We start from the raw sequence: 113,466 nt of genomic DNA on the forward strand, positions 1-113,466 counted from the left end.
AGGGGGGCTCTGGAGCCTGGAGAAAACGGAGAGAAGGGGGGTGAGAGGATCTGGGGGGGGGACGGGGAAAGGGGAAGCACTGCGGGGGGGGGGTGTGGTTCTCACCTGGGGTGTTGGTGATGGGGCCCTGCAGGGTCCGGAGGGCGCGGGCCAAGGGACTGTCACCCTCGGGGCTGGGGGGCTGCTGGGACCACTGGTCCGTGTCCGGGGCTGAGCCCCCCGGGGGGGTGGTGACGGCCGCGAAGCTGCGCCCCAGCGACCGCAGCAGCTCCCGGTGCGCCGCTTCCACAGCCTGGAGGGGGCCCGGGAGAAAGGTGCTGGGTCAGAGCGGGGGTGGTGTAAGTTTGGGGGGCCCCCCCCCCCCCACCTTCATGACACGCTGAGAGGACCCCCCCTTTCCCCACCCTCCCCAGTTTGGGGGCTCACTTTCAGCCTGTTGAGCTTCAGCGTCAGCTGCTCGATGGTGCGGAAGATGAGGTCCACGTCGCGGAGGGGAGCTGGGGGGTCCGGGGACCCCTCGGCGGGGCTGGGACGGGCGGGTGCTTCCTGCGGGAAGCCCCGGGGGGGGCTGGGGGGCGGCGCAGGGGCCGTGGCAGTGGGTTGGGGGGGGCCCGCCGGCATGCTGACGTAGAAATAGTTGCCTGAAGAAGGGATGAGCAGCGTTAGTGAGGCAGGGACCCGCTCGGGTGGGTGTTGGTGGCCCCTGCCAGGGGGGTTTGTTGCCCAAGTTCCTGCCCCCCCCCGCCCCACTACCCTCCTTGGGGGTTGTGTCCCTTCGTGGGCAGGATCCGGCTCCCAAGTCGCTCCCGAGTGACACCGTCCCCCCCCCCGGCAGGGCCACATGTCCCCTCGGAGGACACTGCTCCCCTCAGGGGGGGTGGGGGGACGTGGGGGCACCCTGCGAGGTCTGGGGAGGGGATGGGGGGGGTGTGGTGTGTCTCTTTACCATCTACATTAGCTCCGCCTCCTTCCTGCAGCTCAGTTTCTGATTGGCTGCTGCCTGGAGAGGGCGTGGCCTCCTTAGCACCCTCCGCCTGGGCTGTGCACCCCGAAGAAAGAGGGGAGGAGGGAGAGGGAAGGGGTGAGCAGGCCCCGCCACCGGCACCCACCACCAGCACCCATCAGCACCCGCCACCAGCACCCAACAGCGTTCTGCCACCAGCACCCCGATACCAGCACTCGTCAGCACCCCAATACCAGCACCCCAATACCAGCACCCACCACCAGCACCCAATAGCATTCTGCTGCCAGCATGCCAATAACAGCACCCATCAGCAGCACCCCAATACCAGCATCCACCAGCACCCACCAGCACCCACCACTCAACAGCGTTCTGCCACCAGCACCCCAATACCAGCACCCATCAGCACCCACCACCAGCACCCCCTCAGAGCCCCAGACCTGTGGGGTGCGCACAGCAGACAGAAGGGGGGGTTCACCTGCACCCCTCACCGCCCCCTACAAGCCCCCAGCTCCAATCCAGATGCAGACAAACACGGAGCGAGACCCCAAATCCCAGCGAGGGGCAGGTTGGGGGGAAAAGAGGGGTCCCCGGCGCCTGCCCCCCCATGTCCCTGCCCGCCTGAGGCCCCCCCCGCCGTCACCCCTCTACCTTTCCGGACGACTTTGTAGCCACTCGGCTCCTCAGCGGCCGCACACGGCTCGTCTGTCTCCTCCCGCCGTGGCTGGGGCTCCGTGTCCTCGGCGGTCCCGGGGGGCTCTGCCAGCACCCCCCGAGAGGGGGACTCGCAGGTGGGGAGCCCCGAGCCCCAGGCCAGGCCGCTTCCCGCAACGACCGACGGCGTCGGCGTCAGATCGTCCTCGGGCTCCGCGTCGCGGCACGGCAGGAGCCTCTGCAGGATCAGGAGCCACAGGTTCTCCACTGGGATGGGGTGAAAAAAGGCGGTTTGGGGATTTCGCTTCCCTTTGGGAGAGGCTGGGGTGGGGCGGTGGTGGGGGGGTGTCTCTGCTGGAGCCCCCCCCGCCGCACTCACCATCCTCCAGCGCCGCCTCGGCCAGCCCCTCCGTGCCGACGGGCTCGGGGAGCAGCAGCAGGCGCGTGGGGGGCCCCGGTTGCTCGGCCGGGATGGGGGGGGCAGCTGCCTCCACGTCGGGCAAGGGGGGTGCAGGCAGGTCTTCCTCGCCTTCCTCCACCTCACTGCTCCCCGGCTCCTCCAGCAGCGCCGGGGGCTTCTCCTCGCCCAGGAGCGCGGGGGGATTGTCGTCGGCTGCGGGGAGAAGGGGGAGAGCTCAGAGACAGCCTGAGACGGGCGAGGTGCAGGCAGAGAGCAGCTGGGGGGGCGGGGGGGTTACCTGAGGAGCAATCCTCTGCCTCTGCCTCTGCGCCCGAGCTGGCGCCTCGGGACAGGAGCGGGGAGACGTCGGGGTCCGGTAACACCAGGCTGCGGGGACAGGGAAGGGCGTGAGGCAGGAGCCAGGGGCTCGGGGGCAGCACCCACCCCCTGGGGCAGACGCTGCCTGAGCCCCCAAACAAGGTGCCAGGATCCCTGGCACCCCCCCCCCCCGCATGGCTCCAGGGTCTAGGGAGGGACCTTGTCCCCAGTCCAACTGCCCTCTGGAGAGAGCCAGCTAGCCTCGGCCACCAGTACCCGCCAGCATGGGACTGGGCTGGACCCTTGTCCCCAGGCCAACTGCCCTCTGGAGAGAGCCAGCTGGCCTTGTTCCCCAGTGCCCACCAGTATGGGACTGGGCTAGGCCCTTGTCCCCAGTCCAACTGCCCTCTGGAGAGAGCCAGCTAGCCCCGTCCCCCAGTGCCCACCAGTATGGGACTGGGCTTGACCCCTGTCCCCAGTAACTGCCCTCTGGAGAGAGCCAGCTGGCCTTGTCCACCAGTACCCACCAGTATGGGACTGAGCTGGACCGTTGTCCCCAGTCCAATTGCCCTCTGGAGAGCCAGCCGGCCTCATCCCCCAGTGCCCACCAGTATGGGACTGGGCTAGACCCTTGTCCCCAGGCCAACTGTCCTCTGGAGAGCCAGCTGGCCTCATCCCCCAGTGCCCACCAGTACAGGGCTGGGCTGTGGCCCCGGCTCCCAGCAAGGCTCACCCAGAGGGTGCTGCACGGGTGGGCTCCGGCGTCCGGCGCTTGGGGGGGAAGGTGGCATTCCTCGTGGCACTCTGCACCGCCTCCTCCAGCAGCTCCATCCACCTGCCCGGCACAGACCCCCCGTTAGCTCCCTGGGGGAAAAGTGCCCCCCCGAGAAGCCCCCACCCCACGCAGGAACTGCCCATCGCTGCCCCCACCCGTCCCGCTCAGCCTCACGTGTTTTTCTCGGAGGACGTCAGCGCCACCAGCTCGTAGATCTGCGGGCCCAGCTCCGACGTGCAGATGATGAAGAGGGCTCGTTTATCTGCGCGTGGGGCAACCAAGAGCGATGAGGAAGGGCAAGAGCACGGCCCAGGGCTTTAACCCGACCCGCTGGCACCAGCACGGCCGCGGCAGGACCCGGCCGGAGCTGCGGGACGCTGACAGCCCCCACGGCTTCACCCCGGTTTTTCTCCCCACCTGTGGCCACGGAGCGGATGAGCACCGAGTTGAGCTTGAGGACGGGGCTGAAGGTCTGTTTGTTGTCCGAAGAGCCCAGCGCCGTTTTGCTGTGGCACTTGAGCACCAGTTTCTCATCCTGCTTCTGCAGCAGCACCAAGAGATCCTCGAGGAGCAGCACGTGCAGGTCTGGGGTGGGAGAAGGGACAGAGAGCGGAGGCTCAGCCAGGGACACGCTCACCAGTTCCCTCCTTGCAGCCAGGAGAGAAAATGTCTCCGGGGATACAGCAAAGGGGGCTAAGAGGGTCCTTGTAACGCCACTGGGGCTGGGGGTAAAACACCCATGTCCTGGGGGATGCTGAGGAGGCAGTGGGAGGTGTCCCAGTGCTCCCAGTACAAGGCACTGAGGAAGGTCCGTACCCACAGTCTTGTCCTTGCCGACGCGCCAGGTGAGCGGCCCTTCGTGGATCATGCGCCGGGAGGTGAGGTCCAGGCTCTGCGGGAAGCCGAGGGCGGTGCTGAGCGTGTGCTGGGGAGACCCCCACTAGCCCCCCCCGCCACTGCCCAGGTCCTGGGGCTACCTTGAACTCAGCAGCCAGCGGGTTGCTGGTCCTCTCCAGCGAGGTGGCATCCAGGCGTTTCTGGTAGCCCTCCAGCCGGTGCCGGTTCTCCGCTCGTTTCACCGCCTCGTTCACGTACTTGAGGATGTCCCGGCACTGGTCCCGGGCTCGGCACAGCTTGTCGTGCTCCGAGGTGCCCGCTGGCACGGCCGGGAGGTGAGAGCGCATCAGGAGGACGGGCCGGTCCCGTCCCACTGCGACGGGCTCCCAGGCGCATCCCCAGTGCAAAACGCTGCCGGCCCAGAGCTCCCCGATGACAAGAGGGAGATTTTCTCACCCCAGGACAGAATCCCAGAATCACCTTGGTTGGAAAAGCCCCTGAAGCTCCTCCAGCCCAACCATGACCCTCCCCCTGACCGTTCCCAACTCCCCCAGATCCCTCAGCGCTGGCTCAGCCCGACTCTTCAACCCCCCCAGGGATCCCGGGGACTCCCCCCTGCCCTGGGCAGCCCATTCCAACGCCCAACAGCCCCTTCTGCACAGAAATCCTTCCTCAGAGCCAGCCTGACCCTGCCCTGGGCAGCTTGAGGCCATTCCCTCGGGGCCTGGCGCTGGGGCCTTGGCTCCAGAGACTCACCCCCCCTCTCTGCCCCCTCCTGGCAGGGAGTTGCAGAGGGCCAGGAGGTCTCCCCTCAGCCTCCTCTTCTGCAGACTGAACCCCCCCAGTTCCCCCAGCCGCTCCCCAGCAGACCTGTGCTCCAGACCCTGCCCCAGCTCCGTTGCCCTTCTCTGGCCACGCTCGAGTCATTCAATGGCCTTTTTGGGGTGAGGGGCCCAACACTGAACCCAGGAACCGAGGGGCGGCCTCCCCAGTGCCGAGCCCAGGGCTCAGATCCCTTCCCTGTCCCTGCTGGCCACGCCAGGGCTGGTACAGGCCCCCCCTGGCCTGGCTCTTCCTGCTGGAAATGCAGCACATCCTCCCCACTGCCCTGGGGTTTTGCTCTGGATGGCACCACAGAGCCTCCCTCCAGCCGAAGGACTGGTGCCCCCCCTCCCCAGCCCCTACCCTCGGTGTGCTTGATGATGTTCTCCAGCAGCAGCGGGTACTTGGTCAGGCGTTGCATTTCAGAGATGATCAAATCCTTGAGCTGCAGGCGCCGGCACTGGGGATTGCTTTCTGCTTCCTAGAGGGAAGAGGGCGAAAGCCCCGAGGTGGGATTTGGGGGTGTGAGGGCGAAGCCAGGGGGAGCAGCGGGGCGAGGAACCACCCAGAAAAGGGACAAACCTGCATGAAGATCTGGAAACGGGTCTCCTTACGCTGCTTGGTTTTGATCAGCTCTAGGGCAATGGATTGGTACGAGCAGAAGTCAGCAGCGACCTGCTGGATTTCCTCTTTGGCCAGGCCGTCAAACTGGGGGCGAGGGGGGGTGCAGGGGAGAACCACACTCAGGCACCCCCTGGGCTTTGCCCTGAGTCTCCCTGAGCTCATCTGCTCTGAGCGCAGCCACAGTGGGGTCACCTCCTCCCCCCCTTAGAGATGACACCACACCCCACCCCACTGAGATGTCCCCGGGGGCTCTACCCCCCTTGTCCCCCCCCTTACCCGAGACAGCATGAGATCCCCAATTTCTTTGATGATTGGTCCTTCTTCCCGGAGCTTCTTCATGGATTCGGAGAGAGAATCTGAATGAGGATGTGAGGGACAGACAGGACTGACGTGAACGGGGCCCTGGGGGCCACCCACCACTCGTCCTCACGAGCCCTCAGAGGGGCGCGGCTAGCTCTGACACGGGTGCAGGCAGGAGGGGCCAAGAGCTGCACGGGCTTCGTGGGGACGCAGCATGTCAAGGCGGGGGACAGAAAAAGCGTGTCCTGAAAGCGTGTTACACCAAGGGCTGGTCCCAGACACGGGCAGAGTGTGCAAAAAAACCCCAGGATTGCTCCCAGGGGAGGGGAAAGGAGAGGCCGGAGCGATACGATGCTGTCAGCAAGGCTGGTCTGAGTGGGGGGTGACCAGGCAGGAGCCCCCAGGCAACCACAGGCCACGTGGGCCACCCTCTGCTCCCAGCACAGCGGGGTATTTGCAGGGAAGAGCAGGATCCGAGCGGGAAGAGGCTTACTGTGGATTTCTATCAGGTCAGGGAGGTTGGGGAAGAGGAGCGCCAGCTCTTCCCGCGCCAGCAGACTCTCCTTCTTCATCCGCTGGTAGAAAAGGAGGTCGAGGACTCGGAGGATGCGGAGGTGAGACCCTTCGGTGGCAAAGAGCTCTGTGCGAAAGGCACGGGGGTGGAGAAGTGCCCGGGGTGGGGCCCACGGTGCTGGGGCACACTGCTGGGGGGGCCCCGTGGCATTGCCGGGGTGCACCCTGCTCCTCCTCCTCCTCCTCCTCTTCTTCCTCCTCCTTACCATTGATCACCTCTTGCCGGTCGATCTCCTTCTGCGGGAGGTTGGCCACCAGCTCCCGGCTGACCGTGTGCTGCCAGTTTTGGGAGTCCAGCTCGGGCTCCAGGTCAGAGAGCTGGCCCTGCTCGTCCTCCAGGAGATGAGGCAAGAAGGGATCCACGCCGAAACCCAGGCTGGGCGACTCGATGCTCCTGGGAGGGTGAAAGGTGGCAGTGGGAGTCCCCTGCAGCCACCCGCATCCAGCCAAGCCACCCCGCAGCGCTCCCAGTACAGCCAATATCTACCTGGGCCCTATTTCGGCTTGAACCCGGGGCCTTCAGCACAAGAAGTACAAGCCTCTGACTCTCGAGCTAAAAGACTAGGTCCCCCAGCAGACATCTATATAGGTCCTTTAAGCTCCTGCGTGAGACACAAGGGAACAGAGGTGCCCCCTCGCCCCAGGAGGATGGAGAACTAACAGGGGACTCCCTCCCGGGGCAGCCCCGGGCATCACCTCCCCTTGTGCTCTGTCAAGGCTCGCTTATGGGGAGGGCAAAGCTAGGAAGGCAGAGATGGAGCCCCTCTGACCGCCACAGCGGGGGGACAGCCCCGGCACACCCCTACAGTGACCCTGCTCTGAAGGAAAACTGGCCCCAGGGACCCGGCCGGCTCGGTAGAGACGGCAGAGACGGCGGCTGGGCCACTCACCTGCGTCCCATCTTCGGCGTGTACGGGGGGGTGGGATTTTCCAGCGACCTGGGGAGGGATGGGAGAGTCACCCTGGTGTCCTCATGTCCTGGCCCCCCACCTCCCATCACTGCACCCTGCGGGGCAGCACCCAGAAGCGTTTCCATAAGCCTCTCCAGGGTTGGCTATGAGAGGGGTTTTGGGCACAAACGGGGATTAAAGCCCAATTCTCTCTGTTGTCCCCCGGCAAACGTCGGCTCTGCTGGGCGCTGCGGGGCCAGGACCACCCAGCTCTGAGGGGCTTGACCCACAGGCTTAGCAAAAGCTTTCCCAAGAGACAGCATCTCAGCCCAAGGGGTTCCGCTCTCAGATCCCCCCCAAGCCATCCCAGCTCCCCTTCGAAGCCAAACACACCCGGGGGAACCCAAATCCTCCCTTCCCAGGGCTCGGACAGTGTCTCCCACCTCGTGGACAGGCTGGAAGCGGAGGATGATGCCGACTGGTGAAGTCTCGTGGCCTCGGCTGCAGCGTCCATGTCCACATCACTACGGGACCGAGGCACGTTTTCTGCTTTCCGGGATTTCTTCATCTCCTCCCGGCCTTTCAAGCTCTCCGAGCGGCCCAGCTTGACCTCGGCACGGGAACTGCAGCAGGGAGACAACACCGAGAACAGGCTGAGGCTGGTGGGACAGGCAGCGACACCCCCACGCACACAAACAACATTGACAAGCAGCTGAACAGGAGCCAGCAGTGTGCCCCGGTGGCCAAGAAAGCCAACGGCATCCTGGCCTGTATCAGCACTAGTGTGACCAGCAGGAGCAGGGAGGTGACAGTCCCCCTGTGCTCTGCCCTGGGGAGGCCACACCTGGAGGGTTGTGTCCAGGTTTGGGCACCTCAATCTCAGAGAGATCTCGAGGGGCTGGAGCGAGGGCAGAGGAGGGCAACGAGGCTGGGGAAGGGCTGGAGAATCAATCCTGTGAGGAGGCAGGGAAGGAGCTGGGAGTGTTCAGTGTGAGGAGGAGGAGGCTGAGGGGAGCCCTCATCCCTCTCTGCAGCTCCTGACAGGACATTGCAGAGAGGCTGGGGCTGGGCTCTGCTCCCAGGGGATCAGGGACAGGACAAGAGGGAACGGCTGGAAACTGCCACAGGGGAGGGTCAGGCTGGGCAGGAGGAGAAAATGTTTCCCAGCAAGAGTGGTCAGAGAGTGGAACAGGCTGCCCAGGGAGGGGGGAGTCCCCATCCCTGGGGGGGTTTCAGGGCCGTTGGGATGAGCTGTGGGGTAGGGGAGAACTTTGTGGAGTTGGGCTGAGGGTTGGACTTGATGATCCCGAGGGGCTTTTCCAACCTGAAGGATTCTGTGAAACCCAATAAAAACTGCGATGGGAGCCCTGAAAACAGGCCCTTCCCCCCCCAAGCATCCCCCTGCCCTACCCATCCGACTCCAGCAGGTCCTCGGGGAAGCTGCCGGTGGAGAGGCGCTGGGTGCCGGGCTCCTGGCTCTCGTAATGCTGGTTGTTCTCAAAGTGCTGGATGATGTTCCTCACATTGCCGGGTTTGACTGCTGGGGCCAAAGCAAAGAAACAACCCCAGTGAGACCGGGCCGCGTCGCCCAGCTTGGGCTGCGGAGGCAAAGGTGCCGGCGGCATCGCGACCGCTCACCGAGGGGCTTCCCCCGCGGCTGGGCACCAGCTTCCTCCGGGAAAAGGAGCTGAGTGGGCACCTGGGATGCCCCAGCGCTGGGTGGGAATGGCCACCGTGGCCAACCCTCCTCCTGGAGCCCACAGAAACCAGCTGAGCCCACCCCAACACCCGCTGTAACAACGCTGGGGTAGTTTTGGGGGGACAAAATAAAACTAAGTGTATGAGGTGAATGGCAAACAAAAGAAGAGGCCTTTTACCTTCAACAGGGGACAAAGGGACATGAAATGCTGAAAGGAAAAACAAAAATGAGATGTCAAATCAATCCTGCAGTTCGGCAACGAAGGAGGCAAAGAGGGAACATGTGAGCTAACGGCATGAGAACTCAAAGCAGAAGGGGAGGAAGAGGAACAGGCGCCCACACATGTACACACACGTGTACACACACACACACACACACACGTACACACTTTCTCTTGGCCCCCTCAGGTGCTGTGCCACTTTTAAGACAGAGCCAGCAGCCTGTAAACCTGCAGGATTGGGTATATAAGATAAATCTGGGGGAAGAGCTTGGCTCTGTTCCCTTCCCACTCCCCTCAAAGCCACGTGGGAGCACGGATGGTTGAGACAACACGTTTCCAACGAGCAGCTGGAGGAGAACGGAGGGTGGCTGACAAGAAGCGCCTGCTACCAGGTGAACGGGAGCCCCACGGGTGCCAGGGGCCACCCAAGAGCCCCAGGCTGCAGATCTCCAGGCAGTGGGCAGGCTGGGGGGTACAGCACCCCAGAAGGTCCCGATACTCACTGCTCTGGGAGGAGATTTTGGGCTTCCCAATGTACTTGAGGATAGGGTTGCGCTTTTTGTCTTCCATGGCATCCTTGTCCTTCTTCGTGCTGCTGCTCTGCTGGGACACGTGAGAGGAGCACCGATAAAAACGCTTGTAACCACCCGAGGGTGTCCCCAACCTCTTCCACGCTGGCTGAACACCCCGGGGAAGGACCGGGGCCGGGATCTGGCTCTGCCCTGGCACTAAGTGGCTCTCCCAGACATGATGCAGGGGGGGAGATGGGGATCTCTGGAGTGGCCTTCAAAGATCCAGCAGCAAGAAACTGGTCCCGGGGCAGAGAAGCAGCTGCCAGCAATTCACCCACCTTCTTGGTCTTGGGGAAGAAGGGCAGCCACTTGTCCCTGTCCGGGAGGGACTGGGCCTTCTCGCTGGTGCCGGCCGCTCGGGGCTCCCGGCTGCGGATGCCTGTGTGGTTCATATACGTGCTGAGGGCAAAGGCCATGGGGGAGCTGGAAGAGAGGAGAGAGTGGGGCTGGAGATCCGACCCCAGGCCAGGGGAGACGATGGGTGAGGCAGGCAGGTCCTGTGGGGCTCTGCAGGGAGAGGGTCTCTCTCCCCAGGCAGGAGAGGATGCCCAGGTTGGGTTGCAGGGCATGTGAGACAGGAGTGAAGGCGAGAAGCAGCTCAAGAGGGCAAGCTGGGGCTGGCAGGGGGCTGCACCTAGCGCACCAGGACCCCGGGGTAAGTGTTCCCCCTTCTCCAGGGCCAGCCTGAGAGCCCACGGGGGTATGCCTGGCATGGAGAGGGGGTGCTGGAGGCCAGCATGGGAAGGGGATGCTCCTGCCACCCCTCTCCTTTTGCCTCCTCAGCTAGCCACTGTAAGGCAGTCGCATCTGGGCATGCTCCCGCTGCGCCCCGGGGCCACTCACCTCCTGTCCTCTTCATATTTTGACCTGGAGAGAGAAACGGGGAGGGATAAAAGAGCTTGTTTGGACCAGGCTTCTCTACGCAGCTCACAGCCCCGAGCCCTTCATCCCACTGTGCCCCCTGCTCCTCACCACACCCCATGCTGGCTCCAAACTCTCCTTCCCACCTCTAACAGCAAATGTGTGGATCAAGCAGGATCAAGGAGCAGAGCTAAGCCTGTGCCCGATGCCCTTCCCCACCTCCTCGCCCCAAATCCAGGCAGAGGCTCTTCCCCATGTGTGGTGCAGGGAGCCTCCGCAGCAGCCTGGCACTCACAGGATGTCGCCCAGCTGGGCCAGTTGCTTCTCGGCTACTTGCCGCTCCTTCTGGGGGTCCCCATCCAGGTCCAAGAGATCGTTCTCCCCGTACAGACTGCCCAGGCCCATCGTGCGTTTTGTTCTGTGGAAGACAAGGGTCAGGGCCACGAGAGAGGCAGGAGGCCGCCGAGCTCTGCAGAGCAGCCGGGCAGCTGCGTTACCTGTAGTCCTGGATCTGCTCCTGGATTTCGGGCATCACCATCTCCTGAGCTTCAAAGAGGGCGGCTCGGACATCGTCCCCATTCCGCAGGCGAGTCTCTGGGGATGGGAGAGGAGAATTGGTGTCACCACTCATGCTCAGAATGCAAGGAGGGCCCAGGGGATCTTCTGGCAGCCCCAGGCCCTTGGGCAGAGCTGGGACAACCTGTCTCCCATTTAACACAGACACCCACCCACAACAAGACCTCAGGGACCGAGCTGGGGAAGAGCTCAGGAGCTCCAGTGCCAGACCTCGTCCCATCCTCACTAAAAGGGCAACAGCCAGAGGCTTGCAGAAGTCCTTTGGGATCCTGCTTTGGCATCCTCATGAACAGCCCCTTGGTCAAGGCAAAGGTGCCATCCGTGCAGATGGCAGGGACAGGCCCTGGCTCACGGCACACGACCAGAGAGCCCCTCACTCACCGATCTCAGCCAGGAGCTGCTCAGACACTTTCACTCGGAGAGGCTGGGGAGGGAAGGCAGAACTAAATCCCAGAGTCATCTGGGTTGGAAAAGCCCCTGAAGCTCCTCCAGCCCAACCATGAACCTCCCCCTGACCCTTCCCAACTCCCCCAGATCCCTCAGCGCTGGCTCAGCCCGACTCTTCAACCCCCCCAGGGATCCCGGGGACTCCCCCCTGCCCTGGGCAGCCCATTCCAACGCCCAACAGCCCCTTCTGCACAGAAATCCTTCCTCAGAGCCAGCCTGACCCTGCCCTGGGCAGCTTGAGGCCATTCCCTCGGGGCCTGGCGCTGGGGCCTTGGCTCCAGAGACTCATCCCCCCTCTCTGCCCCCTCCTGGCAGGGAGTTGCAGAGGGCCAGGAGGTCTCCCCTCAGCCTCCTCTTCTGCAGACTGAACCCCCCCAGTTCCCCCAGCCGCTCCCCAGCAGACCTGTGCTCCAGACCCTGCCCCAGCTCCGTTGCCCTTCTCTGGCCACGCTCGAGTCATTCAGTGGCCTTTTTGGGGTGAGGGGCCCAAAACTGAACCCAGGAATCGAGGGGCGGCCTCCCCAGTGCCGAGCCCAGGGCTCAGATCCCTTCCCTGTCCCTGCTGGCCACGCCAGTGCTGGTACAAGAGCAGCTCAGCACCAGTTCACGTTCCCCAAGCAGCGAGCAGGGCTCGACAGAGCTGGGGACATGGTGCACATGCCAGAGCCGGGCTCAAACCATCACGGAGAGGGTGCCCTGTGCTCCTGCACCATCGCCCCGTGGCAGTTTCTGCAGCCAGAGAGGCCAGAACTGGGATCTCCCACACCAAGCACCCAGCATCCAACATACAACCCCCTACGGAGCAGCTCAACAGGACCCCACTTCCCTCCAAGGGGGGCTCTGGGCCCCCCGGGAGCACTAACAGGAGCACCTGGAGCTGCGTCCTCACTGCCAGGAGCCTCCCCTCCTGCCTGTACCGAGCTTCCAGGCAGCGGGGCAGCTGGAGTTGTGCAAGGCCTGGGGTACAAGCCTTATGCAACCACTTGCACCGATGCGGAGGAACCAGCAACAACAAAAGTAATGTCAGTGGCAAAAAAACCCGTTAAAAATATCCCCGTGCGAGGGCTGCGACACCCAGTGCTGATCCCCTGTCCTGCCCTCCTGCCCTCACCGCGTTCCTGTCCAAGAAGATGTTCCAGATGTCCTTCCCCAAGACCCGGGAATCCTTGGCCGTCGTCTGCTGGCAAACGTCCGTGCATAAGTAGAAGAGCTGCAAGGAGGGGAGAGTGGAGATGGGCAGCGGAGGAGGAAGGGTTTGGAGCAGGGAGGGGAAAAGGCTCGGGAAAGCGGCGCCCAGACGGCCATGAAACAGGAAACGATCACTGGGGTCTGGGGAGGGCAGCACCCCACCGTGCCACGCCTGGGAGGAAGGGGAGGAAGTGTAACCCTATGCTGTGTTTCCCTCTCACATGCACGCACAGCTGGGAAACCACCGGCTGGCAGCTGCCTGCAGCAGACAACCAGAGTGCAGGCAGCTGCCTGAGCCTCGGGCAGAGCTTTGAGGATGGGTTCAGCAAAGCAGCACCACCCTGCGCTCAGCTGGAGGAGGGGACGGTGCCAAATACGCTGTCCCATGTGCGTGTGTGTGTGTCTGTGTGTGTCTGTGTCCCCAGCAGCAACAGTGACGGGGCCCTTACCAGGGGGCTGGGGTCTGCCTGGGAGAAGATGTAGCGCAGGAAAACCCCCAGATGAGCCGGCCGGGATTTCAGCTTGCCCAGGTCCTGGAAAAGGGAGTCACACTGCGCAGAGAAGGGACCAGAGGAGAAAGAGCCAGTTACAGAACCCCAGACTCATCTGGGCTGGAAAAGCCCCTGAAGCTCCTCCAGCCCAGCCATGACCCTCCCCCTGACCGTTCCCAACTCCCCCAGATCCCTCAGCGCTGGCTCAGCCCGACTCTTCAACCCCCCCAGGGATCCCGGGGACTCCCCCCTGCCCTGGGCAGCCCATTCCAACGCCCAACAGCCCCTTCTGCACAGAAATCCTTCCTCAGAGCCAGCCTGACCCTGCCCTGGGCAGCTTGAGGCCATTCCCTCGGGGCCTGGCGCTGGGGCCTTGGCTCCAGAGACTCACCCCCCCTCTCTGCCCCCTCCTGGCAGGGAGTTGCAGAGGGCCAGGAGGTCTCCCCTCAGCCTCCTCTGCTCCAGACGGAACCCCCCCAGTTCCCCCAGCCGCTCCCCAGCAGACCTGTGCTCCAGACCCTGCCCCAGCTCCGTTGCCCTTCTCTGGCCACGCTCGAGTCATTCAATGGCCTTTTTGGGGTGAGGGGCCCAAAACTGAACCCAGGAATCGAGGGGCGGCCTCCCCAGTGCCGAGCCCAGGGCTCAGATCCCTCCCCTGTCCCTGCTGGCCACGCTGGCACTGGTACAAGTTAGGAAGGAAAGGAATTCACTCCTCTGGATCAGGCCTGGCGTAAGGCTCAGTACCAGGTTAAACCCCCGGTTCCCACAGCCCTTTCCTCACCCCAGACCCGCCTGTCCCTGGATGTCCCCAGGATTATTTCTAAATGCCACGACCACGGGTGGGAGGGGGACAGCTCTGTCCCCTCAGGAGGCACAAAAGCCAAGAGTATTCTGGATGCCGTTACCTCGTTATTGAAATAACCCGGGTCATAATCCTCCTCTGGCCCAATGATGAGGGGCCGTCCTGTCCGGTCCAACCCCTGCCAGGGAGAGGGAACAGTTCAGAGCCAGACGCCCGGCTCGGGGTGGGAGGGACACACACCTTCCCCCTCCGCCAGCTCCTGAGGGAGGCTCAGACCACCTCCGACAGGGCCCAGCACCCACCCGATGCCCTGGGGGTGCAGCGGGACCCCCCAGCCGGCCCCAGCCCACCTGCTCGGCCGCGGGGGGGAAGGGGGTGTCGGAGCCCTGGCGGCGATGGTGCTGGAAGAGGCGGGCGCTGATGACTGGGGAGGTGCGTGGGCTGTCCAGGCCGTGGTCGGAGAGGACGGAGTTGCGGTTCAGGGAGCTCTGCTCGGGACGGCAGCGCAGGCCTCAGGGGCAGGCGGCGGTGGCCGGGCTCCACGCCACGCGCTGCCGCTCGCCCACCGGGCACAGGCACCCGGGGCCGCCTCCAGAGCGGTTTCCAGGTCACAGACCATAAAGGGAGACAGGCCCAGGGAACTTGGAAACCGTAAAAACCCTCCAGTGCCATTAGAAAACCTTTTAGATTAGGACCAGAAGCCAAAAACTTCGGGGTACCCTTCATTTTGAGGGCGGTCGCGCCAAACTAAGCATTAGAAGCCCAAGAAATTCAGAGCTGAGGGCGCGTTGTGAGGAATTTGGTTTGTTCTGATGACAAACAAATCACTGTGATGTCAAAGGCAGGTCCTCGAACCCTGAGGAGGCCCAGACTCATCCATCTGGGCTTTCCTCCCCACTCCCAGGGCCCAGCAGAAGTTGGGGTGGGCTCCCCATGGGGGTAACCCCACTCTCACCTCGCTCACAGAGGGGAACCGCTCCGGCCCGGACTCCAACCCGCTGTCACCGTCCTGCGAGTCCAGGGAGAGGCGTCCTGGGAGCAGAGGAGACACTGAGCTGCCTGCTCAGGAGACGGAGCCGTGGGGATGTTCCGAAACGCCGGAACAACTCACCTTCCACCACCCTGAATGCAGTCAAGCCGGAGTCGCTGCACAGCCGCCCCGAATCCTGCAATGTGAGGAGATGTGTTGGACCCGGGGGATGTTCCCCGGCACGTGGGGACACCTGGACACAGGGCCAGGGACGGGCAGCAGCTTTTGGAAACCAGGGATGTCTCTACTGCTGTCCCCACCACCTTGGGAGGGTGTCCCTAGGCTCGGATGGAGTCGGGAGGGATCACAGACACCCTGAACTGGAGGTAACCCCACTAATTTCACGTACCAGGGAGCCACCAGTTTCCTGGAGGATTTTGAGCTGCAGCTGGCTGACCCGCCGGCGCGCTCCCTCGATCTGCTCCTCCACGGCACTGGCAGGGTTTCGGCTGTACGCCTCGTAGAAGCGCTGAGCAGAAAGAGGGGACACTCACACCAGCCCCGACCCCGTCACAGAGTGCCAGAATCCTCTGGGTTGGAAAAGCCCCTGAAGCTCCTCCAGCCCAACCATGAACCTCCCCCTGACCCTTCCCAACTCCCCCAGATCCCTCAGCGCTGGCTCAGCCCGACTCTTCAACCCCCCCAGGGATCCCGGGGACTCCCCCCTGCCCTGGGCAGCCCATTCCAACGCCCAACAGCCCCTTCTGCACAGAAATCCTTCCTCAGAGCCAGCCTGACCCTGCCCTGGGCAGCTTGAGGCCATTCCCTCAGGGCCTGGTGCTGGGGCCTTGGCTCCAGAGACTCACCCCCCCTCTCTGCCCCCTCCTGGCAGGGAGTTGCAGAGGGCCAGGAGGTCTCCCCTCAGCCTCCTCTTCTCCAGACTGAACCCCCCCAGTTCCCCCAGCCGCTCCCCAGCAGACCTGTGCTCCAGACCCTGCCCCAGCTCCGTTGCCCTTCTCTGGCCACGCTCGAGTCATTCAATGGCCTTTTTGGGGTGAGGGGCCCAAAACTGCACCCAGGAATCGAGGGGCGGCCTCCCCAGTGCCGAGCCCAGGGCTCAGATCCCTCCCCTGTCCCTGCTGGCCCACGGGGTGGAGCGAGCTGATGGGCTAAAACACGCGCTCATCGCTGTGTGCTGGGCAAGGGCAGCACCCAGGGCTGCTCCGCTGAGGCTCTACACTGAAAAAAGAGCCGTGCTGCTGCCACACCTGTAACTCTGCCTCCTCCTGCCGCAGCATGTTGCGGAGAATCTGCGTCGCGTGCTTCTGGACTTCAGGGTCCTGCAGTTTCGGATGGAGACAAAGAGACAGGTTGAGTTTTGCCTTCCTCCTGCCCACCGTGCCGCGCAGGAGAGGGCAGGGCAGCAGCGTGGATGATGCGGGGGGGGAACACCCCGTTATTTGCTACCTGCAAGGGCTTGGGGTCGGTGATGCGCTGCGGCGGGGGGAGCGGCGGCGGGGGAGGCGGCGGGGGGCAGGCGGGGGTGATGCGGGGAGCCCCCGCTGTGCTCACATCTTGCTGAGAACCGGAGAGCCCCACCGAGGGAGGGGGAGAGCCCAGGAGGGTCAGAGCGACGTAGGCACCAGCTGGAAAAATTTGAGAACGGGAAAGGGTGAGAAGGACTCGCGTTATTCACTCTCTCGACCTAACCCACCCCACGGGCATCGCCGCAGCGGGGTGGGCACATCCCCGGCTCTGTCAGCAGCGAGGTCACCTCTGCCGTGGCGGGTGCTCCCCGGGCCCAGCCTGCAAACACTCACTGGAAGGATCGAGACAAATTTTCCCATCTTTTCCCCCAAGAATCAAGACCTGCCCTTGGGTGGGATGCTGTGGGCTGAGGTGCCTCTCTGTGCTGCAAGGCTCGTGACCGAAACTGTAAATGCTATTTTGTCTTTTTAGGACCCTGCTATGGGGCAAAGTGTCACCCTGGGAGTGCAAGAGGTGGGGGCTGGCTGCCACCAATCTCCCCAGTAACCCGATGGAAATGTGCTCCTCTCCCCTCTTCACCCCCAGCAGCCCAGGCAGAGCGGCTGGCCAGTGGGCACTGTGGCTGCTGGCCACCCAGGGCCAGAAGGAGCCACCGCAGCTCCCCGGCCGTACTCACACTTGATTAACTTCACCACTTCGAGGTGAGAGCTGTTGGTCACCATCGTGCCGTTCACCTGGGAGAGGAGAGAGGGGGTCAGAGAGGCTGGCGGGGGGGGAGCAGGGCGCGGAGAAGCGGCGGAGGTGACAACCCGGGGGACTCACCTTGACTATGCGGTCCCCCTCCTGCACCCCGGCTCTCATGGCCGCCCCCCCTGCGACACAGGGAGGAGAGATACAGTCAGGAGGGATGGAGGGGAGACAGATGGAGCCAGGGGCTCCACTCCCAACACTCCCAGATCATCTCGGCACATTCCTGTCAGGGTGGGGACACGGGGACCACCAAGCACGTATTTCCCGCGGGGGACAAGGCCGGTGACCAACTCTGGGGCTTTACACGCAAACCCCAGCACAAATTCAGCTCAGAGCTCATCCAGCCAAGCCCTCCTCTGCTCACCCAGCCACACCTCAGCCTTTTCCATTCGTCTCGAGGTGGGAGAGGGGGCCCCAACCTCTTATCCCACCACCCGGGTTGGCTCTGACACATCTAGAGAGCCACCAGGTGCCTGGATCCCAAGGCAGGAGCGGGGCCCAGGAAGAGCAGCACTGCTCTGCCTCCTCCCCCCCTGCCTGCTCTTTAACAAAGCTGAGGTTGGGATACACGAAAAATTCGCTTTTCCTAAAGCCAAAACCAAGAGGAAAATGTTTCCATTAGGTTCAACTCCAAGCCAAGGCCCTGGGACACGGCAGCGAGCGCCGAGAGTGGAAAGTACATCGGATTGTTGGGATTCTTTCGGCTTTAACGGTCTCGTTATTGGCAAATGAAGTGAGAGGGGAGAGGGGGGACAATGCTCTGGGCTGTCCTGCACCTGGGGACACCCCCCAGGGCGAGGGGGCTGATGCAGGGGGCTCCCCACACAGCTCCAGTTGCAGGAGAGAGGCACTCCAGCGCTAACCTGCCCTTGAAACTTGCAGCATTTTCCCCTTCCTATATTCTAATTTTTCCTGGCTTTTGGGCTAGAGTTGGGGTGGGGGGGGAGGGAAGGGGGAGGAGGTGGGAACATCCGCTGTAAAATAAGCAGCTCATTGTCTATTTAAATTGCTGCTCCAAGCCCTGCCACCCCGCAAAGTCATTATACAGCAAAACCGGCAGCGTCTCCGGCAGCACAGCGCCAAGAGCACTGAGCTGCTGAGTCTGTGTTTACCCAGGGCTACAAAAGGGAATTCCCCACCCACCCACCGTCAGCAGCTCCCCGGGGTTGTACAAGGAGCGGGGAGAACGCAGCGGTTTTGGGGAGCTTGCCCAAAACACTTCCCCCCAAAACCACCTGCCTTCCCCCACCCCCCCCAGCAATCGTGTCCTGCCCATCCTGGCTGATGCCGTAGCGAGACCCCGAGCGGGCAACACTTAGGAAGGAAAATCCCCTTTCTCTCAGGTTTTCTCACAAGGGATGAAGCTTTGGGCGGGTGAGGGGAGCCCCGAGGCATGTCGTGCCCCCCCTTGCCCCCCCCTGCCTGCTGCCAGCACCGGCCCCTCTCACCTGGCCGCACCGACTGCACCAGGACGACGCGGTCGCCGCTGACGGTGAAGCCGAAGCCATGCTGGTCCTTCTGGATGATGACGCAGCGCTGGACCAGACCTGGGGAGGAAGAGGAGGGAAAATCAGTGAGGCTCTGAGCCTGGGGCGCAGGCTTGGCTTGTGGGGGACCCCCCGCCCTGCCACTCTGGGTTTCAGGGGTTGCGGGCAGAGCCTGGTGCAGAGCCCCGGGAGTCAGCGACCCAAGGGCACGGCTCATTCCTCCTCATCCTCACGTGACGTCCCTGCTCGGACCCTTTCTCCTGAAAACAGGGTGCCCCAGCGCGCACGGGCAGGGTGGGGAGAGCTCCCGGCTGCTGGATGATCCCCGGCTGCTTTGCCGGGTCCTGCCCTCCCCAGGCACCTGCAGCCTCGGCTGGGTGACTTTGGGTGCTGCCACAGGGCACAGGAGCTGTGTCCCGGCGGGTGCTGCAAGGACTGAGCCAGGCAGCAACGTGCCCCATGCTCCTGGCGCCAGATCAAGTCCTGGGGTGCAAGAGAAGCAGAGGAGGAGGCAGGAAAACTTACCGGTGGTTTCGGAGGAGTCGGAGGGCTGGCGGTGGTGCCCGGGAGACCTCCGCTCTGAAGACGAATCACCCAGGGAAGACAGGCTGCTTAACCTGCAGAGGAGGAGAGCTCAGGGAGGGGGACGGCTGGATGGAGCCACCCTCCAGCCTCAGTGGGACCGGGGACAGCTGGACAAAGCCGTTCTCCAGCCACGCTCGGGAAAAACAAAAGCACAGAGCTGGAAGGTGACGCAGCCAGCACGGGCGAGCGCTGCCCGTCCCTCCAGCTGCCTGTCCCCACACCGCCCCGCGAACAGGCTCCTCTCCCTTTGGCACCAAAGGGCTCCCGGGAGAGCCCCAAAAGAGCCCCCGCTCAGCGCCAGGAACCCCAGGGTCTCGTGTTTGCTGGCAGGGGGGGAGCGGGGCTCAGGGCGAGATGCATCATGCAGCGCAGGCAGGACGGAGCTGGGCGGCAGGTCTTTACCAGGCTGCAGCGGGGCTGATGGAAGGAGAGACACGAAGCAGTGAAGGATGGGGGAGAGACAGACAGACAGACAGACAACGGACAGTTACTTTACGGTCCTGCCCTCTCGCTGAGCCTGGCTAGTCCTGCAGCAGGGCTTTGGATGCTGGATGGGTACACGGGGCTTTCTGGGGCACAGCTCATCCCCTCACTGCTGTGCTGGAAGCGGGGGGCTGCTCTGCATGGCTTTTTCGAGCCCCAATGTTTATTCTCCTGCTAACGGGGGTCTGGAGAAGCTCAAGCTGGGCAGCCACCCCTGCCTGAACAAGACAGTGCCGGCAGGCTCGGTGGGTGGGCAGGAGCCCCACGAGCTGTGGCCAGAGGGAACGGTGTGCCAGAGCAGCCCTCAGCCTCTCCCGCTCCTCAGGGGCCTGATTCTGCCCCAAACCCAGCCCCATCCCCAGAACATGGGCCCCAGAGCGCTGCCTCCCCTTCCCTGCGTCCCTCCACGATCTCACACCATCCCAGGGATGAAAGCGCGGCTCCGCTGTCCTGTCTCTCCTCCTCCCCACACCAGCCACAGCTCTCCCCCGTCGGGGCAGGGCCGGAGGGGACAGAAAGCAACGGGAAGAGTGAGAAAATGAAGGCGTTCCGGGCGGGCAAAGCAGCCGGTCTCTGCCTCAGCCCCCGCAGGCTGCGCTGAAGCGGGGGTGCAGGATGAGAGCCACGCAGCCCCGCCGCCGACCCCGCTTACCTGGGCAGGTGAGGCTGCCTCTTGCTGCCCGCTCGGCTGCCGGGGTGGTGGCGGCGAGAGGTGGCCCAAGGGACACCCGGAAGACGGCGGCGCGGGGAGGCGGGGAAAGACAAACAGACCAAGAGGCAGAGGTGTGACTGAGGGCAGGGTGACAGCGTGCTGACACCCCTCAGGGAGGGTGGCGGGACCCAAAAACACCCCCCTGTGCCCGCCGGGCTCGGGGCAGGATTCTCCTTTCTCCGTGCAAATCCTCCTCCTGGTTTTGTGCCTTCCTCTGCGCAACGGGGAGAGCATCAAGCAAGAGGGTCCCCCCCAGGCCACCCCATGGGGACACAGAGCCTGAGGCAGCGTAAACCCGACAGCGTCGCCACTGGGGCCTCTTCTTGAGGTGCAACAATCCCCTGGCTCCTGCCCGCGCTCCGGGAGATTAATATTAGGAAACACCTCGCTGAAAGGTCGCCTGGACAATCCTAATCCAGACCCGACCTGCACAACCGTTACGTCGCAGCCTCTAATTTACTCGACTACAACCCTCGCTCGCTAAAGCGGGGGAATAAACCAGGACCTCGGCACGAAGGAGCCCAGGCGCAGCCCGGGGTAGGGTCAAAGCATCCCAACGGCTTCCCCAGGAGCTGGGGGCAGAGATGGGACCAGTCCCCCCACCCTGTTTCAGAGGCCATCCAGGATGGGGAGCGGCACAGCTGGTGGGCGAAGGGTAGGTGCAGGATTAACCCCACGGGATTACCCAGCAGCCAGGTGCTCTTGGGGCAGGTCAGACCCGCTGCTTATCCAGGCCAAGGAAGGATCGGCTCCTCTTTCCGCATCACCCCGGATGCCAGGACTTAAGGTGCTGCTGCACAGCGGGACAGTCGTTAAGCCTCTTCCTTAGGGGAAGCACCCCGGTGCCCAGCGGTGCCACGACCACGTGTGGCTGAGCCCACCAGGAGCCACCGGGCCAACACCAGCACCACGGGGGGACATGCCAGCCCCACGCCCGCGGCAGGAGCCCGGCTCCATCCTGCTCGAAGGAGCCAGGCCAGCGCTGGCTTACTGCTGTCTAAAAGAGTAGTTTAATTCGGCTTTGCATAAGCTCCTTCCTAATTGACTTACAGAGAGCCAAAACATGCCATTTTAAACCAAACGCTGCCAGCTTGACGGAGACCTGACCCCAACGCCTGTTTGCAGCTGGGGAAGCTCCTTCTGGTGCCCTGAAAGACACTTTGGTTTTCCTAAAAGTTGGAACTCCAGAGCCCTTGTACGATGCCCAAATCCTGCCACGGCCCTTGACTTGCCCAGTCTGAGCGCCGGGGCCAGTCTCTGGACCAGCACCTGCAGCCACATCCTACGTGCTACCCTCAGAGGTTTTGGCTCTGAGGTTATTTTCCTCGATTTTGGCTACTTTGAGTTAAATCACAGCTATTTACTTTTCAGAAACACACAACAAGAGGAGCAAGATGCTCTGTGTCGGCTGCCTCAACAGGGGCAGGATGGGAGAAGGTAGGCAGGCCAGGCATCCCGGTGAGAGGCACAGCTGAGACCAAAAAAAAAGGAAAAATAAGGAAGAAAACAAAATCATCACGCACGCTCAAGAGCAAAGCACAGCACAGGCGCTGCCACCTCGGGAGCCCACGCAGAGCAAACGCCACAATTAAAAGATTAAGGGAGAAATAGGATCAAATCCTCAAAGCGGGTCAGTCTCCAGCCGGAGCTTTGCAAAACACTCTCTCCAAGACTGGGAGCTTTAGGGTTTTTTTCCCTCCCAGGTCTCAAAACGGTGGATCCAAGCTCCCGGGGAAGAGAAAATGTTTTGCAAATAGTCAGAGCCCGCACTGTCATGCCTGGAAACCTGCTGCCTTTTGAAGCAAGTGGGGTGGCAGGAGGGGCCAGCGTCGGCCCATCAGCAGAAAAAGTTGTGAAAAAATAGAAATGTGTGTGGAAAACAAGAAAAAAAAAAAAAAGCCACAACTTGAAAAGGGAAATCAGTGTCTTGGTGGGATTCCTCTTGCCACTGAGTCAGAGCTTCCACCGCAGCCTGACGCTACGGTCTGCGCTGCTAGTAGCACCGGGATTACCCGGCATCTCCCGTGCCAAACCCCGCTGCCGGCCGCTCCCCCAGGCCACGGCCCCGTGGACAGTTTCACATACTGGTATTCTGGTGACAGGAAGGAAGGAAGGAATTTCAGCTCCAAAAAAAAACAAAACAAAAAAACCCCCACCATCCAAAAACCCAACATAAAAATGATTCAGCTTCCTCCCCTTCCCCCTCCCCGCCGCACACCGGAGGGAACACATGTCCAGCCCCGACACTCCTCTGCCCGGGAACGTCGCTCTGCATCCCCCCCGCTGCAGCCTCCGGGACCGGGGTGTGCGTGTGTGTGTCCCCCCCGCCCAGGAACCGCTCGCTGGGGACGGAGAGGTCGAGGCTCAAAGCCTCCCGCCGCTCCCGCTCCGTGGCCGAGCCATCGGCCGCGGCACGATGACGCATCGGGGAAGCTCGTAATTACGCGGCTGCGTCTCAGTTTGCACGGCGAGGCAGATTTAAACCTCGCTATGGTGCTGTGAGCAAATGAAGGAAAAAAAAGGAGGGGGGGGGGGAGGAAATAAATAAATAATAATTTCTCGACATTTTTGGCCGCCTGCAGACGCAGCTTGCAATGACACACCCCCCCCCGGTCCCCGAGAAGATCTGGTTTTCTTCTCTTTTCCCACCCGACAACGCACAACAGGTTTCCACCTCCCAGCCGGCGAAGCACATCAGAGCCCGGGACGAGAGCGACCCTCCAGGGACCTCTGACCGGGGTTGGACCGTGATCCCGCTGCCTCCATCCCCACCGGGCCGACCCTGGGGTGTTTGCAAGGCAGCTCCTTCTTCCCGGCAGCAGAGCTGGGACCCGCCAGCGTGCTGCCAGCGCCGGGGCTTCGGCAACAGCGGCGGCGAGGCGGCAGCCGGCCGAGAGCCGGCGCGTCCCCGCGGCACGCAGGCTACGTGCCACTGCCAAACCACCCCGCAGCTGCTGCCCGCGAATCCACGAGGCTGGAGTCATCCCGGATCCATCTGGGGTTTATGCAGCAAAGCTTTTTCCTTCTCTCTCTCTCTCTCTTTCTGCCTTTTTTTTTTTTTTTTTTTTTTCCAAGGGAGAAAAAGCAAAGCAAAGCCTCAGCCCTCAGGAGGCGGCTGGTAGCAAATTTCATTTTGCAAATCAGATGCAAAGTCCCGCGTACGCGCCACAGCAAACTGAATTTAAATCCCCGGATTCCTCCAGCAACTTTGTTGCAGCAGACGGGGTATTCTGCAAAAGCTTTGTTTAAATTAAGACTTTTAATTAAATGGAGGGGGGGGGGGGGAGAAATAAAAATTAACGTGACGAGCGGAGCAGCCCTGGTTGTTTAATGGCGCAGCAGACTCCATTCCCCACATTTCTAATTGTCTGTGTGCTGCAAATTTTTGCAATGCCAATTCCCCACGGGGAGGAACGGAGGCTGAGCGCGGGGACAGCTGTGATTTCGGGCAGCCAGTCGGTTACGCAAAATCGCTCGGGTTTCGCAGTCGCGCTGCCTGTCCGGCTCGCTGGGCCGGGGTCCTCCAGCACCGGTCTCTCCCCAACCAGCCCCCGGCAGCTCTACGAGGGTGCAGTTGGGGAAGGGAGAAACAAAACAACCCCGGCTCCACTCCCTGAGGTGGCTGTGGGAGCTCCCGAGCAGGATTAGGCCCAAAAAGAGATGGAGACTGAAGCGCTGTGCCCAGCAGAGACCAGCAAGCGCTGGGGAACACGAAGGGGCTGCAGGAGGTGAGGAAGGGGCGAGCAAGTATTTACACCTGAATGAGATAACGTCTGCACAGCACTTTGCACACACTCTGCGACATAAACATTAAGTATCATCACAACCGCTACCACCAAAGTTAGGCCAGATCAGCAGCAACCCTGCACACCGAAAGCCTTTTCCTCACACAAAATTTTCTTTTAAAAACTCTGTGCCATCCTTTCCTTCCCTGGCCTGCAAGAAAAACCACGGCACGGGAGCGTGGAGTGGGGGGAGAATCTGATGGGAAAGCGGAGCCGGGATGCGACTTCCCCGCCGAGGATGATGCAGGGCCCAGATTTTCCTGGGAACGTTGCTGGAGCGTGCAGCAAAACCATGAGCCACCCCAAATCAAACCCCTGGCGAGCTCTCCCCGGGCCGGGCAGTGTCATCATTAACGGTGCCACTCACCTCCTGGAAAACAGACTGGCAGATCTGGTTTGTCCGGCACTGACGGTGCTTTTAGGGTGTGAGATCTGTAGCAGCGAGAGCGAGATACGGAATAACCTACCCCGAAGCGATGTTTTCTCCCTGACCTTCCTCCTAAATAAAAGCCGCACACCCCACAGCAGGGAGGGTTGTGCCTCTTTCCACCAGCGCAGCTCTCGAAACGCTTTCCCCCACAATTTCTTTCTACATTTCAAACCGTGGCGGTACAAGATGATAAGAGAGCGGCGACTAAACCCACGGACAAGTCACGTCCCCGCAGCTGGACGGCGCTCGCTGGTGACACGCGGCTCCTTCTGCATCTCCTAACACTGGGGGAAAGGAGATCCATACTGGTTTACACTGGTCTGCCTCTACTGGGAGCCAACTTGCCACAGGGGTTGCCTGGGCATCAATGGGCTGTGGCAACCGGAGGGCAGAAGCCCCTGTGCCTACCTCAAAGCCACCGTTTGCTCAGTGGTGGCGGGAGGGTGGGGGCTGCTGGGGAAAACTCCTCACGTGAAGCTATTTCCAAACGATTTTTGTTGCCGGAGGGCTGTGCCACCCAGCAACGAGCAACTCCCAGCTCAGTCAGGGCACTTCAGGCGCCTGACCTTAAAGAGCAGAGGAGACTGCGGCTATTTAAAGAGCAGAGAGAAGCCTTAAGCCCGGTAATGACGCCCCGCAGGTCCCCGAGGCGGGGAAGTCGGGCAGCAATGCCCCGCTCCGACACGCCACCGGGACCTGATCCTGCTGCTTCCCCACCCAGGATGGGAGCGATATTCAGCAGCTCTTTAATTTCTCCTCCAGCGGGGCTGGCTGTGAAGAGGCAGAGCCTTGTCGCGGGCCTCGTGGCCGAGTTCTCCACTTTAATTAAGAGTTACCCAGAGGGGAAGCGTGGCGGGGTGGTTTTGTGCTCCACCCCAGCCCCTGTCTCACGCTTCCCCAAACCAGGAGAAAGCCAGGCAAAAGGGCTCGTTGGCCAAGGTAGTGGCAACATGTTGCCCGTCCTGCCACCGAACACACCAAACCGCAGCGTGCGCCGACGCGCAGGAACCCCGCGTTGAGCATCCTCAACACCGCCGGCCAGGGACGTCCCCAGCGGACCCCCAACGCCCCGAGTCGGCTTCTGCTGGAGCACGAGGAGCTCGTTTGGGGCAGAAAGTCACACTCGGCGGCACAAAGGGGCGAGAGCCACGTTGCAATAGACGCTGTCGCATCCCTACGGGCGGACGGGGGGGGTCGCAGCCCACCAGCGCGGCCGTGCCAGGGACACGGGAAAGCTCCTCGCCCCAAGACGGGGCAGTCACAATCCACCTCCATTCCTCGAGTCACCCCAAAACCAAATGGTTTTATGAGGCTTATTCCCACGGATGCAGGGAAGGGTCCAAGCTGGCTCTGAGGGGCGAGGTGCCCGTTTCCAGCTCCCAAACACCCACCGACCTCCATCCTCCCGTCCGCAGAGCGGGGGAGACGCCGGCAGTGCTGCCCACCTGCGCCCACGCTGTCCCGGGGCGGGGGGGACACACACGAGTGGGACCCTCACCGGCCGCTTGCGCCCCATTCCCAGGGCAGAAGGCGAACGCATCCCGAAGGGGGTTAATTAGCTTAATTGCCTGCGAAGAAGGGAGCTCTGAGGAGGGTAGGAGGGCAGTGAGGTGCCCCATTCACCCCAGGGGTGTACCCCCCACCCCATAAACCCACCTGAAGAAATTCAGCTTAAAAACTGAGGCTATTTGGGGCAAAACACTCTTGCTGCGCCCAGGGAAAGATATTTAACGGCGCAGGAGGAAAAATGGGTGTTTCCCCATTTCTAATTTCGGCCACATTTTCCCACCGGTCAGCCGTGGGTTGGTTTTGGGGTGGAATTTTTTTGTTTGTTTGTTTTTTTGTTGTTGAGGGGACACACACACACACACACACACACACAAATACACAACCCCCCCTCACCACAAGCCTGCTCTGAGCATCGCGGCGGGACGCAGCACCCCGGGGAGATGGAGGGACAGGCCCGGGGGGGGGCAGTGAGGGGCTGTGACCCCCCCCTCGTCCTCCACAGCGGGAGGGCCCGCGGCCTGCCCTACCCACGCCCCCCCAAACCTCAGAGTTTCACCCCAAAACGCTGCTTTTTCAGAGAGGACCCCCCGGCCGCAGCCTGGGGGGGGTCTCCCCGCCGCCCCGGCGTCGCTCCCCCGGCTGACAACCGCCCCGAGGCCGCGGGGAGCTGCGGGGAGCTGCGGGTGTCCCCCCCCGGCCCCCCACCTACCTGTCGAGGGCCTGCGGAGGCCGCACGCTCATGGTGCCTCGCCCGCGGCCCCTCGGCGGTCAGGGCGCGGGGAGCCGCCGCCCCGCTCCGGCCGCCACCATCCCCGGGAACCCGGCGGCGGCCTCGGCGGCCTCGGCGGCGGCGGGGCCCGACCCCCCGCTCCGGCGTTGATCTCGGCGCGGCGGCGGCGGCGGCGGCGCGGCCCCCCCCCGCCCCGCTCCCCTTCACGACCCGCCCGGCGAGCGCTGGGGGCCGGGCCGAGGGAGAGGCCTACCGCCTGCTCCCAATCCCCGGGCTCGCCCGGCCCCCACCGCCGCCGCCGAGGGGGCAGCGCCGGCGGGGGCCGTGCGGGGGAGGGGGGCGCCGACACGACCCGTGGGGACCCCCCCGGCGGAGGGGGGGGTGTGTGTGGATGGGGGAGACCCACGGGGACAGCGTGGGGTGGGGGGGACACCCACGGGGTCACCTGGGTGTGGGGGACCCACGGCGGGAGCCGGTTGTGGGGGACCATGAGGACAGCGTGGATGTGGGGGGACCCACGGGAGAGCCGGGTGTGGGGGACCCACAAGGAGACTTGGGTATAGGGGACCCATGGGGACAGTGTGGATGTGGGGGGACCCACGGGAGAGCCAGGTGGGGGGGACCCACAGACAGACACATCAGGGATGTGGGGGACACCCACGGGGTCACCTGGGTATGGGGGACCCACGGCGGGAACCAGTTGTGGGGGACCATGAGGACAGCGTGGATGTGGGGGGACCCACGGGAGAGCCGAGTGGGGGGAACCCACGGGGACAGCGTGGGGTGTGGGGGACACCCACGGGGTCACCTGGGTATGGGGGACCCACGGCGGGAGCCGGTTGTGGGGGACCATGAGGACAGCGTGGATGTGGGGGGACCAACGGGGAGAGATGGATAGGGGGGACCCACAGGGACAGCGTGAGGTGGAGGGGACACCCATGGGGTCACCTGGGTATGGGGGACCCACAGCAGGAGCTGGTTGTGGGGGACTATGAGGACAGCGTGGATGTGGGGGGACCCATGGGGAGAACTGGGTGGGGGGGAACCCACAAGGAGACTTCGGTATAGGGGACCCATGGGGACAGTGTGGATGTGGGGGGACCCACAGGGAAACCCGGGTTGGGGGGACCCACGGGGACATCAGGGATGTGGGGGACACCCACAAGGTCACCTGGGTATGGGGGACCCACGGCAGGACCCAGTTGTGGGGGACCATGAGGGCAATGTGAATGTGGGGGGACCCACGGGGACACCCAGGTGTGAAGGGCCCCACAGACTTGGGGACCTACAGACACAACCTGGGTATGGGGGGGACCCACATATGGGGTGACCTATAGACACAGGTATTGGGGTCACATAAACACAGCCCGACTTTGGGGGGACCCCCACAGCCTGGCATTGGGGACCAGCATGTGGCCGGGGTCTGCTGGGACCCCCCATCACAGCCCGGCTGGGGAGGGACCCACAAACACAGCCCGGTTATAGGGGTCCCACCTGCACCCCAGGCATGGAGGGGCCCTTAGCCGCAGCAGGGATTTGGGGGACACAGGGCTTTGGAGGTGACATGGGGGCTCACCCCCCAGCACCCCACCGAAGGGTGCCCTGCGAAGAGCCCCCCCCCAAACCCTTGGCACCCCACGGGTGCCCTGTGCTGTGAGGGGAGGGCAGAGGGGGTCCCCAAAAAGGAGAGCGAGGCGCTTTCCCCCCCTTCCTGCCCCCTCAGATTTCCCAGTGTGGAAAACATGGAAAAGTGAAAATGAAAACGAGCCGTTTTCCGGGAATCCCTGGGAGCGAGCGGCGGCAGTCTGGCTCATCCCCCTGAACCCCAAATCCTGAACCCCAAAACAGCTCCCAGCCTCCTGCTGCCCCCCAGGACCAAATTGGCATTTTGGGTGTCAGCCCGTCCCGCCTGCAGCCCCCCCCAAAATCCCCTTTGCACACCCCCGGGGAGGGGGGGGGGGCAGGTTGGGGTCATGGAGGCAGCCTCCCCTCCGCGGTGACGGTGGCTTTGGGGTGCCACCGGATTTGGGGTGCCACTCAGGGCGAGAACAGCCAGACCCCTCTCTGCAAACTGTTTTATTTTGGGGGGGCGGATTCCTGCCCTTTGTACAGGCAGGGTGAGTCTGGCAGCTGCGTGCAGGCAGCGACTCGATGGGGGGGGGTGTGAGGGGGTGAAGGGTTGAGGCTGGGGACCACGGGGGCACCCCAAACCATGCGGGGGGGCTCAGCCACACCTCGGGATCTGCGGGGTTGAGATGGGGGGACAAGGGGGTGTCGTGGCTGCCCACCCCCCCAAGGCACAGCCCACCCTAGGGGGGCTGGAGGGAGTGGCTGGGGGGCTGGGGGGGTATGAAGCTGCGGGTGGCAGCACCCCACTTCTGCCCGTCCCCCTGCCCTTCAGGTCCAGCTTCACCCCGGGGCAGCTCTGCAACACAGCGGCCTTCCTCCTCCTCCTCCTCCTCCTCCTTGCCTTCCTCCCCCGGCTGGGATGAGAGGGGCTCCAGCACCAGCCCCCCCACCACGAGCAGGAGCTCGGGGAAGGCTCTGGGGGGGAAGCCGGGGTGCAGGAGCCCCGATGCGGGGACCCCCAGCGAGAGGGTGGGGGGCAGCTGAGGGGGGGCCAGGAGGTGGCCCCCAGGCAGGTGCCGGTGGGCCAAGGGCCGGCAGCGGGGAAAGGGGCGGGGGGGTGTCAGCCAGGCAGGGGAGCTCCCCCGGGACCCCCAGCCGGCAGCAGGAGCCCCCCAGGTCTGGGGGGGGACGCGGAGCCGAGGCCTGCGGGCAGTGAGAGACGGGGAGCGCCGTGAGCATGGCTGGGGGTGCAGGCAGCACCCCGGGGTGCTCCGGCAGGTCCCTTGTCCCCTGGGCTCAGCACCCTCCGGGGGGGGGGGGCCCCCGTCCTCTCTCCCAGCCACAGCCACTGGGTGCTGCTGTGGGACCGGCAACAGCCCGTCCCTGCCTGTGCCGGGGCTGCGGGCAGGGCCTCCTGCCTGCAACGAGGGCCCCCAGCACCCACAAAAGCCCTGGCACCCCCCCTGCAGCCCCCTGCCCTGCCTGGCCCTGGCGCAGCCCCCGGGTGCTGGCACTGGCCGTGCCCACCAGTCCCGCTGGCTCCACACTTACTGGTCCCAGTGGTGGCCGCCCTCCTCTCCAGCACGTCGGGGTGCCGGGGACCCCGATGCAGCACCCGCCGGCTCGGCATCAACTGGGGGGACAAAAGGGGAGGTGGCAGCACTGGGGAAGGGCAGCCTGTCCCCAGGGGTGTCCCCGGCTGGGCTGGGTCCCCAGGACCCCCGAGCTGGCTCGGCATGTTGGGGGGACATGGCGGGGGGGTGGGCCGGGCATCTGAGGAAGAGGAGTTTGCTGAAGTTGAACTTGTAGGTGAAGCGTTTGCCCTTGACCTTGTGCAGGATGCACTGCTTGTAGTAGTACTGGGGGGGGGGAGTGTTAGTTAGTGGGGGAACCAAGGGGTCCCCTCAGATGGCAGGTGCCACCCCATGGGGTCCCCCAGGGCAGTGAGGGCTCTGCCCCCCCCCGCACCCCCCAGCCTCTGCGTCACCTGAGCGCCCGGCTCAGCTCGTCATAGTTCACCTGGGGTTTGTGTTTCCTTTGACCCCACAGCCGGGCCACCCCCCCGGGGGCCTCCCTGTCCTCACCCTGCTGCTGCCAGGCGGTGACATGGCGGAATTCCGCTTGTACCAGCCCTGGCGTGGCCAGCAGGGACAGGGGAGGGATCTGAGCCCTGGGCTCGGCACTGGGGAGGCCGCCCCTCGATTCCTGGGTTCAGTTTTGGGCCCCTCACCCCAAAAAGGCCATTGAATGACTCGAGCGTGGCCAGAGAAGGGCAACGGAGCTGGTGCAGGGTCTGGAGCACAGGTCTGCTGGGGAGCGGCTGGGGGAACTGGGGGGGTTCAGTCTGGAGAAGAGGAGGCTGAGGGGAGACCTCCTGGCCCTCTGCAACTCCCTGCCAGGAGGGGGCAGAGAGGGGGGGTGAGTCTCTGGAGCCAAGGCCCCAGCGCCAGGCCCCGAGGGAATGGCCTCAAGCTGCCCAGGGCAGGGTCAGGCTGGCTCTGAGGAAGGATTTCTGTGCAGAAGGGGCTGTTGGGCGTTGGAATGGGCTGCCCAGGGCAGGGGGGAGTCCCCGGGACCCCTGGGGGGGTTGAAGAGTCGGGCTGAGCCAGCGCTGAGGGATCTGGGGGAGTTGGGAACGGTCAGGGGGAGGGTCACGGTTGGGCTGGAGGAGCTTCAGGGGCTTTTCCCACCGGGATGATTCTGGGATTTTGGGATTCCTCCTGCTGCAGCAGCCCCAGGATGAAATGCCGTAACTGGATATGCCGGGAGCTGGGCCTGGACTCAGCTTCGTATGCCGTGTCAGGGAAGAGCTGCTCTGTGGAATGAGCGGGGCACACTTAGGGCTCCTGGGGTACATCACCCCAAGATCTCTGCTGCCCCCCAGGGAGCTAAAGCTGTTTTCAGCTCTGGGGAGGATGGTGATGAGATCTTGCCCCATCCCGGAGTGGCTGTGGGTCTGCAGAGAGGGACTGGCCTTGGGTGCAGGCAGGGAGGGAAGTGGAGGGCTGAGGGTCACCCCTTCCCTCCCCGAGGCTTTGTCCTGCTCACTGGGCGCTCATCCGATGCCCAGGAGGAGCTGGGCAGCACCCAGGATGCACCCAGCACCCAGGGGGTGCACCCAGCACCGGGGGGAAGATGCTGCCCGTGACGTCCCCGCCGTGGCCAGGACAGGTCACACCACCACAACTCACAGGGACGGTTGTGTCTTCATTTTCAGGGGGTTTGGCATCGCCAAAAAAACCCCAAAACCACCATCCCTGACCCACTTCCCACAGGGCCCCGGAGTGGGGGGACCTGCCCCACTCACCTGCGGCCCCACTGGGGGGGTCTTCCTTGGTGGGAGCTGCTGGGCAGGAGAAACCCTCTGAGGGGCTTAAGGAACATCCCCTGGGTATATAAAGGGGAGGGATGGGTTAATTTATGCTTATAAATCTGCTGACACCCCGACATGGGGCAGAAAGGGAGCGAGAAATGGCTGGGAGGGAGAGGGGGGAGCGGAGGGTTGGGATGTGGAGCGAGTTTGGGGGTCCCTGCCTGGTGATGGTGAAGGAGCCACTGCCCAAAAACCCCGACTGGTTTGTGCCCCTTTGGCTGCAGGTGGCCGGAGGTGGGTTCCCCCCCCCACTGCTCCTCCCATTTGATCTGAGCATGATTCCAGATTCAGGCAAAAAAGCAGAAAAAAAACCCAGAGATGGGAGCAGAGGGGACAGTGTGACGACATTTTTTTGCCCCCCCCTTTGCACCCGCCTCACCCGAGCGCTTCCCCGGCCCCGTGTCCTGGCCAGGTAAATACAAATGGGGCAATCTGGGATATTTGGATTGGAGTGGGAAAACAAACAGCGGATCCAAAGGGCAGGAGGCTGCAACCCCCCCGAAACGAGGGCTCAGGCGGCCGCGGAAAGGCTTCATGCCCATTTTTTTCCTCTTCTAATTTCCTTTCTCTTCCTCGTTTATTCTCCATCTCTCATTAGCGAAGGCCTTGATGCCTCTTTCAAGGGGGAGTCTGGGATCCCCGTGAGTCCCACAGGGGGTGTTGAGCCCCGGGGGTGTTTTCCTGGGGTGCCCTGACTCTGGGGGAGTGTCCCCCATGGATTTAGGGGAGAGTGGGAACCACAGACATGGAGGGGTGGCTGCGAACTGGGACAGGGGGTGCCTGGTCCGCTGCTCTGGGGGGTGGGCAGGGAGCCAGGACACCTGGGTCCCCCCCCGGATGGTAGGAAGGGGACAGCAGGGGGGTACAGGGGAGCGTTTGGGGCTGGGATGTGGGTGGGTTCCTGCCCCTTTATCTCCCCGAAATCCCTCTCTGATCTCCTTAGGCAGACCCCCCCCAGACCTGCTGGGGCATCGCCCCTGGGCAGGCAGAGGTGAAGGGCCTGTTTGTTTAAAAGCAGTTAATGCTATTAAAACAAGCAGATCAGGGAGCAGCAGAACAGCCGGGAGCCGGGGTGGGGGGGGACACGGACCCCCCAGCAGGGCTGGGGAGTGTGGGGGGGGGCTCAGATCCTGGAGCTCATCTATGGGGCAGGGGAGAGGGGCTGCCACAGAGGGCTGGGGAAGGAGCATCACCACAGCCACCCTCCATGTCACGGCACCCCCTCATTTCCCAGGGCTGGGACCCCCTCCCCGTGCCACAGGGTCTGACCTGCACCCCTGTCAGGGACCCCCATCCTGGGCTCGGAGCACCCCTCGATCCTCACGGCGGTTTCTTCCTTCCCTCCCCGGCCCTGCTCATTCCCATCCTTCGGTCTCCTGGGACCGTGGGATTTAAAAGGTTTCAAACAGAAACTCGAACCCGGCGGGGGGGGGAGGTTAAAAAGGGGATGAAGGTCACATTGGAAAGTCACAGCCCTGGAAACATCCAGGCGAGGGGCTGAGGGGGGTCCCTGGGGGGCTGGTCTGGTCCTCAGGCATGCGGTGTCCTGGGACAGTGACATCCCCTGTCCCCTGCTTGGTCCCCTCCTGTATCCCCGGGCTGGATGCGGCCATTCTGGGCTGGATGTGGTGGTCCTGGGGCTGGATATGGCCACTCCAGGGCTGGATACAGCCATCCTGGGCTGGATACGGCCATTCCAGGGCTGGATGTGGCCATCCTGGTCTGGATACGGCCATCCTGGGCTGGATGTGGTGGTCCTGGGGCTCGATATGGCCATCCTGGGCTGTATACGGCCATTCCAGGGCTGGATGTGGTGGTCCTGGGGCTGGATACGGCCATCCTGGGCTGGATACTGTGATCCTGGGGCTGGATATGGCCACTCCAGGGCTGGATACAGCCATCCTGGGCTGGATACGGCCATTCCAGGGCTGGATGTGGTGGTCCTGGGGCTGGATACGGCCATCCTGGGCTGGATACGGCCATTCCAGGACGGGATATGGTGGTCCTGGGGCTGGATACGGCCATCCTGGGCTGGATACTGTGATCCTGGGGCTGGATATGACCACTGCAGGCCTGAATTTGCTGGATACGGCCACTGATCCTGGGGATCACTGATCCTGGGGCTGGATATGGCCATTCCAGGACCTGGATACCGTGATCCTGGGGCTGGATACGGCCATTCTGGGCCCCATACTGTGATCCTGGAGCTGGCCATGCTGGGCGCTGACAGGGAGGGGGGCACTGGATCCAGCTCCTGACCGTGGAGCTCTTACAGCCACGGCGAGGAGCAGGGCTGGGATTTGGGCTGGGATATCATTGGCTTCACCCCCTGAGCCCAGCCCTAATCCTCAAAGCTCTTTGGGGTTTTCCCTCGCTGCCTAAATCCTCTTTGGAGCCAGCAGCAAGGCGGGGCTGGCGCAGGGGCATCCACCTGAGCAAATAGGGTGAAACCCCCCCCTTGATTTGGTGAAAATGGTGAAAATGGAAAACGAGATCTGTTCCCTGCCTGCGCGGGACCCTGTGAACCCAGTGAACCCTGGAGGCACCGAGCAGCCTCGGGAGCACGAGGCCGTTGCGGTGATGCTGAGCAGAGCCACGTCCTGCCCCAAATGCCTGCCAAGGGACATCCCAGCAAGCGGGTGGGAGCCGTGGGGCAAGCGGGGTGTCAGGGGCACCGGTCATGCCCCGTGCCTGCTCTGGTGCCATCACGGAGGGCATCTGACCCACAGTGGGAGCGAGAGGGGCTCCGAGGGGTGCTGGGACCCCCAGGTCCCTGTGAGGGAAGGGCTCCCGCTGCCTCTCCCAGAGGAGATGGCTCGGGGATCTCTGACCCCCCCGCCAGCGCCCGGTGTCCATCCCGCCTGTGCGCTCTGTGCCCCCGGCACACCCGGCCCGATGCATTTGGGGTCACTTAAAATGAAACCCCAGTCCCTTTGCTGCCTCCCGGGAGCCTGGCCGTGGCTGTGCAGGCCATGGTGTTAACCCCTCCCTGGCTGCGGGGCTGTCGCCATCCTCCTCCTCCTCTTCCTCGCGGCTGGTCCCTGTGGGTGATGGGGATGCAGCTCCCTGTGGGAGAGCAGCCGGTGGCACCCATGGGGACAGCCAGAACAGGCACTGAGCCCTGTGCCAGCGGGGTCCCGCTGGAGAAGTGGGGATCCAGCAGGAATGTTTTGGCCAAAATAGGGGTTCACCAGCCCCAGAGGCCTCTAAAACCCCCCCCCTGGAGCCACACACAAAGCCCAGGAGAACCAGAAGGGCCGTCAGCCCATCCTGGGTGATGCCAGGCAGCTGAAAAGGCAATGGGACACCCCCCCCACCCCCCCCAGTTTATCTCAGCAGGGTCACGGCCAAGCTGGGAGGGATTTGGCCACGGGGAAAAGCTGGGATGTGAAGGGGAAGGCTGGGCGAGGAGGGGCTGGGGCACAGAGCCACATGTCCCCCCATGGGGACGAGCCCCGCTCGGCTCAACCATCCTGGGGAGACAGCAGTGATGGAGGGGAGCAGCGTCCCTCCCCGCACACCCCGCTCTGCCCGGGGCCGGGGAGTTAAATCCCGGGGCTGTTTGCTGATTAAATCAAGCGAGGCTAACGTGATGGAAAGTGATACGGGGGGGGGGGGCTGATGGGTGGGTGTGCGAGGGGCGTGCGAGTTGGGCGCGAGGGACGGCTGCGGGGGGGTGCCAGGTGGGTGCTCATCCCCTCGGGAGTCACAGGGATGCTGGAAAAAGGAGCTGTCCGGGTCCAGAGCACCCAAGTTATCAGGTCTGGGGGGAAAATCTCCCTTCTCACCGTGCTGACAGCCCCCACCCCAGCCAGGCACCCCTCTCCCTGGCTGGCTCCCACCGGGATCCAAGCCCAGGGCACGCCGTGAGGGCAAGCGTGACCCCGCTGCCTGGCCACGCTCAGCACGGGCACCTCCCCAGTGCCAAGCTCTGCCCGCTCCCAGCTGGCAGCAGCCCTGCCCGCGGCCCGAGCCCAGCCGGAGCCAGCCAGACGCGTCCTGGCAGCGCGAAGGCCGGGTGGAGCTGGTGAACGTTTCTTGCCGATCCAGGAGCTCGCTGCGAATCCCGCAGGGTGTAGCCAGCTCGCGGCTGCCCACCCATTGCGACACCGGCAGCCGCGGCGGCACGGTGCCAGGGCCCCCGGGCACCCAGAGCTTTGCCTACCAAAGCGCCAGGCGAATTCCCGCTCCTTCGCCTTTCCCTCCTTCTAATTGGGAGGAAGGGCCCAGGCGGCTCGTTCTCTGTTCAGACTTGAAGGGTTAGAGCACGCCGGGAGCGCGCCGGGAGCGAGCGGGATGGGGAGGCAGCAGTGGTGGGGTTGGACCCGTGTCCCGGCAGCCCGTGCCCTGCTTCTCCCTGCCCGTTGCACCGGCGCAGAGCCCAGGGGATGCTCCCGGTCCAGCCCCGGCATCTCGCCGTGGGTAACCGTCCCCCAAGATGTCCCCGTGTCCCCCCGGGATGAAGCTGCCAAGCACGAGCTGGGATCAAGAACTCATTTCTCATGGGTTAATCCCCCCACCCCGCTGGGAGAGCTCGCAAATTAAAATAATAATAAATTAAAACAATAATAAATTTAAATAATAATAAATTATAATAAGAAGAAGTTAAAATAATAAATGAAGTTGGATGGGAATGGGGGGGGGAAATCAAGAGGTGGGTTGGGAGTGGGGAACTGAGCTGAGGGGTGATCCTGGACATCAGCGGCCGAACTGAGGGCTTGGGGTGGAGGGAAGAGGCTGAACTTGGGGAGTGAGGGGGAGGAAAGAAAAGAAAAAGGGAGAAACGGGATGAAAAGGGAAGGAGGAGGGAGGGGACAAGCGGAGGGAGCTCATCTGGGGATGGAGGATGCTCGTTTGAGATGAGGATGAGGGACCCGGGGAGATGAAGAGTGACAGGATGTGGTGAACCGGAGATGGGGAGTGGGGAGGGGGAATTGGCAGAAAATGGTAAAGGAGGAGGAAAGGAAAAGAGAGAAGGGAGGCAGGGGGCAGGCGAGGGGTGCTGGGCGCCGTGCCGGGGGCAGGATGAGGCCGGGGTGCAGGCGCAGGCCCCGCTCTGGTTCCCGAAGCCTCTTCACGTCCCATTAGCGGGGCTGGGGGGGTGGCAGCGGCCGATCGAGACCGATCGCGCCCACAAACTCCCAATAATAAACCCATTTATTACGTTTTTGCGTGCCCCAGCCCCCTCCAGCCCCCGCCCCCCACCACAGCTGCCTCCAGGGCCCTTTTTTGGCTGATGTGGTGCAAAGCCGAGGCGCCGGGCAGGATCGGGCCCCGGGATCCCTCACTCAGCCTCTCAGAGGGGCCTTTCGGGTGCCAAGGGAGGATTAACAGCACCCGGGGCAGGAATGGGGCTGGAGGTGGTTTTAATTGCCATTAAGAGGAGGCTGGGCCTGGATGAAAGAGCTCTGGGGTTTTATTGCACCTGTGAATTCGGGTGGTTCCAACAGCACCAGGCTCCCGCCGACACGGCGGGGGGGTGCTCCTGGCCAGGTCCCCACGAGGTGCAGAGACCCCCCAGGATAAAATTGAAGGGGAAGGGGGGTGAGGGGGGAGGCCAAGAAGACACCAGGGAGGACTTGGGGAAATTCCCAGTGGGTCTGTGGGGCTCGCTGCCCTCGGGGGGTGACCTCCCACGCGCCCAGCTGCACCCGAGCATCCCCCCCCCTCCATGCCGAGCTGGGAATCCCTCCCCAAAAAGGCTTTGGAAAGTCCCGGAGAGATTTCACCTGGCCTGTGCTGCGTTATCCAGCCCATCGTGACCTCGGTAGCGCGATGCTCCGGCCTCGGGGGGACGCTCGGGAGCTGGGGGGACGTTGTGGGGAGCAGCTCTCGGGGTGTCGGTGCCATCCAGTCCCCCTCGCACAGCCCCAGCGGGCAGAGCCCCGTCCCCCCCGTTCCCGTTTCATCTTTGCTGCCTGAAAGTGAGAGCACAGGACAGCGATGGGGACGCAGGGTTTGGGACAGGGCACAGCCCAGATCCCCCTGGGGGCTCCTGCGGCTCCGAGGGAGAAGGGAAAACCACCCGGTTTTTGTTTTTTAAACTCATTTTTCCTTTTCCAAGGTTCCGGTTGACGCCCTGTGGGGTTGGAGCTGCAGCACATCGGCCCTGGGAGCTGATGAACGGGGTGGGGGGGGCCGTCCTGCCATCCCTGTGGGGACACGGGGCGGTGCAGCAAAGTGGGGGTCCCCTCGCCCCAAACATGCTTCGGGATGGAGCGAAACTCAACCGTGGGCACGGGCCGAGGGGCAGGAGCTGGCCACTCTGCTCCTGGGGGGTCACAGCAGATGTCATCGGCTTGGCCAGACACGAGGGCCGGGGCTGGGGGGAACAGATGAAGGGAGACGACCCCCAGTGTGGTTTTGGTTTTTTGGAACCCCTCCAGGGAACTGGGGGGGCTGGCCAGGAGCTGGAGCGAGAGCAGATAAATGGTGGTGGCCAAGTGAGAGAGAAAGCAATTACCTGATCAATGGGGGTGAAACGAAGGGACGACACAGGTTGATACCGGCCGCCCCCCCCCGGCAAGCGAGGAGGACGAGGGAAAAGGGGGGTGAAGAAAGGGAGAGGGGTGAAGAGAAATGGGCTGGAATGAGGATGGGGAGCCCCAAACCCCATGCTGCGCCCCCAAACCCCCCCCCAAGAGGCTGCAGTATCACCACCCCCCCCCCTCCGGGAGCCAGCGGGGCTCGGGCTGAGGGAGCACAAAGGGAGCGATGGAAGGAGGAGGAGGAGCAGCACTGGGGGGGGCTTTCCCGGCCCCCCCCCGTCGCTCCCCCAGCGCCAGGCTTTGAACTTGGCTCTTGGCCGTGCCGGAGGTTGGGAAGGAGGGGGAGCACCTGGCCGGGAGCGCGGCCCTGGCTCCGACACGCTGGTTCTCCCGTCAGCTTTGCCATCGGCTCCCGGCACGAGCTGCTGGGGCCGCTTTGGAAAATTCCCACTTGGATGTTGCTGGAAATTTCTAAAGATTAAGCTTCGGTTTTCCAGTTTGGGCTCAAATAGCCCTTATTTTTTCCCTGGAAAGCAGACAGCGTTCCGCTCCAGAGGAATCCTCAGCGGGGCTGGAAGGGGGCTCATCATCATGAAATTGGAAGAGCGTTTGCCATTTTCCCTTTTAATCAAGAAGCTGGAACAGCATTTGCAAAAGTGCGTTTTTTCTCCTTATTTTCCTGTCCACTCCCTTCCCCAGGAGGGGCCTGATCCTGCGCAGGGGCTGGCAGCATCCCCTGCCAAGGGGGGACACGACTCCTCCAGCTCCCACGTTTGGTGCCTCATTGTGCGACCGGATTTTTCTTTTTCTTTTTCTTTTTTTTTTTTTTGCGATGACCATTTTGCAGACTTCCAAACAGAACCCGTTTTTCCCCAAAATATCTCAAAATCCCCCCATGATCGGCCTGGGAATACCCCACCAAAGCCACCGACAAGAGCAGAAACGGGGTATAAAATTCACACCTAATTGAAAAGTACTGATTGATAAATAAAAAGAAATCCTCCATGAGGATTAGCCAGCTGTCAGGACCCCAGCGCGCATCCTTGGAATTAATGGGTGTTTAATTAAATATACTTCTTATTAAATTAATTGTGTGCCCGAGGATGGAAGCAGAAAGCTCTCACCGGGCAGCTCCATCCCTCCAAGAGTGTGGTATGAACAAGAGGGTGCTGGGGGGGGGCAATGGCCCTGACACCATTTTCAAGAGAATAATAAATAATAATAATAATAATAATAATAGCACTGCTGGTAGAAAGGCCTGGAAAGGTGATGGCCGTGGAGCAGAGCCCCGCGGTCTCAGCACAGGGCTGAGAGCCAGGAGCTCCATCCCCTAATCCTCTCCTAACACAGATCCCTTTCTGTGCTCAGAAATAAAATAAAAAGGAAATAAAAACCGCTCTGAGCCGCCTTCGCAGCCCGAGCGGGGTCCCCCAGGCCCCGGCCCCTCCGTCCCAGCCCCTTTCCACTGGAGAAATCCTATAAAAAAAAGGCCCCGTTGGCAGCGGGTCCGGCCACACTGGTCTCAGCACGGGGATTTAAGGCAGTTTTAGTTGAGTTTAGTTTAAATCTGACTTTACAAGAGCGCAGCTGGGGCTGTCTCAGCCCCGCGTCCCCCCCCCCCGGGCATCATCCCACTCGGCAGAATTTCAGCTCTTCCCCAGCCCAGGGGCAAAGCTCTGTCCGTCTGTCTGTCCCGGGTCAGGGTTGGGGGTCCCCTGGCAGAGCCACCCCCGGGGATCAGCGGAGGCTTTGCCAGGACAGAGCTGCAGTTCCCCAGGGGAGGCTGCGAGGGGCCAAGGGGGGGGCACGGGGGCTGCTCCACTCCCCCATCCAGCCCTGAGCATCTCGATCCGCAACCAAGAAGCGAGCTACCAGCAGAAATGCTTATTTAAAAGGTTTATTTAACTTTTTAATTTGAGGTAAAATACTTTTTTTTTTTTTTTCTTTCAACTTCCATAACAAAATACAGAGCTATCAGATACCCCTGGAAAAAATATGTATATTATACATATATTTCTATAACATTACATCATATATATATAATATATATATGCAAACTTTTTTTTTTTTGAAGACTTTATAGAAAGTGGAACGTCTAAAGGCACTGCACAATGGAGTATTTAAAGACTACTTTACATTGTTATGTACATATACACACACGTTCAATCCTGCTCTCCGTGGACAGACAGCTCAAGCTAACCACGTCCCCGCCGTACGTGTATGCATCCGCACTAATCCCTGCTGAATCAATTCTAGTAAAGTCAAAGAACATGCCTCAGGAAAAGTGATTTTTTTTTTTTTTTTTAAATTTAAAATTTAAATTTTAAATTTTTAAATTTAAAAAAAAAAAAAACAACAACTTTCTATCAGTAAATACTTTCTCCTTAAAAGCACTCTAAAAATCGAACTTTTTTTAAAACAATCTGATTACGATTATTTCAAACCAAAAGAAGAAATTACATTTTTTTTTTGTGGTTTTTTTTTGTTTGTTTTTAAACCCACCAGGATCCATAAGACAGAAAGAGAGAGAAAAAAAAAAATTACTTTAAAAACAAAAACATAATTATGGAATAAATAAAAACAAGGGACAACCGAGCAACGGGTGGAACCTCCCGCAGGCGACGAGGACGAGGCGACGGGCCGCCGAGGTTAATGCTTCTGGAGTGGGGCTCTTCCTCCTCCTCCTCCTCATCCTCCCCTGGACCTGGGAAGGGGACGGTGGCCCCAGCCCGGGGCTCGTTTCGGCTCTGCAGTTCGTTAAGTTCTCGCCGCCACAGGGAGATGGGTGGTTAATCCACCCTGTCCCGTCTTGATCTTTTTTTTTTTTTTTTTTTTTTTTTAATTTCCCCCAAAATCTTGGTTCAGTGCTGGTTGTCCGATTAAAGTCTCTTTCCTACAGATTCTCTATGACTAAACAAAGCAAAAATGGTTTAAACATTAACATGCTCTTGATTAATTAATACAGGTGGACGTTGAGATTTCAACCATTTAAACTTTACAAGTTTAAATATTTTGGCACATCGGAATATATATAATTTTTTCTTCTCATTTCTTATTTAAAATGTATTTATAAGCGCCCTCCTCCGAGGCTGCTGCTAGGCAATGTGAAGTCTGGTCGGGGGGTGAAGGGGGGGGGGGAGCCCCTGCCTCGCACCGAGGTGACCCCCTGAGCCGGCGGGGACGCGGGTAACGGTTTGGGAGGGTGGAAATGAGGGGAGGGGGGGGGGGCTGCTGGGTGGCTGCTCCCCCCCGCTTTCCCGCTCCTCCGAAGCGGAGCCCCTCGCCCGCAGCCGCTCACTGGTCCGTTGTCCTGAGAACCTGAGTCCTTTATCCCTGAACGCGGAGCTCCCGGTTTGCAGTGCAATGGCTATGAAGATAACAACCCCCCCCACCCCGCGAGCCCCCCCCCTCCCTCCCTCCCCCACCCCAGCACCCCCTCCCCTCCCCAAAACCGATTACAAACTTTTAAAGCCAAACAACAGTTCAACTTTTTGGGGGTTTTGTTGGGTTGGTTGGTTGGTTTTTTTTTTTTTTTTGCCTTAAAGGGCGAGAAGGGTGGCTCCCCCCTCCACCCACCCCCCCCCAGCACTTTGGGGGGGGGGTGTGTGACGATATGCATCACTGATGGGAAAGGCCTCGTGTTTCTAATTCCTGAGTTCACTCGCTGATCCCCTCTCCGGGGCCGGATTGAGGGGCTCCCCCCCTCTTTCCTCCAGGCGCTGGGGGGTGTCCAGAGCCCAGCAGGGTTGGGGAAGAAAGGTGGGGGACACACACACACCCCACACCCCCCCCCAAACCCACCCGGAGCTCGCCCAGGTAAGCAGATTAAAGCTCCCGCATGCCCCGGGATCGGCGTCTCGATTCGGCGGGGCCCGACCAGCCCCATTTACCCGCCTCGTTGAGTTTTGCAAAGAATTTTTGTGCTCGCACACGCAAACACACGCGGCGCGTGTGCTCCCTGTCCTCCTCCAAGAGCTCCCCGAGTCCTCGACCGGAGGGATCTGCCCGCGCACGCCTCTCGCCTACAACCGCCTCAACAACCTCGGGCCGCAGCTCTACCCTCCGCGGAGGTTGGTCCTTTCCAAGCTGGAAAAACCTGGAAACCCCCAAGTGGGTCGTTGGGGGATTCATCCCGCCACGACGGGAGACGAGCGCGCCCGTTCCTGGGTGTCACGGGGAGCCTAAATTAATCAGCCTAACGATTAACGTAGCTGCGTAGGGAAATAGCAGATTTATAGCCAGAAAAAAAAAAAATAATTTAAAAAAATACAGCGAGATATACACCGCAAACCGCCCGCTCCCCCCCCCCTCTCCGCCCTCCGTGCCTGGAGGCAGGCGGCGGGCACGGCCGCCCCTCCGCTGCCGTAACCACCGCGCTCTCCTCTGTCACCCAAAATCCCAAAGCTCCGCCGAACCCAACCGCGGCCCCGACGCATCCGGCGCTGGCCCGGGCGGCTTCTGTCAACAGACCCTGCTCGCATAAAGTGTACACGTAGTTAAGGCATGAGTCAAAGTGATAGGGGAACCGAACAAAGGAAATAAGATTGAACAAAGCTCCTGTCATTCCTTCTCTATGAACTCACCACAATCGTTTCAGTGTTAATCTTCCAATCGCTCCCAACTCCACCCATACAATTAGGGGGAGAGAAGAAGAAGAAGAAAAAAAAAAAAAAAAAAAACCTAGGGTACATTTTAATGCGTCTATTAAAGGCATTAGGTTATTTTTTTTTTTCCCACCCCACTCCCTTCCCTGAAAGATTTTTTTTTTTTTTTATATATAATATTTAGCTCATGGCTTCTGCAGTATTTCAGAAAGGCGAAAAAAGGACTAAAGGATCCCGAAGCGCTACCGAGATCCGCTCGCCGGGAACGCGGCTCCCTCTCTCCAGCAGCGTCCCACCTTGCTGGCGTGCCGGTGACTTTCTGAGTTGTGTCTTTCTGTGACTTTTTTTTTTTTTCCCCCCCTGCCCTGCTCCGCAGACGGTGCAATATTCCCTCGCCCCGTCCCCTCCCTCAAAATACAGACGGTTTCCGAGGCTGACGCACGGCACGTCTCCAACGGGCAGGAAATCCTCTCCCACCATCGCACCAGGCTCCATATATATATATATATATATATATATAAAAAAAAAAAAAAGGGAACTAGATGAATTCAGAGATTCCTGCTTCTATAAATACTAGAGCGCATATAAAATAGACCGTGTCTGGAGTTCCTCCGTCCCGGTGGAGGCCTCAACCCCGCCGGAGTTCGTGCAAGGTCTGAAGCTCGCTCGCAAGGGCGGGCAGCTTCCCTCGCCTCTCCTCATCGGAGCAAGACACCCGCGTCTCACCTGCAATTCAACAATGAAAACAAAGAACACAAACCCCCTAGTTTCTAGAATTACCAAACCAGGCTAGCCCCAGCCCCCCGCCCGCCCCCCACGCTCTGCAACCTTGCTACATAAATACACAGATGTTTTCAGCACAGCAGCCGGACCTGCGAGGCTGCCCCGGGTTTAGGTGTCGGAGGCAGCGGCGGCCGCCACGGCCTTGGGAGCTGTCGCCAGGTGGGGGCTGCCCAGCGCCCCGTTCCAGTGGACTCGGCCGTTCTGGCGCTCCTCGGGGACGTCGGCCTGGCGGTCACCGTTCCAGCGGCGCTTGAGACGCAGCTTGGGAGGCATCAGGGCATCCTCTCTCTTCTCCTGAGCCCCCGGTTCTCCGGTGGGTTCTCGGGATGACTTTTCCCCGCTGCTCTCCCCTTGCTCCTGGGATTCTTCGGCCGAGAAGCCGGCCTGGGTGGGTGCTGGCGGGGCTGGGTGCCACGACGGGGCAGCTGGCCTGGCAAACACAGGCCCTCTCTCCTCTTCCAGGCCGGAGCCTTCCTCTCGCTCACTTTTCTCTTTTCCTTTCGCCGGTGGCTCTTCGGCCTCTGCCTCCTTGTCCATCGCGGGCTCGACCTTGACCCTGGGAGGAGGAGTAGCGAGCTGGGGGGCCGCCGGCTCCTCAGCGCTTTCCAGTCTCTCTCTGTTTTTGCGGCCCACAGGGGGAGGCTGTAGCTTGATGGGGAACTGGGGCTGCTCCTCGAGGGGCATTTGGCACTGTAGTGGCGGCACCATGAGCGGATAGCGGGGGAAAGTCCGCGGACTCAGGTGGTAGTTGAAGACGGAGCAGGCTTGCGAATGCAGGTAGTGTTTCATTTCCTCGGGGTTAAAAGAGAAGCAGCTGCTACCTGTGAAGGGGCTGAGGCCCGGAGAGGGGCTGTAGGAGAAAAGGGTGGGAGTCAGGGACAACGCAGGAGAGATCGGGACGTTGAGGACCCCGCCGCGCCCCGGCAGAGGGGACACGGCAAAGGGGCTGTGAGGATCCGGGTAGATCCCGGGCCTGCTGAAGAGAGGGAGCATGATGTCGGGCTTGCGCTTCTGGTGGTTGACGCCGCCGGCGCCCACGGCGTTGCGCGAGGCCATGAGATCCACGCCACGGCGCCAATCCGAGGAGCCGTCCTCCAGCTCCGGCATGTCCGGCTTCCTCTCGCCGCCGTCCCCCAGCCCTTCGGGGTTGGATGGCACCAGGGAGCCAGCGGAGAATCGACTGGGCTGGGCATCCTCGGTGGGAGAGTGGCTGTCCAGCGGCGGGAAGTGGAAGCGGGACGAAGCGGTGGGGACGGGAGGAGCGCTCTGAGGAACGACACCTGCGACAGGGAGGGGCGAGAGGAGAAAGAGCACGGGGGAGAGTTAAGAGCGCAGTCGCCGAGGGAGTTAAATCACAGGTAAAGAGGGCTGCGCCCGCAGGCGTTTGGAAGAGTAACACAAAAATACCACGCGCTATCAACCAACGCAGCAGACGATTAGATGGGAGGTGCCTTTCCCATCTGCTCCCTTCCCCTGCACAGCTCCAGCCTCCTCTGCCCACCTCAAAACCTCGCCACTGCCGGGGATGAATCTTCTCCACTCTCCGCCCCGGCTGAGGTTTCGTGAACCTTCAGCGCCCACTGAAATAACTTCCACTTTCAGATGCCCTCCCCTGACCTCCTCGCTCTGGTTTAACCAGAAAACGTCTCGGCGACGGTGCACGAGGAGCAGGGTTGAGTAATCGTGCTCCAACGCCACCGGCAGAAGCGCTGCTGGTAAAAAAACCTCAAGCTCTCAGGGCTGACTGAAAGTCACTGATTTGTGCTTTTCTGGGAAAACGGCTTCTCTCCAACGCTCCTGCCAGCTCTCACTGGCTCCTCTTCCACCGCCGTGCCTACGGAGCTGCCTGTCTACGACTGACTCCTGCCATAACGAGCCATATTGAGGCAAATTCTTCCACCCGCTTTTTCACCTCCACAACACACCCGTTGCTTCCCCCCCGGCCCCCCCCTTCCCTTCAAACCTGCGCCAGAGAGAGCCCAGAGAAGAAACCTGATTCCAGTGCCCCAAACAGGTTTGATATCCCAACCCCCAGCCCAGCCAGAAGGAAAGAAAACAGGTTGTAATTAGACAAGTGCATTCCAGTTCTCCAAACTTCTTTTTTTAAATGCATGCCCCAGAGATAGGAGGGAGTGGCTGCAAACAGGGAAAAGGAACAGCAGTGAGCAATATTGAGCTGGAACTGCCCAGACTCGTTGCTGCAAGTAATTATAGATCTGCAGCGCAGCTTCATACTACATCTTACACCCCCATGCTTTGGCTAAGGACTCCTGGAGAATACATTTCCTTCTCCCCGCTGCCATAAAGGCAACGTGTCCCCCACAGGTGAAGCAGAACGTCTTTCTGAATATTTCTGTTCTCCCAGCCCCGTTTTGGGGTTGCTGTTTGCTCAGAGGGACAATGTCTTGAAATCACATTTACGCTCGTGCCCGGCTGGGCCCCCCGCCCCCCAGGGGTGGGGAGGGACTCAGGTCGCTTCAACTGCCAAGATCAACGAGCAGCCACCGCCGAACGTAGGCACAGGCTACGCGAGGAGCGATGAGAAATAACCTTGCCCACACGTAACCTGTTTTTCTGAGCCGCCGGGGTTTCAGAGTCAACATTCAATCCCCACTTTCCCCTGCTCTCTCCCTGCTAGACGGATCTTCAAGGCTTCCCCTGGGGCACTCGGCACGAGGTGAGAACTAAGAGCTGTGAGAAAGGCCGGTTCAGGCGCCTCCGTGCTCGCGCTTTCTTTGCTGTGGAGAGTTCGCCGTCTCGGGCCTCGCTGTAATGACTTCCAGAAGGGTGGTTTGTGTTTTTTTTTTTTTCTTTTTTTTTTTTTTTTTTTAAATGGACTCAATGGCCGCTAATTTTCCTGGTTGCGTGGTGGCTGTGCAGTTATGGAGGCAATCACCCCAGCTGCAGAAATCTAGCTACGGGGGGACTCAACTCCACCAAAAAGGAGCTTGTGAACAAAGGACCCTCTTCCAGAGAAACCACAGCAGTACTGCTGACTCTGGGACAAACCCAGACTGAACTCCTGCTACTGCTCCTGGCAAGAGACTCAAAAGGCCTTTTAGGACGAGAAGGGAACAATTATGCTCCATTCCCAAACTCTTTTTCGTTATCCTGAACGTTCTGCACACCGTCCTGCCACAGGGACAATCATTTTAGTCATCTGTGATTTTAGTCAAACTCAGCCAGGTTACTACACTCCTCTGAAAACTGCTCTGCTCTTACGTTCCTCTGAACTAACAGTTAGTTAAAGAGTTGGTTAAGAAAAGTTCTTTTTGACTTAAAAGGAACAGAACTGAAGCAAACAAGGGGCCTTTGCAGAAGCAGGCAGGAGAGCAAACTGCTGTTAAGCTGCAAACTCTCTGATAGCGCTCACATGCGTGCACCTCTAAGCTCCTTGTCAAGAAGGGTCACAATTATATGGCACCATAAACTTATGTGACAAGCATGTGAGTGAGGCAAGGTCCCTGCAACAGGGCTGAAACCCTCTTATCCCAAGGACACCCCCAGCCTGACAGCAAAGCAAAGCAAACCCACGCCAAGACAGTCCACCAAGCGAGTTGCAAAAGGAAACCAAAATGCCCCCAGTCTCCCCCTGAAGACAACCACAGATCCCGAGGGAAAGAGCGCTCGGGATAAGGCTTTATCGACGTTCAGACATTCCCACCACAGCAGCACTGATTGCCCTGGCAGTCTTAGCAAGACTGATACGGGATATGCCGAGGCTCTGGGATCCCTCCCGAGGCTCCGGGGTCCTTCCCAAGGCTCCAGGGCTTCTCCTGAGGCTCCGGGGTCCCTCCCGAGGCTCCCAGGGCTGCTCCCAGCCCCGTTCCACACCCCAGGAGCATCGACAGTTAAAAGCAGCAGCCCCGACTCCTTCACTCACCATTAGGCCGAATGTTAATGAACGGGTAGTTGGGCATCACCAGCTTGTTGAAGTTGAACTTGTAGGTAAACCTTTTGCCCTTTGTCTTGTGGAGAATCCTCTTGTTGTAATAGTATCTGTTAAGGAAAGTTCAAGAGATCGATCAAAGCACGTGGCGAGATGCTGAAAGTCTCGTTTCTTTTAGCGCCACCAACATCCGTCTCTGACGTAGCTACAAAAGTGAAGTCACCCAGAGGATTTAGGTTATTAATACAAGAAAATATTAGTAAATCGGGGAGTTTCCAAACAGCACTCACTCCTTTTACAACCCGTTCTTTAGCAGTAGGTTTCAAACCATTTTACAGGTCGTTACGTTCCTCAGAAAAGGTGAGATCCTGAAGGGAAGGGAAAGCTGAACAACAGGCCAAGCCTGTACACGCTGTTCTCACCCCTGTCCAAACTGGGACCAGTGCCATGGGCTGGGGGGAATCTCCCCTGAGCATCCCTCCCCCTATTCCCACTCGCCCCAGGGCCCCGCAGCCAGAGACACTCACACGGTGGCTCCACCTGGGCTGCGACGGCTGAGGGGGAACGTTACAGGGCCTGGAGCAGGAGGGGAAAATTCAGGGGAACCTGAAAGAGGGGAACATGCACCTGGGCGGGGGCAGAACAAGACTCATGGCACCGAAAGAGCTGAGCAAAAGGGTCCGAATTACCCAGATAGCCTCAGATTATTTTTTTTTATTTTTGCAACCTTCCAGGCCAGGGTATTGTAAGAGCGTACAGGGCATCAGGTGAGCTGGTTTCTGCTGCTCCCGTGCCCGCGAGCAAGTTGTTTCCCTTCTGTTCATCCATTCGGATTAAAAACACCTGGACTGTGGAGGTGCTCAGCACCAAACCCCCCCCCCCTTACCTTCCCAGCCCCAAACAAAGGCAGCACGGAGGCAGCAGGTCTAATCCCCACCGCAGCCACCTCCCCACTTACACCACCACTGTTTGTCCTCAGCCTCTGGTGTACAAACAAAGGTGTCAGGGGCGGCTCGTCGCCGCCGTTCTCTGTATTTAAGAGGCAGATTAACAGGCGCTGCCTGTTGCCACAGCGTGCTGAACCCCGGGCAGGAGCAGGGAAGGAGCCCCAGGCCCCCGAGCTGAGGCAGCTGCGATACCCCCAGTGCTCCTGCCCCGTCGCTGTCACACTCAGCACCAAGATGCCAAGACATGACCAGCGTTGGCAGGTGGAGGCTATTTTTCCACTCCCATGCACCAATTACAGCCTCGGTGCCATTCAATTTATTGTTTCCTTCCTGTTCCAGTACGAGACTCTTATGTTTGCTGCCTTGTTTGTCTTTGTCAGCTCCACCCAGGAGGTATCAGAGGGCGTAAGGCAGCGAAGTCCACGTTAGAGACTGATAATACCAGAACATGTCGGGAACCTGGCCACTCCTGCAGCTGACAGCCTCGAAATGCTGAAATACTTCAGAGGGTCACGCTAGTTTTCCACTGTCTGCCTTCAAAATACACAGCGATAACCGCAAAAAATAAACCCAACTACGCAAAAATGTAAATAAGAGGGCAAAGTTGTACTGGAGGCTGGGGAGCTGCGAAGCGAGGAACGCTCAGCTCCTGTCTCGCACGAGGAGACACTCGTGGGCAAGGGGCGTTCCTAAATTTACCCAAATTTGTGTCATCAGGGCTCAGGAAACAGCCCAGTCCAGGCCCTCGCCGTGGGACTGACATCAAACCTCTGCCTCACACAGATTTAGTCGTAAAGAGGGAAACACAAGTTATGTTAGAAAGGGGAGTTGCTTTCTCTGAAATGGTACCCTTGATGGTGTGATAATAGAGTAACACCTCTGGTTTCCTCCCACACCTTCATTGCTCAAGCCAGCAGCGGCGATGGAAGCTGAGAAAAAGAGACAGAAAAGCTCCCCGGAAGGAAGCCATCCTGATAATAACAACCTGAACTAGAGGTGCAAATTTACACCGTGACACAGAGCACGGCGCGGTGAACTCGGGACTCCCTCCCCCGTCTCTGTAATCACACCCAAGCACAGTCAGACCTACCCGAGCAACGTGGCATCCCAGGACTCTAAATTTGATAGAAATCTCCCAGAAATGCAGATGCCACCAAGCCAGGGACTGAATATCTACAATTTGTTCCCCAAACGAGGTGGGGAAGGACGGGAGGAGGGTTTGTTGTCAGCCCCTCACCTCCACGGTTAATTTCTGCTCACCTGAGCGCCCGGCTCAGCTTGTCATAGTTCATCTGGGGTTTGCATTTTCTCCTGCCCCACAGTCGGGCCACTTCATCGGGGTCCTTGATGACAAACTCGCCGTACTCGCCCTGCTGCCAGGCGATGACATGGCGGAACTCCTCCTTCTGCAGCAGCTCCAGGATGAAATGCCATAACTGGATCTGTCGGGAGCCAGGGCTGGACTCGGTCTTGTAAGCCCACTCTGGGAAATGATAACCTTGGAAAGGACCAAAAAGGAGGTTAAAAAAAAAATTAAACATCACCCAGACAGCAACAGGAGCTCACAACTGTCAAGCTCTACTGCGTATTTATCGTTTTTTTTCCCCCAGAGCAAGACCACAGAGCATCGCTGGGGGCTGTAACTCTGTTAAACATTCAGCGTGGAAGCAGAGAAACCCAGCTCTCCTCCTCCAGCTGCTCATTTTCTTACTCCTTTTAGCCCCCTCTCCTTGGAGAATCCCCAACCACCACCACAACACGGTAAAACTGAAAGGGACGTAAGCGTGAGCAGCAGCAGAAAGGAGCCCAAAAGCTTAAGACCGCGCTACAATTTGGGCTCCAGGCGGCTGAAACGAGGCAACTAATCCAGATCGGAGCATTTGGTGTGCTGATGTTGAGGGGGGGGGGCGAGGGCGGGTGGCTCCCAGCGACTCCAGCTCCCCCTTATTTCAGAGCACGGCACCCGCTCCAGCTTCGACTGCGTCGGCAGATGTTTCTGAGCGACTGCCAAGTTCGGCTTTCTCAGAATAGTTTCCCAGCACAACTACTAACGCGAGGTTTTCTCTCTCTCTTCCCCCCCCCCCCCCCCCCCCCCAAGATCATCGTGGCCACAATTTCAGGCTCCAGCAGCGTGGAATAAGTCACATCACGCTCCAACGCCACCCACACCACTATCGCAGGCTGCGACGGAGACAAAACCAGGCACGAGCTGTACCACACCGGAGGGGATCCACCTCAGAGATCCCCAATCCTTACGAACAAAACACCTCCAGGAAGATTTTTTTTTTTTTTTTAATTTATTTACATCTTAAACTCAGCACTCTCCAACAGCCCATGGACCGGGCGTCGGGTCGATCCTCACTCACACACGTTTTTTTGCCCACATATGAGAGCTTTTGGGAGAGGTGGAATTAATCCCGCCTGAGCTCCTTTATCCTGGGAAAAGAATTCGTAACAGCTGAACAACTCAGCCTTTAGACTTCCTTACCTCCTCCTCCTTCTGGCTTATCCACAATGCTGCAGCCTGCTTTCATTTTCTCCCTCCTGCTGACTGCGAAACAGAAGGAAATCGGCATCAGCGACACGGACACGCCATTATCGCAGGCGGCACTTGGAATTTCTCCGGAGAAGCCACCTCCAACCGTAACCCTGCCCGTCCCCCGAGACGCTGCCCGGGGTCTCCCTGAGCATAATCATCCCCGTCTGTTTTTCCTCCCCCCCCCCCAAAAAAAAAAAAAAAAAAAAAAAAAAGGCCGGTGTTTAATCCCTGCCTCCCTCCCTCCTGCCCGGCCGTTAAAGCCCGCGAACGAAACGCGGCAGCACGGCGGGGCCGTCAGACAGACAAAACAAGCCAAACACAGTTTGTCTTCTGTTACTAGACGGGCTCCGCTGCCAAAATACACAAGCTGCTGAGCTCGCCCAGATGTACCAGCGAGGGAAAAGGGGCGGGGGGGCAGCGCGGGGAGAGGGGGGGGGAATAAAATCCCGGGCTCCTGATCCCCGTCGGAGACAGCACATCTGATTCCAATCGCTTGAGGTGGGCTCGAAGCGCGACCTGCCAGCGCCTCGGAAATCAAACGCTGTGTGTGCCCCCCCGCCGCCTCCACGAAAAAAAAAAAAAACCAACAACAAAACAACAAAAAAAAACGGTAAAACGGGGTTTAGGCAGCAACAGCAGCGACGGGGGGGGGAGCCCCCCCTGTCTCAGCCTCAAAACCGGCAGACAGACGAGCCCCCCCTCGCCCCTCCGGGAGGAACCGGCCCCGCTCCGGCCCCGCCGGCCTTTCCTGCTTTGAAATGTTCAAAGTATGTAAATGGCTGCCAGGAGGAGATGGAGGCGCCGCGGCGGCGGTCGGGCCCGGGCTGCCGGGCTCCCGTTACAGCACCGCCGCCCCCTCCGCTCCCTGCCGCCGGCCTGCCCCAGCCTGCCCGCCCGCCGCGCCGCTCCCGCCCCTGCCCCGGGCGGGGCAGCCACGGCACCGCCGCCCCCCCCCCCTCCGCACCCCACCCGCCGCCGCCTCCCCGTCGCCTCTTACCTCCTCCCCGGTTACCGGGGACCACCCTCTCCCACCCCCTCCGCGGCCATCGGGAATCGTACACCCCCACCAACCTCCTACGCCCGGTTACCGGGAGGATCCCACACATCGTTCGCGCAGCCCCTCCCGGTAACCGGGGGCTCCCCGTTTACTCCTCCACAAGGCCTACAACAAACGCCCGCCCCCCCCCCGCTCCATCCACAGCGCCGCCGCCAAAGGCCTCCGGTAGCGGGGCCCGACGCGGCCTCGCCGATGGCCTCCCGGTTCCCGGGCGCACGCACCGCCGCCGCCCCCCCCCCACCCCCCCCCCGCACCGTCCCGGTGCCCGTCCCCGGCCTCGCCAGCAGCCGGTCCCCGGAGCCCCAGCGGGCCCGAGTCTGCGCGTACGCGGCGGCCTCGCCGGCGGTTCGGCCACTCCCGGTACCGGGACCCACCTGCGGGAAGGGGGGGGGAGGGGGGGGGCGGCGCGGGGCCGGGCCGGGTCCGGCGGGTGAAGCGGGGGCCGGTGGGGCGGCGGGAGCGCGCCCGGGCCGCGGTGCCGATGCGGGGTGCGCGCCGCTCGCCTCGCTGCTGCCGCCGCCGCCGCCGCTGCCTCCCCCGCACAGGCCGCCGGAACCGGAACCGCCGCCGCCGCCCACACACTTCCGGGCACGCTCCCACGCGCTTCCGCTTCCGGCCTCGGCAGGGCGGGAGCGCGCACGCACGGCCACGCCCTCCAGGCCACGCCCCCTCACGCCCCGGCGCGGCGACGGGTGGCGGCGAAGGACAAACGGGGGAGGAAAGCGAAGGGGCCGGCGGGGCCGGGATCCGGCCGGAGGGGGGGGGGATCCAGCGGCGCCGGGATGCTGCTGCGTGGGGATCCAGCTGTGCGGGGGGGCTGTACGGGGATCCAGATGTGCATGGGGGCTGTACGAGGATCCAGCTGTGCAGGGGGGGCTGTACGGGGATCCAGCTGTGCAGGGGGGCTGTAGGAGGATCCAGCTGTGCAGGGGGGGCTGTACGGGGATCCAGCTGTGCAGGGGGGCTGTAGGAGGATCCAGCTGTGCAGGGGGGGCTGTACGGGGATCCAGATGTGCGGGGGGGCTGCACGAGGATCCAGATGTGCAGGGGGGCTGCTCGAGGATCCAGATGTGCAGGGGGGCTGTACGGGGATCCAGATGTGCGGGGGGTCTGCACGGGGATCCAGATGTGCGGGGGGGCTGTACGGGGATCCAGCTGTGCAGGGGGGCTGTACGAGGATCCAGCTGTGCGGGGGGGGGCTGTACGAGGATCCAGCTGTGCATGGGGGCTGTACGAGGATCCAGCTGTGCAGGGGGGGCTGCACGGGGATCCAGCTGTGCATGGGGGCTGTACGAGGATCCAGCTGTGCAGGGGGGGCTGCACGGGGATCCAGCTGTGCAGGGGGGCTGTAGGAGGATCCAGCTGTGTGGGGATCCCCCTGTATTTGGATCCAGCTGTGCAGGGCCCTCGCTTTTCTGGGATCCAGCTGTGCGGGGATCCTGCTGTACATGGGTCCCCACTTTATCAGGATCCAGCTGTGCAGGGATGTGACTGTATGAGGATCCAGATGTGCAGGGATCCTGCTTTACTGGGATCCAGCTGTGCAGGGGTGTGACTGAGGATCCAGCTGTGCAGGGGTGTGACTGTATGAGGATCCAGATGTGCAGGGATCCCGCTTTACTGGGATCCAGCTGTGCAGGGGTGTGACTGTATGAGGATCCAGATGTGCAGGAATCCTGTTTTATTTGAGTCCAGCTGTGCAGGGGTGTGACCGAGGATCCAGATGTGCAAGGGTGTGACTGTATGAGGCTCCAGCTGTGCAGGGATCCTGCTTTACTGAGATCTAGCTGTTCAGGAGTGTGACCGAGGATCCAGCTGTGCAGGGGTGTGACTGTATGAGGATCCAGCTGTGCAGGGATCCTGCTATACATGGGTCCCACTTCATCAGGATCCAGCTGTGCAGGGCTCCCACTTTTCGGGGATCCAGCTGTGCAGGATCTGTCCCTGGGGCACAGGCAGTTGGGGGCTGCAGGGGAGGGGGCACCCCATGACTGGCCCCGACACGCTGCACAGTGGGTGCTATTCCCCCCCCCACCCTGTGGGTGCTGCCCCCCCCCCCCCCCGCACTCCTGGGGGGGCCACTCTGGGAGGGGGCCCCATCCTGGTGCCAGCCCCAGTCCTGAGCATCACCCTGTTTCCCCCCCCTTGCAGGGGAGGGCAGCCCCAGTCCCCCACCAGGCTGCAGAGCCCCCCAATCCCTGGGTGCCCCGGGGGGGGCTTTGACCCCCCAAAATCCACCCACACTTCACCTTCACCCACCTTTATTGGAGCCACCAGTGAGCTGAGGGGTGAGGGGGGGGTTGGGCCCATCCCGCACCCCTGTCCCCGCTCTTGGGTTTGGGAAAAGGGGATGTGGCAGCCCCCAGGGATGCTGCTCGCTGTCCCCATCCCCCCCCCGAGTCCTGCTCTGCTCCCACAGCAGGGGGGGGGGGACATGGAGCAGGGAGGGGGCAGGAGACATCACAGATGGGGACACACACACACACACACACACACACACACGAGTGTCCGTCAGTCCACGGCGCCGTCCGGTGTCACGGGGGCTCGGCGGTCCCCAGCCTGCTCCCGCTGTCCTGCTTGGGGACAAAGCGGGGGACAGTCAATGCGGGGGGGCAGAGCCGGGTCCTTCCGGGGGGTGGTGGGACGAGGATAGACCCCCCCCCCCCCCAGTGCCGGTGGGACTCACCGGTTGCTCTGGGCTAAGCGAGCGTCTCGGCCCGGCTGCCCGCGCCTGCCTGCAAGCTGCTGTAGATGGTGGTGGGGTGCTCTCGGTGCTGGGGGCCAGAAAAAAAGGGAGAAACCCCCCCTGAGCCACCGGCCCTTGACGGGGGGATGCTCGTGGCCGCTCCCCAGCCGGGACAAGCCCCCCGGGGACATGATGACCCTGGAAAGTGCCCTTCAATATCCCCCTGCGGCCCCTCCCCGTCCACCCTGGGTGAAGCACGAGGACCTTCGGGGTGACACCGGGAGCCTCAGTGGGGCTGAGGAAGGGGCTGTGCCCCCCCCCCAGCTCAGGGGACTTTGGGGACATGGAGGGACCCACAGCCACAGCACCTGGAGGGGAGGGCTGGAAGCCAGAGCTCAGCCTTGGCACGAGCTGGATTTGGCCCTGGAATCCCCGTGGAATGGACCAAGAGCTGGATTTGGCCCCGGAATCCCCGTGGAATGGACCAAGAGCTGGATTTGGCCCCGGAATCACCGTGGAATGGACCAAGAGCTGAATTTGGCCCGGAATCCCCATGGAATGGACCAAGAGCTGAATTTGGCCCGGAATCCCCATGGAATGGACCAAGAGCTGGATTTGGCCCCAGCCCCTCGGCCTCACCCACTGATCTGCTGCCGGGGGGGTTCTCCTCTCGATCTGGGCGTACCACGGCTCGGGTGGAGCATCCTCGCTGGAGAGGGAGGAGAGGGCAACTACGGAGAGAGGAGCAGTTGGGTGTGAGCCGAGGGGTGCCGGGGGGCAGCTGGGATGCGGGGAAGGGGAGATGGAACCACCCTGGTCCAGGCAGGGCAGGCAGAGCCACAGTGAAGGGAAAAGCCGGTTCTCTCTTTGCCGGCTCTGTTTGCCGAGCGATCCCGGCTGCGAGGACACAGCCTTGACCTGGCAACACCCACCTCCCTCAGCCGCTTTCTTCCTCCTCTTCTTCCTCTGCAGCCAGGCACAGCCGAGCAGGGCTCCCACACCCATGGCCAGCGGCGCCGGGCACATGTGCCACCTCCGCCAGCCACGCGTGTCTGCGGGGACAAGCCGTGGTGGGTGCCAGAACCCCGCCAGGTTGGATGCGAGCGGGTGCTGGTTTTTATTTTTTTTTTTTTTTTACCCTGCAGCTGGCACAGGGTGTCCAGGTGGATGCTGGCGCTCCGCTCCATGATGGGATTTCGGGCCACGCAGGTGAAGCTGGAGTTGAAGGCGCTGGGGGGCACGGCCAGGCGCAGCGTCCGGGCGCCCTCGTAGGGCTGTTCCCACGGCGTCCCCGGGGAGCTGCCGAGCTGCCAGACGGCCTCAGCGTCGCTGCCGGCCGGCACCCGGCACCGCAGGGTGATGTTACACTCTTGGGTGCTGAGGGAGATCAGCTGGTGCTGGATCTCCGGTGCCGGCACCGGCCCTGTTTAAGGTGGAAGCAAACCCTGTCACAGGGCCCACCCAGCTCACCCAGGGACACCCGGGGACACCCCGGGGACACCTTGGGGACACCCTCGGTCCCCTAGGGAAGGTGAGCTGGGCTGGAGGGGCAGCGAGAGGGTGTGGGAAGGGGAAGTGCAGGTGGGGGTGGATTGTGGTTAGTCATGTGCCAGGAAAATCCCCGTGACATATGTTCAGCATCAATAGCAATTTCTCTTCCCCTTTCTCGGTGCTGATAACTCGGTGCAGAAGGCTTTTATTGCCTCTCCACTATAAATCCATCTCCATCACCCACCGTTCTGCAGCCGCTCACCGTAGACGGAGAGGTTGAAGAACTGATCCTCCACCAGCGCCGGGTGCAGCTTAATCCGAGCCCCGTAGACCCCGCTGTCCCCCCGCTCCAGCGCCCTGATCCTCAGCGCCGTCTCGTTGAACATCTCCAGCCGATCCTCGAACTGGTCCTTGGGGTCGGGGCGCTTGAAGCCACCGGGGCCAAATTCTGCCACTTGAATGGTGGCGCCGGCGCCGGTTGAAAAGCTCCACTCGATCTCCTTCAGCGTCTTGTTGGGGGGCATTGCCGGGGAGAGCAGCACGGACCCCCCCAGGACGCCGTTCACCTGCTGGGGCTGGGCTGCTGCAGCTGCTGACCGGGTCAGGGATAGTCTGGAAGATGGAGACCCCCGGCAGCCCCCCCGTTCCTGCCCACAGCCCCCACCCGAGGTACCCGTGGGCATCTGCCCACCCGTGCCTTAGTCATGGGAGTGCGGCGCCTGCCTGAGATGATTCATTTAATCCTACACCCATCACCTTCCCTGCCAGCAACCCCCGGGGGGATGCCGGGCGCTCCTGGTGCCTTGCCAGCACCGTCCTGTGTTGTCCCCGTGTCACCCCACGCTGTGCACGGGTTGTCCCCACGACAGGGACCAGCCAGGACTTCAGGGAAAGGATGAGGATGCTCTTCCCACCACACCTGTGCTCAAGTGGGGCTCAAACCAGGACATTGAGGTTAAACCTCTGGGAAATGTCCCGATGGGGACAGGGACCCTCCATTCAGGGCTGTGGAGGAGCTCAGCGCTGAGCTTTTGGGGTGCAGCCCCACTAATTCTGGGGTGACAGGGAGATGCCCACACCAGGGGGGGACAAAACGAGGATCCGAGATGCCGCCCGAACGCTGCGGGAAGCTGACGCATCCTCCTCCGGGGCGGGGGAACGCTCGGACACGGCTGTAGCCCCACACCGCAGGGTCCATCCTGCACCCCAGCTCGCAGGCCGCTCGCTTCCTGCGCGCTCTGGGGCCGGCTGCGACCTCTCCCCCCCCCCCCGCCCCCCAACCCCAGCTCTCTGCAGCCGCTTTGGTTTGCAAAGAGGAAGGTGAGGCGAGAGGAGAAGCGCGGCCGGCGTGTAGCCTGCAAACCGCACGCGCTGGCGCAGCGTTGAGGGGTTCGTCACCCCGTCGAGACGTGGAAAACCCCCGCCCTGGTTTAGGGGGTGCACACCCACCCCCCTCCACCTGGAAGGCAGGAGGTGGAGGATTTATTTGGGTACCCCCGCCTCGGGATGCCACGCTCGGGTCCGCAGCTGTGCGCGGTGACGAGGAGCGAGGGGGACGCAGCCGTCCCCCGGGGCACCCAGCTGGGTGGCAGCACCCAGCCCCTGCTCATTGCACCCGTCGAGGGTTTTCCAACGGCAGAGGATACACCCCCACGTCCACCACCCCCCCTCTTCTTTCCAAACCCTGCCCATGAGGAAGCGGGTCCGTAGCGGCGATGCTGCGGCACGGCCGGAGCAGCCAGGGGTCAAGCTGCCCTTCGGCCTCCCTCTTCCTCCTCGTGGAAACACGAAGGCAAACGAAGAGGGGAGATCGCCCTCCTCTGTGACTCGCCAAAATTAATTTTCCCTTTTCCTCCTATTGCGTGTGCCCAGAAGGAGCAACCAGACCCAGGTGCCGGCCCGGGGGGGGTCTCAGCCCCATCGGGGACCATCGACCCCTCGGGGGTTGATTTCTGCTGGTACCAAAGTGAGGGGGGGAGGCTGAGAAACACCCCTCCATCGTTTCTCCCATCAGCTGCCAACAAGCAGCCCCAGCTCGTCCCGGTTCACCCCCCCGAGGTGCCCCCGCTGCATCATTCCCAGCTCCTTCGCTGAGGGAAATCTTGTTTTCGCTTCTAATATTTCACGTATTTTCTACCCGCCCCCCAGGACGAACATTCATTTTGCGACCCAAAACCACACTCCCCAGCTCTCTCCCATCACCGCCTGGTTGCTGAGAAATGGGGGGTTGCTCGTAAATGGGGGTTGCAAGCGTTGGAAGAGCTGTGGTCCCCTCCCAGCACGGCTGCTGCCCCCCCCTCCACATGCCTACCTGCCACCACGAGGAGTGGGGCCAACAGCCAGGGGTTGGGGGGCCGGGAGTGGCCGGGTGACATCCCCATCGCTCCAACGCTGCGACCTCGAAGCCTTGAACTCAGCTCTACGCATCGGCGTGGAGGGAGTGAACATGCAAATCCACCCACAGACACCAACGCGCCTTCCCAGGGGAGTGGCGATGGGGGAGACACGGGGGGGACAAACGTGGGGTCACCGCTGAGCCCACCTGGGGTGACCCGGCCAGGGGTTGGGGGTGGTGGGATCCTTCCCCTCTCGCTGCACCAAAGGTTTGCTGCTGGTTCCCAAAGCCACCGGCCAGCACTTGGGTCCCCTGAGCTGGTTCCCACTGCCCAGCCCTTTTTTTTTTTTTTTTTTTTTCCCCGGGAACCGGGTGTAATAAATAAAGGAAGGAGCCGGATGCTGCCTGTTGCTGCCTGTTCTTGGGTAAATAACGCCAGCTGGGCCGGCTGCCTCCGTGGAGGTGGGTGCACCCGGCGGGGATGAGTCCTTGTCCCCAGCGCGGGGCCGAGCTGGGGTGGCTGCTCCTCCCGAGGAGGGTTTAAACCGAGGGGAGAGGCTCCCTGTCACCTCAGAATTGTCCTGGTTGGGCTCCCAGAGCCCGGGATGCTCCTGTCCCCCACACCCGGGATATCGTGTCCCCAGCACCCGGGATGCTCCTGTCCCCCACACCCGGGATATCGTGTCCCCAGCACCCGGGATGCTCCTGTCCCCCACACCCGGGATATCGTGTCCCCAGCACCCAGGATGCTCCTGTCCCCCACACCCGGGATATCGTGTCCCCAGCACCCAGGATGCTCCTGTCCCCCACACCCGGGATATCGTGTCCCCAGCACCCAGGATGCTCCTGTCCCCCACACCCGGGATATCGTGTCCCCAGCGCTCGGAATGCTCCTGTCCCCCACACCCGGGATATCGTGTCCCCAGCGCTCGGGATGCTCCTGTCCCCCACACCCGGGATATCGTGTCCCCAGCGCTCAGGATGCTCCTGTCCCCTGCACCTGGATGTCCTGTCCCCAAATCCAGGGTGGTCTGTCCCCCTCCCTGAGGCTGCGTTTCCCATTGGGTGCTCCTCCAGTTTCTCCCCATGAGCAGTAACATTTTTACTCAAGAAGCTTTCACGAAACTGGTTCTGGTTCCCAGCAGCAGCAGGAGACACGTAAAAGAGGAGCAGGTCTCTGGGGACAGCCCAGCCCTGTCCCCACGCTGCTTATCACCCCCTCGGGGGTCCCACCACCCATCCTGGCTGCGATGGCGAGAGCCCCCCGAGTTTTGGGGGGTGTGTGTGGGATGGCTCCAGGCAGCTCAGGGACCACAAGAAGAGGTCACCCCGCTGCTGCCTTTCTGAAAAGGGAAGCGAGAGGCGGCTGCGTCACCCCCCTGCGCACGAGGGGAGCGGGTTGGGGTTTCTCGGGGCGCAGCCCCAAACCTGGGCGGTTCACACAGCCCCTGGGGATGCTTCTGCTGCGACGGGTCCGACACGCAGATGCCCAGAGAGAAACAGGCGTGTGTGAGCGCACCCGCACACGCTTGCACACGCGGGCACACGCGGGCACACGCCGCCCGCAGCTCTCCCTTGTGATCTCACCAACATTTATTTGCTCTTTTTACAACGGCGGGAGGTCTGGCCGAGCGAGGGGCCCCCGTGACAGTAGGTGCTGGACACACAGGCAGTGAGACACCCCCGCCGTCGCGACGGGGCTACACGGGCGACAGCTACGGTGGGGAGGGGGGCGAGGGAGGAAGGGGGGGGATGTTTCTCGGTGGATCTGCACAGGCGACGGTCCCTTCTGCATCCTTCCGTGGCCCCGGAGATGCCACCCGGGCCCCCGCTTTGTGTCGCTGGGGGTGAGAATCTCCCCACAGAGGGTCCCGGGTGGGAGCTGGAGGCTGGAGGGAGGGGAATTGGGGAGAGGTGGGGGGGTCAATCTGCCCCAGGGGGGGTCTCATTCTGGACCCACATGTGCCCCTGCCCTCCCCAGTGTCCCCAGCCCCGGCCAAGCCTGGCAGCGGTGGCACATGGGAGGTGAACCCCGGGGTCCCCCCAATCCCGGAGCATCCCGGGGCATCCGGGGACCGCGGAGGGTCCCTCAGCTCGTCTCTGCCTTGGTCCGGGATCCCGCTCCCCAAACAGTCTCAGAGGGCGTCAGACAAGGAGGTTGGAGAGAAACCGGAGGTGTGTGTGTAGCGGGGGGGGGGGAAGCGTCCGTCCGGCTGTCACCCCGAGATGGTGCCTCCCATCCCCGGAGCCGAAACGGGGGCTGGGGGGTTCGGATTTGGCACACAACGCACTTTACAGCCCTTCCGGGAAATCCCGATGCTCCGGCTCTGCGGGTGCCTGTGGGAGAGAGGAGCCCTTCAGCCCCCCCAGCGCGTGGCGACGGAGTTTGGGGGGGGTCCCCACATGCAGACACCTCCCCTATCCCCCATCCCCTGGCACTGCTCCCCGTTTGGGGGCAGCCCCCCCGCACCTGAGGGCCTATGTCACCTCCTCGGCCGTGTCCTCTGGCACCCGGCGGATCTGCTCGTAGACGGTGGTGACCGGTGGTTTCTGCGGCGGACTCTGCTCCTGGTTATTTTCGGGGTGACCGGGGCCCTGCGGTGGAAACTGGGGGGTTGGTGAGGGATCCCCCAGCCCCGCTCTGCTCCCGGCCCCGGGGAGCCCCTGCGGGTGCTCTGCCCCAGCACGGAGCCCAGCCTGCACCCATGGGTGTTCTGTGGGGCTGGGACCCCACCGGGGCTGGGACTCATGTGGCCAGGACCCCCAGTATGGCCGTAACACCCAGTATGGCCTTAACTCCCAGTATGGCAGTAACTCCCAGTATGGCCGTAACTCCCAGTATGGCCTTAACTCCCAGTATGGCAGTAACTCCCAGTATGGCCGTAACTCCCAGTATGGCCTTAACTCCCAGTATGGCTGTAACTCCCAGTATGGCCATGACTCCTAGTATGGCCGTAACTCCCAGTATGGCCGTAACTCCCAGTATGGCCTTAACTCCCAGTATGGCAGTAACTCCCAGTATGGCAGTAACTCCCAGTATGGCCTTAACTCCCAGTGTGGCCGTGACTCCCAGTCTGTCCCTGACTCCCAGTCTGTCCATGACTGCAGTGTGACCATGACCTTGCTGTGGCCAGGCCCCCCCGCCCCCCCGGGGCCTCACCTGGTCATTACCTTCCGGGGGGCTCCGGCGCACGATCTCGGCGTACTGGGGGTCGGCGGGGCTCTCCTCCGCGGGCACCGTGGGGGTGGCAGCTGCAGAGAAGTGGGGTGTCGGGGCGGGGGGGGGAGTGCTGTGTATGCTGGGAAACTGCCCCCTCCCCACTCCCCCAGCCCCCCCAAAGCTGTGCGAGCCCTCAGGGAACTGGGGGGGGGGGTTTCACTTGCCTGGGTCTGCCGCCTTCTCGCTATTCATCCGCCAGCACCAGAAAGCTCCCCCCAAGCTCACCGCCAGCAGGATGAGGGTCAGGACGATGTACCCCGATTTTGAGAAGGACGTCTGTCCCCCTGGGAGGGCAGAGAGAGGCGCTGAGCCCCCCCCCCGTCCCAAGGCTGGTGCCGGACCCCCCCCTCCAAGCATCCCTGGGGTGTGTGGGGGTCTCACCTCCGCTTTGGCAGATGGTTTGCAGGTCGAAGAGGACGACCTTGTGGTCGGCGGGGTTGCTGACGGTGCAGGAGTAGGTGACATTGGTGGCGGTGGGTGGCAGGGCCAGGCGCAGGGTGGTCCCATCCGGGGAGAGCTGGTGGCGGTCGGAGGGCAGCTCCCGGACGACGTTGTCCCTTTTCCAGGTGACGTTGACGGCGCCTTTGCCGGCGCCTTGGCACTGCAGCGTCAGGTTGCACCACTCCAGGGTGCTGGCCAGGAGCTGGCTGCGGGTCCGCGGGCTCGGCACCGATTCTGCGGCCGATGGCAGGGACAGATCAGCGCAGGGTGGGAGGGATTTCTCCACCCTGCTCACCCCCACCGTCACGCTTGTCCCCAGCACGGGGACCCTGGGGACACCTGTGGTGGCAGGATTTGACCTTTTGTAGAGCTGGAGGGGCTGCAAGCACCGGGGTGCAACGGTCAGGGTCTAACCCAACCCTGGTAAACCCCCTCATCGCTCTGTGCCTCAGTTTCCCCACTTGTGACAATGATGTGGACGAGGGGATCGAGTGCCCCCGCAGTCAGTTTGCAGAGGACACCCAGCTGGGTGGGAGTGTTGATCTCTCGAGGGTGGGGAGGCTGCAGAGAGACCTGGCCAGGCTGGAGCCATGGGCTGAGCCCCACTGGGGGAGTTTCACTGAGGGCAAATGCCGGGGGCTGCCCTTGGGCCACAACAACCCCCAGCAGGGCTACAGGCCTGGGGAGGGGTGGCTGGAGAGCTGCCAGTCAGAGAGGGACTGGGGGGGTGAGAATGAGCCAGAGTGTGCCCAGGGGGCCAAGGAGGGCAATGGCATCCTGGCTTGTACCAGCCCTGGCGTGGCCAGCAGGGACAGGGGAGGGATCTGAGCCCTGGGCTCGGCACTGGGGAGGCCGCCCCTCGATTCCTGGGTTCAGTTTTGGGCCCCTCACCCCAAAAAGGCCATTGAATGACTCGAGCGTGGCCAGAGAAGGGCAACGGAGCTGGGGCAGGGTCTGGAGCACAGGTCTGCTGGGGAGCGGCTGGGGGAACTGGGGGGGTTCAGTCTGGAGAAGAGGAGGCTGAGGGGAGACCTCCTGGCCCTCTGCAACTCCCTGCCAGGAGGGGGCAGAGAGGGGGGATGAGTCTCTGGAGCCAAGGCCCCAGCGCCAGGCCCCGAGGGAATGGCCTCAAGCTGCCCAGGGCAGGGTCAGGCTGGCTCTGAGGAAGGATTTCTGTGCAGAAGGGGCTGTTGGGCGTTGGAATGGGCTGCCCAGGGCAGGGGGGAGTCCCCGGGATCCCTGGGGGGGTTGAAGAGTCAGGCTGAGCCAGCGCTGAGGGATCTGGGGGAGTTGGGAACAGTCAGGGGGAGGGTCATGGTTGGGCTGGAGGAGCTTCAGGGGCTTTTCCCCCCATGATGATTCTGTAAAGGGGTTAGTGCTCACACTCGGGGATTTCTATTTTTGCCCCCTGCTCCTTGGCAAAACCGCAGCGCGCAGCCGCTCACCGTAGACGGAGAGGTTGAAGAACTGATCCTCCACCAGCGCCGGGTGCAGCTTAATCCGAGCCCCGTAGACCCCGCTGTCCCCCCGCTCCAGAGCCCTGATCCTCAGCGCCGTCTCGTTGAACATCTCCAGCCGGTCCTTGAACCGGTCCTTGGGGTCGGGGCGCTCGAAGCTGCCGGGGCCAAATTCTGCCACTTGAATGGTGGCGCCGGCACCAACTGAAAAGCTCCACTCGATCTCCTTCACTGTCTTGTTGGGGGGCAGAGCCGGGGAGAGCAGCACGGACCCCCCCAAGACGCCGTTCACCTGCTGGGGCTGCGCCCGGGCTTGGCCGAAGAGGAGCTCTGTGGACAAGACAGAACGTCAGCAGATGCGTGGGGACAAGACGGGGACAGTGGGGACAAGATGGGGACAGGAGGACCCTCGGGGACGGGTCCCTTTTCGGGCAGAAGAAGCAGCATCTCCCTGCTCTGATGCAGCCGCCTGGTCTCCTCTCTGCCGTCTGGGGACAGGGATGTCCCCCCCCAAATGACCCCGTATCTCGACGGAGCCACCTCCTGCTCCGGCAGGGAGGGAAGGATGCCGGGCTTGGAGACTGGTCGCCATAAAGAAACCAAAGGATCTACTGGTTCAGATGCGGGTGTCCCATCTGAACGCCGCCGTCCCCGGCGCTGCGGCCGGGCTCTCACCAGAACAACGCTCCAAGAGAGTCTGGGAGGAGTTTCCAGCCAGCGGCTGCAAAACCTCATTGTCCGCCTTAAAACGCGCCTCGGCCCAGATGCCTACGAAAGATCGACAAGGGTTAAGGCGATGGGGGGGAGCGGGGACGGCTGCGGGGGTCCCTGCGGGGTGGGGACGCTGCACCCAGGAGGGACAGGGCCACCTCCGAGGTGTCGATTCCCGCAGGGATGGAGTTTGCTGCCTCCATCCCGGGTGGCTCCCCCCGCCCGAGGGGCAGGTTTCACCCCCTCCATCTGAGCCTCCACCGTGGGGTTTTTTTTGGCAGCATCGACAGCTCTTTGCAAAATCACGCCAGGAGCCGCTCGGCACCACCTCCCTCGCTCCTGGCAGCTCCCGCCTACCTACAAGCTGTCTCCTCTGCCAGCCCCGGCCCCCGCGGCCCCCCACGCCCCTCTGCCACTGCGAGAACAGCCTCCCCTTCTCCCTGTCCTTGTCCCACTCGGGGACCGGGATGCCCAACCCTTGGGATGGTGAAGTTGGGGCGAAGTTTGCCCCCCCGTCCCGGCTGGGATGGATCCCCCACCACGGCCGTGTTGAGGGGTCCTGCACCCCCCCCGCTGCCTCCCCTCTGCCCCCCACCGCTCGCAGGAGGCAGAAGCAGATGTGCCTGTATATTAAAGCAGATTAAACACAGACAACCGAGTGTTTACTTCGTATAAACCCCTCCAGCAGCTCCACATTACAAGCCGCCTCTTTGCTTTGCTTTATAAAGAAGCTCTCCCCGGCACTGGAGCTTTTGTTGCTCTGATCCTGCTTATCCCAGGCTCGATTCCTGTTCTTTCAGCCGAATCTTAAACCCGACCGAATTTCTGACGCTTCCCGAGGCGACTGTGAAGTTTTTGGGGCCCTCCGAAGCTGCCCCGGCTGTGGGCACCAACGCCTGGAGAGAGGATGCTGAGCCTGTGCGTGGCAGTGGGGTGGTGAGGGGGACGTTGGGGGTCCTGAGGTGCTGAGCTTGGGGTCCAGGGGGGGACAGGAGGGGTCACCCACCACCCCAAGTGGCAGAAAGGAGCTGAGGGGGGGGGGGCCTGTAGAAGCTCATCAAGCTTCTTACCGAGGAGCTCAGGCAGATACTCTTCCCCCACCCCGTGCGGAACCTGGAGGTGCACGTGTGTCCGCTCTCCATCCGTCCGTCCGTCCGTCCGTCCCCCCCAGCGGCTCTACACGCCGCCTTCACACCGTGGGCTGCTGGCCCAGGGCCCCCGCGCAGGCAGCAGCACGGGCAGCGAACCGGGCATCCTCCCTGCACCCCTGCCAACATTTTCCACACACACACACACACCCCCCTCCCGCCCCGCCGCGCATCCGCCGGCCGCCGCGGTTCTTTGGGGGGGTCCCCGCCGGCCGCCCCCGCGCTATTGTACGAGCGGCTGGAGGAAATGACAGCTGGGAAAAGGCGGCTGGTGCCAGGCCTCCGGCGAGCACAGCCGCCACCTCGCCTCCCCGGCATCCTCCCGGCTCATCCTGTTTACCCCAGGATTCCGGGAACCGAGGCTCCGCAGCCCTGAGCCCACGGTGGGAGCCGGTGGCTGAGGGATGGGGGTAAAGGTGTTGATGCTCGGTGCATCACGGTGCGTTTGGCGCCCGGATCGGTCTCCATCAGACCCTAAAAACCCAAAAGATTTTAGCCTGGGGTTTATTCACCACGAGCCCAGGTTTTGCTCTTTCTCAGCACTCCCCGGCTACGCTCTGTTATCAAATAATTCTGATGAAAGAAAGCAGCTGGAAAACTCCGAAGCATCGTTAACAGCCGATTTTCCATCTAGCTGGGTCAGATATTTGTCATCAGCATGGCAAGGCTGGCACCTTGTGCCACAGCCCTCCTGCCCGATGCCTGGCGACAGCCCGATTTACTCGTGAAGCCAATTAACCGTTAGGAAGATAACGCCCCCCCCCCCCCCCCCCCCCCTCCTTTGCCCGCTAATCTGCCCGTACTATTAGATGCTTTCTGTAGGAATTGGAGGTTTTATGGGAATTATTAAATGTGTGGATTAGCACGCTGGGAATTAAGGGGATTCCTCGCTTCTGCTTTACGTAAGGAGCCGCTTCACAGCCGGATCTGGCACAGCCCCGGGGTTGGGGGGGGGGGGGATGTTAAAGGGCTCCGTGGGGCGACAGCAGCTCCCGGCCAAAGCCACGTTAGGGGCGAAGGGACCCTCGTGGGGGGACGGAGCTGGGGGGTCCGTGGCCGCTCGGCCGCCGCCTCGTTACGAAACCTCTCGTTAAGGCTGGACCGCTGAGCCGGCGTTCCGGCAACCGTCTCGTACCTGGCTGGGAGCGCGGAGGGATGGAGGGGCAGCGTTGGGGTGGGCTACCATTAGCCCGCAGCAGGCAGGGAGAAGGCAGGACGGGGTCGGCATCCCTGCCCGTAGCCCACCCCGCCGCCAGCCCCCTGCCACGAGGCTCCCGCGGGACGAGGGCTCGGCGGTGGCCACCCGCACACTCACCTGGCCCGAGGCCGAGCAGCGCCAGGAGCAGCGAGGGCAGCCGGGCTTTGCTCCTGGCCAATTCCCCCTCCATTTCTCCTCCTCGGTTCTTCGTGCGGCTCAGTGGGCAGAGTCAGCGGCAGAAGAGACGGGGAGGAGCAAATCTGCCTCTCGCTGCAACCCGTAGGAAGCCGTGCATCGCGGGGCCCAGTCAGATTATTAATTAGCTCGCCAGAAATGATTAGAGGACCGGGGGAAGCACGCGGGAGCTGCGCCGCTGAGGATGCGAAGCCAGCGCTGAGGAAGGGGGGGTGGGCTGCTGGGGTGACCCCCGACCCTGCGGCATCCCTCGCCAGCCCAAGTTCGGTGCCCGGATCAGCGCTGGCGAAGCCTGGCACAGCGCTGCCAGGTCTTGCACTGGCCCAAGGGCTCGTTGAAATGGGGCTTCCCAGCATCAACAGCATTTGCCTGGGGAAACCCAGGGCGGTGGGAGCACCCTGGAGCTACACGGTGGGAGCACCCCACAGCTCTGCTCCCGGGGGAGGGGATGGGGGTACCCGAGCACCCTTGGGTGCAGAAAACAGCGCGGGAGGGGATGTCCCCGAGCAGATGTGCGGTCTGGGCTGAATCACAGGGGTCACACCTGGGGAATAGATGCCCTGGAAGGGGCTGGCGGTGGTGCTGCGGCAGCCGTGGACCTGCCAAGCCATCCCCATGGGCTCCCCCCACTCCCTCACCTACCTCTCCCCCCTCAAGAGGCTGCAGAAGAGCCCCCCCTGCTCTCCCCCCTAGCCCTCCCAGCCATGATTTAAGAGCCCTGAGCTGCTGCGGGGGCTGTGGCTGGAAGGAAGAACTTTCCATTAGCAGCACAGAAAGCTTATTTTTTATTTAAAACCTTCAGCAACTCAAAGTGGAAAACGGGGAGGGGGGAAGCAGCCTCCGCAGCAGGGCTGCGCTCTCTGCAGCGGGATGGAGCGGCGGGGACGGCGTTTGCTGCTCCCTTCTCCTGGGGCACATTCAAATGAGGATTTTCGAACGACTGCGGAAACTGAGGCCGGTGTGGGGAGGGTCATGGGTTGTTTATGGCCGGTGAATGCCCCAAAGCTGCCTGTCGGGGTCCCCCCGAGGGGAGCGGGCAGCTGAGCAGGGGCTGGCCACGCTGCCCACGCTGCCAGTTCCTCCTCGAGGACAGAGGGGAAATGAAAGTCGCTGAGTTGAAATTTCCAGCTAATGGGGAAAACTGGCTGGTCGGAGGAAGAGGAGAATGATGCGGCTGGATGGCACAAAGGCCAAGTGTCGGAGACGGGGCTCCGCAGCAGGCGCTTGCTGGGAACGACACCGGCTCCTGTGCAGGGCAGGGGCTTCCTCCTGCCAAATCCTCCTGCCTGCGAGCCAGCGCTGAGGGGTTTTGCGGGCTGGGACATCCCCAGCGAGGTGAACCATCACTGCGCCGGACATTCCCCGCGCTGCCCAGGCGATGGGCAGCTGCTCGCTGCAGCTCGTCTGGCCGGGTGGGCTGAAGGCGCCGGGTGCTGGCTCAGGACTTTGGGAAACACCGAGCAGAGCTGCTGGGTCCATCACTCCCCCACCATCACGCTGGGAAATGCCAAGAAATTGGTTCTCTGGGGGGGATGCTGGGGTGTCTGTGGGACCCAGGACCAGTCCCAAGGTTATCATCGCAAGGTCATAGAATCCCGGAATCCTCTGGGTTGGAAAAGCCCCTGAAGCTCCTCCAGCCCAACCATGACCCTCCCCCTGACCGTTCCCAACTCCCCCAGATCCCTCAGCGCTGGCTCAGCCCGACTCTTCAACCCCCCCAGGGATCCCGGGGACTCCCCCCTGCCCTGGGCAGCCCATTCCAACGCCCAACAGCCCCTTCTGCACAGAAATCCTTCCTCAGAGCCAGCCTGACCCTGCCCTGGGCAGCTTGAGGCCATTCCCTCGGGGCCTGGCGCTGGGGCCTTGGCTCCAGAGACTCATCCCCCCTCTCTGCCCCCTCCTGGCAGGGAGTTGCAGAGGGCCAGGAGGTCTCCCCTCAGCCTCCTCTTCTCCAGACTGAACCCCCCCAGTTCCCCCAGCCGCTCCCCAGCAGACCTGTGCTCCAGACCCTGCCCCAGCTCCGTTGCCCTTCTCTGGCCACGCTCGAGTCATTCAATGGCTTTTTTGGGGTGAAGTCCTTCCCGTTGGCACGTGTCCATGCCAGAGCCGCTCCCTGTGGCTGGGACCGGCCGGCCGTGGGAACGGGCTGCGGTTCTTGGCACGTGACGGTGAGGGATGTCCCCATGGCACGGGAGATCTGGCCCGAAGGTGCAGCCGGGCAGCGCCAACGCAAGGCTGAGAGCGTTGGTGAAGACACGGAGGTCTGAGCTGTCACCACGTCCCTCTTCACCAGGGACGGAGCCACGGAGGGACTTTGGCAAATTCCAGCGTGGCGGCGGAGGCTGCCGGGAGCCTGCGAGGGGAAAGGATCATGGTGGGGGACGCCCAGCTGCCAAAACAGCCCTTTGTGGGGTAGGAGGGAGCTCGTGGGTGCCTGGAGATACCAGAGACCCCCCCCAAGAGCTTTACTCTCCCCTCTGACCCCTCCCTGCTGCCCTCCCCCCCGCCCCAGCACACGCTGGCCAGGGCTGTGGGTCAGCTCCTCTCCCCTGGCCCCTGCAGCTGAGGGGGGTGTTGGGGGGAGTCAAGCTGCACCCCAACACGGAGCACCCCGCTGCAGCAGGGATGCACCCTGACACCCCCCCAGTTCCCCGCAGGGTTTCATCCAGGCGACGGCGCCTCCGGTCCCGCTGCGGCGCGAGGTGACACCACATGGGGCTCTTGGAAAGGAGCCAGCTCTGGATTTTGGGGTCCGGCGGCACCGCTGCAACGGGAGGGGATTACACACACCGGCAAAAGCGGGTCCCCCTCTGCTGCCCTCCTGTCCCGGGGGGCTCAGGGGCAACTGGAAGTCTGGGAGCAGGCAGGATGTGGCCCAACAACCACCACGGCCACGGGGACCAGCCGAACGCAGCGTGCCGGGGCCGGTTGCCAGAGCCCATTAGCACAAGCCCAGCGTGGCCGCAGCGTGCCGGAGCCGGGAGGTCAGGAAACAGCGCGGGGAGCTGGAGCCGCCTACGTGCTCGCCGGCCTCGGCTCGGCAGCTGCCGTTCGGCGGGCGAAGAGCAGCGAGCGCCTGCGTGTCGCGTCGGGGAGAGCAGGGCCCTGGCACGCAGCCGCAACCCGGTGCATGGCCGATGCGGAGCGGTGCTGAGCCCGGGGGGGGTGAAGGGAGAGGAGGGGGCTGGGGGCAGGGCCCGCGCTTGTTTGCAGCCAGGAAAACCACAGAATTTGCTGAGCACTCAGCTCGACGTGACCGTAAATCGTCACTTCGCGCACACGGAGGGAGGGGGACACGGGGGCGAATCTGTTCCCAGGGCTGGGAACATCCCAGCTGCTCGAGCAGAGGGGCCGGGCGTGCTGGCAGTCAGTGCCAAAACGAAAGAATTTCTGTAATCTCCACACCCCCCCGCCCCTTTGCAACCACCCACCGGAGACGGAGAGGTTGAAGAACTGATCCTCCACCAGCGCCGGGTGCAGCTTAATCCGAGCCCCGTAGACCCCGCTGTCCCCCCGCTCCAGGGCCCCCCCCCGGATCTTCAGCCAGTCCTTGAACTGGTCCCCGGGGTCGGGGCACTCGAAGCTGCCGGGGCCAAATTCTGCCACTTGAATGGCGGCGCTGGCACCGATTGAAAAGCTCCACTCCCTCTCCTTCACCATCTTGTTGGGGGGCAGAGCTGGGGAGAGCAGCACGGACCCCCCCCAGGGCTGTGCCCAGGCTTGGGGTGATCGAGCATCAGAAAAACGGGGTGCAGAAGAGAAGGGAGGTCCCAGGAGCCTGCTGCCTCATCCCTCACCCCAGGGTTGCAGGCACAGAGTGACAGGGGACCCCAAAACCTGCAGCAGGGGAGCTGATGGCGGGGCAGGAGGAGCTGGTTGGGACGTGTGGCCGAAATGAGCCCCCCTGGCCATGCCCGGCCATTTTGCAGACCCCCCCACTCTTGCCCTTCACCCACCTACAAAGCTGATGGCTGTGGCCAGCAAGGGGACCCCGAAAAGGCAGAGGCACCCATCCTCCCCTCTCGCCACCTTCTCGCCCAGCAGCAAATGGGGGGGGGTCCCTCATTCACACTCCGTGTCTATAAACAGCAACCCCCCCGCCGTGATTTCACACCTTGCCCTTCTCTGCCAGCCCGTGGCTCGGTGAGACCTTCCGCCACCTCCTGCGCCGCTGTCCCCGCGTCAGCAGGGTCAGGGGGACAAGGAGGGGATGCCACGTTGTCACCCACTGTGCCCCCCAGGCACAGCCCCTGCCAGACAGGCAAGGAGGGAGCAGAGAAGCAACATCCCTGCACCAAAACCAGGGCACCCCCGTGGCTCTGGGGGTGCCAGATGGTGTCACCAGCCCCCCCCAAGCCAAGCCTCAGTGAGCGAGGGGGGTCCTGGGTGCCAGAGCCCACTTTTCTCTGTCCCCATCGCTGTGACAGCAGCAGTGACAAACCCTGCTCAGAGCGTGGGCTCGGCTCAGCCCCACCAGCAGCATCGTCTTCAAATCGCCTCCACCAGCCGCCAAAGCGCCACAGCTGAGGCACCGTCGCACATTTTCCTCACCCAGCACAAGGTTGGTTCTCTCCCTGGAGGTGACGACCCGAGGACAGAAGAGTTCGGGGGTTTTCCCACCGCTCCCAGTAAAGGAGATGTCTGGGATGGAGAAGGATGTGTCCATGTGGCCTTCCAGCAGAGGGAAGTGTGGCCTCAGGAAAGGACCCGGTGCCACTCACTGCTACTCTTCACCCGCTGCAGACAGAAAATAATATTTTATAGGGATCTTGCAGCCCCAGCCCAGGGCTTCACTTCCAGGCCCCATTTCACAGGGAACCCCCGCTGCAGCCGCCCCGTTACCCCCCTCCCCCAGCGCAGGGTCAGGGTGCCTCCATCTCACCCCCCGAAGCCTGAGGATGAACCCAGGGCCAGGACGGCACAAGCTGAGCCAGTGCCAGCTCCCGTTGCCCCCCCGCACACGCTAGTGACCAAAACCCAACCGTTAAAACCAGACGGGGCTCAGCTGGTAACACAAACCGGGGGGGGTTGCGCCGCGTGCAGCCACGGCCAGAGCTCAGGGCTGGGTCCCAGTTCTGACCCTCTGCGGAGCCGAATTCACGGTAATCAAGACTGGTGTTTCTTTTTTTTTTTTTTTTTTTTTTCTCCTCTTCAGAAAGAGTCACGCCACGGTAGAAGCGCCCAGGGCTCCTCGAACTCCTGCACCCGGCAAGTGCCAAAGCAACAGGCCGCGGGTCCCGACACGGCTGCTGGAGGGGGCTGAGGGCACAGGGAGAGGGAAACGCTCTGGTTTATTATTTATTGCAACGGTTTGGGACAGAAAATTCACCCCCAGGGCGCTGCCCCCCCGCCCCGGGAGTCGAGGAGTGACATTATTCAGCACTTTGTAAGCAGAGACACCCGGCAAACGCCACCCCGTCCCTTCCCAGCGCCCCGGCGGCTCTCGGGGGGAATCTCGGGGGTTTATGGGGGTCGGGGATCCCCCCAGCGCCCCCGGGCTCAGGCCCCTCAGCCCCGAGTCCCCCCGCAGCCCCCCCCGGCCCGGTGCCCTCGGGCTCCACTAAGGGCCTCCCCCCCTCCCCGGCCCGGCTGTCGCCGGGCGCCGAGTGATGACGCATGAAGTGGGCGGGATCTTCTCCATATCGAAAGGCGAAACCCCGCCCAGCGCCTCGTTCTCACCCCGCCCAAATCTCGCGAGATTTCCTGAGTCTATAAATAGCCCCGCTGCGGGCGGCGCCGCGCAGTGCCCGCCGGGGCCGGGCCGGGGTCGGCCGAGGGTGGGGGCAGCTCGAGCGGTGCCCTGGAGTCACGGCCGAGGCTGTGCGCAGCGCTGCAGGCCTGGGGAGGGGTGGCTGGAGAGCTGCCAGTCAGAGAGGGACTGGGGGGGTGAGAATGAGCCAGAGTGTGCCCAGGGGGCCAAGGAGGGCAATGGCATCCTGGCTTGTACCAGCCCTGGCGTGGCCAGCAGGGACAGGGGAGGGATCTGAGCCCTGGGCTCGGCACTGGGGAGGCCGCCCCTCGATTCCTGGGTTCAGTTTTGGGCCCCTCACCCCAAAAAGGCCATTGAATGACTCGAGCGTGGCCAGAGAAGGGCAACGGAGCTGGGGCAGGGTCTGGAGCACAGGTCTGCTGGGGAGCGGCTGGGGGAACTGGGGGGGTTCAGTCTGGAGAAGAGGAGGCTGAGGGGAGACCTCCTGGCCCTCGGCAACTCCCTGCCAGGAGGGGGCAGAGAGGGGGGGTGAGTCTCTGGAGCCAAGGCCCCAGCGCCAGGCCCCGAGGGAATGGCCTCAAGCTGCCCAGGGCAGGGTCAGGCTGGCTCTGAGGAAGGATTTCTGTGCAGAAGGGGCTGTTGGGCGTTGGAATGGGCTGCCCAGGGCAGGGGGGAGTCCCCGGGATCCCTGGGGGGGTTGAAGAGTCGGGCTGAGCCAGCGCTGAGGGATCTGGGGGAGTTGGGAAGGGTCAGGGGGAGGGTCATGGTTGGGCTGGAGGAGCTTCAGGGGCTTTTCCCACCGGGATGAGTCTGTGTTTGAGGCCTGTTCCTGAGGGTGTGAGGGCTGAGGCCTGGTGCCAAGGCAGGGGGGGTGTCTCCCTCCCTCAGACCCCCTCTCACAGCTGTCCTGCCCCAGGCAGACCCCAGATGGGCGGCCGCTGGCTCACGCTGTCCCGCAGTCCCTCAGTCCCTCCCTCACGATTTACTCCCAGGGCTGAGCTGGCCCCGCGAGAGGGGAGACTGAGGCCTGTGGGCAGCACCTGCCTGTCTCCTGCCTGTCACCTCGGCGTTAACTCCCGCTTCTCCAATCCTTCTGCCTCACAAACTCAAGGAACTTTCAACCTCCTCTCTGTCTTTTTTCTCTCCGTTCGTGATTTATTAGGAACAAAATCAAATTATATTTTATCACCAGCTTGGGTAACAGAGAGCTGAAAGATTAAATTCCAGCATGACAGTCAGCGATGAGGGAAGGGATGGGAATCATATCTCTCTTTGGTTACAGCGTGTTATTATCGGGCACTGGGCTCCGAGAGACAAATTACAGTTTTCTTGAGGGAATCTTTATTTAATTTTATCTTTTTTTTGTAAACCTGCTGCAGCTGTCAGGGCGATTCGGGAGTTAAATCGTGGCTGTTTGTATCCCCTGGTAAAGTTTTTGCTGGCACAGGGTGGATTTTGGAGGAAAAACCTGAGATCCGAGTGTGTTGGTCCTTGGGGTGGGGTTTCACCTGCACCCCCAAACTTTGGCAGGGATGCTCCCCTCCCACCTGCCGCCCTCCTTTCCGTCGCATCGAGGGGAGAACGGGCACGCGGGGATGGAAGGAAGCGAAAGAAAATCACGCAACCCACCCCAAATTCCACCCCCCTGCTCCGCTGAAGGCTGAGGCCGCGAGGGAAGGGAAGCGAGAGGAAGAACAAGGCGAGAGATTTCTGCGAGGAGGCGGGTGAGCCTGCCGCCGTCCTGGGGAATAAATTAGAATATATCTCGGGAATAAATTAGCTGGATGGCGAGGAGGGGAGATTTGTTTCCCGGGGAAAGGAGGCTGCCTCTGCAAGGTAGAGACACCTCCGGGGCTTGGATTTTGGAGCGGAGCTGAGCTCTTTGAAGCCGCCTGGTGTGGTGGCGGAGTTCGAGTTCGAGGCGTTACGGATGGCAAAGAAACTTCATGTCTCTTCTTTTCCTCCGTGTCCATCTACCCGTCGATCCGTGCTTCCATCTGCCCGCTCCTCGCTCCAGCGAAAGCCATTAAGAATGACAAAGCGCCTTTTTTTTTCCCCTTTTTTTTTTTTTTCCTTTTTTTTTTTTTTTTAAAGATGGGTCCCCGGGAGCAGCAGGCAAATTGCCTTGTTCATGCATAATAAACCAGGCGTGGAAACACACCGAGTAATAGGCTACATTTGTGGGGAAACAAAAATTGTTAAGCGAGCCTGTTTGTAAGGTTTTCTGGAGGAAAAAAAAAAAAAATATAAAAAATAAAGCCAGGCTGGGTGGGGAGGGGCTGGCAAACCTCCCCTGCTCCTCCTGGCATCGGCTTAAAATCTTCGGTGAAATAGGTCAGCGGAGCCCGGCGTGTGTCTTGCCCCCGCTCTTGGCTGCTTTGTTGGGGTCTGTGGGGCCAGTGGGCCCCCCCACCCCACAGCCCTGTGCCCCCACGTCCCCAGTGCCACTGGCTGTGCCACCACTGGGTCCCCCCCCCAGCCACTCTGTGCCATGGGGAGGGGTGTCACTCGCTCCCCCCGTCCCGATGTGCCCGCAGAACAAAGGCGACCTGCAGCCCCTTTTTTAACATTTATATTTATATATATATATAAAAAAATTAAATATATATAATATATCGTGTTTAAGACTAAAAATATAGTACATAATATTTAAAAAAAAGGAAAATGAAAAATAAAAAATGGGAGGTTGGGGCGGGGTGGGGGGATCACAGATACGTGTCTCTAGGGGTCTAAAACAGCCTGTGCGAAGGAAGGGACCTGCTCGCCCGGTGCCGGGGGGGGGGGGGGGGGGGGGGGCTCAGCCGTGGCCTTGGGGGGCCCCGTTTTCCCCCAATCCCCTCGGGAAAGTTTTAATTTAAAGCTTCGGCTTCGATTCGCGGCACCCGGGGATGGCTGGAGCAGGACGCCCGTCCCGCGCTGCCGCGGTGGCTATTGCTATCGACGTGGGGGTGCAGCACCTGGGGCGGGAGCCCCCCGAAACGGGGCTGTCCCCGAGGGGGGGGGGGGAAGTTGGGAGGGTGCAGGGGGAGAAGGGTGTTGTTGGGGCCGGGGGGGGGGGGATTAAATCAGGCACCATTGCAAGAAATGGCACGCAGTCCTGCAGTCGGAGGCTCAGGCTGGGCGCGGGCTCAGCACCTTCCAGGGTTTGGCCCATCCTGACAGTACCTTTTTCTTTTTAGGGGGGGGGAGTTTAGGGGGAAATGAGGGGGGCAGAGGAGGCCCCCCCGGCCGTGTTGCTGGGGCTGTGTGGGCAGCACAGCTTTGCCAAACCCTCCCAGCAGCTCCCCCCCCCCCTCCCCCCCCCCAAATCGTACCTGGTCACCACAGGGCCGGCTCCTGGGGACCCCAAAGTATGTCCCTTCCCTGGGGGAGACCCCGCAGGGTGGGCAAACACACGGAGAAGGGGGGTGGGGGTGTCTCGTACCTAATCCTGGGGGGGCCACTTGGGGCAACCACATGATCCCAGCCAAAACTCATCGCTCGCCAAGGACCCCCTGACCCCCAGCTCCTGAGCCGGCAGCCGGGCGAGTGTTACGGCTGCAGGCAGCGAAACTGGTGGCGGGGGTGGGGGGGGGAGACACACAAACACACACAAATCAGGGTCCCTGGCCGCCCAGTGCCTCCCAGTCCCTGGAACTGGGAGGACCAGCTGAGCTCCCGCTCCTGACTGGTTTGGTTTGCTGAGGGTGAAAACATTCACCAAACCCTCGGGGCGGGGGCCGGGGGTGCGGAGCGGTGACGCTGGTGGCTGGGAGGGTGCTGACACCCCTTCTATACACCTTTATATACATTCATAAGAGGGACCACCCCCCACCACTGCCCTCCCCACACCCCCAAACCAGCGGTGGTGGGACGGAGCCGGCCGGTCCATCCGGGTGTTGCTCGGGGTGTTGGTTGGGGTCAGGGTGACACCAGCGGGATGGGGGACACCCACTGCTGCCTGGCCCGTAGGTACGAGTGTGCGTACGGAGTTGGGGGGGACACACACACCCACAGATGTGGGTGCTGGGGGTCTGCGGCTCTGAACTCGCCCGTCCCGATCCTCTGGGACCCCCGGGGCACCCCCCCGCCCCTGCTCGCGGCTCAGAGGGTGGATGCAGGGGGGCTGTCGGTGGGTGGGATGGATGGGAAAGGTTTGAGGGTGGGGCGGCTGGCCCCGAGTGGGGGGCTGCCTCCAAAATCAAGGCACAGGGAATGGAAATGGGCTTGGATGGGGATATTTTGGGCAAAACCAGAAACTGGGCATATATGTATACAGACATATAGCACCTCCCTGCTCCCTCGCCCGGGGGGGGCTCGGTGGGGTGTGGGGGGGATTCTGGGGGCAGCTTGTGTGCAGCCCCTCACTCCTGACGGCTTAGGGGTGCTGGGGGGACCTGTCTGGGGGAGGATTTGGCCCCGCAGAGCTTTTGGTGGGGGGGAGGACTCTGGGGTGGCGGGAGAGCAGAGGCTGCAGAGCCGGCCCCGACAGCCGCACGCACCCGCCGAGGCTGGGCGGGATGGAGAGGGGGGGGGACAGGGCGGGGAATGGGGGGGAGGTGGGGGGAAGGAGGATACCCCCCCCCCCCCCCCCCCCCCCAACCCTCTCCCTCCTCCAGGAAGGTACCGAAAAGAAAGAACTGAATGAGTGGAAGCTCAAAAAGACTCAGGGCACATCCCCGCCGCCAGCAAACCCCAGCGTGGAGTGGGGTGCGGGGGGGTTGGCCCGGCACGTGGAGGAGAAGCGGGGCAGGAGGGTCAGGATGAGCCCCTGAATATCAGGGGACAGTCGTGAGGTACCTGCGGACCCCCGCTGCCTGCAACACCCCTCCCACTCCCCCCTCCACCGGCTCGGGCGCTGCCTGCCAGCCCCTGCCCGCCCTTAAACGTGCGTCTGCATCCGCTGCTGGAAGCGCTGCCCGTAGTCCGAGTGCTGGGAGGTGTAGGAGAAGCGGGTGGCACTGGCGTACTTGCCCATGGGGTCGTAGGCGTCGTAGGGTGCCCGCTCCAGGCTGGGGGGGGGCTGACCGTACCCCAGGCGATAGGTGGCATAACCGGTGCCGGCCGGGAAGGCGGCGTGACCCCCGTAGTTCTCGTAGGAGAGCTGGCTTGCCGTCTCCCCGCCCGCCGTCCCGGGAGGGGGGCCGGGACCCGGCGCCGTCTCGGTGTTGTAGTCGGACGCGGGGCCGCGGCTGTAGGTGTTGAGCTGAGCGTAACCGCTGGAGTGCGAGAGGCGGGAGGGCGGGCGGGTGTCGTAGCGAGCCGGGCCGGGGTTGCGGTAGTCGGTGTAGAGGACGGTGCGGGAGGACGGACGGTCCTCGTGGGCGCGGACGTTGTAGTAACCGTTGGTGGGGTCCTTGTGAGGAGGAAAGGGGGGGATGTGCTGAGCCCGGCAGGGACCTGGCTCTGCAGGGAAAGTCTTGGCCCCTTTCCCAGGCCGAAAACCGAGCCCTGCCCCTCCTCTACCCCCCCGCGCCCCGGCACCGTCCCCGTCCCCGCACCTTGAGCTCGTACTCCTCGCGGGTGTCGATGGTGTCGCAGCGCAGATCCTGCTTCAAGTCCACGTCGTCCTTGAACGACTGCAGGAGAGGGGTGGGGGGAGAGACACACTCATTCCTCCACGGTCCCATCCGGCCCGGCGCAGGGAAGGATGCTGCGGGGTGACCCCCCGCCGCGGCGCGGGGTGTCCCTTACCGAGTAGATGGCCTTCATGACGCGGGTGGCCGTGGAGACGCTGGCCGTGTCCTCCTCGCGGTCCGCGTGCAGCGTCAGGGGCTCCCTGTTCACCGTCTCCACCTTGATGTCCAGCTTGCGCAGGGTGACGTCCTTGCGGCCTGGGGACATGTGGCACCGGGGATGGAGGTGGCCGCTGGCAGCATCCTCCCACGGGTGGCACCCACGGTCCCCTCTGCCCTGGCTGCAGCCCCCCCCAGCCCCGTGTCCCCTCACTCACTTCCTTTCCGGCGCCGGTAGAGGAAGCAGGCGAGCGCCACGAGGAAGCTGATGACGAGGATGCTGGCACCGATGGTGGCCCCGGCGATGATGCCCACGGGCAAAACCTCTACAGGAGACGGGGAGACGTTAGCTGGGGACAGGGGACAGTGGCACTGCCAGGGGGTGGCCGCGGCGGGCGGGCGCTTGCCCTCGCCGAAGCCCCGGTGCCGAGCCGGCGCTACCTTTCTCCTCCAGCTGGATGATGGCGGTTCCCGGCCCGAAGCTGTTCCAGGCCGTGCAGTTGTAGCGGGTCTGGAAGTCGGCGTCCATGACGTTGTTGATGGTGAGGGTGGAGAGGACCCCGCTGCCCGTGTTAGTCCGCTCCACCGTGTACCGCTCCAGCGTCCCGGCCTCCAAAATATTCTCCTTCCAGGCCCACGCCTGGTCCCGCCGGGGTTGGGAGGAGAGGGGGGGGCTGCGTCAGCACCCGCGGCTCAGCGCCGGCCCCAGCACCCCCCCGGCCCCCCGCCGCGGCACTCACGATGCGGTCTGGGGGCGGCGTGCTGCCGATGAAACACTCCACCTTGCCGCGGTCCCCGCGCACCGCGTACTGCACGGCCTCGCTCGAGATGATGGGGGGTCCTGGGGGAGGCAAAGTTGGGGGGGGGGGATACACCCTGAAACCCTGAGGAGACGGCGGGGAGGGGACACACCCCCCGCGGGGCTGGTCACGGGCATCACAACCGCGTCAATCCATGGCGGGGCTGGCACGGGGAGGGGGCTCCCCGCGGGGGGGTCACTCACCGTTGACAAAGAGGGTGACCTCGCGCTCGCCCACGCCGATGCGGGGGACGATGGCTTTGCAGACGTACTGCCCCGCGTCAGCCTGCGTGACGGACTTCAGGTACAGCTGGTTGCTGTTGCTCAGGACCTGGGTGCAAGCGCCGTGGGGGGTCAGGGTGAGGGCACAGAGCCCGCCACACCCCCCCCAGACCACCACCCCCCCCAAGCCTACCATGTTGGACTCCTTTTTGGTCCAGGTGAGGGTCAGCGGCGGGTTGCCGGACCACACGCACGTCAAGGTGACGTCGGAGCCGATGTCCGTGACGGTGGGTTTGGGGTCCACCACGATCCGAGGGGCGACTGGAGAGATGCGGGAGAAGGTGAGGGGCAGAGTTGGGGGCACGGCAGCAGCCTGGGGGTGCCGGGGAGGGGAGGGGGGGGGCTGTCTGCCCCACTCACAATGCACATCCACCAGCGTGCTGACGTTGGTGCTGCCGATGTCGTTGTGCACCTCGCAGGAGACGGGCTCCGTGAAGAAGGTGTAATCCACCTGCGTGTCGTACTTGTTCTCCTTGGCATCCTCGATGATCACCCCCCCCTTGGCCCACCTGGGGGGGTGGGGGGCAGAGACGCAAGGCGGGTACGTTCAGGGGGCACGCGGGACCTCCCAGGATCCCGTTTGACCCCCCCCCGCCTCCTCCATCCCACATGATGCTGAAGCCAAGCCGGGAGGTTGGGGAGGGACCTCCCGGGGTGCCGCGGGCCCCTCACCTGTAGCCTTTGATCTCGGGGTTGGCGGTCGCCATGCAGGTGAACACGACCCTCTCGCCCTCCTGCACCGTCTGGGGCTGGATGGACAAGGTGACGGTCGGGGGATCTGTGGGGGGGGGTGGGGGGTGGGGGGGGCGCGGATGGAGCTGTCATGGGCGCTGCCACAGGCTCAGTGGGGCAGAGGGAGAGGGGACAAAGGGACAATCCCTCTGCCCGGCGCTGCCTCTGTCACCCACTCCCCACGGTGACACCCAGGGCATGGCCTGTTGGGGTGTGGGGGGGTGTCCTAAAAGCTCTGGTGCTCAGTGTGGGCTCCCTGTCCATCCTGGGTGCTCATCGTGGGTGCTCTGCATCCCTTCCCCGTGGGGGCACCCGGTATCCCTTCCCAGTGTGGGTGCCCAGCATCCCTGTCCATCGTGGGTGCTCACTGTGGGTGCTCTGCATCCCTCCTCAGCGTGGGTACCCAGCATCCCTGCCCAGTGTGGGTGCTCAGCATCCCCTCCTGGTGTGGGTGCTTGCCATGGGCACCCAGTATCTCTTCCCAGTGTGGGTACCCACCACCTCTGCCTGGTGTGGGTGCTCACCACGGGTGCCCAGTATCCCTTCTCGGTGTGGGTGCTCACTGTGGGTGCCCAGCATCCCTTCCCGGAGTGGGTACCCATCATCCCCTCCCACTGTGGGTGCTGGCGGTGGGCATGCAGCATCCCTATCCATCATGGGTGCTCCCTGTGGGTGCTCTGCATCCCTCCTCAGTGTGGGTACCCACCATCCCTGCCCAGTGTGGGTGCTCACCACAGGTGCCCAGTATCCCTTCTTGGTGTGGGTGCTGGCGGTGGGCACCCAGTATCCCTATCCACTGTGGGTGCTCACTGTGGGTGCTCTGCACCTCTTCCCAGTGTGGGTACCCACCATTCCTGCCCAGTGTGGGTGCTCACCACAGGTGCCCAGCATCCCTTCCCGGAGTGGGTACCCATCATCCCCACCCACCGTGGGTGCCGGCGGTGGGTGCCGGGCCCCAGCCGGGCAGAGCCTTCCCGCAGCAGCCACTGGAGGTCGGTGTTCACCACCAAGTCCCAGCCCAGGCTCCAGCCAGCACCGGCCGGGTGGGACTGGGCAAATCCCCCCGCCCAGGGACCCAGCTCCAACCACAGGGCTGGGGCACCCCACGACATCCACGTACCCCAAGAACTCATCTCCCGCTCCCTGCCCCAGCCGCCCCGCGATGCCCCCGACGCGCAGGGATCGTCCCCTCCGCCCCCAGCACTGACTCACGGTGAACGTTGAGCTTGACGAAGGTCTCCTTGCCCGCCGGGACGGCATCGTTGGTGCTGCGGCAGGAGAACACCCGCCCAATGTCAAGGTCGGTCGGGTTGATGGCGAGCTGGCTGGTGGTCGTCTCCCGCTTGCCATCGGCCAACACCTCCTGCCAGGGAAAGGGGACGGTCGCCGTTGGCTCCCAGCACCGTGCCGGGGACGCCAAAGCACAACGTGGGGCGGAGGGGATGGACGCGGGGTCCCGGCGTGTCCCCGTTACCGTGCTGGTGACGGCTCCGTCCTGCTGGAGCCCATCCCGGTACCAGACGATGGTGGCCGCCGGCTTGGCGCTGCGTGCCCGGCAGGTCAGGTTGTACGGCGTCCCGGCACGCAGCAGGATCTCGGGGGCTCCGTCGATGGTGGGGTCCTCGGGGGGGACTGCAGAAGGGAGAGGGGACACCGGGTGGGTGCCGGCCGCCCGGGGACAGGCAGGCCCCGCTCCGCGCCTCGGGACGCTGAAAAATCGCTGCTGCCCGGATAAAGAGCCGGGACGGGCAGCGGAGGCAGATCTCCGCCCCGCTGCCTGCGGGCAGAGTTTGGCAGCGGAGCCTCAGCTGGGCTGGCACCACCTGGGTATTAATTGCTGTTTTGATCAGGAGCTAAAGCTCCGTTACTGATTTATCAGGGCTCGGCTCTCGGGAGGGGTAAAGGCACCGTCTGGCGTCGGGAGGGAAACCCTGTGCCGGCAGAAGCCAGGCAGGAGGCACAAGCCGGGCGCCGTGGCCTGGTTTGGGGTGTCCCCAAGGTGGGGGCTTGGAGAGGGGGGAGCTTGTGCCATGTGTGAGGAGCTGGGTGCGTGTTTGCCAGCCGCCCCGGGGAGCTGGTAAGGATGGAAATGGGGGCTGGGTGTCTGGCGGTAGTAGGATGGGTGGAGCGGGGGGGATCCCCCCTGCCTGGAGACCCCAATACCCACAGGAGCCTCCTTTGCCCAGGGACCCCCCCTCTGCCTGAAGAACCCCCTGCCCAGGCACCCCCTGCCCTGCCCCAGCCGACCCCCACGCTGGGCAGGGCTGCAGGGGGACGCCGCCGAGCTTGGCAGGGGATGGAGGAGACCCCGGGTACCCCCAGCCTTGGCAGTGCCACCCCAAAGACTCTGGAGGGGGTGGGGGGGCTGTTCCCACCGACTCACAGCCCCCCCAGGCCAAACGTGGCCCTTTCAGCCTGGGGGGAGGTCTCTGGGGGAGCCTCCCTGCTCCAGCGGCTGCCGTGCCGCATCAGTACCCCGGCCACATCTCCTGCTCGCGCGCCTTTTCTCTCCTGTCTTTCTAACGGGAATTTCAATGCCAGGGGAAGAAGGAGAAAAAAAAAAAACAAAAATTAAGAAAAGCAAGAAATCCGCCCCAAACCCCCATTCATGCAACATTTCCGCTGCGGCTCCAGCATCTTCTTTCCTTTTTTTTTTTTTTTTTTTTTTCTTTAACAAGACACAAAAGTCAGGGAAATCAAAGTTACTGCACTCGTAGGTCCCGTAACTCAGGCGCGGCGTGAATATAGATTAAGGCATTAAAGATAATGGCACATCCCGGCTGCTGGAGGGAAGGGGGAGGGCGGCAGCGCCAGCCTTTCCCCTGCCTGCGGGGAACTCGGGGTGCGGTGGGGGGCAGTGGGGGGGGGCTGCTGGCTCCTTACTGAGCACGGTGAGCTTGGCCCGGCGGGAGCGCAGCGCGGCCTCGGTGGCCTGGCACTCGTACACGGCGTCATCGGAGAGCTCGGCGTCGCTGATCTCCAGGTTGTACTGGCCCGAGTCGGCCGTGCCCACGATGCGGTAGCGCGGCCAGGCTGCGGGGACAGGGTTGGGGGGGGTCAGCACGGAGGGGTGGGGGTTCACCCGAATTCTGAAGGGCTTGGGGGGATGCGCCAAGGCCATTTTTTCAGGGAGGAGAGGATGGTGTGGAAGGGAACCCCCCCACACTGTTCGTGCAGGAGCAGCTCCGGCCTGTTTGGGTACAGCCCGGGCAAGGGGGGGGGACACGGGCAGCCAGCGGGGCCCTGGCACATGGAGGATGCCCAGAGACCACAGGATCCCGGGCAAATGGGGGATCCCTGGTGCCCACAGGATCCCGGGCACATTGGGGATGACCAGGAGCACACAAGATCCCTGGGCACACGAGGGATCCCTGGGCACACATGGGATCCTTGGTGCTTACAGGATCTCGGGCACACAGGGCATCCTTTGTGCCCACGGGATCCTTGGCACAAGTGGGATGCCCAGGAGTACACAAGATCCCTGGGCACATGGGGGATCCCTGGTGCCTACAGGATCCCGGGCACATGGGGGATGCCCAGAGACCACAGGATCCCTGGCACACAGGGGATCCTTTGTGCCCACGGGATCCCTGGCACAAGTGGGATGCCCAGGAGTACACAAGATCCTTGGGCACACAAGGGATCCCTGGCACACAGGGGATCCCTGGTGCCCACAGGATCCCGGGCACACGGGGGATGCCCAGGGCACACAAGATCCCTGGCATACGTGGGATCCTTGGTGCCCACAGGATCCCGGGCACACAGGGGATGCCCAGGAGCACACAAGATCCCTGGCACACAGGGGATCCTTGGTGCCCACAGGATCCCGGGCACACAGGGGATGCCCAGGGCACACAAGATCCCTGGCATACGTGGGATCCTTAGTGCCCACAGGATCCCGGGCACACAGGGGCTGCCCAGGGCACGTGGGACCCCGCTGCACGCAGGACGGGTACCTTTGAGGCCCTGCCCCATCCCCAGGGCGAGCCCGTCTTTGGTCCATTGCACGATCCCGGAGTAATTGAGCACCACGCAGGAGAGGACGATCCTCTGGCCGGCCACCACCGTCTGATCCTCCGGCTCCTCCACAAACCGCGTCTGTGCCGCTGCGGACAGAGCAGGGGGGTCACTCAGGGCTTAGGGGTGCCCCCCACATGCCAGCGGCCGTGCCACCAGCGCCCGGTGCTCCGTCACGCCAGAGGCTCCAGCGCCACGGAGCTGCCTCCAGCACGGCCCCCCCAGAGCTGAAGGGGCTGCCGGGAGCGTGGGACCCCCCCAGCCTGGGCTCTGCCGCACCTCAGCCCTGTGCACAGGACACGGCAGGGGATGGGGACCGGGACGCCAGGAGGGCAGCGGGGAGAGGGGGGTCACAGCAGAGGAGCCACCTCTCCCCTGGCGGTTCCCCCCTTTAAAAGCTTTATTTCCTAAAATATTCAAATAATTTCCGCCGCGGCGCGGGAGAGGGGGAGGCAGGAATCCCTTCTGGGGATGAGCGAGCTGTGGATAACGAAGCGACTAAGCCCCCAGCACGGCCTCTGCCTGCGTGGCCTGGCTGGGCCTGGCATGGCACAACCACACCGCTCGCGGGGTGCCCCCGCCACAGCTCTGCGTCCCCAGAGAGCCGGGGGCTCCTCCTGCCTTTGATCCTGCAAACAACCCCCCCGCTAGCCCCAAAAATCCCCGCGCCGCAGCCCCGGGCTGCTGCCTCCCTTCCCAGCACCCTCCTCGCCGTGCCCGGGGGACCGATCCGGTGCCTGCCCGCGGGTGCTGGCGCAGGGTGGGGTACGGGTGGTGTCCCCGGGTGTCCCATGCACGGCGTCCCCGGGTGCCCAGCTGTGCTGACGGGTACAGAGAGAGTCAGCATCGGGCAGCCCCCAAACCCCGGGACACGGCACCCCAGGGTCCCCGGGATGGGGCACCCCAGGATCCCCGGGACACGGCACCCCAGGACACGGCACCCCAGGATCCCTGGATGGGGCACCCCAGGATCCCCGGGACACGGCACCCCAGGGTCCCCGGGATGGGGCACCCCAGGATCCCCGGGACACGGCACCCCAGGACACGGCACCCCAGGATCCCGGGATGGGGCACCCCAGGATCCCCGGGACACGGCACCCCAGGGTCCCCGGGATGGGGCACCCCCGGATCCCTGGGGTGGGGTACCCAGGGACCCCGGGGATAGGACACCCCCAGGTCTAGCACCCCGGGATCCCCGTGATGGCCCGTGCCCCGGGGACCTGCAGCCTGCCACGGTGATCTGGGGACAGTCACCGCTCCCGGCCACCCTGGGGTGACCCCGTGCCACCCCCCCGTCCCCCCCCAGCCCCAGCCCACGCCTGCGCGGCCCCGTGGCCCCCCCGGGAGGGGAGACAGAGCCGGGATGGAGGAAGATAAAGGGAAGGAGAGAGCGGGAGAGGCGGGGGAAGGAGGGGAGGGATGGAGCAGGAATGGGGGGGCCGAGGGGAGGGGGAAAATAAAAAGCAGAGCGGAGATCAAAGAGGAAGGTGCCTGGAGAGAGGTGGTGGGCGTGAGGGAAGATCAGAGCCGGGGAAGGGGGAGCGAGACAGGCGGGAGGAGGCGCAGGCAGCGGCGGCCGCCTGCCAGACAGCGCGGGGGGACCCCCAGCCCCCTGCCTGCGCCACGGGCAGCGCCGGCCTGGCACCGGCCTGGGCTGGCATGGGGCTGGCATGGCACCGGGCTGGCACTGGGCGGTACTGCCATGGGGATGGCATGGCACTGGGCTGGCACTGGGCTGGGTTGGACTGCCATGGGGCTAGCATGGCACTGGGCTGGCACTGGGCTGTCCTGCCATGGGGCTAGCATGGCACTGGGCTGGCACTGGGCTGTCCAGCCATGGGGCTAGCATGGCACTGGGTTGGCACTGGGCTGTCCAGCCATGGGGCTAGCATGGCACTGGGCTGGCACTGGGCTGTCCAGCCATGGGGCTAGCATGGCACTGGGTTGGCACTGGGCTGTCCAGCCATGGGGCTAGCATGGCACTGGGCTGGCACTGGGCTGTCCAGCCATGGGGCTAGCATGGCACTGGGTTGGCACTGGGCTGTCCAGCCATGGGGCTAGCATGGCACTGGGTTGGCACTGGGCTGTCCTGCCATGGGGCTAGCATGGCACTGGGCTGGCACTGGGCTGTCCAGCCATGGGGCTAGCATGGCACTGGGCTGGCACTGGGCTGTCCAGTCATGGGGCTAGCATGGCACTGGGTTGGCACTGGGCTGTCCTGCCATGGGGCTAGCATGGCACTGGGTTGGCACTGGGCTGTCCAGCCATGGGGCTAGCATGGCACTGGGTTGGCACTGGGCTGTCCTGCCATGGGGCTAGCATGGCACTGGGTTGGCACTGGGCTGTCCAGCCATGGGGCTAGCATGGCACTGGGCTGGCACTGGGCTGTCCTGCCATGGGGCTAGCATGGCACTGGGCTGGCACTGGGCTGTCCTGCCATGGGGCTAGCATGGCACTGGGTTGGCACTGGGCTGTCCTGCCATGGGGCTAGCATGGCACTGGGCTGGCACTGGGCTGTCCAGCCATGGGGCTAGCATGGCACTGGGCTGGCACTGGGCTGTCCAGCCATGGGGCTAGCATGGCACTGGGCTGGCACTGGGCTGTCCAGCCATGGGGCTAGCATGGCACTGGGCTGGCACTGGGCTGTCCAGCCATGGGGCTAGCATGGCACTGGGTTGGCACTGGGCTGTCCAGCCATGGGGCTAGCATGGCACTGGGCTGGCACTGGGCTGTCCAGCCATGGGGCTAGCATGGCACTGGGCTGGCACTGGGCTGCCCTGGCACAGCACGGTGATGTTTTTGGCAGGTGACGGTGACGGGCAGCGAGGAGCTGCCCGCTCGGGGTGCTCTGCCCTCTGCCCGCCCCGCTGGCACCCCCGGGGCTGCTGCCCCTGCCCGGCCCCGGCAACCCCCAACTCGGCTGCTAACGCTGGCAGCGGGCAACCAGCCACGGCGGGTGTTTGGGCAGCTGCTTCCCCCACGTCCAAGGGCACCGCCGCAGCGGGGACACCCCGTGGTACCCACCCAGCGTGGGGGGGGGAGGCTGCGACCGCCACCAGCCCCCCCCCCGTGCCCCCCAAGCCCCAAAACACCCATCTGGGACCCCCCTGCACCCCCCTCCCCCCCCCCAGTGCCAGCCGAGGCGATGGGTCACAGCGGGTTGTCACAGCGTGGGGGCCACCAGCGCCGCAGCGCTTCTGCCCCCCCCCCCCCCCGCGCCCTGCGTCCACCAAGGTTGGGGGGGGGACACAATGTCTCCCCCCCCCCCCCCCGCCATCCAGCACCCCCCCGCGCCGCCCGGCGAAGGAACGTTTAGTCTGGAGGAGGGCGATAGGCGGGGGGGGGACGCGCGCCAGGCGATGGCCGCGGCGCAGCGAGCGCTGAAAGGCTTTCCGTGTCGCGGGGCCTTGACATCGCGGAGAGGAGACGGGCGCTGCCCCCCCCCGCACCCCGCGGGGGATCGGGCACGGCGGCTCTGGGCTCAGCGCGCATGCACACGTGTGTGCGTGGGCACACAGGCGTGGGGCCACGGCTCTGTGTGTGTGGGAACGTGTGTAAGGGCACATGGGGAGGTGCATGTGTCCGTGGATGGTGTGTGTGTGCGTGTGGGAGGGTGCATGCGTGCACGGGAACATGTGTATGTGTGCACGGGAACATGGATGTGTCGGTGGATTGGGCATGCGTGCATGGGAACATGTGTATGTGTGCATGGTAACATGGATGTGTCGGTGGATTATGCATGTGTGCACGGGAACATGTGTACGTGTGCGTGGGAACATGGATGTGTCGGTGGATTGTGCATGTGTGCACAGGAACATGTGTACGTGTGCACGGGAACATGGATGTGTTGGTGGATTGTGCATGCGTGCACGGGAACATGTGTACGTGTGCGTGGGAACATGGATGTGTCGGTGGATTGTGCATGTGTGCACAGGAACATGTGTACGTGTGCACGGGAACATGGATGTGTTGGTGGATTGTGCATGCGTGCACGGGAACATGTGTACGTGTGCGTGGGAACATGGATCTGTCGGTGGATTGTGCATGTGCACGGGAACATGGATGTGTCGGTGGATTGTGCATGTGTGCACAGGAACATGTGTACGTGTGCGTGGGAACATGGATGTGTCGGTGGATTATGCATGTGTGCACGGGAACACGGATGTGTCGGTGGATTGTGCATGGGAACATGTGTATGTGTGCGTGGGAACATGGATGTGTCTGTGGATTGTGCATGCGTGCACGGGAACATGTGTACGTGTGCGTGGGAACATGGATGTGTCGGTGGATTATGCATGTGTGCACTGGAACATGGATGTGTCAGTGGATTGTGCATGTGTGCACGGGAACATGTGTACGTGTGCGTGGGAACATGGATGTGTCGGTGGATTGTGCAGGTGTGCACGGGAACATGGATGTGTCTGTGGATTGTGCATGCGTGCACGGGAACATGTGTACGTGTGCACAGGAACATGGATGTGTCGGTGGATTGTGCATGTGTGCATGGGAACGTGTATGTGTGCATGTGCATGTATGCATGGGAATACATATATGTGCATGGGAACATGCGTCTGTGCATGGGAATAGACATATGTGCATGGTACCATGTGCCCATGTGCACAGGAACACGTGCATGTGTGCGTGGATTATGCATGTGTGCAGGGGAACATACACGTGCCCACGGCTTGTGCCTATATGTGTGTGGGAACACATGTATGTGTGCGTAGGAATACACACGTGTGCATGGGAACACATGTCCATGGGAACACATGTATGTGAGCACAGGAACATGCCTGCATCCATGGGAACATGTATGTGTCCATGAGAAAACACATATGTGAGCACAGGAACACGCCTGTGTCCACGGGAACATACATGTGCCCACAGGAAAACACATGTGAGCACAGGAACACGCTGTGCCCACGGGAACATACATGTGCCCATGGGAAAACACATATGTGAGCACAGGAACACACCCGTGTCCACGGGAACATACATGTGTCCAGAGAAACACACATATGTGAGCACAGGAACACGCCTGCACCCACGGGAACATACATGTGCCCATGGGAAAACACATATGTGAGCACAGGAACACGCCTGTGCCCACGGGAACATACATGTGCCCATGGGAAAACACATATGTGAGCACAGGAACACACCCGTGTCCACAGGAACATACATATGCCCACAGAAACACAAGTATGTGAGCACAGGAACACGCCTGTGTCCATGGGAAGATACATGTGCCCACGGGAAAACACATATGTGAGCACAGGAACACGCCTGCGCCCACGGGAACATACATGTGCCCATGGGAAAACACATATGTGAGCACAGGAACACGCCTGCATCCACAGGAACATACATGTGCCCACAGAAACACACGTATGTGAGCACAGGAACACGCCCGTGCCCACGGGAACACCCACATGTGCCCGGCAGCGCCCGCCCACCCCCTCAGGAACACACACACACGTGTGCTGGGACACGCAAGCAGCCGAACACGCGTGTCCGGGGTGGGCGGGGGCCCTGGGGGGGGTCTCCTGGGCCGTGGCGGGGCCGGGGGGGGGGCGGGGAGCCCCGCTGCGGGCCCTGTCTCCCCGGGTTTATCGGCGAGGGGCGGATGAGGCCCCGGGGCGGGTGCTCCAACCCCCCCCTCTCCTCTCGCTGTTAAACTCCGGGTTCAGAGAAAAGCTTTTCATTCGCGCTGACAGCTTTCAGATGGAGCTAAAGCTCCCCGCGCTAGAGGGTTGGTTTTTTTTTTTTTTTTTAATTTATTTTTTATTTTTTTTTATTATTATTTTATCTCTCTCCCTCCTCCCCTTCCTCTTCTCGCTGCTTTTAAATTTAAGCCTTTCCCCCTTTCCTCTTCCCAAGTTGTTCGCTTCTATTTATACGGACAGGAAAAAAAAAAAAAAAAGAACAAAAAAAATAATTTAGGCAGGGAGGGGAATTAAAAAAAAAAAAAACACACAAAAAAAAAACCCAAACCGCAACCAACCCCAAACCCCTCCGCTGGTTTTATTCCGCGGGAGAGAAAAGAGGATTTGGCTTCCCCGCGGCCCTGCCCGGCGGGAGGGGTGGGAGAGGGGCCGGAGCCGCGCTGGAGGCTGCGCACGGGGCATCGACACCGTCCCTGTCCCCCCACTGCTGTCCCTGTCCCCCCACTGCTGTCCCCGACCCCCCACTGCTGTCCCCGGCCCCCCACTGCTGTCCCTGTCCCCCCATTGCTGTCCCCGTCCCCCCACTGCTGTCCCCGTCCCCCCCCCACTGCTGTCCCTGTCCCCCCACTGCTGTCCCCGTCCCCCCACTGCTGTCCCCGTCCCCCCCCCACTGCTGTCCCCGTCCCCCCACTGCTGTCCCCGACCCCCCACTGCTGTCCCCGTCCCCCCACTGCTGTCCCTGTCCCCCCACCGCTGTCCCCGTCCCCCCACTGCTGTCCCTGTCCCCCCCACTGCTGTCCCCGTCCCCCCACTGCTGTCCCTGTCCCCCCACTGCTGTCCCCGACCCCCCACTGCTGTCCCCGTCCTCCCATTGCTGTCCCTGACCCCCCCACTGCTGTCCCTGTCCCCCCACTGCCGTCCCCGTCCCCCCACTGCTGTCCCTGTCCCCCCACCGCTGTCCCCGTCCCCCCACTGCTGTCCCTGTCCCCCCCACTGCTGTCCCCGTCCCCCCACTGCTGTCCCTGTCCCCCCACTGCTGTCCCCGTCCCCCCACTGCTGTCCCTGTCCCCCCACCGCTGTCCCCGTCCCCCCACTGCTGTCCCTGTCCCCCCCACTGCTGTCCCCGTCCCCCCACTGCTGTCCCCGTCCCCCCACTGCTGTCCCTGTCCCCCCCACTGCTGTCCCCGTCCCCCCACTGCTGTCCCTGTCCCCCCACTGCTGTCCCTGTCCCCCCATTGCTGTCCCTGTCCCCCCACTGCTGTCCCCGTCCCCCCATTGCTGTCCCCGTCCCCCCACTGCTGTCCCCGTCCCCCCACTGCTGTCCCTGTCCCCCCCACTGCTGTCCCCGTCCCCCCATTGCTGTCCCTGTCCCCCCACTGCTGTCCCCGTCCCCCCATTGCTGTCCCCGTCCCCCCACTGCTGTCCCTGTCCCCCCCACTGCTGTCCCCGTCCCCCCACTGCTGTCCCTGTCCCCCCACTGCTGTCCCCGTCCCCCCACTGCTGTCCCTGTCCCCCCACTGCTGTCCCCGTCCCCCCCCCACTGCTGTCCCTGTCCCCCCACTGCTGTCCCCGTCCCCCCACTGCTGTCCCTGTCCCCCCACTGCTGTCCCCGTCCCCCCCCCCACTGCTGTCCCTGTCCCCCCACTGCTGTCCCCGTCCCCCCACTGCTGTCCCCGTCCCCCCCCCACTGCTGTCCCCGTCCCCCCACTGCTGTCCCCGACCCCCCACTGCTGTCCCCATCCCCCCACTGCTGTCCCCCCTGTCCCCCCCCCGTCCCCGCGCTGTCCCAGCCCCAGCGCCCTCAGCCACTCGTCACCAACGGTTCAGAGAGAGAAAAAAAAAAAAAAAAAAAAAAAATCAAAAAGCTCAAGCCCTGAAATAACCCAGCGGGGATGGAGGGGGGGGACCCCGCGCACCCCGGGACCGGCTGAGTGGGGAAACTGAGGCACGGGGGTGTGGGGGGGCTGAGCTCCGTCCCCGCTGAGGGCTCGGCCGCAGCCCCCGCGGGTCCCATCCTGCCGGGCGGTGCCGTGTCTCGCCGCGGGGACGAGCCAGCGCGGAGACGTGATGGGGCCTGGCACATCCCCGCGCCCCCCCCGCGCCACTGGGGCTATTTTAGGCTCCGACAATTTTGGTTTTTCAAGCTAAACCCGGCGCTGGCTCAGGGCAGGGACACGGGGAGGAGAGGGGGGCTGGTGGTGGTGGCTGCTGCCCCCCCCCCAACCCTGCGTGTCCCTGGGGGTCCCATCCTGACCCCGGGGGCTGCGACAAAGGTTTCCCAGATGGGATGAAGGGGGAGGTGGGGGGTGTCCTCGCTTTGGGGGTGCCCCCCACCATCTCCCACATCATCCCCCACTCCCCGCCGGCCCTGATTAGGCCCCGACCAGCAGCCTCCCGGCCTGGCCCAGCGCTCCCAGTATGTCAACTGGTATTTGCTGGAGAGGGTCCCCGTCGCCACCCACAATTCCTGAGGCTCCTGCGCCGTGGTCGCCCCGAGCTTGGCAGGAGGAGCCGCTTCCGCTCCAAGTCGCTCAATGGCCTCTTCTATTTTCTTCTCTTTTGGCTTTTTAACGCTAACGGGGCTGGATTGGGGGGGTGACAAAGCCCCAGCAGCTCCAGGACGGGGGGACCCTGGGGTGGTGACACCAAGAGTGGGACCGGCCGCACCATTTGGGGGTCAAATCTGTGTGTGTGTGTCCCGATTCCCGGCTTCGCTATCAGCCCCCGGCGCATCCTCAGCGAAAAGGCATCGACCCCGTTTGCCCAAAACCTCGCCCCTATAATCCCCTTCGGATCGACATTAATTGAATATTACTGTCCTTTAATTCCTCGTTAATTGAATCCCGCAGCCGCGGCTCCGTGATGCGCGGGGGAGCTGGGAGTATCCCTGCCGGGCCAGCACCCTTGGTGGCCAGTTGTCCCCATCCCTGTCCCCATCCCGGCCACAGCAGTGTCCTCAGTAGCCCCTTGTCCCCATCCCTGCTGTGCTAGCATCCTCAGTGGACAGTTGTCCCCGTCCCTGTCCCCATCCTGGCCACAGCAGCGTCCTCAGTAGCCCCTTGTCCCCATCCCTGCCATGCCAGTGTCCTCAGTAGTCCCCTGTCCCCATCCCCACCATGCCAGCATCCTCGGAAGCCATTTGTCCCCATCCCTGCCATGCCAGCATCTTCGGTGGCCAGTTGTTCCTGTCTCTGTCCCTGTCCTAGCCACATCAGTGTCCTCAGTAGCCCCCTGTCCCCATCCCCAGCATGCCAGCATCCTCGGTGGCCAGTTGTCCCCTTCCCTGTCATGCCAGTATCCTTGGTGGCCAGTTCTCCCCATCCCCGCCATGCCAGCATCCTTGGTGGCTGGTTGTCCCTCTCCTAGCCACATCAGTGTCCTCAGTAGCTCCCTGTCCCCATCCCTGCCATGCCAGCATCCTCAGTGGCCAGTTGTTCCTGTCTCTGTCCCTGTCCTAGCCACATCAGTGTCCTCAGTAGCCCCCTGTCCCCATCCTCACCATGCCAGCATCCTTGGTGGCCAGCTGTCCCCATCCCCGCCATGCCAGCATCCTCGGAAGCCAGTTGTCCCCATCCCCACCATGCCAGCATCCTTGGTGGCCGGTTGTCCCTGTCCTAGCCACATCAGTGTCCTCAGTAGCCCTCCATCCCCATCTCCACTGTGCCAGCACCCTCAGTGGCCAGTTGTCCCCATCCCTGTCCCCATCCCTGACATGCCAGCATCCTCGGTGGCTCGTTGTTGTCCCGTTGTCCCTGTCCCCATCCCGGCTGCTCCGGACCCTGGGCCCTGGCTCCGCTCCCGGCGCTGGCGGGTCCTCCCCATCCCGGCAGGAACGGAAAGTATTTCAACACCATCATATGACGCCAGCACATCGCTGGCGAGCGCCCAGCGCCCGGGCTCGGGAGGCACCGGGACGGGGCCGCAACCACCCCGACACCCCCCCACCACCACCCCCCCGGCCATTCTGGGGGTGTCGCTTCACCCGGCTGCTGCTACGTTTGACCCCGATACTTCTGGGTGTGCAATGGCGGCGGCGAAACTGGGGCTGTTTTAACCCAAACCCCTCCCCGAGAGGGAAAACCAGGCGTGGGGGGCACGGGGAGTCCCCGCAAACCGCTCATGGCCCCCCCCGGCCCCCCATGGCTGTGCTGTGCCTGTTTCCCCCAGGCTGCGTGTCCCTCCCTGTGGCTGGGGACGTGGGTGTCCCCAGTGTCCCCAACAGGGTGCTGGCGGGGGCCGTTCCTTGCCTCCCCCCCCCCCTCGAAGCCAGTGGTAGCGAAGCTCTCCGGGGAAAGGATGCTCCAGTTATTTTCATTTTTTTTTAAAAGGCAAAATTATAAAAACAAATGAGGAGGAGATTGGTTCCCCTCCCCCGGCCCTACCACCTCCCCTCTCCACCCGCTTTCGGCACCGCTGGGTCCCCCCCCCCGGTCTCCCCACGCCCCCGGCTGGGGTCACCTTGACCGTGGGTCCCCCCCCCCCGGCACAGCATCCCCCGGAGCCCCGGGGCTCCTCCATCCCCTCCGGGCCACCCCAGCGCCCGCAGTGACCCCGGCTCTGCCATCCCTCCCTGTCCCCAGCAAACTGTCACCTCATGTGTCCCCCCCCCGCCCACCCCCAGTGCCGTAACCACCCGATTTTTCATTTCCCGGCCGGGTTGCCATCGCTTGCTGACACCAATCTCCCAACAAATTTAGCAGCTCATTTCCCAGCCCATCAAATATTCCGCCTCGATTATTCCCCGGGGCGGGGAGACGGGCGCTGCTGTGTCGGACCCCCCCCTGTCAGCGGCAGGGACAGACCTTGGCACCCCGGGTACCACTCCCCGGGGCAGCATCCTCCCGTTGCCATGGTCCCCGAGAGATGCTGAGCATCCTCCCGGGGAAACTGAGGTACAGGGAAGACCAAAGAGAGACGGGAGAAGGGAACCCCGTCCCCTCCGCCACCGGCGTGACCCCACGCTCCTCTTCCCAACCCATCCCTAAATTTTTCCACCCAAATCTCCTGCTTTTTTACAACCAGCCCGGGGGGCACACGGCGGGGGGAGATGGCCTGAGGCCCCCGGTCCTCCTTAGAGTCGGGGTAAAAGTCCGCAACGCGGGGACCACGCAAAACAATTTTCAATTAAAATCTCGTTGGGAAGAGGCATAAATACCGGGGGAGATGACGTGGTGGAATTGGGTTCTATTTTTCCTTCCCGAGGAGCCTTAAATATTCCCCACCTAATAATAATAATATAAAAAAAAATGAACTCCCGACTTACGAAACAACATATAAATTCCCCTCGTAATTACATTACTTTCAGCGCTGCAAAGATGCCAATAAAATATAAACCAGTGCCGGGCAGAGAGAGGAAAACAGAGAAGAAAATAAATGAATTGCTGGAGTGCGGCATGGCAAAGGAGCCAGGCCGGGGCAGGGGGGGCCCGGGGGCTGCCCAGGGACCCCCCCAGCTCCCCCCGCGGGGCTCGGTGCATGTCCCCAAGGCCACACGTGGGGCTCCAGGGTAGGGAAACCCCCAGCCCTGAGGGTTCATCCCAAGGGGTCCCCAGTTTGGGGGTCCCGACAGGAATCTCTGCCCCCCCGCCGCCCCAAATCATCCCGCTCCTGCCCACAGTGCAGGCAGGGGCTGGAGGGGGGGGGTCTGGGGGGGGGTCTTTGTCTCCCTCCCACCTGCCCTGAGCTGGGGAAGGACCCGTTGGCCGCCCAAAGTTGGTGGAAAAACTCGGCCCCTTTCTCCCGCCGTTAATCCCGGTGAAAGGGGGCAGCCAGGCAGAAAGACAAAGGGCTCGGCCGGCCCCCAGCGGGGCGACGCGGGGGGCACGGGGGGCTGCGGGGACATGGGGGGGGGGCTGTGGGGACATGGAGAGGCTACGGAGACATGGGGAGCTGTGGGGTTCTGCAGGGAACATGGAGGGATGTGGGGGGCTTTGAGGGGGGCTGCAGGGACATGGAGGGGCACGGGGAGCTTTGGGGGGGCACAGGGGGGCTGCAGGGACATGGAGGGGCATGGGGAGCTGCAGGGGTCTACGGGGGGCATGTGGGGGGCTTTGGGGACACAGAGAGACACAGGGGGTGTGGAGGGGGGCATGGGGAGCTGCAGGGGGCATAGGGAGAGCATGGGGGGGCTATAGGGGACTGTGGGGGGCTGCCAGGGCCAGGGGGTGGGCACCCACCGGCTGTGTGCTTGCATGGAAGCGTGTGAGTGTGTGTGCACACGCGTGTGTGTGCCAGCCGTGCGCTTGCACGGGAATGTCCGTGTCTCCGAGCTCTGGGCACGTGAGCAGGGGGGGCCATGTGTGTGCACGCCCTGGGGTGAGGACAGACACCCCCTGTGTCACCTCTAAACGAGCTCCTGGGGGGGCCTGCAGCACCCCGGGGGGGCAGGAGGGGGGTGTCCCCTGCTCAGAGGCCCCACAGAAGGGACGAGGGGGGGAGCTGCCTTCGCACCCCCCAGCCTTCCTCCTCCTCCTCCTCCTCCCGGCGCTGCCAGACAAAGGCCTGGGCTGCAGATGTGCAGGACACTACAGATGTTGCTCCTGCCTGATTTTCCGGGGGTCAGCCCCCCCCCCCCCCCCCCCAATATCCTCAGGGACACCCAGCACCTCCCAGCAGGTCCCCAGCTCAGATCGCACCCCCCCACACACCCCAGCCTGAGCCCCCCAAACCGCTGCAGGGGGTGGGGAGAACCCAGGGGTATGGGCCCCCCCGCACTCCCCCCCAGCAGACAGAAGGAGCTGGCGGAGCTTCTCCCCTTGTTATTTCCTCTTCATTTCTGGGGCTGTCAGAATTATGGAGCAGCGCTGTTTATTGGCTTGAGTTTAATTAATTTGTGTAATATCCCTGTTAGGAACAATGTCTAATTAAGACTTTTGTTTGTGTGTGCACACGGAGGGGGAGGGGAGCTCTTCTTTGGGAAAACGGGGAGGGGGGGGGTGAAATAAAAATCCCTAATCGTTAATGAAGGGGGAAAAAAAAAAAAAATTAAAAAAAAAATATTTAAACAGCGCTGGCATCCTTCCACCGAGCTGCTGGTAAGCGCTCTCGTTACAGATGTCTTAATGAGACATCTCTTAATAATGGGATTATCATTCACATTGAATCGGGACAAGCAGCTGTGAGCGCGCGAGGCTCCGATACGGGCCTCGACGTCCCAACGTCTGGAATCGGATGAGTCAGAGGACGAGCCCCGGATTCACCCGCGGCCCCAGGAGCCGTCGGATGGTGGGGGCGAGGGGTCCTCATAGCCCCCTGCCTCAGTTTCCCCACAGGTGGCTCGAGGCCCCGACGGCCACCATGAGCATCGGTAACGAGATGAGGTTAAATTCGAGTTGGCGGTTTCCATCCCCGGCGAATGGGGTTTAATAAAACAAAAAACAAAAAACACCCCAACAACCTAATCCTGAAGGAAACGGGTTCGAAGGGGGAATAAAAAATAAATCCATAGGGACGCGGCGCGGGTTGTGTCGCCATCCGGCTGCGCCCCGAAAGCAGTGGGGGCCCCAGGTCACCCCCCCGGCTCCCAAAGGGACAACATGGGTCAGAATTTTGGCTCCTTCGTCCCCAACCAGCTTCTTCCTCCCCACTGTGGAGGCATCGGCATGGTGGCAGTGGGTGGGGGGGGGCCGATGGGGTGGGAGCCCCCCTGAGAGCTGCTCACCCAACCCACAGGGCTCCCCCCGGCCAGGGAACCCCAGCTGCCACCCCCCCCTGCCCCCTCAGTGAGAATTTGGGGCTCTTGGGTCACCTAGGGACCCACCACCCCACCTGGGATGTCTTGGGGGGGGGGGGGGGGTGTCCTGTGGAATTTTAAGCCCAACCACCCCCACCCCAACTTGCTCACCCCACGCTGGGTGCTGGGGTCCCTGCAACTCAGGGCGGGGGGGGTGTGTGTGTGTGTACGAGCATCGTGTCTCTGACTTGGGGACACACACACACACACACACACTCACCCCACCGGGGTGACCCCGAGTTTGGGGATGGCGGAGGGGGGGGGACCGGGACACACCGAGCCCTCCCTCCCCTCCGGGGCTCTGCAGACCCTGCTCGGGAGAAGCTGGAGCCGGAGGGAGCAGCCCTGGCTCCCGCTCCCTGCTCCTGCGGTCAGAGCCCAGCAATGATCCCACAAGCCTGGAATTTGAGGAATTTCCTGCCAAGGCTCTCTGGAAGATGAGGGAGAGAAAGAAAAACCAGAGCTTAACCCTCAGCTCCCCGCAGCGGGCAGGGGCTGGGACCCCCAGGAAGGGGCTGGCGGGCTGGGAAGGGGGGGTGGGGGGTGCATTTTCAGGGGGAACATGTAGCTTTTTTTTGGGGGGGTGGTGTTATTGCTCGCTGCTCCCCAGCTTTTTGGGCCAAGTGCCACGTGCCGGGCCGGGGGGAGAGCCGGGGCCTTGCCCCTGGGGTTGCCCACGTTGGTGGTGAAAGCAAAACGCTTTGTGCCTCAGTTTCCCCCACTGCTGCTCTCCTGCCTCCTCCTCCTCGCACCCCACATCCCCCGGCCCACCAGGAACCCCCCGGAGACACCTCCAGCAGCCCACGGGCCTGCCTGCGGGGGGGTGTGGGTGGGCTCAGCACCCTCAGCCCTCCCCGGGGGACACACACCGGAGCCCCACATGCCCCGAACCGAAAGCTGCCAGCGATGCAGGACGGGAAAACCCCTCTCGAATGTTTGAAACGATTATTTTCAATCAAATCCACTTGAAACGTCGGAGGGTTTTGAATTTTTTTTTTTTTTAAAAAAAAAGCAAAAAGGGAAGGGAGGAAGCAAGAGAAGAGGCTGCTGGAGCCCCCCCATAAGGGGTTGGGGGTCCTGCTCTGCCCGGGGCAGCGATGGGAAGCACCGGGCGCCCGGACCAGCCCCGTTTTGCCCTCAGCACCCTCCCTGGGATATTCCCACCTCCGCGCCCGCAGGGATGCTCGAGGCCAGCCCGGGGAGGGGGCAGCCCAGGTGCCCCCCCCCCCTACAATCCCACAGCTCCCACGGGGCGTCCCCAGCAACAGGGACCGAGGGCGACGCGTTGGCCCCGAGGAGACCCCGGCGATGGGGCCCGCGGCCTTCATCCCGCTCCTCTGCATCGCCCCGCTGCCCCCCCCATCCCCAGCACGGCCGCGGGCAGGGCGGGGGGCTCACCCGCACCCCCTCACACGTGCTCCCTTGCACACCCACACGCTCCCTCGCGCTGCCCCGCACATGCGCGCTCCCTTGCACGCCCGCACGCTCCCTTGCACGCCCGCACGCACACTTTCCCCGGCTCCTTTTCTTTGCTGTTCCTATGGCAACCCCTCCAAGGCACACAACCGCTCTCCGATTGGAAATAAAAGTTGTTTTTCCTCCCCTCCTCCTTTACTCCACTCTTTCGCTTCTCCCACCCCCCCCCCCCCTTCTTATTTTGATTTCCATTTGGATCATAATCCGCCCGTTGCCATGGCAGCGCTGGCAGCCCTTTATGTCCCAGCCCTTGCAGAAAAGGCCTCTCTCCCCCCTTTTTCCCTTCCTTGCGCCTTCCCCAAGTGGGTTTGCTCTTTAAATTCCTCCTTCCCGCCATCCCCTTGCGGCAGCGACCCCGGCATCGCCGGGATCCGGCCCGGCACCAGGGCCTGGCGTCACCGGCTGCGCCACGTCCGATGCCACGCCGACGGGACGCTGCGGGGGGGGTGTTGGTGGTGGGAAGAAGCTCATTTTCCAGCCCCGAGAGATCCATCCCAGTGAAGCGCCGCCAAGATCCCGGCCCAGAACTCCATCTCTTTTCCAAATACCCTTAACTCTGCCCCGCCGCACGCCCCCGCATCCTCGCCGTGGGGCCGGGAGCCGGCTCTGCCCGAGGGTGACGCGGTGGCCCGGTTGTCACCGAGAGACGTGACGAGGTGTGCGGGGGGGGGGGGGGGGGGGGTGCCAGCGCAGGATGGTCCCTCTGTCCCCTCTGTCTCCCACACTCGCCACTTCCCTCCCGCGCCGTGCCCACTCCTGGCTGGGAGCAGGAGGTTATGAAAATGAGCTGTGTGCCCAGGAGACTGTAATTATCTGCTAAGTGTGAAAGCTAGAGTGATTAATTAAGAGATAATAAAAAGAAAAGGAGGCTAGAGAGGGAATAACGGATGCTTTGATGATAAAACCTGAGGTAAGGCAAGCAATTAGGGGAATCTTTATGGAGAGTTAGCTCTAATCCCCGCGCGGCGCGGGGGGCTGCGTGGCGGGTGGACGGACGGACCCACGGACGGACCCACGGACGGCGGGAGCGGAGCGCCGAGGCCGGGCAGGTGCCGTGGGCCCGTGACCGGAGCCGGCTCCGGGAGCATCCCCGGGGATGAGCTCAGCGGGACGGGGCGTGCGAGCCGGGTGGGGGGAGCCCAGGTAGGATCTAGGCCAGGAGGAAAGCTGGCTCGGGATTAAACCAATCCCGAATTAAAGGATGGGAATTAATTAATGTGGCACGGCTCTGGGTCGGTGGGAGAGAGGTGCCCAACGACCCGGATGTCACCTCCAGAGGGTTGGGGTGCTGGAGGTCACTGCTGACGGACAAGCGGATGGCTCCGGGTCCCGCAGAAAACGGGCAGGATGCTGCTGCCGGTGTGGGGCGGGGGGGGCACGGAGGCTGCCGGGGGGCTCCGCGGTCGGGCTGGCTCCCTCCCCGCCAGCAAACCGGGCCCCGGTGCGGCAGCGGGTGATTCAGCCCTGGCACGGGCTGCCCAGGCAAGTCCCGGCACGGGGCGGTGGCTGCCGCGGCCGGGCCCGTCCCAAAGGCTGCCTTGGCCCCCCCTCAGCCAGACCCCCCCGCGGCACATCCCTCGCACCACGGAAAGATGGGGGCACCCCCAGAGTGGGGAAGGGGCTGCGTCCCTTTCCTGCCTCTCAGAAGGGAAAAGCAGCAGCAAAACCCCACCAGCGCCCGCGAGGCCCCATCCCAGTTGCAAAAATGGTTTCCTGAAGGGCGGCTGCGGGGCTGGGGGGGTCATCCTGCTGCGGGGTGACACACGCACCCCCCCACCCCCCCCCCCCAAAGCCTCTGGGTGGAGGGGATGGGGGTTGGAAGGGATGTGGGGGATGGCTGGCACGGGTCCACGTGGCATCGGGGTGGAGGGGGGGACACGCTGCACGGCGAGGCCAAACTGGAGCCGGGGCAGCTCCTCCAGGAGGGCGGCGCTGGGCCGTGCCACTGGGATGGGGGGGTCACCCCAGGGACCCCCAGGATGGGGCAGAGCCCCAGGGCCACCAGCATCACCACCGCTCCCCAAACGGCCACGGCCAGGCCGCGACGCCCAACGCCACCGGCTCCGGTGGGGGGCACTGGGGGGGTGGGTGGGGGTGAGGGTCACCGTCCTCCCTCACTGCCACATCTCAGCCCCAGAGTGTCCCCCCGCAGGCTTTTATCACCCCGCGGCACACAACGGTCACCTTACAAACCGCACGGGCCGGTGCCCACCGCCAGCCCCATCACCCCCAGACCCCCCCCCCCAAGCTGTACTGGGACCACAGGGACCTTCCGTCACCTCCTCTCCCTCAGGGAGCCACCGAGGGCATCAACGTCCTGCAGCGGGGCCAGCTGGGGTGGCCCTGGCACCATCACCCCTCCTGCCCTGGAAATGGGAGGCCGAGGGGCCGCACCCCCCCATCCCAGTCCCATCCCAGTCCCATCCCAGTCCCATCCCAGTCCCATCCCAGTCCCATCCCAGTCCCATCCCAGTCCCATCGTCACCAGCAAAGGGACCAACCCGACCTCAAACCACCCGGTGCCACCCCTGCTCCTTCAGCGGTGACGTCTCCCCCAGGGGAGCGGGGCTCAGCCAGGGCACGCAGTGAGCGTGCCAGGGCTCAGAGCCACACACTGGGGTAGCCCACGAGCCACGGGGGGGGGGGGGGGGGGGGGCTGATATGAGCCCCCCAATCCCCCCCCCCCAGGATGAACCCCCGCTGCCGCTCCTCCAGCAGCCCCCATCCATCTCTCCGCTGCTTTTGAGAGGGAAAAGGATGGCGGGGGGGGGGAGGGAAAAAAAAAAAAAAACAACCAACCAACCCACAGAGAGAAAGAGAAGAAGAATCGCCCAGAAAATGAATAAATATTTCAATTTGAGGCGCAATCACGGCGAGTGATTGAAACGGGGGGAAGAATAATGGGTTTCATTTAGATAAGATACAGAAAATTATTTAGTGAGAAATGAAGAGTGATGAAACCCATTCAACATCTTTGTGTGCAACCACATGAATGGCACCGACACCCCCCCCGGCCCCCCCCCGGCTCCGTTGTGTGGAGCACAGCCCCAATTCCAGCGGGGGGAACCCCAAATTTTGCCCCCCACCCTTGCCCCGTGTGTGTCCCCCCCCCGGCACCCCGGTTTAGAGCAAAGCTCCTCTCTCCCGAAGCAAAACTTAAGAGGGATGGTGACGAGCCAGGGCTGCTCGGGGGGGGGTCCCCTAGGGATATGACCCCCCCCCCAATCCCCAGCGGACCCCCCGGCCCAGCCTGGTGGCTCGTCCCAGTGCCGAAGCGGCGATGCCGGAGCTGGGCCCCTCTCCCCGACGGGATCCACATGGCACCGGGCGGGAGAGCGGGCGCTTTTGTTCCTGGGAGGGCAGCGGAGCCCCACGACGCTTTTCCCCCCCCCGGGCCCCCTAAGAGGCTTTACACGCTCCTCTTAAACCCCCGAGCCGACTCAATTTTTATTTTAGGTTGTGGGTTTTTTTTTTTTTTTGTGTGTGGTTTTTGGTTTTTTTTTTTTTTTTTTTTCCTTCCCCCCCTCTCCTCCTGGCATCTTAGCAACGCCGCCCCCTTAATTAAAAATTAGATTGGATTTTGCAGCGGGGAAGGAGCCGGAGCCGGCTGAGACCTCGCCAGCTCGCTGCACACATGGCGTGTTTCCCGCTCCCCTCGCCCGGGGAGGCTGAGATTTGGGGAGTGGGACTGTGTGTGTGTGTCCCCCCCCCCGCTCGGCTCCTCTTGCTCTGGGTGACCTTGGCCCAGCATCTCCCCGTGCCTCAGTTTCCCCGAGAAGGAGCCGCGCGGATCTTGGGGGTCAGAGAGAGCTTTGGGGTGGGGTGGGAGCTCGGATGCCCCCCCCCCCCACGACGTGCAGCGAGTGTTGGAAAGCAAGTGGGGGGGCAAAGAGGGTGCCCCACACTCCCCTGACCCCTCTCCCAAGGGCTGCCCCCCCCCGAGACCCCCCCTCTGCTCCCGGCGGATGGACGGACAGACGGACGGCAGCCCCCACATCGCCGGGTCCTCCCCCCCCAGCAGGTCACGTCCTCACTGTTGGGGCACCCCACTGACCCCGGGGTGTCCCCCCCGTGTCCCCCCCCCCCCCCCCCCATCCCGGCTCCCGCCACCCACAACTTCCCGCGTCCAACCGCCGCTGCCCGCCCGCACCCCGACAGCCCCGGGAACGGGGCGGGGGGGTCCAAGACCTAAAAGCGGGGAGGGGGCAACAAAACCTCACTGCCCCCACACCGGGGCACCGACAGAACCAAACCGGGGGGCACCGACGCATCCCCGGGGCGGGGGGGGGGGGGAAGAACGGGATCCGGCTCCATCACGACCCACCGTAAAGGGGAGGGGGGGGGGGGACACGGACACGAGGACCGGACCCGCGGCGAGGGGGGGGTGTGGGGGGGTGTCCCACCGAGCCGCCGGTTCCCGGAGGACGAACCCGCCGCTTTCCCCGCCCGGCCGCGCTCTCTCCCCCCGCCGGGGCCGGGCGGGACGCGGAGCCGCTGCCCGCGGAGTTGGGACTCGCTCTCGGGGCGGCCCCGCGGTGCCGGTTCCCGGTCGGTCGCCCCGGTCGCCGGTACCCACCTTGCCCGTGGCTACCGGCCAGAGTCAGGAGGCAGAGGAGGAGGAGGAGGAGGATCCGCATGCTCCCGTCCCGGCCGCGCTCCGGGCGGGGGGCGCGGGGGGTGGCCGCTGCCCCGCTCCGCCGCCCCGCTCCGCCCCGGTACCGTTAGAGCATGGCCCGGCCGGGCAGGGGCCGGGAAGCGCCGCGGGCTCCGCCGGCTCCGCTCCGCTCCGCGCCCAGCCCCGGAGTGCGCGGCCGGCGGGGCGGGGCGGGCGGGGCGGGGCGGGGGGGCGGCCACGGGACGGGGGGGGAGGAGGAGGAGGAGGAGGAGGAAGGGGGGGGGGGAAGAGCGGGCGTGTTCGCGCGTGTCACGCGTGGGTTTGTGCGCGGAGGGGAGCGGGCGGGTGCGTTGGGGGGTGAACAGGCGTGTGGGGATGCGAACATGGGTGTGAGGGGGTGCACATGTGTGTGGGGATGTGTACATGTGTGTGAGGGGGTGCACATGGGTGTGGGGATGTGTACATGTGTGTGAGGGGGTGTACATGTGTGTGAGGATGTGAGGATGTGTACATGTGTGTGAGGGGGTGTACATTTGTGTGGGGATGTGTACATGTGTGTGAGGGGGTGTACATGTGTGTGAGGGGGTGTACATGTGTGTTAGGGGTGTACATGTGTGTTACGGGGTGTACACGTGTGTGAGGATGTGTACATGTGTGTGAGGGGGTGTACATGTGTGTGAGGGGGTGTACATGTGTGTGAGAGGGTGTACATGTGTGTGGGGATGTGTACATGTGTGTTAGGGGGTGTACATGTGTGTGAGGGTGTGTACATATGTGTTAGGGGTGTACATGTGTGTGAGGGGTTGTACATGTGTGTGGGGATGTGTACATGTGTGTGAGGGGGTGCACATGTGTGTTAGGGTGTGTACATGTGTGTGGGGATGTGTACATGTGTGTGAGGGGGTGCACATGTGTGTTAGGGTGTGTACATGTGCGTGTGGATGTGTACATGTGTGTGAGGGGGTGTACATGTGTGTGAGGGGGTGCACATGTGTGTTAGGGGATGTATATGTGTGTGAGGGTGTGTACATGTGTGTGAGGGGATGTACGTGTGTGGGGATGTGTACATGGGTGTTGGGGGATGTGTACATGTGTGTTGGGGGTGTACATGTGTGTGGGGATGTGTACATGTGTGTTAGGGGTGTACGTGTGTGAGGATGTGTACATGTGTGTTAGGGGATGTACATGTGTGTGAGGGTGTGTACATGGGTGTTGGGGGATGTACATGTGTGTGGGGATTTGAACATGTGTGTTGGGGTGTGAACATGCATGTGGGTATGTGTACATGTGTGTTGGGGTGTGTACACATGTGTGTGTGCATGTTGAGGTGCGGGCATGTGTACTGGGGTGCGAATATGTGTATGTTGGTGTGTGTACGTGTGTGTGCATGTGTTGGGGTGTGAACATGTGTGTTGGGGTGTGGCTTATGCGTGTGTGCACGTTGGGGTGCATACATGCATATTGGGGTCTGTACAAATGTGTTGGGGTGCATGCTTGCATGTTTATGCATGTTGGGGTGTGTGTACATGTATGTTGGGGTGTGTACATGTATGTTGGGGTGTGTATCCACATGCTGCTTTGCACACTGGCAGGTCTGCACGTGTGTGCGTGTGTGCTCACATGTCGGGGTGCCCATGTCTGTGTGTGTGCGTTGGGGGCTTTGCATGTGCCCGTTGGCACGCCTGTGTTTGCATGCGGGTGCACACACGTGTTGGGGTGTGTACACGTGTGTGCACAGTGGGGTCGCTCGGTGCTTTTGTTCACATCCCCGTGCGTGCGCACTGGTGCAGGCGTGTTGGGGGGCTGCACCTCTGTGTGCACGCACACGCGTGTGTGTGCGCGCATATGTGTATGTGCGTGCGTGCGTGTGTGTGTGTGTGTGTACACGCTTGGGCACGTACACGCTGCAGCCCCGCAGCCCCCCCAGGACAGGGCACGGGGGTGCTGAGCCCCGGCAGCGTCCCCTCCCTGCGCCTGCTGCAGCTTCTCCTCCTCCCCCTCTCCCTCTCCCTCTCCCTCTCTCTCTCCCTTTCCTTCCTTCTCTTCCTCTCCCTCTCCCTCTCCCTCTCCCTCTCCCTCTCCCTCTCTCTCTCCCTCTCCCTCTCTCTCTCCCTTTCCTTCCTTCTCTCCCTCTCCCTCTCCCTCTCCCTCTCCCTCTCCCTCTCCCTCTCTCTCTCCCTTTCCTTCCTTTTCTCCCTCTCCCTCTCCCTCTCCCTCTCCCTCTCTCTCTCCCTTTCCTTTCTTCTCTCCCTCTCCCTCTCCCTCTCCCTCTCCCTCTCCCTCTCCCTCTCCCTCTCTCTCTCCCTCTCCCTCTCTCTCTCCCTTTCCTTCCTTCTCTCCCTGTCTCTCTCCCTCTCCCTCTCCCTCTCCCTCTCCCTCTCTCTCTCCCTTTCCTTTCTTCTCTCCCTCTCCCTCTCCCTCTCCCTCTCCCTCTCCCTCTCCCTCTCCCTCTCCCTCTCCCTCTCCCTCTCCCTCTCCCTCTCCCTCTCCCTCTCTCTCTCCCTTTCCTTCCTTCTCTCCCTGTCTCTCTCCCTCTCCCTCTCCCTCTCCCTCTCCCTCTCTCTCTCCCTTTCCTTCCTTCTCTCCCTCTCCCTCTCCCTCTCCCTCTCCCTCTCCCTCTCCCTCTCTCTCTCCCTCTCTCTCTCCCTCTCTCTCTCCCTCTCTCTCTCCCTTTCCTTCCTTTTCTCCCTCTCCCTCTCCCTCTCCCTCTCCCTCTCCCTCTCCCTCTCCCTCTCTCTCCCTTTCCTTCCTTCTCTCCCTCTCCCTCTCCCTCTCCCTCTCCCTCTCCCTCTCCCTCTCCCTCTCCCTCTCCCTCTCCCTCTCCCTTTCCTTCCTTTTCTCCCTCTCCCTCTCCCTCTCCCTCTCCCTCTCCCTCTCCCTCTCCCTCTCTCTCTCCCTTTCCTTCCTTTTCTCCCTCTCCCTCTCCCTCTCCCTCTCCCTCTCTCTCTCCCTTTCCTTCCTTCTCTCCCTCTCCCTCTCCCTCTCCCTCTCCCTCTCCCTCTCCCTCTCCCTCTCCCTCCCTCTCCCTCACACCAGAAGCCCCAGCTGAAGGCCCCGGCCATCTCCCGGCTGTGCCAGGCCCCGCGGCGTGGGCCGAGCCCGTGGTGTGGAGCCAGAAGCTTCAGTTTTGGCGTTTTGGGGATTTTTTTTTTTTCTTGCTTGTTGTTGCGTTTCTTTCTTTAAATTTTTTTTTTTTTTTTTTTTCCCTCTTAAATAGAATTTCTAGCCCTCAGGGGCTGAGAGAAAACATTTCAAACGGGAGCCAGCGCCTGCGTCAGCCGCCAGCGCCCCGCTCCACCGGCGTGGCTGAGGGGGTGGGAGGGCAGCGCCGGCCGGGGGGGGCTCGGGGCAGAGTTGGGGTCACTCGGCCCCCCCATGTGCCATCCTAAACGCTGATTTTTTGGCTCTTACAACGATTTCCAGTCTTTTTTTTTTTTTTTTTCTTTCCCCGCTGGCCACGGGGCTGGTTGGGGTCCCGCGTCCCGGTGGCCGTGGCATCGCCGGTGTATCTTGTCGGGGGGCTCCGCGCTCCCTCCTCTTCCTCAGGGCCTTCCTTCAGCTGCCGCTTTTCTCCACAAAATCTGCTTCTCCCTGGGGCGGCGGTTTCACCCAGGGACCCCCAAACCACCACCCCCCGTCCCATCTCAGCGCTCGGGGGCACCGGGAGCCTCCGTGGCGGCTGCGCCGGGCTCCGAAGCAGCCGAGACGGATGATTGCAATAAAAAAAAAGATGAAAATAAAGGATGTTTTATTAAAAGTAATAACAGCGGTTCTCCTCGGGAGGCGGCTCGTGGGCGACGCAGGTTGTGTCTGGATCGGCACGGGGAGGTTGGGGGGGGACAGGGTGGGTGGGGAGTGTGGCCCTGGGCATCACCGTGCCCGTCGGGCTTCTCTTTCTCCAAATCCGGTCAAATTCTTCCCAGTTTGGAGCTGGAGGGTCTCCTGGGGCTTGAGGGGCCCCACGGAGCTGCCACCCGGCCCCCGGCCCCCCCGAGGAATTTGAGTAGGAGCGGGGAGAAACACGGAGGAGTTTGTCGAGGACGGAGGATGGGGAGAGAGGTCAGGGAGGAGCAGCGGCGGCGGGAATTTGCTGACGGAGGGGAGAGGAGAAAACCGCCGCGCTCGCTGCTCCCGAGCGGGGCCAGTGGGGACAGCGTGGGCCCCCCCAAAACCTTTGGGGATCAAATCCACGGCCTGGCCAGCTCGGCCTTAGGCCCATCCATTGTGGCGTCGGGGCGGGTTGACGCCCTTGGTGGCACCGTCCCCGCGGGGCGAGGCGAAGGGTCCCTCCTCCCCGCCATCCCCGGGCTCTGGAAGAGGAGAAAGACGGGGTGCAGCACCCCCCTAACGCCACGCAGAGCCGGGACGGGCATTGGCAATTTGTTTTTCTGCCACTCGCCAAGCACCGGAGGCAGCCCGGGCTCTCCCGCGGCGCGCGGCGGGCCGTGAAAGCCCATCTGCGCCAATAATAATAACAATCATAATGATATTTATACAGAGCCTAATGTCTCCGAGCAGCTTCCAGAACCCATTTGGAGGCAGCCGCTCGCCTTTCCTCATTACCAGCGACGCGCTGGAGCGGAATGGCTAACGAAGCTGCTCGTTAGCCGGCCCTGGTCCGTGCTGGGTCAGGACTGGGGGGGTCCCCCGCGGTGTTGCGACGCTCGATGCTCCCTCTGAGGCCGAGGTGGGATGGAGGGGAAGGGATTTTGCCTTCCCGCTCGCCGGGGCACAACGACAGGCAGCAGAAAAATAATTTGAGATTTTTTTTTTTTTTTTTTTTTTGGCTTAGGAAAAGCGCCTCGGCGGGGAAAAGCAGGTGAATTCCCTGCTTAAATAAGCAGCCAGGCTGGAGGAGTCTATAACCCCGGCCCTCCAGTCCTGCGTTAGGTCTCTTTATTATTATTTTTATTTTTATTTTTATTTTTTTTTAAAAAAAGCAATTACGAGGAAGCCTCTTTGCCTGCCTTCGTGCGCTCCCGCCGCCGTGACCTCTATTCCGTGGTAATTAACTGCCTTCCAGGAGGGGCTGCGGCGGGCGCTGCTTGCCCAGCTCCTGCCTGCTCGGCGGATGGTGATTTGCGAAGAGCTGCAGGAAACTCGATTTCTTAAGGAAAGGCAGCTTCTCTCGCCGCTCCGGCCTCCCTCCCCCCCTGCCAATAACTCCTCAACTCCTTGGCTGCTTTAAAACAAATTTCACAAGCGGGTCAAAGTCACCGGGATAAAGGAGATGGGGTGAGAAGGGAGAGCGGAGCTGTCGGGACCAGTAGGCTCAGCCCTATATTAGACATCAGAGCATCCCCGCCGGGCGCTGTAGGAAACCCCCCTCCCCAACTCGCTGATGGTGTTTTTCTTTAATTCCTTTATTTTTTGGCGCACAGATGAGTCCCGGGGAGAGGTGGTCGAGGTGGGACTGCAGCCCCGGAACATCTCCCCGGGGGGAACCAGACGCTCTGGCTTCCCCAGGCGGTTTCAGGGTGGGTGCTGGGTGCCAGCGGGTGCTGGGTGCCAGCCGGGTGCTGGGTGCCAACTCGCAGCTGGTCCTCACGGAGGCATTTGCTAAACGACGGACACCGAACAGATGGGGACGTGCCGGAGAGCCCCCGTGGGGCCGATGTGCCGTGGCATCCATCGCTGCCTCGATCGCTGCCGTTCTCAGCTGAGCCGCGGCGCAGGCAGGCAGGCGAGGGGTGACAGTCACCCAGCCCTGCCCTGGCCATCGGCACCCCGTCCCCAGCACCCCAAACCTGTCAGCCAGCCACCCCCTGACAGCGCCTTGGACAAATCCTGCGTGGGGGGGAAAATCCTCTCTCCTTCCCCCCGGCCCCTCGGACTGAGCCTGTTTTGCCGGCACTAATCCTGTCCTGGTAACCCCCTGCCTGCGCTCCCTGTCCTTCCCTGTCACCGCAATCGGGGTTTTGTCCTCAAAGGGCTCCTTGAGACGTGGCCCTTGGGCACCACAGACCGGTCCCTTCTCCCCTCGGTGCCTCAGTTTCCCCATCTCCCAAATCCTGCTGCTCCCTGGTGCCGGGCTCAGGCAAGGAGAACAGATTTGGGTGTCACGGGGCGAAAAGGGGACACAACCCCACCCAACACCTCTGGTTCCCGAGGTGCCAGGTGCCATTTAGCCGTGGATTTAAACAAGACTCCACATCCAGCATCACCCCGAGGCCACGATTTAACCAAAACTCCACATCCAGCATCACCCCGAGGCTGGTCCAAGCATCGCCTTCCTCCACCCCACCCAGCGCCGGCGTCAGCAGCCATCGTAGGGCTGCCACCGCCTTTTAATATTTATTTTTTCCCCCCTCACACTAATTTCTGGCGTGTGCTTACATCTTCTAACGAGGGTTTTATTTGTCGTGTTTGTTTGTTTGCCTCCCGGGCTCGGCTCTCGGACAGAGGTGCTAATAAAGCAGACATCTGTCACCGGGGATTAGATTGTGTTCTTGTTAACACGCTGTTTCCTTTAAATAAATAATTGTCCCCCAAACTGGCATTCAATTATTAAAGCAAACACTGGCGCGGGCCTGGCGTGGGGGTGACGGGTGAGCGGGGCTCCCGTGGGGACCCGGCGCTGAAGCGGGTGCAGGAGCCTCCCCAGGGAAACCCGTCCCTGTCCCCATCCCCTCCGTGGGGACAAACCTGGTTGTCCCAGCGCGATCGACTGTGCCTCAGCCCCGTCTCCCACTAACCCCTCAGCTCTCACACGTGAGTTTTCCTCTCTCCTGCTTCCCCCAGCCCTAATTCACCATCCTCCAAAGTTGATTTAATTGTCTCTGTCACAGGCTGTGCCTCGTCATGGGGAAGGCACTTCCCCATCCCATCGCCCCACGGGGTCGAGCCATGCTTAATGTATTATTTTAATCAGCTCTGCTCCTGGAATTATCATCAAATCATAGAATCACTGAGGTTGGAAAAGACCTTTAAGATCATCGAGTCCAACCGTTAACCCAAGTCCATCCCTAAACCGTGTCCCTAAGCGCCGTCTTTCAAATACCTCCAGGGATGGTGACTCAACCCCTTTTCTGGGCAGCCTGTTCCGGAGCTTGACAACACTTTCAAGTGAAGAAATTTTTCCCAATATCCAGTTTAAACCTCCCCTGACGCAGCTTGAGGCCATTCCCTCGGGGCCTGGTGCTGGGGCCTTGGCTCCAGAGACTCACCCCCCCTCTCTGCCCCCTCCTGGCAGGGAGTTGCAGAGGGCCAGGAGGTCTCCCCTCAGCCTCCTCTTCTCCAGACTGAACCCCCCCAGTTCCCTCAGCTCCAGACCCTTCCCCAGCTCTGTTGCCCTTCCCTGGACACGCTCCAGCACCTCAAGGTCTTTATTGCAGCGAAGGCCCCAAAACTGAACCCAGAATTTGAGGTGCAGCCCCACCAGAGGGACAATCCCTTTCCTAGTCCTGCTGGCCACGCTAGTGCTGATACAAGCCAGGACGCTGTTGGCCGCCTTGGCCACCTGGGCACACTGCTGGCTCATATTCAGTCACCTGTTGACCAACACCCCCAGGTCCTTGTCCACCCGGCAGCTTTCAGCCGCTCTTCCCCAAGCCTGTAGAGTTGTGACCCGAGTGCAGGACCCAGCACTGAGCCTTGTTGAACCTCAACTGTCCTGGGCCCATCGCTCCAGCCTGAGCAGACCCCTCTGCAGAGCCCTCCCACCCTCCAGCAGATCAGCACTCCCACCCAGCTTGGTGTCATCTGCAAGTTGACTGAGGGTGCCTCGATCTGCTCATCCAGTGGTAGATGTGACCCAGGACTGGTCCCAGTACCGAGAGCTGGGGAACACCAGTTGTGACCGGCCGCCAACTGGGTTTAACTCCATTCACCACCACTCTTTGGGCTCAGCCACCAAGTCAGATTTTACCCAGAGAAGGGTGCAACCGTCCAAGCCTTGAGCAGCCAGTTTCTCCAGGAGAACATTGTGGGAAACAGTGCGAAAGGCTTTACAACCATCCAGCTAAACAGAACCCGCAGCCCTTCCCTCGGCCCCTAAGCGGGTCACCCTGTCGTGGAAGGAGATGTGGTTCGTCACGCAGGATCTGCTGTTCATAAACCCGTCCTGACTGGGACCCACCACCCTCTGGTCCTGTACGTGCTGCGTCACGGCACTCAGGGTGATCTGCTCCGTACCCTTCCCCAGCACCGAGGTCAGGCCGACAGGCCTGTAGCTCCCTGGACCCTCCTTCCAGCCCTTCTCGGAGTCGGGTGCCACCTTTGCCGCCCTCATCACCCGAGACCTCCCCGGTGAGCCAGGACTGTCCGTAAATGATGGGAAGTGGCCTGGTGAGAACTTCCACCAGCTCCTCCAGCACCCCGGGGGGATCCCATCCCACCCCGAGACTTGTGCGTGTCTAAGGGGTACAGGAGGTCACTAACCATTTCTCCTGGGATTATGGGGGCTTCATTCTGCTCCCTGCCCCTGTCTTCAGCTCAGGGGGGTGGATACCCCCAAAAAACACCCAGTCTTACTCTTACAGACTGAGGCAAAGAAGGCATTAAGCCTTTTCCTCAGCCTTTGTCACGACGTTTCCCTCCGCATCCAATAATGGATGGAGATTCTCCTTAACCCTCCTCCTGTTGTTAATGTATTTATAGAAACATTTTTTACTCAATAAGAGGCAAAGAGATTCATTGAAAGCGACTGCAATTCCCGCGCGCCGGTGCCTGGGAGAGGGATGGTTTAACCAGAGGAGTCCCCTCCCGGGGCTCGTGACTTCGTGCTTTGCCTCCGCGTCGGGGTCGTGGCTGTCACACTCCTCGGGCGACACTTTAATTACACCCAGGACCTGGTAGAAATATGGTTCTCGCCGTGCTTGAGATGTCGAGAGCAACCCCAGGCTGCTGGCAGGGAGGATTTAGGCTTGTTGGGGGAGATGGAAACTCGTGCTTTGCTGGGCGATGATTATAATGGCAATAAAACATATGGCCAGCGCCGTGTGCTGTGGTCTGCAGGCCATAAAGCACAGGTAACGAGCCCGGGGCTGCCACGGGGTTGATTGAGGTGTCTGGGGTGTTGTGGGGAGCGCTCGGGAGGTGGGGGGAACCCCTCCGGCTCCCTCCTGCGATGGGGAATAGCGGAGCGGGGCTGGGAGCGGGCGCTGCTTCCCCAGGCGTCTCTGCGGGGAGCTGCCCGACCCCGGGGTCGCCGCCTGGCTGGTGCCTGTGGCTGGCAGGAGGGTGCTGAGCACCCCAGGGTGGGGACGGTCCCTCTGGGACCATGCTCCGTCCCACCCCGGCTGCTGGACGGGGCAGCACCAGGGATGCGCTCGGGATGAAACGTCACGGTGAAGCGAAACCCTCGGGTGTCCTGGCAGGGCTCTCCTTCCTAATCGTCCTGGTTTGCCCAGGCCTAATTCATAAATCAGCAGGCGCGAGTAATTTCCCCAGGAGAGCATTTAGACGGGAGATTGAATGAGTAATTTACTGGGAACATTAAGACGGCACCAGATAACTTATTTATGAGAACTTTTTGACAGATCTGCCACTCAATAATTTATGCTGCGCAGCATTTAGTCAGGGTCACCAGTAAATAATTCACTTATTATAAACTATAGAAGGTTTTATGAGACGTTGAGTTATTATCTCGCACTGGATTCGGGGCTGTAAATATGAAACCAAGGATGTCCCAGTAACGGAGGTGGCCCTGGACC

The 113,466-nt window shown here is 62.5% G+C and overlaps 5 protein-coding genes and 1 long non-coding RNA gene across 16 annotated transcripts in view; all 6 read right to left on the bottom strand.

The window, feature by feature from the left end:
* The window catches only part of ARHGEF11 (Rho guanine nucleotide exchange factor 11), a 27,532-nt gene extending 416 nt beyond the window's left edge, over positions 1–27,116 (bottom strand). Inside the window, exons 1-42 of one of the 7 annotated variants that reach the window (XM_074929218.1) lie at positions 26,919–27,116; positions 20,426–20,461; positions 19,231–19,322; positions 18,667–18,765; positions 17,291–17,340; positions 17,145–17,202; positions 16,448–16,626; positions 16,249–16,320; positions 15,390–15,509; positions 15,122–15,176; positions 14,966–15,042; positions 14,361–14,498; positions 14,114–14,188; positions 13,167–13,268; positions 12,641–12,739; positions 11,464–11,506; positions 11,004–11,100; positions 10,802–10,924; positions 10,489–10,512; positions 9,924–10,068; positions 9,577–9,676; positions 9,032–9,061; positions 8,565–8,691; positions 7,598–7,777; positions 7,155–7,202; positions 6,471–6,658; positions 6,185–6,331; positions 5,668–5,747; positions 5,350–5,475; positions 5,131–5,248; positions 4,086–4,264; positions 3,925–4,000; positions 3,526–3,693; positions 3,283–3,370; positions 3,067–3,168; positions 2,314–2,402; positions 1,995–2,228; positions 1,613–1,882; positions 947–1,039; positions 427–641; positions 106–292; positions 1–16 (exon numbers count right to left, since the gene is read on the bottom strand). The exon at positions 1–16 is cut by the window's left edge and continues 416 nt beyond it. In XM_074929218.1, the coding sequence (XP_074785319.1) occupies positions 1–16; positions 106–292; positions 427–641; positions 947–1,039; positions 1,613–1,882; positions 1,995–2,228; positions 2,314–2,402; positions 3,067–3,168; positions 3,283–3,370; positions 3,526–3,693; positions 3,925–4,000; positions 4,086–4,264; positions 5,131–5,248; positions 5,350–5,475; positions 5,668–5,747; positions 6,185–6,331; positions 6,471–6,658; positions 7,155–7,202; positions 7,598–7,777; positions 8,565–8,691; positions 9,032–9,061; positions 9,577–9,676; positions 9,924–10,068; positions 10,489–10,512; positions 10,802–10,924; positions 11,004–11,100; positions 11,464–11,506; positions 12,641–12,739; positions 13,167–13,268; positions 14,114–14,188; positions 14,361–14,498; positions 14,966–15,042; positions 15,122–15,176; positions 15,390–15,509; positions 16,249–16,320; positions 16,448–16,626; positions 17,145–17,202; positions 17,291–17,340; positions 18,667–18,765; positions 19,231–19,322; positions 20,426–20,461; positions 26,919–26,950 (4,577 nt within the window). In that variant the 5' untranslated portion in view covers positions 26,951–27,116. Of the gene's footprint in view, positions 17–105; positions 293–426; positions 642–946; positions 1,040–1,612; positions 1,883–1,994; positions 2,229–2,313; positions 2,403–3,066; positions 3,169–3,282; positions 3,371–3,525; positions 3,694–3,924; positions 4,001–4,085; positions 4,265–5,130; positions 5,249–5,349; positions 5,476–5,667; positions 5,748–6,184; positions 6,332–6,470; positions 6,659–7,154; positions 7,203–7,597; positions 7,778–8,564; positions 8,695–9,031; positions 9,062–9,576; positions 9,677–9,923; positions 10,069–10,488; positions 10,513–10,801; positions 10,925–11,003; positions 11,101–11,463; positions 11,507–12,640; positions 12,740–13,166; positions 13,269–14,113; positions 14,189–14,360; positions 14,499–14,965; positions 15,043–15,121; positions 15,177–15,389; positions 15,510–16,248; positions 16,321–16,447; positions 16,627–17,144; positions 17,203–17,290; positions 17,341–18,666; positions 18,766–19,230; positions 19,323–20,425; positions 20,462–26,918 lie in introns of all 7 variants that reach the window. The other 6 variants (XM_074929216.1, XM_074929219.1, XM_074929217.1 and 3 more) reach the window with 6 other exon arrangements.
* Positions 27,117–43,110: 15,994 nt separating this feature from the next.
* On the bottom strand, positions 43,111–51,229 carry ETV3 (ETS variant transcription factor 3). 2 transcript variants are annotated; one of them, XM_074929200.1, is made up of 5 exons: positions 51,081–51,229; positions 49,853–50,090; positions 47,640–47,755; positions 43,846–45,036; positions 43,111–43,699 (listed from the first exon to the last, which is right to left on the bottom strand). In XM_074929200.1, exons 1-4 carry the CDS (start codon positions 51,166–51,168, stop codon positions 43,865–43,867), a joined length of 1,614 nt encoding a protein of 537 aa, XP_074785301.1. In that variant the 5' UTR covers positions 51,169–51,229; the 3' UTR covers positions 43,111–43,699; positions 43,846–43,864. The 2 variants fall into 2 exon arrangements, with proteins under 2 accessions (XP_074785301.1, XP_074785300.1); XM_074929199.1 differs by having other exon boundaries at positions 43,111–45,036; positions 51,081–51,228.
* Positions 51,230–54,887: 3,658 nt separating this feature from the next.
* Positions 54,888–56,889, bottom strand: LOC141971434 (SLAM family member 5-like). The gene is made up of 5 exons (XM_074928776.1): positions 56,628–56,889; positions 56,013–56,297; positions 55,807–55,926; positions 55,514–55,605; positions 54,888–54,962 (listed from the first exon to the last, which is right to left on the bottom strand). The coding sequence occupies exons 1-5, from the start codon at positions 56,887–56,889 to the stop codon at positions 54,888–54,890; spliced, it is 834 nt and encodes a 277-aa protein (XP_074784877.1).
* A 3,397-nt stretch (positions 56,890–60,286) lies between these two features.
* LOC141971606 (SLAM family member 8-like) lies at positions 60,287–67,278 on the bottom strand. 4 transcript variants are annotated; one of them, XR_012635300.1, is made up of 8 exons: positions 66,993–67,278; positions 64,494–64,586; positions 63,807–64,148; positions 62,302–62,595; positions 62,085–62,204; positions 61,872–61,952; positions 61,171–61,295; positions 60,287–61,037 (listed from the first exon to the last, which is right to left on the bottom strand). XR_012635300.1 is itself a non-coding variant. In XM_074929066.1 (8 exons), exons 1-7 carry the CDS (start codon positions 67,063–67,065, stop codon positions 61,179–61,181), a joined length of 1,131 nt encoding a protein of 376 aa, XP_074785167.1. In that variant the 5' UTR covers positions 67,066–67,276; the 3' UTR covers positions 60,287–60,589; positions 61,171–61,178. The 4 variants fall into 4 exon arrangements, 3 of the variants coding, with proteins under 3 accessions (XP_074785167.1, XP_074785166.1, XP_074785168.1); XM_074929066.1 differs by having other exon boundaries at positions 60,287–60,589; positions 61,861–61,952; positions 66,993–67,276; XM_074929065.1 differs by having other exon boundaries at positions 61,861–61,952; positions 66,993–67,274.
* Positions 67,279–69,075: 1,797 nt separating this feature from the next.
* On the bottom strand, positions 69,076–72,511 carry LOC141971696 (uncharacterized). Its single transcript, XR_012635313.1, has 3 exons — positions 72,090–72,511; positions 71,622–71,807; positions 69,076–69,423 (listed from the first exon to the last, which is right to left on the bottom strand). It is a non-coding gene; the product is annotated as an uncharacterized LOC141971696 (long non-coding RNA).
* Positions 72,512–75,400: 2,889 nt separating this feature from the next.
* On the bottom strand, positions 75,401–103,996 carry KIRREL1 (kirre like nephrin family adhesion molecule 1). The gene is made up of 15 exons (XM_074929132.1): positions 103,775–103,996; positions 84,264–84,413; positions 83,191–83,340; positions 81,782–81,939; positions 81,520–81,670; positions 80,248–80,353; positions 79,936–80,084; positions 79,709–79,836; positions 79,498–79,624; positions 79,235–79,335; positions 78,936–79,134; positions 78,713–78,820; positions 78,454–78,593; positions 78,261–78,338; positions 75,401–78,115 (listed from the first exon to the last, which is right to left on the bottom strand). Exons 1-15 carry the CDS (start codon positions 103,833–103,835, stop codon positions 77,642–77,644), a joined length of 2,280 nt encoding a protein of 759 aa, XP_074785233.1. The 5' UTR covers positions 103,836–103,996; the 3' UTR covers positions 75,401–77,641.
* Between the last annotated feature and the right edge of the window lie 9,470 nt (positions 103,997–113,466).

The sequence above is a fragment of the Athene noctua genome, chromosome 29 (genome assembly GCF_965140245.1).
Source record: "Athene noctua chromosome 29, bAthNoc1.hap1.1, whole genome shotgun sequence".
In the NCBI taxonomy this organism is placed as follows: Eukaryota; Metazoa; Chordata; class Aves; order Strigiformes; family Strigidae; genus Athene; species Athene noctua.

Coding starts and splice junctions, on each gene's coding strand:
- ETV3 (XM_074929200.1), bottom strand. CDS start 51,168: ATGCCGATTTCCTTCTGTTTCGCAGTCAGCAGGAGGGAGAAAATGAAA. Junction 50,091..51,080: donor TAAGCCAGAAGGAGGAGGAG/GTAAGGAAGTCT, acceptor GTCCTTTCCAAG/GTTATCATTTCCCAGAGTGG. Junction 47,756..49,852: donor AAGCTGAGCCGGGCGCTCAG/GTGAGCAGAAAT, acceptor TTTCCTTAACAG/ATACTATTACAACAAGAGGA.
- LOC141971434 (XM_074928776.1), bottom strand. CDS start 56,889: ATGCCCCCCAACAAGACGCTGAAGGAGATCGAGTGGAGCTTTTCAACC. Junction 55,927..56,012: donor CACCCTGTGCCAGCTGCAGG/GTAAAAAAAAAA, acceptor TTGTCCCCGCAG/ACACGCGTGGCTGGCGGAGG. Junction 54,963..55,513: donor CCCCGGCAGCAGATCAGTGG/GTGAGGCCGAGG, acceptor TCTGGCCCCCAG/CACCGAGAGCACCCCACCAC.
- LOC141971606 (XM_074929066.1), bottom strand. CDS start 67,065: ATGGAGGGGGAATTGGCCAGGAGCAAAGCCCGGCTGCCCTCGCTGCTC. Junction 64,587..66,992: donor GCTGCTCGGCCTCGGGCCAG/GTGAGTGTGCGG, acceptor GATCTTTCGTAG/GCATCTGGGCCGAGGCGCGT. Junction 61,953..62,084: donor CGAGAAGGCGGCAGACCCAG/GCAAGTGAAACC, acceptor ACTTCTCTGCAG/CTGCCACCCCCACGGTGCCC.
- KIRREL1 (XM_074929132.1), bottom strand. CDS start 103,835: ATGCGGATCCTCCTCCTCCTCCTCCTCTGCCTCCTGACTCTGGCCGGT. Junction 81,671..81,781: donor ACGGAGCCGTCACCAGCACG/GTAACGGGGACA, acceptor TTTCCCTGGCAG/GAGGTGTTGGCCGATGGCAA. Junction 78,339..78,453: donor TCATGAAGGCCATCTACTCG/GTAAGGGACACC, acceptor CCTCTCCTGCAG/TCGTTCAAGGACGACGTGGA.